This window comes from Silurus aristotelis (genome assembly GCF_946808225.1).
Source record: "Silurus aristotelis genome assembly, chromosome: 21".
In the NCBI taxonomy this organism is placed as follows: Eukaryota; Metazoa; Chordata; class Actinopteri; order Siluriformes; family Siluridae; genus Silurus; species Silurus aristotelis.
Window position 1 is genome coordinate 6,441,325 of NC_139594.1, and position 144,179 is coordinate 6,585,503.

Genomic DNA, 144,179 nt, shown 5'->3' on the forward strand with positions numbered 1-144,179 from the left:
CCTTGATATTTCCCTCGTAAGGGACCCCCGGAGCATAGAGAGTTAAGGGCCTTGCTCAAGGGCCCAAAAGTGGCAGCTTGGCGATACCAGGGCTTGAACCCCAGACCTTCCGATTGGCAACCCAGCACCTTAACCGCTGGAGCCACCACTCCCCCTTTATGTGTATATAACGTGTGTGTATATATAGATATAGATATATCTCTGCATTGTTATAGCCTTTATATTTATTCACTGTACATATGCTTACATATATATATCACTTTTGAACGATTGCTACATTTTGCACTCCTGGTAGATGCCAAACTGCATGTTGTTGCTGTGTACCTGTACAATGCAGTGACAATAAAGTTCTATCTATCTATCTATCTATCTATCTATCTATCTATCTATCTATCTATCTATCTATCTATCTATCTATCTATCTATCTATCTATCTATCTATCTATCTATCTATCTATCTATCTATCTATCTATCTATCTATAAAATGCTGAAATCTATGATTAGGAACATGCTAGTTAGGCTGCTGCTGGGCAAAATGAGACTGCAGGCCAAGCCCATCTCTGTTTACAAGCAAAAAAAAAAATTGGGATAAATGTAAATTTCTATTAACATTATTATTACACTATTTAACATTGAAGGCACGTATCATGCTGTTATATTAAATAAAGAGATATGTCACTTGAGAGCATGAGTTACAGTGATTTTATCAGGGGTAAGAGGGTTTTCGACAATCCACATTCACTGACACTGTCACTGTAACACACTTTTATGTGGCTTAGGCTTTTATAAAAAAGGTTTGAACACCGGAGCAGAACTTCAGACACGGACACACACGTTGTGTTGTACCGTATAATGGCTCTGATCATGCCTCAGCCAATCATATGTCAGAATTAAGGTTTCTAATTTGATCTCAAATCCAGAAATGTTGTCATGCTGGTTTCTGCAGGCACTCATTCAGTGTCATGTGTACATATTTGTTAAATGAATAAATATAATGCATGTGCAATGGACACTTTATACAAACTCACCTCGCATATTAATGCTGCTGATGGTCAAATAGAGGCTGCAGTGATCTTAACTCCATCATACATAGTTATGCTTTAGGAGAAGTTCTATAATATCAAACCGACCCCTCCACCCACCCCCACCTCTTCTCACCAATTAACCCCATGGCTTTGCTAAACAGTAACCTGGAGTGCTAATTGCCAGTGTAGGCACATCACACCTCCATAAAACAAGTGTTTTATAAAAAAAAAAGAAAAGCAAACAAAAGCTTGAATTTAATAAAGGAACTGCAAAGCATGTGAGTCATTAATGGAGATGCTCATTTTTACACGTCAGTCTTTTTTTCTCTGTGCTTATGCTATGGCCATACCATCACACTCAAGCGTTCATGCGAATATCCTACGAAAGAACCCACTGTTGCAGTTGGAGGTGCGAGTCCTAATCACAGCCCAGAACAATGTGTGATTTTTTATGGATTTGAGGAGGCAGACTTAAGGCTGTTTGCCAGCTCTATCTCAGAAAGCAGTAATGTGTGAACTGAATCATCTCAGCACACATTTTCAGCAGTTTCTCATGTACAGATGGTGGCAGAGACTTTGAGAAAGATGCTTTGAATGTTTATGCATCCAAATGCTCATTTTAAAAGAAAACTCCTTCCTAAGACACATTAAATATGTTAATATTGAAATATTTCAGGTGTTAATTTGTTGGCTGGTGCCGCTTGATCGTTAATCTTTAGGCTTTTGGTTTTCTGCCCTACTGAAGTTATATCACTTGTGCTGTTGATTGTCTTAAACGTTTTTATGTACCTTTTTGTCACATACAGTACCCTTATTCAGAGAAACTTACAATTTTCTCATTTATACAGCTGTGCAGTTGAAGGTTAAGGACCTTGTTAATAGCCAAGCAGTGGCAGCAGCTTGGCAGAGTTAGGATTTCATCTTCTGATGAAAAAAAACAACATTGTATCCACTGAGTTAGCAAACATAAAATGATAGCAGTCATGTCCTGCTATCGCTGAAAACAAACAAAAAAAGCCAGTGTCTCAGAGATGTCCAATGTTATCAATGTCATGGGAAATAAAGTGATGAATTTGTGAGTATTGTATGGTTTTCTTTTGAAATAAAAAAAACCAAAAAAACTAAGAACTCTGTGGAAGAAGATGGGACACTTTTTAAAACTATTTTGACAAAGAAAGTGACAGAAACCACAAACAATTGGAAAACACAGTCCAGATTCAGGGTCAAAATACTAAAATAGCTTTAAGTAACCATCAAAATAGAAGGTCAAGGCAGAACTTATCCACAAAAGCACAGCCCAGGACTCCCAAGATAAGCAAGCTGTAAATAGATCTGCATCTGCATTGAGATGTTCCACTGGTGTCACACAAGGATCAGTGCTTGGTTCTCCTTTTCTCCCAATACCCACCCTGTCAATAAGGTCATATCCTGTGACACAGCTTTTCTACTATTCTATCTCAGACACTCATGTCTGCACAGATATCATCACATCCAGCATCATGGATTTCATCATCTAAAAAGAAATCCAATCCCAAACCCACCAAGGCTGATCTGCTGTACAGTGGAAATAATTCTCCATATCAAGATACTGTAATCTTTCTGAACAACTATCAACTCTTACATTGTGCAACCTGAGAGTACTTCTGAGTTGTTTCAAAAGAAGCAAATAACTTTCTCTCTTTATGTTTCCAAGTTGGCTCAATCCTGCATGTTTATTGTCCTTTATAACATCAGAATTTCCTGCCCACAAAAGATAGCTAGGTGCCTGTTTAATCCAGTCAGGTCAAGGTTGGTCTACTGAAACTCTTAGCAGATCTTTCGCTGTGTGCAGAAAAATCTTTGTGACTGATCCATAATTTAACTCTAAAGGTTCCCCCCATTGACACACTCAGTCCACTGGTTCCAGTAGCTTCCTATATCAGGTTCTAAATGCTGATATTTGCATACAAGCCAAAACAGACCACCAACCTAAAGGATCTTCTTAGGCTGCTAGGCAAAACATATCATTCAAGCCACTAGGATGACTCAGCTTGATCCACCATTCTTAAAGGTAGAAGCAAACCATGCATTGTGCTTCTTCATTCTATATAACAGCGGTCACCAACCTTTTGAAACTGAGAGCTACTTCTTGGGTACCTTAATGTGAAGGGCTACCAGTTTGATACACACAAGTCGAAATAACACAAAGTTCTGAAATAACAAATTAGCTGAATTTACCTTTAATTATATGTTCTTCTTCTTCTTCTTTTTTCGGCTGCTCCTATTAGGGGTCTCCACAGCGGATCATCCGTCCCCATACCACCCTGTCCTGTACATCTGCCTCTTTCACACCAACTACCTGCATGTCCTCCATAAACCACATCCATAAACCTCCTCCTTGGTCTTCCTCTTTTCCTCCTACCTGGTGGCTCCATCCTCAGCATTCTTCTACCAATATAACTCATGTCCCTCCTCTGCACATGACCAAACCATCTCAATCTCGCCTCCCTCACCTTGTCTCCAAAACATCCCACATGCGCTGTCCCTCTAATAAACTAATTTCTAATCTTGTTCATCGTCGTCACTCCCAACGAAAACCTTAACATCTTCAACTCTGCTACCTCCAGCTCCGCCTCCTGTCTTTTACTCAATGCCACTGTCTCTAATCCTTTAATTATATGTTATTATTAATAATTAATGATATTCATCTATATCTAGTCATCTATATTTTAATATTGTCATTTTCAAATTCACACCAATGCAAGTGTGATTTAAAAAAGAATAGCAACAAAAAAAATTAGATGCAGCTCACTGGTAAGTGGCGCTATAGTGAGCTATTTTTAGAAAAGGCCCGGGGGCGAGTCTTGTGGTCCTTGCGGGAGACCTGGTGCCCCCGGGCACCATGTTGGTGACCCCTGCTATATAACTCCATTTATACGTTTTCTTTATTATTTTTCTCTTATACATTTGTAGGACCTCTTATGCACCTTATGGGAATTATCTGTGTGAAAGTCATAGATGCCCTCCAAAGCTGGAAATAGACATCTATTATAAATAAATCTCCTATTTACTGTTATTTATTTAACTGCTATCCTTCTTATCTATCACTCACCATGCTGCTGTCTGTAAGTTAACTATGAGCTCTTCTGCTTAGTAGAGCACTCACCTCTCAGTTAGTGAGACTGGAGAGAGTGTGGGTGTCACACAGTGCACTTTTTTACTTTGTGACTGCCTGGTCTATGCAATATGTGCAATTAGAGTAGCTGGGAGGTCCATATTTCTTGTACGATGCCCTAAACCCAGGATTCCTGCCCTGTCAGTCAGCTGAAGGTGAAATTGCAGAATGTTCATTGATCAGTGGTGTCTAGTGCACACCCTATAGTACAATATAGATCCAGTAAAGCTATTTAATCTCTCACAGAGGAAAGATACTGATAACCTTTCAGTCTAAATATGAAGCTGAAACACTTACTTTGCTGGATCTCACCACCCTGGCATATTGCTATGAGGAACTCCCAGCCAGATGTCAGTCTTTTGTCTCCCTCTAACCTTTAACATCTAACATCTTCTAACATCTAAGAGTCTAACATCTCCCTTCCTAGTTTCCCCAGAAATCATTTTTTTACTGAACACTCTTTTCAGACAGTTATATGTTGGGTTGGTTATGCATGTGATGTTCATCACCTCTGGTCATATATGACTTTGTTAGAAGGTCAATAGAAGTCTCCAGTGTTTGACCACCGTGTTTGTTCTTAGATGATTCTCTGTGCTTCACATATTATCTAATCTGTGCATCATGTTCCCCAGCTATTGCTAGCATGCTAGTCAAAACACAGAGTAATAAATATACACTAAGGGTGAGCAGAAGACCTGGATGACTCACTCCTGTCCATTTTTTGAACTGAAAAAATACACACAAAAGTCCATGAGTAGTAGATAAAAGCAAGTTTTCCTTGGTTTCACACTAAGGATAGCTCATCATTCAGCAGCTAATGACCACATTGGAGAACAAATAAATGTATTTACCATTTAAGAACAACAAAAGCAACAAGAACAACAACTAAAAATAAATATGTGAATACGTTTATCTGAGTCTTTTTGTTAATACTCTCATACTCGCTCTTACTTTCCCCTGATTAGTTGTCTGCTCTTAAATGTAACCATGTTGTTGACCTTCTTTTGGGAAGGAATTTATTGGTTTCATTGCAATTTTTACACCACATGCTGCATCTGCAAAGCCACCAGCATACACACTCTTCATCCTCCTGCCATCTGGGAAAAAGTTAACATGGCATTTGGGCTCTCACTTTAGATTTGTGTAGTTCTCGTGCTTGTGCTTTCTTTTTATTTTGTTTACATTTTTGTTGTCTTGTGTAGCACCTTGGTCCTGGTGAAAAGGTGTTTTCTATGTACTCTACTGTATATGGTCGACATGACAAAAAAACGTACTTGTCTTAACTTTTCTTAATACCTTCAAATTATTAATTCCACAAATGATATCACCGAGTTGGAGATTAGGGCCAAAGCAAATATTCGTTCGTTTCCTGCTTCTGTGAAACTGAACTTAACTAAACTGAACTAAATTGAATGAATTAATTAATATTCCACTAGGGGGCAGGATAGTATTTATTCTTGATTCCTCCACAAGCTGTAGATCATCTTGTAGGAAATTGCTCAATTAGACCTTGTTTTTGGTTCATTAACCTCAGATTAACACACACACACACACACACACACACACACACACTAAGAGAGAGAGAGAGAGAGCGCGAGAAAGAATAAATACAAAGAAAGTTAAAGTCAGGATTACACAGAAAAAAATTGAAAAATTGCGGAATAAAATAGGAAGGAATTCCCCTAGATATAAGGACCTGCCAGATACTGCATGATGGCTTGCAGGACAGCAGCATGGCAAAATGTCTCTTACAAACATTGACGCAAAAGGAAACAGCTGAGTCATCGAGCATACAAGCCTAATAGATTTGTTGGGAAAAGCTTGATTTGGGGTTTGTTGGTGTCTGGATCATTCACCTTTGTTTATTGTAATGGCTGCCAATCTCATTCTAAGGCCCCTCTTTTTTTTATCAGTGTTCTTGGCAACATGTATGTATGAATGCTGCACCCCAGAGTGGTGACACCGGTTATAGTGTTTTCTTTGTTTTCTTGTCTTTGTTTTATTTGTAACTTTTGTGGTTTTTCCTTTGACTGTTTTTGACCTTAAATGCAAATTCGCTTGAATTCTATGATTTTTATCCTCACTTATCCTCGCTATGTCTTTGATTTTTTAAAAAATAAAAAAGTAAATGCTGAATGTGAAAATGCTGAGATGTCCTTCTTTTGAACTTTATTAGCATGCTGTGATCACATGGCACTTACACAGATTACACACTGTTTGAACTTCATGGGGTGTTTTTTTTTTTTTTTTTTTTTTTTATGAGCTGTTGAGAAGCACATAAAAGAGTTTGATCTGTTCAGTATAAGTTTTGCAATGTGGGTAACCAGGTGCTATGATAAAGACTTGAAAGTAACTGCGAGTAAAATTTTTGGTTTATGGGATGTTTATTAGCACATTTATTTTTCGTGAGTTTAAATCCCAGCACCAGACAACTGCTGCCCTTGAGTAAAGCTCTTAACTTTCAAACACTCAGTTGCACAATTAAGATAATTGTTAGTCACATCAAATAAGGTCTTTAGCCAAAATGCAATTATGATAATAAAATAATATATCTTCTTCTTCTACTTTCGGCTGCTTCCATTAGGGGTCACCACAGCGGATCATCTGTCTCCACACCCCCCTGTTCTCTACATCTGCCTCTTTCACACCAACTACCTGCATGTCTTCCCTCACCACATCCATGAACCTCCTCCTTAGTCTTCCTCTTTTCCTCCTACCTGGTGGCTCCATCCTCAGCATTCTTCTACCAATATAACTCAAATATAATAATATAATATAATATTTAAAATAATATAAATATGAATTTAAATCTTATGACATGGTGTATTATGGTTGCTATCCGTGGTTCTGATTCATCTGCGCATGGGCTGTAACTGATACTGTAGGATGTGGCATTATAAAGTTTATCTACTATTTATGACCTCTGTGATCTTTAGTTTACTTGAAACAATTTTTTCAGAAGCTTCCTATTCTTGAAGAATCAAAAAAGAGCCTCTGTCCATTTAGACCATAAAGCACCATTTCACACCGTGGATGTATAGGTGACTTAAATAATACAAATTGTTTTGCCCCGAATTGCATGCAGTTCACCAATTCTAAAAGTCCTTTTACTTCTTATACTATGAGGTAATGATTCTGTCACGAATCCTGCCTGGAGCTATCTCAGAGGCACATGAGTGCTGGAGAACACCTCTAGCATGTATGCTTATTTCTCTGAGATCAATGTGATTTAAATAACCTTCAATCATTTTTTACAAAGCTTTTGTTAATAGTCGCACAACTGGTAGATGCATACTAAACATAGGCATTAAAATAAGAGGAAAACGATTCGACCTTCTGTTGACACAAAAACAAGGCCATTTTTTTAGTCTCAGGGAGAATTTATGACCGTGATATAGGCAGCTGTTTCTGCAAGTATAACAAGCTTGTCAGAGCAGGCAATATCCAAAGGAATATTGGTTGCAGACAGGGGATGTATGACTGGGGAAAGTAAATTTACAGAGAGTACAAAAATAGGAGAAAAACAAATAGACATCCTGGGTGAGGTAAAATGCTGAACAGAGGGGAACTGCTTATAAATCAAAAATATAAATCAGGATGAAACCCAGTCATAAGAGAGATGTGGGGAATGTGTAAATATGCTTGCTGTCAGGTGGCGGAGTTTAGAAATATACTAGTAGAATTGCCACCTCATTTTAAATAAAGCAAAATATCCAAGGAGGTACAATAAAGTAAGGGTTTTTTTATGGTGTTCAAAATCAAAGTAAACAAATTGTGTAACTGATGATGCATGCCTTGATGTGCAACACTGTGAAGATCTGTAGAAAACACTAGAGGTATGATTAAAGGGAAAAAATGATGTCCTGTGGAAGCCTATCTGAAAGGGAAACTTTTTAGTGCTGGATCGTGTCTAAAACATTTAAGGAAACCCTCAGGGAAACAACCTAAGAACTATTTAGGGTTTTAGACGTAATCATTTTGATAAAAGCATTAATGAGATCTGAACACAAATACCCTTTAATAGATCACCTTTGGTTTTTAAAAAAGCTTTAAATAGATGCGATTTAAGCTGCAGAGTTCTCATGTGATTTGTATTTCAAACCAAAAGAGGCTTGAGACTTCTGGCAAGCCAGAGTAACCCAGAGATGCCCTCTATGGTCAGCTAATGACTCAGCTCAGATATCAGAGAACATTCTCTGGAGGTACATGACCAAAAGACTTACATTCTAATAAGCTTTTATGTTTCAATATGGAAAAAAATACAAATATTAAAAAGAGAGAGAGACAATTACAGGACATGCTGGCTCAATACATGTATAACATTTCTAAAGCTTTTTAATTTTTTTCTTTCTAAAAAACAATTATGTAAGGCTGTAAGCCTAGGTCTATTAAATTTATAAGGAGAAAAAACCTTCTATAATTCAATTCAATTACATTTTATTTATGCAACTTCAAAAATAGGCCTCATGACAGCAGTTTTACAGAAAGCATGGTTTAAAATTAAAGAGAGACAGAGAGAGAGAGAGAGAGAGAGAGAGAGAGAGAGAGGCATTGAGAAAGGAAGGCAGACAAGCTAAAAAGAAAAATAGAATGAGTACAAGTGTACATATTTTTAAGTGCAGTAATCAAACACAGCTTTGTCTATTCCTAATTGCAAGAGTAATGGAAGGTCATTTTCCACATATAGAAAGCCTATGCCACACTCTCGGCAATAGAGCTGCAATAGTGTGTTTTTTTTGCTATACAGGTGACTGAAACATTATAAGAACTGAAATATATAACTCAGAAGAAACTACATTACATTTATAATGCTTAAAATAAACTTTAAACATTTGATGATTCTGAATATTAAAAGATTTGTTTAAAAATAAATCAGTATAAAGAACATTTAAATGCCACATCTTCAAAAAACTGAAAATGTAGCTTTAGATGTCTGGGATACATCTGTGATTTTCAGAAAGAGCAAAAGAGCCCAGCTTCGATCCAAATCCAGACCAATTTTAACACACCTTTAAGATGAGAAATTGGGGCTTTAATGCTGAAAAAGCAAACTTATATTGACAATAGAAATGACAATAGCAGGTTTATAGAAACCTGGATATAAAACTGAAACTAGTGCTGAACATATGCTAATATACTTCCTTACCATAATCACTTTACATTTCAGACTGTCTAGACCATCTGGTTCAACTGAGCGTTTCTTTTGTGCCCCTTTGCGTCATGTGTGTCTGGGATTTGGGACAGAACCCTGTCCTGTGTGTCATCCAGCTCTCCAGTGTATCTAACAATCTCCACTCTCTCATTTCTCACCTAATGTAATGTAGATGTGATGCCACAAGGGAGATTTTTTTCTTTCCTAGTGTAAGGTCAGGTTTGATTGACAGATCCAGGTAAACACCTGGAGGTTCTATTCTTTTAAAAGAAGATATCTGCTGACAGTGATAAGTCATTGCTGTGAATTTCTCTGGAAAATGATGCCTGCACAAATGTTACGAAAGATTTGTGTTTAAATAATAATTATGACAGAGCTGCTCCACTTTTGCTGTTCCAAAAAACTAAGTGTTCCCAAAGCTTTGTGTAAAGACAAGTTTTTAATAAGGTGAAGTCCCACAGAGACTGAGAAACCCTCTCAGGTTTGAGAAACTATGCCTTTATTAATACATTACTTAATACATTTCTTTCCTCTGTTGCACCACTGCTAGTTTCATTAATGTCCAAATTCCTGTGCATGATGTGGTTCGTGGATTGTGGAATCACATGACCATTTTGCTAAATGAAGTGCCTTAAATCCCATAATTTTAGACAGATGAGAACTAGGTTACTAGGACAACAGTAGCAACATTACACTTTTAAGTCAATAAATGCAAAGTTACTGTATGCTTGCTAACTGATTAAAGATGTTGGGATGTGGCATAATAGTTGTGCTTACAATTACAATTACAATTATCATGAGCCTCAAACTTTCTTTTCAACTACTACGAAAATTGTACAAATAAGGCCATGAGTGTTGTGGGAAGTTAGAGTCAGGAGTTTCTTCCATCATTTGTTCCTCGATTCTCAAATTAAGAATATCTATCTATCTATCTATCTATCTATCTATCTATCTATCTATCTATCTATCTATCTATCTATCTATCTATCTATCTATCTATCTATCTATCTATCTATCTATCTATCTATCTATCTATCTATCTATCTAATCAATAAACTTTTTATTTCTATGTAGTCTGACTAAATATATTGAGACAGGTTTATTAGCCACTAGACAGTTTTGTTTTGTATTTACAGCCTTATACATGTATTTGCATATAGAACATGTATTTCATGCTTATTTATACTTTTAAAACACAATCTCAATCAGTGTATTATACTCAATAAATGCCGGGCCTTATTTGAATGCCAAAATAAAAATAAGCATTAATAATAAACCTGTGAATGAGGGTGCAGTTGTCTATAGATTTAAATAAAACTATAGAACTATATCTTTTTTTAAAGTTTTAATATTGAGCAAATTACTGTGACTTTTATTTACATTGCTATTCTGCAACTGTAATTAAGAAAGAGACAGAGAGAGAGAGAGAGAGAGAGAGAGAGAGAGAGAGAGAGAGAGAGAGAGAGAGAGACAATGTTTCATTCAAAAACAAGAAAGAACGTGTGCGCATTTTGAAGTAAAGTGATCAAACACAGACAGCTTTGTCCCTCCTCTATGGCAGGAGTGATGGAGGGTCAAAGTCATCTTTCACAAAGTAAAAGCATACGTCAGACTTCCTGTGTGATAGAGCTGCAACAGCAACAACAAACTGCTTTAAAAAGAAAAAAGCTACAGTGGTGAATGCAACATTAGATTGAAATCAGAGTGGGGAAAACCTGAACCTGAATTTAAAATGCTTTCATGCTCAATATTCTAGGTTCAAAATATGCAGGTAATAAAAAAATTACCTAAAAAAATTAAGCATGTAGATTCAGCAACACTAAAAAAATATCTTAGATACACTGAAGGACCAACTCTGATCAAACTCTGGACCAATCACAACACATCTCTGAGCTGACAAATAGAGGCTTCACTGTTGATACTGTCAAAGAGGAACAAGCCTGTAAAGATCCTCATTTTTATTTGTTTTATTTTACCTTTTTTTCTAGAATTAAAATTGACTTAGCAATCATTATAGCAGAAATCTATAATTTAGAGCTACATATTTTTTAAAAAAAAATCAGCAAATCTAGCCATGCTTTAGCACATGACCCAGCTATCTCTTACAAAAAAACCTCAGCTAGGGTCCACAATACAATTTTACTTCAGAACACAAATTTAAAAGGAGTTTGGTGGGCCAGATTTGGACCTTGGACTCAATCAGGCTTTTCCCAAACCTTGTATACAGTATACACATACACACTTATACACATGCTGCATCATCACATATTTGACTGCATAAATAACAGCCTAATTACTGATTTTCATTACTCAAAAGGTGCACACAGATGATTCAAATGAAATGTAGTCAAAATGCATTTATTTACTGAAAGTGATAGTGGATCATCATTAGATTTACATTCGCTAGCTTACATTTACATGTGTTTTAAGACATATTTTGACGTTTTTCCAACCATGAGCAGTATATTGACACTTTCACCATGCTCTCTGTACAACCCATTAGATTTCCAAATACAGTAGTGAAAAAAAACAATAATGAGGGAATTTTATACCATTACAGGATTTTAAAATGTATTTAGGTCAATACCTGTCAACCTAACTGCAAAGAAAATGAGAGGATGGGTGATGGAAAACCTGTAGAAAGCCTGAGTCACACCAAACCATCATGAACAGAATCACCAACGAATGTTTTTTTTAACATTGTTACTGTGCAAGCGATGGATGACTATTTTGTCAGAAAGCAAGAAGAATTGGATCAACAAACACTTCGAAAACATTGCACGCATGCTGAATTACTCTTGTGTGTTTTGATTAGTCTTGAGTGCCGTATTCTGAAAGGTACAATGATATAGTTTGCATTTCACTCATAAAGCATTGCAGAATTATCACAAAATTGTGTGTGTTTGTGAATGACTCTTAAGTGCTGTGCGCTGTATGGTACAATTATACAGTTTGCCTGTCACTCTTGAGTTTATGCAGAATTATTACAAAACATGTTTACCATATATGGTGATTTAGGAGCATTCTTCATTTAAACGTGGCTGTTTTGTGAGATTAACTTTTCCTTTCGGCTGTCATCACAGTTGATCATCTGTCTCTCTACCGCTCTGTCCTCTACATCTGCCTCTTTCAAACCAACTACCTGCATGTCTTCCTTCACCACATAAATAAACCTCCTCCTTGGCCTTTTTCTTTTGCTCCTGCTCGGTGGCTCCATCCTCAGCATTCAGGTCCCTTCTCCGCACATGACCAAAGCATGTCAATTTTGTCTCTCTCACCTTGTCTCCAAAACGTTCCAGCTGTGTGCGGTTCCCTCTAATAAACTAATTTTTAATCCTGTCCATCCTCGTCACTCCCAATGAAAATCTTCAAAATCTCCGCCTCCTGTCTTTTAGTCCGTGCCACTGTTTCTAAACCATACAACATCGCATGTCTCACCACAGAAACTTTCCCTTTCACTTTTGCAGATACCCTTCTATCAAGATATCTGACATTTACTATTTCAACAAAATATTTCATCTATTTCAAAAACAAAATTCTGCAAGCCTTTACACAACATCAAATTATATTGGCAGCAAAGACACAAGTGAGTCCATATCTTCAGACTGTCCTTATTTGGCCTCATAAGCATCTGTTGCTCGGTTTGGTTCCTTACACTACTGAAGTCATTGTGCAATCAAAGGCAAGGTTTCATAGCCATTCAATTAAAAAACCCAACTTTATTATTTAAATATTCCATTGGTCTGGATGAAACAATTGTCTTGTGAATGTAGGTCATGAAATGCATTTCACACTAGACTTCCCCGACCTGGCCTCCTTCCTCGTGATCATACTGGCTTTCAGCGTCACCATGACAACCCCTTCCTCCGCCTGGCCTTTGAATATTCCAAATTTTAATAGAAAAAGCAGGGGGAGTAGAGTGAATAGTGGCAGCAGAATTGGGAGCTTCTGAATTGGGAGCTTTCAACAGCTTCAGCCTTTCAAATCCTGACACTACAGTGTTGTAGTTGTTGTTTTTAGAAAATTACACACACACATTTTTATACCATTCAAAGGGTAAATCCATGACATGGTTTCTATGAAGCTTTAGCCGTAACAATAGCATTGAAATGTAAAAAAAAAAAAAGCAGATTTTTGATTTTTTACTTTTTCAAAACCTGACATTTAAAATCAACAACCGAAGAAAGTTTTTAGTTTTCTCTAAATTCTGATATCATGTTCAGAATAGCTGTTCGGTTATAATAATGTGTGTAATGTTAGACTAGAACTTTCTGCTCATGAGATCTGTACTTTTTCCTTTTTTGTATGCTATTTCTTACTTTCTTTCTTTATTTTTTTTGCTTGTGAAGTTCTGCATGCCCGGCTGAGGGTAGGGTATGCAAATAAAAGCATATTTCAAAGATGAAATAATGCATTATGTGTCTGTGTGTGGATGCATGTGTGCATGAATGGGTATAATGTAGTAATTTCTAAATGTAATGTTCCATGAAATAAGGGTGCTCTGAGCTAGATGGACTTCTGTCTGTATTTTTCAAAGTCTAATATGTTTTTGTGTTTATTAAAATGTCCCAGCTAGCAACACTGCTCATCTTTAGTATGCTAATCTTTAAGTGCTGGTGTAAATTCACTAATAATGAGCAATAAGATGCAATGAGCGGTATGCATTGCTGAGGACGCTTCTGACATGCAGTTTGCAAAAGCACCACATAGATGATATGTGTGTAAGCAGAATGAAATGAAGAAAACAGACAGGGACATGACAATCATTCTGCATTCACCAGTTCTATTAATTAATCCTTTTTTTTTGCTATGCAAATGCTGTAAGCCAACACCCTTTCATTACCCAAGCTTCTTGATGTTTTCAATGAAATGATTTCCCTGAAGCATGACTACGAAAAACAATTTTGCTTTAGAAAATGAGTGCTCTTGTTATTAAAGTTCCCAGTCTCAGAGAAACAAAAGCCATCCACTCACTCTGGGCTACATGTCCTAAACACCCACTCATGTTCGGGATGTGTCATGCATGATGACTACTAATCTCTCAGCGGACCTTACCTCAATCATCCTCTACAAGCATGCTCACCCAGGCCTCGTCCTCCTCTTTCTCCTCCTCCTCCTCCTCCTCCTGTTTTAATAATTTTGACAGCACGACAAATTATACAAGAACTGTCAATATAGCACCCACATTTTGAAAGAAATATATAACAAAATTGCCAAGAAAGCTAATCATCAATGGTGAGTCAAAAGTGGTTTAATTCACTATATCTAATTACTTTATCAACATTAGAAATATTTGGTGTTTTCTAACTGTCAATCAGACCATATGGCCTCTGGTCAAGTAAACGAAGCAAGTGGGCATCATTACATCTCTCAGATAATGTACATATTTGAAGCCCACAATGTTAAGAGTTTTGCAGGACAAAGAAACTGATTACCATCTAACACAGGATCAATTAATTCATCTTAAGAAACTATTAGAGTTTTAATAACGAGCTAAATGTTAGAGGTGCTGAAGAGAATAAAACGGGTCTGACACATGCATACCCACCATAAGGAAAGGTTGTGTTTAATGTGAAAGAGGGTCTAATTACAGCTCTGTTCCACAACATAAAAGTAATGCAAAGTCACACGAGATTTTCATCTCTTCATCTCTACTTTTTCAACTGCATCTCCAGCTATGAAAAGATACAGGTAAAGAGGTACAGATGAAGAGATTAAATTCCAACCCAGGTTCTCTTGTGTTGGTTGTGAAAATGATTGCCAAGGCACCAGCACCTTAGTAGAATATCATATCTATCATTTAGATAAACAGTTACAAAATCAGACACCATTGAAACTTTCAGGTTGAAATGGTTTTATGTTAATGTGCCCATAATGAGTTTGCCACAGATTTCAGAGGGAGTGTGCTAAAAATTCCACAGATTTCGCTGTTGACTTTTTCAAAAACACAATCATTGGTGTATTTACATGGAAATGAACAAATCGCAATGAACAGACTACAGACTATACAACATACAGTTATGTAAGTTATGTACATAAAAGCTCAAGTACAGTATATTTCAAACCCACAAAGCAGTCCCACAGTAATTTTAGATAGCAACACACCGTTCAATATGAATAATATATTTGTCTCAATAATTATGGGACACACTGGTTGGCTTGGGAAATATAAAGAAATAAAAAGGCAGGTGTAAAGCGAGAGTATTTATTTGTCCATGCTTTTCATTCTGTCAATGTTCTTTTCATAAAAAAAAAAAAAAAAAAAAAAAAGCTCCATACTTCAAGTAACACACACAAGCTCAGCAGGATGCAGTTAAGAAAAGTCATGTTTGTTTTCAGCTCACTGCAAGACACACAGTATATAAATAGATCATTGCTAATCCCATGCAGGTGTACATTCATTTATGAAATTACACAGACTCAGCCGTCCTTACCACCCTTGCCAGAATAATATGGTATAAACCTGCATTAATAGTTAGCCAGCACCAGACACTGTTTTACCTTAGTTTTAGTCTTGGGTATTGCATAGATCACAACGTTACTGTCTAATCACTCCATTGATGCCCCTTCCCAAGGTTCAATGGGACCAAGTGGAAACCTGTATACCATCCTGCATCCCATCTAAATGAATACTTTTTGAGGTTTGTTGTGAGTCCCTGTCCATTTTAGGGATCTCAAGGAGGCCTGCAGAGTTGATTGTGTCACTGCTAGCCATCTTTCTCTCTCTCTCTCTCTCTCTCTCTCTCTCTCTCTCTCTCTCTCTCTCTCTCTCTCTCTCTCTCTCTCTCTCTCTCATTCCCTCTCTCTCTCTCCTGGTGCTTAAAATACTATTGCCCTTGACATTGGTGCCCTCCTGGCCCCAGGCCATCCCGGCCTATTCCGATGCTCTGCTTTGATTCAGAGCTTTCCTCAATTCTGATTCATTCACTGCTGCTGGTGCTACTGAAGATGGTCCCATATTAATAGTATAAAGATTACGGTGTGATTGCTATAGATATTCCCACATGAACAGCTTTAAAGATTGACGTGAAATTAATGTAGATTGTATGAAACAGATACCCTAAAGATTGATGTGCTCACTTGGATAGCCTAAAGATTGCACTTTTGGAAACTTATGCCCAAGTCTCATTCATTATTCAGTGGATATCTTTGCTTGGCTACTATAGATTTTAGGCAAAGAAATCTGATGCTTATACTGAAGATCTTTTCAAGACTCTCTTTGCTTGGCATGTAACCAATCATGGCAAGAAACAGAGCGTTTACAGAGAATATTTTTGTTTACCAGCTCATCAGCCCATTGCCCACATGTGAACCTGTTGAAATTAAAGACAGACATGAAGCTCATAGCATTGTCATTCAAACATTTAATTTAACATTTAACTTGTTTGGCTTACATGTTTATTTTAACAAATGAATAAGGGTATAAAATTAGCAGTTAAGGGTTAAAGGCCTCACTCAAGCACCCACCAGTAGCAGCTTGTTGATGCTAGTATTTGAACTCACAACGCATAGAATGTAAACTTTTGCATTCATGTTCAGTTGCATGTGAATTAAAGAAAAAAAAAATTAACTATACAATTCCAAGGTCTCTGCAAAACCCAGTGCCTGTATGGAAAAGAAGGAAACTTTAGATAAGCAAATTTTGGCAGAGCTTCAGGTTTCTTTTATCATTTCTTTTCAATGTAGAGTGAGTGCTTTCCAGTTTTGAAATGTAGATACATTAAAATCATCAAAGACCATGGATATCGTGACACATGAGCGAGAGCTCAATCTCTCTCTGGTTTACAAAATCTACTGAAAGAAAAAGCAGTTATATAAGTAGACTTTGGGTAATAACACACAGGTGAGAATGAAACCTGAAGTGTCAAGTATTAACAAATAATCCACATTGTGGCATCCTATATGGAGTGGAGCCATTTGGAGGAGAGGCTGGGGATCACCACTTGATGGCTTAGCAATGGGCTTCCTCCAGAAGCTAAGATATAATGTCCCCATGCAAAGACTGCTTTTACCTGCCAAAAGGCTGTTTGCTTGGTTTTATCCAACATAATATATCTGGTGCGCCATTTTCAGTAAGGTCAGTCAACAGCTGGGTGAGATTCAATTAATTGCATCAAAACCTACAATAATAGCCAGCTAGCAGCAAGAACTAAATTACCACCTTTGTGATCTTGGGTCTTGGGCAGGTTGCAATTGCTGTTGTCTAATTTGAGAACACACCTGCCTATTGCCTAAAGGAAAGTCCAGATACTGCAGTTCCAGCTGTCCAGCTGCACACTTCTCTGGAGTTGCCATGAATCCATCTGTCTGAAGAAAATGTAGACTTTTATTAGTCACATTATATATAAATCATTTTCATAATTTGTATTTAAATATGCATATTTAAATATGCAGATTTTAATATGCGTTTTTTTCCATGGGAAAATGAAACCTCGCCAGCATTTCATGCAAACCAACATTTTTTTCTAAGGACATGGGAGTCAAGTGAAAAATGTGTGCATCCCAAATCATCCAAGGCATGGGAGCATTTTATATTATACGCAACAAAGAACATTGTATCCTACAAGTTATGCAAAAGCGGAGCTTGTGTGGGATGGAAGTACCATGATGCACGAGCACATGAAAAGAAAACACACTGGTGTCACAGATGAAGGTGAAACATCAGCAAGGTGAGCAAAAACTGTATAATCCTCCTCATGTAAAAATGGTATCATTTAATGAAGTGCTATTGTGTAAACTGTTTGTTTACTAACTTTGGGACAGTTGCACTGGATCTGTTCTTTCATGACTCGCGAGCACCAGGTTGTGCAATCAGCTCGCTCGCTTAACTAAAATGGTGCAAACAAACACTAAATCTAAAAGCAGCAAATAACAGCAGCATTAAACAATAAAAATTTTTAGTCACTGTCGTGGTTTTCTGTGAACACCTATGCAGTGATACACCAATGCATATTTTTTCCTTTTTTTTCAATCAAATCTGTTAGCTTGCTGCGTTTCTCCGTTTCATTCTCTTTTTATAGCATTTGTCTACTAAAACTTGTCTGTTTTCAAAGGTGATTTACTGCAGCTTCACTTCATTCAAATTCTTGTTTTCAATGCATATTTGCATATTTAATTTATGCATATATCATTTAATTATTATACAAAATGAAATGAATTATATATTGTAGATTATTAATATCTTCACAACTAAACACAAAATGTCTATCATGTTTTTCAACAAAGCTTCACCTTTCATTCTCAAATGCTTTAAAAAAAAATAAATAATAATAATTATTAAAAAAAAACAATAGTCTAAATAATCGATTATCAAAATAATTGTTAGTTGCAGCCCCTCTGCAAATAACAATTTCAAGTGATTTATACCAATTACCTGCAATATGACTTAATTTACAAATCGGTTTTTATTAATATTTGGGTTGTTAGTGGGGGTAAAGCTCGGGAATGGTTAGAAATCCAATGATGTTTTGGGGTGGATAGTGACATTTTAAAACATGTCTCACACTTCTTTTGTAAATTAACCTGATTACCCAAGAAAAAACAGCTATTTTATCATTCATTACTAAACAGAAAGAATGTTAATGTCTTTATTTCTGACTGGATTGTGTAACCATCATTGACATTCAGTTGTTGTACCCAGTGGGCTTAGTTCAAAGGAAACAAGAGGAATCCACACAGAAATGGAAAACCTCCATCGAGTAATAGTGACATGCGGCTGACATTGATAAGCTAGACGCCACCTCTTTGCACCAGCCAGACCTGCACAAACCACACACTTTGCTACACTGTGGCAGGACCAATTCACTATTATATTTTGTTAGATTTTCCCAAATGACAGCCTCAAAATAAATGGCTGTGTAAGGTGGGGACCTTAAAGCTACCCCTAGAATTTTATTACTATGGGCACAAGTGGATATCGGTAAACATCCAATAGCACACACCTCACCTTCATCAACAGTGCATTTCCCAGTGCCCCACATTGAATTAGGCTTTGGTGGATAGGGCCTGATTACATCCTGTCTTTACTAAGGCCTGATATGTACTCTCTTGAATTCTCTCTGGTTTGTGGCATGTTCCAGATCAGTCAGGAAAGCCTTTATTTACACAAGCAGAGCATGAACCCTGACTAAAACCAGGAGGAAATTTACACGAGAAAAAAAAAAATCCATACCCTTTCATCACCCACTGCAATTATAACTGCTGGTAAGGGCTCAGGTGTGGCTGCCTCCAAGCCTCAGAGCTGAGAAAGGAAAAACTCCCCCAACTGGCTTTAATAAAATCCATCATATCTGTCAGACGAGAAGATCTCATGATGCTGAATTAAAACTTAGACTTCAATTAGTACAAAGAGAAAATTAATTCAATTGACAACTTCCAAAAAATTGCATTTGCTCTAGCAATAAACAATACTCCTAGATATAAAGGTAGGAAGTGTTTCCTTCTAGGAATGTTCCTGATTGCTATGCGATTCACTTGTGGAAAGGAAATACCCAACCCTGGCTAGACGGCAAATCCTGCTCTGTCTCCTGACGTTAATATAAGCTGTCACAGAGCGAGGGTCCTCTGATAGACTCAGGAAACAGTGTGCTGAATAGAAGGTGTCACCAGTCAGTCCTTTTTGGGCAGAAAACAGACAAGACAGATTCATTGTTTAAGGTGGATGAGCTGGAAAGGTCAGCTAATGCAAGGGGTTTTCGGTGAAGGTTGAGGAGTGGTGAAGTAATAGAGCTTAGGTGTGTCAGTGTGAGGAAGTAATTTCAAGTGAAAATACCACTGACATGAAAAGATCAACAGAGACACTGCTGCCTTTTTCTTGTTTACAGCCTTTAGCACAGCTGCAGTGAAGAAAAGTGAGATGAGAAAAGTACCATAGTGCCTGGATGAAAAGATATATTATGGAGCATTTGGCAGACACCCTTTTCCAGAGCAACTTACAATTATCTCATTCAAACAATGGAGAAATTCAAGATTGAGGGGTTTGGACAGTAAAGAAAGTAAATGTAATTCGTTACTGTACTCAAGTATCTTTTTGTTGCATATTTGTACTTTATTGAAGTATTTCCATTTGGGGAGACTTGGTGGTATCTACTTAACACAATCATACAGTTCAGCATCAGTTTAACAGCAAGCAGAACATTTTGAGAGGAATAAATGATGGAAGAATCTCCTGACTCGAACTTGCCACAAATCTGCGACTCGTTTTATAAAGTAGTTGAAAAAAAGTAGTTTTGGGTTCATGATAATTTCAATGGATATCAATTAGTGTTTGACAAATTAGTATGATTCTATTAATAGATTGGTGTGCTAAGAGTAAAACTAGAGTCTTTTCACATCAACTGAGTTAATTAAGAAAAAATTATAATACGAACATTATAGCCATAATAAATCATAGTACTTTGGAGGCATCATCATCATCATTTTCCCCCGCTTATCCGTAATTCGGGTCGCGGGGGCAGCAGTGTAAGCAGGCCCCCGCCTTCGACTGCTGCCCAATCCTCACAGCACCGTCCCTTACGGTCCCTCCTGCAGGTGGTGAGCCCACGGGAAGGCGGCCCCACGTCACTCCGACGTCACAGACCTTGATATTTCCCTCTTAAGAGACCCTTAACTTTGGAGGCATTTGAAGGCTAATTTGAAGTCAAATGCTTTTGAAGGCAAATACGTTCGTACTTTTACTCAGGTGAAAGTTAAATGAGAGCCCTTTTACTGGAGTCATATTTTACCTAGATTATCTCTACTTAAACTTAAGTACATGATTTATAAGTTTCGTTCACCACTGCTGAGATTTGAACGCACAAGCTTCCATCAGAAGACCTTAGCTACCACTTTCCACATAAGACATAAGAGCAAAGCCAAAAAGATAAAAGAGAGGTGACTATGAGTTGCACAGTACATTGTTCTTCCTTCTCAATATTTAAATCACTTTGCAAATCAGCATTATCTGGCCAATGGGGAAAAAAGACAACTTAATGTGGAGTAACTGTAAATTTGAAGTCTGCATGATGGTGATATTGTGCTAGCTAGTTTAGATGTTTGTCTGATATTTTTTTGTTCCATTTACACACACTCTAGTGACCAGTAACAACTGTTTGTTTAATCTTATTTGCATACATTTATGGCCTACAATGCAAGAGGAAGCAAAGCAGTATCATGCTATTGAACCTCCACCGTGTTGTAAGTAAAATGTTATTTTCTTGATTTTCTGTGAACAAATCAGGTATATATTTCCAAAGTGATTCAGCTCTGTCATAAAAGAAAGATGAATTCGAGTGACAATTATAAGCTGTAAAGTTATTATGTTGGTTAATTAAAGTTATGTGAGTACTGGGTATTAAGATGGTATAATTTAAATTAGTAAATTAGTTTCTGTAGTCCAGCTTTTTTTTTGTATCATGTGCAGCTCTGCATCAAGCAAATGCGTGTACATAGAGACGATATTGATGGTGAAATTTGAAATTCAAGGATCCCAGTAATGTTGACTAGAACTTTTTGGCTCAATATTCAGACCCATGATTAAAAGGTTAATTTGTATTAACCCTGGCCAGCAGAATTTCACAATAATTGTAAAGGACAAGAAATGGTCTGGTGATCCACCAGCCTTGCCTCATTAGTTTACAGTTGACGGTTTTACACTGCTGTTAGTAAGCCATGCACCTAGCTCAGTCTTCTGTAGTATGTTATTTATCCGTGAGGGACATTTTGTCACAGCAGTCAATATGACACCCCGAATTATGAGGACACTCCAAAATCCAACTTACAATGACACAGTCACATATAACAAGTGCATAAGCAAGTAATGAGATGTAGTGGTGAAGTGGCCAGTGATCATAGTCAGTAAGGCAAAGTGTCAATCAAAAGCAAGCATCTGTCCAATGGCAAAATGGAATGAAAAAGCTAAATGTATAAATAAATAAATAAAAACAGAGCGGATAAATGTGAATGTGTGGCATTTGTTCTATAAGAATAAGTTATACAGTCATTTCTGTACATCTTTTTGCTGCACTGGTGAACCGTCTGGATTTAGAAATGATTAGATCTTTAATTTAGACAGTGATGGATTGTTTTGGAGACATTGTTCATGGTGAGAAACATGATAGAATCTTCTCTTAAAATCCACATTCAGAGGGTTTGGTTTGGTCCATCCCAAATGGTAAATAGCAGCTCAGTAAGATGTTGGACTTCTGATCATGGGGTTGTGGGTTCAAATCCTAGCATTGACAAAGCTTTTAAATGAGGCTTTACCCCCTTTAACTGATCAGTTGCATAAATAAGATAACAGCATTGCTCTGGATAAGGGTGTCTGCAAATGTCCATTCTTCTTAATTGGCTTCTTCTGTCTGCTGGCATCATCTACTTTAGCACACAGCCTCATGGTGTTCACTTCCTCTGGATGAACTGAAGGTTCCAGAAAAGATCAATTTTCACAGTTGTACTGGAAGGTTAAATGGAAGGTGTAAACTTTGAACATGAAACAAGACCATCACCTATGGATGCCCTCTGCTGCTCACCACCTAGTCTGACAAATAGCCAGTGATCCAGAAGCGGAGGTATGTGTTTATCTGCATTCTCATTTTATTCTCACTATGTCGAGAGATCTGCAATTTTTTAATCACTGAAGAAACATGAAAACCTCTATGCCCATATAGCAAAACAATGGACTTGTAATTGTAATCTACTGATATGAAATAAATACATTTGGCTATATTTAAGATGTGTTGCTTGCTGAGATTTTTCTTCTCTCAGTGTTCTAGTCCTTTCTGCAGCATATGTCGGTTTATCTCAGCTGGTTTCCCTCACAGTAATTTGGTGTTTGTTATGGTAATAGTTTATACTGCCACCCCTGATGTTCATCTTTTGCCCATTTTTGCATTGGCATTTTGCATTATTTTTTTCCTGAGAAGAAACTTTTAAAAGTGACTAAAAGATGACAGATGACAGAAAGGAAAAAATGAAAGAGATGAGCAAAATCCCTGATTGACACCTGGGATGTGCTGCCCAAGGATGAGGCCGGATTAGCGCTTGAGTCTTTCAGAACTGTTGCCTCAGTTTCTGGCACTGAAAACTAAGTGATGAAAGTGGCAGCTGCAGGCGGATGGCAGGACATCCAGCATCCTTCGAGCATGCTGATCCTTTTGCGTTCTGCTGTGGAAAAAGTCAATATGCATAAACTATTTTAAGGTGGAAAGATGACAGAAATATGAGACTCACAACTGGCTGGCTAAATACGAAAGGATTTACAGTCAGTAATCACCAAAGCACTAACAGTACGAGTTAGCACTGATTATGTATCTGACCCTGGCAAGCCCATACAAAGCTGCACAATGAACCCATTCGTTTTTCTGTTACTTCACATTAAAGATTTAATATTATTATTATTAATATTATTATTATTATTATAATTATTATTATTATTATTATTATTCACTTAAATTCCAGATTCTTCTTTCCCGGATCTGTACAGATGTTCTTCCTGGTCTGAATTGGGTTACTAAATCTTTTCTAACTACAGTATTTCAGCTATGGAAGCTCAAAGTGGTCATTTTCCAGATAGAATCCCAATCTAAACCTTTATATAACGCCTGAATCTTTCAAACTAATCCACCAAACAATGTAAGTGAACCAAAGCAAGTCACTTACATTGACTAAATGTTCACAGTCAGGTTCGGTATATATTTATAAACCTCACACACCTTTGTGTTCTCTCACTCACTGTAACTCACTTTTACTCACTTTACCTGCATCTTTCACCCATTGTCTGTCTGTCTGTCTGTCTGTCTGTCTGTCTGTCTGTCTGTCTGTCTGTCTGTCTGTCTGTCTGTCTGTCCAGCTCTCCAGCCTTCTAGCCGTTTCTCACTCACCTATCTATCTATCTATCTATCTATCTATCTATCTATCTATCTATCTATCTATCTATCTATCTATCTATCTATCTATCTATCTATCTATCTATCTATCTATCTATCTATCTATCTATCTAACTCATGTATCTAGTTTTCTCTTGTTCATCTGTCACTCATCTCTGCATTTCTCTAACTGACCTCTGTCGTCTGTCTATCTTTCTCTCACTCACTCATCTGTCCATCTTTCTCTTACTCATCTCCTACTCAACTATCTATCTACTGTATCTTTCTCTCACTCATCTAGATAAATAGATAGATAGGTAGAGAAAGAAATGCGTGAGAGATAGGTGAGAGAATGCTAGCTAGACGAGTGAAAAATTTCCCGACTGACTTTTGCCAAACCAAGATTTTCCTGACAAACTTTACCTCTTAAAATCCAGTCTAAGAAAAACAACCTGTAGCATGGGCATTGGTGTGTATTCTGGAATTAGATTACACAATAAGCAGAGTGTTTTAATGCCATAATTAGCAAGGTGCCATCATGCGTCTGTCAGTGTAAGAGTAAGGATTAATTGCATGATGAAATTTCAGCACTCGATCATTCAAGCACATTTTTTAAATGATCTTGGAAAAAAATTAATTACTAGAAAATACCTGACAAAACGAGAAGTAATTGTTATGATGTCAACAGATGAGAAAAACAGAACTATTAATTATTTATAATTATAATATATTTATAATTGTAATAAATATTAATGAAAATAAAAGCATTGTTTAAGCTCCAGATTAACATCAAAGCATGGTCTTATTAAAGTCGGTCTGACTGCACGGGTCTGTGCACCTCATATTACAACAAAGACAGACGGACTTGGATCTAATTTAATCAGTTGATAAGGGTGATTAATTATTGTCATCTGCAGGTTGCAAGTCTGTATGCGTATTTACAGAGGCAGATATTTTTTCTTAATTCCTCCCTTACTGTGAATAAGCCACATTTCTGTTATAATTGGTCCTTTATGACATTTAATAAGGTTTACTTCCCAAGCGAATATTAATCTGATTTAGAGTTTAAAAAGAAAGTTTTTTTAAAAAGTAGATGGAAAACAAAGAGGAGAAATATCCCTGTGCCTGGATGACCCAGGTTCTAAATCACTAACCAAAAAAAGTTATCTTGACAATGAAAATATATTTAATCTAATCATAAGTGTCACGCTTTGATCAAGAGTCGGAAACTAGAATACGAATAGGATGTTTATTAGCCTTGAAAAACAAAACAGAAGATAGGAAGCATCGTGTACCGGAAAACGGGTATATTCCGAAACACAGGTACTCCAGGGATGATCGCCAGAATAAACCGTAGATCGGACGATGAGTGTGTGCGAACGGGGGCCTTATAAGGGGAGGGTATAGATTTGAGACAGGTGAAGGTAATTAGTATGAAGGCGAGGCGCTGTGTGTGTGCTGAGTGCAGGGGGGGGGGGGGTGGCTGGTGGTTCCCTGATAATAAGAATGTAGTACAGTATATTTACCTCAGGTTTTAGCTTCAGAAAAATTCCACAAAGATGAGGAACACTTAAAATTGTACTTTAAAAACGATGTGGCATAGTTTTATAAGAATGAAGTGAATTACTGTATGCATTGAACATACAAGATTAACAATAATTCTAAAAGTTATTTTCATTGTAACTGTATATAAAAGTATATTTCTTTTGTTTAAAGATTTTGCTTAAAAAAAGCATAATAATGCAGTAATTAGGATGACTTTAAAATGAACAGATTATCGCTTATTAACAGTATCGTAATGATCCTTTTGATACTTTATGATTTTGAGCAGGGTTGTGAACTTCCCTGTATATATTATAGACGGTGCAAATCATAAATATAACTATTAACTTTGCACAAAATCTGACCAAATGAAGTCAAATAATTTGTTTTCTATTTTAAGTTAATTTGTGGGTTTTTCTTTTATATATGGATTTGCTGTAAGATTTTTGGTAAAACCAAGCAAACCTTCTTACAAGTTTTGGAGTGCTGTTCTTTACCCTATTATTTGTTGACTTTAGAAATACATTTGCATTCACTTATTCCTAGTAAATCAAAAGACGTGTTAGAGTTTATTATATCTAGTTGACCCTGAATTTCTGCAGTTTCTTTTCACTATATTAAGAATGGCTTATAGTTTATTTCTTTAATGTCCTGTATATTCGCCACATCTAAACGTTGTGTCCTTGTGTTACTTAAATTGCTGTTTTGGTAAGTAGCCTAATAACTAATTTTTTCTATACGCAAGTAATTTCTGTGAGCATTTTTTTACCATACACTTCATTATGCTGTGATTCGCTATAAACACATTAAATGTGTAACATGTGGAAATAATTCGAGGCAGAGTCATGCCACTGTAAGTGTCATGGTCAAAAAAAGAGCTCTTACTAAGAAAAAATAATACTAATAATACCTGAAATTTTAATTTTTTTTGTTGTTGCTTTTTTTTTTTGCCTAAATTGTCTTTAGGCAAACATTTTTATTTCTTTAGCTGAAACATCACCACGAAGCACACAGATTTTGCCTGCTCTGCCTCTCATTACATTAGTTGACTAGCAATGGGAAGCATCTTTATACTCACCAGATTTAACAGCTGATTGTTACAGGTGTTGAACAAATACCACAGCCTGCTGTACACATTTCAAGCTTACTGGCATATACATTTCTCATTTCAAACATTTATTTCTTGAAAAAAGAAAAAAGATCTGGCAATAGATTAAGAAGAACAAGCTTGAAATGAGTAAATATATATACTTGTTTTTACTTTCATAATATTTTTACTTGGGGGGGGGGGGAGTGGTGGCTCCAGCGGTTAAGGCGCTGGGTTGCTGGGTCTGGGGTTCAAGCCTTGGTATCGCCAAGCTACCACTCTTGGGCCCTTGAGCAAGGCCCTTAACCCTCTATGCTCCGGGGGTCCCTTACGAGGGAAATATCAAGGTCCGTGACGTCGGAGTGACGTGGGGCCGCCTTCCCGTGGGCTCACCACCTGCAGGAGGGACCGTAAGGGCCTGCTTAGACTGCTGCCCCTGCGACCCGAATTACGGCTAAGCGGGAGAAAATGAATGAATGAATGAATATTTTTACTTGCTTAGATTTTTTTGCAGTGAATGTACGGGTCTCTGCACTCTCCTTTGGACACAGAAATCAAGAAAAATGCTTTTTTTTTTTTGTTGTGATCAAAAGCCAAGAAAGTAGCGAACATGCAAAACTCAACTATGTTCCTACACCAGCATTTTCTATTATTTCTAAAAGCTTTTCTTAGGCAGTTTTTACATATTTAAAAGGAACCGGCTCTGGGGTAGTCTGAACCCAGACAATACCTGTAGGCTGCACAAAATACTTTGCATAAGTATTGAAGTGTCATCTTAAAGATTTTTTATTTATTTATTTATTTATTTAGTAAAAGGGCCCAAAACCTGACCATGTAAAAAAAAAAAAAAAACGTAGTAAGAAAGTAAATAAATGCAAGGCGAAAATTGCGCAGGTTGAAGCGTCTTACGCAATCAGGAACATATGCGTCTTCAGACGTATCAACGTGGATGCGCAACTTCTGGGAAACGTTTGAAAAATGACTAACATTGCCTCATGATTTTCGAAAACCTCCATTTTACAGTCCACACTGCAATGAAAAAGTGTATCCACTTTGAAAACCGTTTTTAAGAGTCGTCTCAGTGTGTGAAGGTCAAAATGGTGAGAAAAGTATATGCTTTAAAATGATAGCGTATTAGTGTGAACATGCCAATAAGTATTCCTTCGGGACGTTCGTGTTTTATTCAGAATTTTGAATTGAATGCTTATACTCTTATTTGCTTTTCCAAGAAATTAAACTTTACACCTTTAAACTCATTACAAATTATTTTCTTGTAATGCCTATTTGATATATATTAGGTGGACAGGAATGGAAGGATGACAAATGTATGTAATCTGAACGAGGTGGAAAAAGCCTTTTTTCCTCAAAACACTAGAATCAAAGGAATCCAGTATAAAAGCAACCGACTGAGCGCTTTTATTAATGCCTCAAATGTAGGCATATCTAAATACACCTCAGTGACTTTTCTAAAGTCTACACAGTTAGACTTTAATTAGGTCAGGCTTCGGAGTGTAGCTGCTGCTCATTGTGTTAAGCAGAATTTGGTGTTTGATTTGATGGAGGCTGGTGAGAGGGCTTTGTGACCAGCAACCAAAAAAAAAAAAAAACCTGAAAAGAGTAGTGACTAGCTGTGTAAGTGTGTGTGTGTGTGTGTGTGTGTGTGTGTGTGTGTGTGTGTGTGTGTGTGTGTGTGTTGTCTCAATTTGTCAGCTAGAGTCAATCCACTTTGATGCTATAATTTGAAAAAGAGAGGGCTGATTATTTTGAATTTTGAGTTTACTGTGCTGTCTCTGACTCTAATCTGGCACCAATTTTGTCCTCATGTGCAAACTCTGTCAACATGCCAAATTTTAATTCTTCTACGAGGTATTTTTCAACATACTCCCCTGCTACATTTATACATTTCTCCCTGCACTTAAGTAATGTCTGGAATAATTTGGCATAGAAGGAGTCAGTATGCCTAAACCATCCTACGACAGCCTGCTTCACTTCATCACTTTGTCGAAATGCTAACCTTTGAAGAACTGTTTACTTATCCATGTTCGTGCGTCTCATGCGCTGAATATTCACAGAAATCATTGTCGTGGTCTAGGAACCACAACTACAGTATGACAGACATTTTAGAAATGTTTACACCATTCAAATGTCTTTCTACAAATACTAAACATCTTATCACCGTACTGTGCTTGAAGTTTTCTGTAGATATCCATAGGTTTTGTGCCCTTATTCTACAAGAAACATCAAAACACGAAGTTCCATGCATGTACTAACATCTGCGGTCTTGATTAACGGTCTCCACGTTGGCCGTCGACATGTGTGCCGCATATACATAATAAAACACATTAGCCTCTTACTACTGCGTGTAGTCCCGGTTTGACATAAACGCCCCTCGTAGTTTTAGGATTCAGGCACACACTGGAGCAATTAGATTAGATTAGATTAGATTCAACTTTATTGTCATTACACATGTACAAGTACAAGGCAACGAAATGCAGTTTGGTCTAACCAGAGTGCAATAACAGCAAGTGCAGGATATACAGTTTTTACATAAATTTACATAGTTAAATAAAATTAAATATAGATTATAAACAGTAATTTAACCCTACATGTATATGTGCTATAAATGTAGTATACAGATGAATATATATGTACTGAAAACATAATGACCATATATATGAGAGAGGAGTGTGACTGCATTTTTTCCCAAACATGTGGATCAGCATACTTAATAGAGAGGATATAATAGCCCTTTGATGAAATGGTGTCCCATTCAGGGTATATTCTAACCTTGTGCACTGGGTTCCCTGGACAGCCCCTGGATCCACCATGATTATGAAGATTATGTGCTTACTGGAGATGAATAAATGAGAGGGCAAGGATGGTACATGTTCTAAAGGTTTCTTAATGCATCAAGAGCCCATTTTCAATAATAAACTATCAGTTGTTATTGTTGTTGTTGTTTTTTTTCCCCAGCAAAGGCATAGCAATCAAGAAAATTTACAATAGATATAGAAATAAAAATTATGAATTCTATACTGTATTGTTTTGCATGTAAAGAGCAGATTTTGTTGAAGTGTTAAATCCCATATCCCTCCTTATTAGCACATGTCAGTAACAATGGAATGTTTTATGGGTCCTAAAAGTTCAAAATCTCTTTGCTCCTGTGATCAAAGTAGAGCACTTGAAAGCTATCACCTAGAGGATTCCTCACATCCTTTAGTTTATATAGTACCTTGAAGATGATGAAAGACTAGCTGAATTCTCACTAGATGCACCACATTATTTAACATCTCCCAAGGTTGTCTACAGCCTACAGACACCGTCGACTACAGTTACACAGAGATGCATCCTGAACGAACAATTTAATCTGCTTTCGTCAACTTTAGTGGGAACACTCACTACCTAGAGATTCACTAATCGGATTTGGAGTATGCATGTTGGCGTTAAGCTGTGCCCCCCTGTTTTAGAGCCATAAACAAATCTTCGTATTCTGGCTTGCAATTCTCTGCTGAACCTGCTTTACCAAAAAGAGCTTGAGCACGCTTCCTGAGCATAGTTGGAATAACTAGAACAAAATATATTGCACCAAATATTGAAAAAGCAAGACATGTTAGACATTTTCAAATCTTCAGAGCCATGTTGTCTTTGGCTTAAAAAAGAGAAAAAAATGGTTGTTTTCCACTGGAGCTAGTTCACAGGAGTGGAGATCACCAGGTACCTATATAAAGCTTACAATACATTAATAATTGTCATAATCACAATCACATTACATCATAATCACAAACATTAAATATGCTGCATGTCTTATTGAGGCTGTCATGGCTACCATGCTTTCACTGCTACAACATATGAATAAAAATAGCATAACCATTAAATTTTAATCAGGTAGAAACAGCATTAGACAAAGTACACAAACCATGTACTTAAAGTATAGATAGGTAAAATATTACTCCAGTAAAAGTGCTCCCTTTAAACTTTCACTTCAATAAAACCCTGGTGGGAAGCCAGCAAGCTCTGGTCATGGAACAGGAAGTAAACACTCCTGAGGAAGGAGGCCATCGAGCTGGTCCCTCCATCAGAACAAGAGTCCGGGTTCTACAGCTGGTACTTCATAGTTCCCAAAAGGACGGAGTGTTGTGTCCTATCTTAGATCTACGTCAGCTGAACTGCTCTCTCATGAGACTCAGGTTCAAGATTCTGACCCTCAAGCAGGTTGTGCTTCAAATCAGATCTGAGAACTAGTTTGTCACGGTAGATTTAAGGAAGCGTACTTTCATGTATCCATCCTTCCATGCTGGGAGTCCCTGGTCGTAACGACGGATGTATCCCTCACAGGCTGGACAATACTGCGGTGGTCTCCTACATCAACTATCAAGGAGGTCTGTGTTCATGCCCCTTGTGCAGGCTGGTGCATCTTTGAGAGCAGTTAACATCCCAGGCTGGTTGAACAAGGCAGCAGACACCCTGTCGAGGCAGGAGGTGAGACCCTGGGAATGGCGGAGCAGGGTTGGAAGAAATTTGGAAGAGCCCAGGTGGATCTGTTTGCGTCTCAAGAGACATCACACTGTCCCCTCTGGTTCTCCCTTACTCCTCCAGCCCCCCTGACCGAGGCTGCATCTGTATGCCTTTCCCCACGTTGCGCTGCTTCCAGGAGTTCTGAAGAGAGTTCACCGGGACAGAGTCCATCTCCTCCTGGTAGCAGACCTTGTTGCTCTCCTCAAGCACCCTCTATAGAAGTATCCTCTGAGGGATCTTCTTTTCCCGCTCGGGGGTACCATATTTCACCCGTCCGGAGATGTGTAGACTGTGGCTGTGGCCCCTGATGGGGCACAGCTCAGAGGTTCTAGTCTCTTCACCGAGGTGGTTTTCCACTCATTTTCCACTCTAGAGCTCCTTCCACGAGGAGGTTGTATGCTGACAGGTGGTGTCTGTTCTACTAGTGGTGTAAGCACCACCAGCTGGATCCAGTCCACTGCCCGGTTGGTTCAGTGCTGGATTTCCTTCAGGGACAGTGCACCAAGGGGTTGGCTCCGTTCACCCTTAAAGTCTACGCTTATGCAATTTCAGCTTATCATGCCTCCTTGGCCGTGCAATCTCTGGGCACAGTCCCTATGGTAACGCTTTTTCTCCATGGCACCTGGAGGCTGAAGCCCCCAGTACGAGTGCCTCAGTGGGACCTGACAGTTGTTTTGGGGGTTCTGTCTGAGCTCCTCTTCGAGCCTCTAGCCGAGGCATCTTGGAGGCACCTTTCCATCAAGACTGTGTCTTTTTTGGCCATCTGTGCTATCAAGAGATTAGGGGACTTGCAGGCCCTTTCTGTGGCCCCCTCCTTTCTGGAGTTTACCCCAGGTATGGCTAGTGCCTTACATCCCCAAGGTGCCTTCAGCCGTCCCACGACCTGTAAGATTACAAGCATTCTATCCTCCTCCATTCCAGGTCCCAGACCAGGAAAAAATTAACCGTCTCTGTCTGGTGCACGCACTACGTCCACAGGACGAGTCCTTGGAGAAAGACCAGGTCTAATTTTTGGATTTAAATCGGGGGAAAAAAAGCACAGCTTAAGGCCAGCTTGCATGTTTTATATGGTCTGCAAAATAAGCATCATACCTCAACTTGGATATTCGTTTTTTGTGGTAAAGTATGTACAATAGCATGTAATCAGATTCTATCATGTCCTTATTGCTAATGTATAAACACATTTCATATGCATAATTTAAGAAGTATGCAGTGAAGATCTGAAAGAGAAATATTTATCTAATGTACTGAAGTGGTATTAAAAAAAGTTTCATCAAATTAATAATTAGCTACAGGAGCATGTAAACCCCCTAACCCCCCCAAGCCCCCCCCCCCCCCCCACACACACACACACACACACCATTGACTATTCCAAAATTTGTCAATGTAAGCAAAAATGCTTTAATGATTTCTGTTATAATTATGGCTCATATTTGTCTAGAGTTTTTTTGGTCTGTTCCTGTGAATTCTACTGCAGAATGTAACTGTGATCAAAAGCCTGATGCTTCACTTAGTGTCTCAAAGAGATGCTAGGTTGTTATTACGTTGTTTCAATCAGAAGGATCACTACAGCGCAATAAAATGCAGCATATGATTACTTCAACAATAGATCCGCAGCAACAAAAGTCTCTCGCTGGGATTTTTTTTTACTTCACAGAGCATACTGTTTGGCAGAATTGAGATCCAGGAGGGAAACAACACATCAAATAACCTTTTGATCTGTCATCGCTAAAACGCATGAGGAATGTGTATATTACAACAGATAGACTACATATACAGTCCTCTCCAAAAGTTGACACTGAATTTGGTTTGAGATCAAAAGCTGAATAAGAGACAATCAACCATAATTCCAGCTTTTATTTAGTTATATTTACGTCTTGAAGTGTTTTGAACAGTTTAAAACATTTGACTTTTTGGAGCTGCCAATATTTAAATTGATCAAAAATATTGGAACATGCGAATACCGGTTGCTTCTTGCTTCTACCGGTCTAGTTATATTTACCGCTTAAACGTTTAATATCTTTGAACGTCTATCTTTGAGCTGGGGCAAGTGTTAGTAATTTTTATTTAATTTTAATTTAATTAGTGTTCAATTTTTTTCATGACCAAACAAAACTTGGGCATGATAAAAGGTTTCCCAAGCGATCTAAGATGCCCGTGGTGTCTTTTCTGGTCAGAATGGCACATATGTTCCTCTTCAGTTTATTGCAGATATTGCAGACAAGTATATATACACACTGGAAAAAAACCTGAGCTAAAACTGCTCCTGATTGGGTAAGAAGAAATAGTAACCAGAGATGTGTGAGCACAGACAAATACTTTCTGTTTACCTTACATACTTATCATAAAAATCCTATAAACACTGAACAGACAACATAGGAATGTGTTTAGAGAATGTGTTTTTTCGGCTGCTTTCATTAGGGGTCGCCACAGCGGATCATCTGTCTCCATACCACCCTGTCATCTATATCTGCCTCTTTCACACCAACTAAAAGTACCAACCCTAGCCATTACTCTCCTACACTTCTCTTTTCCATGCCGTCTCTGTAGACGTCTTCCTCCTCTCCTTCTCCTCCTTCGGCCAACAGTAGCCCAATTTCCACCGGTACCCTGTTAGCTAATGATATCTGTGGCGGTCGTCGGTAACCCGGGAGTCGACCAATCCGGTATGAAATTCTTATTTGTGATCCGTATGTTTGATTTGGCACATGTTTTACACTGGATGCCCTTCCTAACGCAACCCTCCCCATTTACCCGGGGAATACTTTTGGGGCTGACAGTTTTCCAAATAACTCCACACAGATTCTAATGACTTCGGAATTAAACATATTCGTCTTTTATTTTGGCATGCATAATCTGTACAAATAAAATGTATAAACTGATTTTGTAATGATCTGATTTGTTTTTATATTATATTAAACCCTATATTATGAAAGTCACCTTACAGACTATAACAGGATTGGGTTTCTTGACTGTGAAGTGAAAATTAATTTCATTACTTGTGTTTTTTTTTTTTTACGTTGATGCAAAAGTCACTTCACAGTTATTCAAACTGTGCATTAGAGTCACAAAAACATAAAGTTGTCTTTGTATATGTATAATACTACAATACTAGAGTTCTCTATGAGTACAGTATTTACCATGGAAAAGATTTTGACTGTTTTGCACTCAAATAAAAGGACAAGAGACCTTTAAACTTAATAAATGTATAATGCTTAGGGAGAATTTCATGAAATTTTATTGGCTGCCAGGTGCTAAGGCTGGAAAAGAGATTAAACAACGGAAATCATGCAAAGACCTGGCTTTATATGGCAAAATCCAATATCTTCTTCATTACTAAAGTGTTATTGGAGTTTTCAGTGGAACTGTAATACACACATAGTCATAAATCAGACTTCTCTCTTTAATTGCACTAATCAGGGATTTAATGCAGCAGATTTCATTAAAAGAGTTTCTGCCTGTGTTACTGATGGGAGCAATAAAAGCAGACTTGTCATGTTCCCCCTAAATTGGACAGGGCGGTCTGTTTCTGTGTGGACTTCTGCAAGGTGATGACTCTTTTTAAATCTGATGCCTATCCATTGCCTCATATTGACAAGCTCCTGGAACGTCTGGGCGCAACTGGTTTTTACTCTTCCCTGGGTTTCACAAAGAGTTATTGCCATATTACCTTGCCACCAAAACTGCTCAAGGAAACATGGTTGTCTAAAAAATATTAGGTTTACAGCTTATGTTGCTCTTCTATTCAGGTGCTGGTTAAACTTTTGTTTTGTGTTGAATTCATGTGCGTGTGCAATGCTCTATTTAGATTTGTGATAGAAGAGTGTCTGCAAGAGTGAAAAGGAAAGTTTATTAAACTGTGATGAGACCTGCGATGTTGTATGGTTTAGAAACAGTGGCATTAAGTAAAAGACAGGAGGTGGAGCTGGAGGTAGCAGAGCTGAAGATGTTAAGGTTTTCGTTGGGAGTGACGACGATGGACAGGATTAGAAATGAGTTTATTAGAGGGACAGTGCATGTAGGACGTTTTGGAGACAAGGTGAGGGAGGCGAGATTGAGATGGTTTGGACATGTGCAGAGGAGGGACATGGGGTATATTGGTAGAAGAATGCTGAGGATGGAGCCACCAGGAAGGAGGAAAAGAGAAAGTCCAAGGAAGAGTTTTATGGATGTGGTGAGGGAAGACATGCATGTAGTTGGTTTGAAAGAGGCAGATGTAGAGGACAGGGGGGTATGGAGATGGATTCTATCTATCTATCTATGACATTTTTGTAGTACATGCATATATTTTCTAGTTGACATGCATAGATATTTAAAAGTTTTATTGCTGTTTGAAATAACAGATTTTTTTCTTCTTTCTAATTTTAATGAGGACTGCAGAATATTACAAGCCCTCAACATCTGATGCAGTATTGCTTATTTGTGACTAGCATATTAAACCTCATCTTATATAATACAGAAAAAAATCTGAGTCGAGAATGTTACAATAAACAAATGTGAAAAGCCAGGGAAAGATCCACTGCAATGACTGCAACAAATTATTAGTTTGTAGTTAAACTTTGTTCAATGCCTTCAAAATGAAACCTGAGCATGCTCAGCAATCATCTGAAGCCACGAGCATAGGAGATGTGGCTGTGTTTTGAATAGCTTTGTCTTTTGACTGTCATTACAATTATCTTAGAATAGGTGTAATGCGACAATAAAGCTGACCTGCATAGTCTCAGTACCACCTATTTAATTGCATGCTACCTATGCGCCTATTTGTCAGTCTGTGTAACAGTGCTACCAGTTCCGAACGAAAATAGTGTACGTGCCTGTGGGAGGCCATGAGATCCTAATATTATCTTATCTCCTTGAATCATAGTTAAGAAAGTACGTCACCCAGCCAGCTTACAAGGGCTCACATCATGGTTTTCATGGCTAAGTGCTGCCAACTTGAAGTGAACAGACTGCGTCAAACGGACGTGCGAGGAGCTTACACTGCCAACCACCCAGTGAACTCCCACTGTGTCTCTGTGCGCCACTGCACATTTACATTGAATGAAATGTGTGGGCTTGTATGTTTTCGGGGTTTGTTAGCATGTTCACTGCGTGTGTGAATGTGTGTTGGGGTGGAGGGGGGATGTTAGCTGGTCAGCTGCGTTCCATTGTGCGTCAGTCAGGAGCTAAAAATATCATTTCGCTTAATGGCAGTGATCCAACAAGACTGTAATCACTACAAAAAATGTCAAGATTACTCAGTAGGGGCAGGTGAAGGAGCACAAAAGCTGACAAATCACTGCAATAATATTATGGTAGCGTTTAAGGCCGAATATGCACAGCTTTGATCAATCAGAGAGCAAATCTTTGATTAATTGCAGGAAATGTATAATTTCTGTCACTAGCTTAAATGTATTTCCCACGTTGCTTGATAATTGGCCCCACAGCTATTTCTCTCATCTCTCTCTCCTTCTCTCTCTCTCTCTCTCTCTCTCTCTCTCTCTCTCTCTCTCTCTCTCTCTCTCTCTCTCTCATTCTTAATGTGTTCTGTCAGTAGGGTAAATGAAGGTAGATTTGTGCATTCCCATGTGATGCCCTCAAATTTTTCACATTCTTCTTCTGGTTTTATTTTAACTTTTTCCACTGCCATCATATTGATGGAGGAAAGCTGGCGAACGGGAGTCAAAAGGTAAAAGTGTATTTAGCTGCAAACTGACTTGCAGTGTGACACATGGCCAGTTTTATTGTGCTGTAGGCTACATGGGGTCAAAGACATGACTCATTACCTTAGCTAGGCCACAGAGGAGTCCACTCTGACATCCACTTTCCTTTTAGGGGAAAAAAAATCTTGTCTTTTTTGTTGATTCACAACCATGGAAGTATTTCTATAACCTTGCAGCCTTTTTTGTACCCCCATCACAAGGGGGATAGGCATTATGTTTTCAGGTTTTCTGTCTGTGCATCCATCTAAAATTTAATATTGTTATCCATATTGTTATATAATGTTATTGATATTTAAAGAATATTTGCTTGGATGTTTAAGGTATGTGAAAATGTCCTGGTGACCTCATGCATCAAATTAATTCGATCTTCGAGTGATTCAATCCTAACAGAATCATGGTCACAACAAGGTCAATTGTCTGAAATAGTTTTTCTCTGAAAGATTCCTACCAATTTCTTATAGAGATATTAATTTCATGCTCAGGATTTAGTTAGAGTACTTTCTCAGGACAGAGTTGTTGAATGCTTGTGGAATTTACATGAAAGGATCACTGTAACCAGCAGATGAAATTTGATTTTGGAATTGATCCGACAGGACCAAGGTCACAGTAAAATCAAAAGTCTAAAATTGTTTTTCAGGCGCACACATTACTAATACGAGGACTAGACTTGTTGGCAGTGGTGCCATCCCCATGGATGTCGTTGGCATCGAATTCTACTTACTTAAAATAAACTGCATTCAGTTGCTCTTTTTATTTTCACGGAGGAAAACTTGCAGCACAATGAAAAGTGTTCATGGTATGAATGGTAAAAATGGTTTTAGAATCCTGTTACTTCATAGGAAAAAGGCAATAAACGGACATACTAAAATAACGTGCAAATTTTTTTGGATAAACATGCATATGTGAACACATACTAACATTCTCTGCAATATACTTGTATAAAGATTTACCAGAAATTGGCCAGGAATATTAACTTGGACTATATATATATATATATAACCGAAAAATCTTAGATGTAACACTTTGACAGTTGAACAGGTATGTGCAAATATGAGCTTGAATTTAGGCCTATTTTTGGGTAGTATCATCTTTTTGCAGGATCCCCTGGTGGTCTAATGGTTCGGATGTGGCGCTCTCACCGCTGCGGCCCTGGTTCGATCCCCGATCAGGGAATCAACCCCAGCCACTCTTAGTGCTGGTCCCAAGCCCGGATAAATGGGGAGGGTTGCATTAGGAAGGGCATCCAGCGTAAAAACATGTGCCAAATCAAACATTCGGATGATCTGCTGTGGCGACACCTGATGGAAGAAAGCCGAAAGAAAGTTTATCAGCTTTTTGCAAGGTGCAATATTTAAGCCAGAACTACTATCATGATGAAAATGTTTTGGCCACCTCCTAGAATCTCATTTCATTCCTATTTTAAATACATAAATATCACACATTAATCCAGTTAATTGTAGCACCTGGTTCACAAGGTTATTTTTTAAAAGTAACCATAAAAGTTTTGTTTTCTGGATTTAGCTGAGAACTTTATGATTAACGTTCCAGTTTATATAAGTAATATGAGTGAACAATTCTAAATTTGGACTTTCTCATGCTGACGTGCAGATGTTCAGTTTCTAAAGAATAGCAAATGCATTATATGATATTTATACATCTGCACAAAGTAACAGTGTGTGTTCTCAGCAATCTGTTCCTCTAAGAGAACTTCTTCAAAATCCATTTTTTCTTTTAATAACTATTTTTGAATGCTTGCACCATGCTTGTATTTCTGTGTGAAATTTGTGCTTTGTTTAGGACCTAAAGCACAAGAGCCACTTCTTATCTGACAAAAAAGTTATCTGAAAAATTAATGAGTGAAGCTGAGTCTTTATTGTAAAAACGGTTACATATGTGTGTGCGTGATACACACATACAATGTATACACTCTTCATCCAGCTTAGGAATAGCTGGAAATAGATCATTTTGTGGCAGAGGCACAATTAATAAAATGATGTAGATACAGGTCAAGAGTTAATTCACATCCAACACATTTACAATTTTAAAACATCAAATGTTAGAATGGAAGAAATTTGGATCTGAAGAAAAGGTGTGACTCAAACCTCACATTGTGTGTGTCAGATGGGCTGGTTTGAACTTTGAAATACTCTTTAAGAGTATTTAAGAAAATAAAGATCTGGAATTTTCACACAACAGTATGTTGAGTTGACACATAATGGTGCAAAATACAAAAACAATTCCGGAAGCAGCAGTTCTGTAGGTAGAGAGGCCATGTTGGTAAGAAAGGTAAAAGATTTTTTTGAGCTGCCGGGAAGGATATAGCAACTCATTATCACTCTTTACAAACATAGTGAGCCGAAAAGCATCTCAACATGCACATCAAACCTTGAGATCGATGGGCTTCAACAGAAGACCACATTGGATTCCACTCCTTTCAGCCGAAAACAAGAATCTGAGGCTATTGTGGACACAGACTCACCCAACCTGGAGAGTTGTATATTTAAAAATAAATAAATAAACCACAGGGTATTTTTCCAGTCTTCAAGTATTCGGTTTCAATCTGGCAACCAATAAAGTGATGACATAATAATAAATTATTAAAGTAAATAATGTGTTTAGTTATTTTAGGGGTGAGGAAACATAGTTAGTGAACATCATTTTCTTGTTTGCTGATATACTTGTTTGAAAATAATGGATAGTAACATGACAAAGAAGATTTTCTTGTGAAAGCTTAACATTTACTAAAATGTCTAGAAATATCTTCTATAATCAAGTCAAGTCAAGTCAAGTTTATTTCTATAGCACTTTTCACAACAGACATTGTCTCAAAGCAGCTTTACAGAAATCAACAGTTAAGGTGAATGGTGTGAATTTGTCCCTGATGAGACTGTGGCAAGAAAAAACTCCCGTAGATGTTATGAGGAAGAAACCTTGAGAGGAACCAGACTCAAAGGGGGAACCCATCCTCATTTGGGTGACATCAAGAGTTTAATCATAAATCTTTTAACAATACAGAACACTGGAGAGAGAGAACTAACATGAGCACTGGAGTATAAGATTATAAGTAATGTTCTTTCTACCGTCTTATACAGTCATTATGGTTATAAAACTAGGAGCTACTGAGCTCAACATTTGTGATCATCACAGATCCAGTACCAGCTTCTCCATGCCAGAGCCTTTAAACACTCCAGGAGGTCCAATGTCAAAACTCCACACATGTAGCGGGATCCAATTGGCACTGGTACGTCTCTAGATGGTATGGGATGTTTGCGAGTTCGGGATGTACTTCTTCAAAGGTCCATAATCTTCATGAGGTGGGACGTGACTGGAGCTGGCCAAACCTCAGGATGCCTCGGGATGGGGAGAGAAAGAGAAGCAGTAGAGAGAAATTAGCGTAGCTGCTACAATCTTATTTTATTTATGAAAATCTCAAAATTGGTAATACTGCATACATTATATGACTACATTTAATATGTTTTTATTTGATAAGAGATGCAGTATAATTCCTTCTTCTGCCATGGCCTCTTTTTATACTGGCTTTTCAGTGCTTGTCTAAATTATTATGAAAGCCATGCAAAAACAACTAAAGAACAAATGCGATTTACTTGAGTATTTATTAGTTTTTTTTAATCTTGCTGACATTCTTTATTTATTGTTTTATTTTTAACTATAGAAAGAGCTGCTAGATATCTATTAAATTGAAAGAGGCGTGTTAAATTAAGTAGGATATTAGTCTGTAGTGATGTCAGCTTCACGGCTGAAGAGTGACACCCTTGTTGTAAGACAATGCTCAACACTGACTAACAGGACAGTTATGAAATAAATGCCCATGAGTTTAATTGCCACTCCATCTTGTCTTTCTACAACAAATTCATTTTTTTCCTGGCCTTTATCTTGCACACCTCAATTTTCCCGCAGGTTACAGTTTCACAAACACTGATTGGCAGTTGAGTTTAATCGAAGGACATAATACAAGAACCGAAATATAGAACAGGATACCTTCTTAATATCAAGTAATGCTAATAGCACTCAAATCTGAGTACTGACTCATGTTTACTTTCCGAATCCTTATTTTGTTCAAACATGCAACAGATTTGCCCAAAGAAAATATGACCAAAAAACATGTAACTGGAGATAAATTGTGCATAGCAGATAGTAGTAGATCATAGTTGCTCATGTTCAAAAGGCAGAAGCTGGTGCTGTTTGGAACTTGGGTTTGTTGGATTGCTGCAATTGAGGAAATTACTTAACCATTTTCCAGTGAGCACTAAAAAACATTAAAGATTTACGTATAATCAGCCTCCTGGTCCCCTTGGAGACTTCCTAGAAGAGATGGACACACTCCTCAATGTGTCCTTCCCCTTCTGACCTCTCTATCAGTTCCTGGGGACTTTAACCTCCCATCTTACAAACTTCTGTCATCCTGCCTTCTGACTCTTCTAAATACCTTCTCCTTGACATTTATCAGCTGCCTTCCCACACTCAAGGGAGGAAATGTCCAGGACCTGGTTTTAGGACCTGGACATTACTGCTACCCCACTTTAAAGTTCTGATGATCATCACCTGGTTTTCTTTACAATCACTACCTAAAAACGATTTCCAACACCTTTCTCCATCATATCCATCATAACCTCCACTCCATCTCTCCCTCGTTTGTTGCGTCCTTGATTGTACGGAGTGGATTGCCCCTGTAAGAGGGGCCCTGAGCCACCACTGGAGGGGTGTCATGTGCAGGAGGCCAAGTGGAAGCACATTGGACGCTGCCACCATCAGACCCAGCAGTGAGTGAATGGCCTTCCTTCACTTTCTTGACGGCCACAAGGAAAGTTTACCTAGATAGGTGGTCCTCTGTGATTGAGAAAGCACACTCTTCTTGGCATTCAGCCTTAACCCCAGCTCTGTGGAGGCAGTCGAAGGTTGCAGAAAGCAGGTTGCAGAAAGCGCTCGTCAAGTTTACTGGACAGCCAATCTATATCCAGCTTGGCATCGGCACAAGTCACTACCTCCAATCTTCTTCTTCTTTCAGCTTTTTCTATTAGGGGTCGCCACAGCGGATCATCCATCTCGATACCACCCTGTCCTCTACTTCTGCCTCTTTCAACCAAACTACCTGCATGTCTTCCCTCACCACATACATAAACCGCCTCCTTGGCCTTCCTCTTTTTCTCCTTCCTGGTGGCTCCATCCTTAGCATTCTCCTACCGATATACCCCATGTCCCTCCTCTGCACATGTCCAAACCATCTCAATCTTGCTTTCCTCACCTTGTCTCCAAAACGTCCTACATGCGCTGTCCCTCTAATAAACTCATTTCTAATCCTGTCCATCATCGTCACTCCCAACGAAAACCTCAACATCTTTAGCTCTGCTACCTCCAGCTCCGCCTCCTGTCTTTTACTCAATGCTACTGTTTCTAAACCATACAACATTGCAGGTTTCACCACAGTCCTATAAACTTTCCCTTTCACTCTTGCAGATACTCTTCTATCACAAATGACTCCTGCCACCTCTTTTCCACCTACTCCACCCTTCAATTTTCTAACACAGTGGTCCCCAACCCCTGGGCTGTGGACTGGCAATGGTCCGTGGGTCAATTGGTACCGGGCCGCACAGAAAGAATACATAACTTACATTATTTCCGTTTTATTTATTTTCTGATTCTGAACGATGTTTTATTTTGAAAAATTACAGGATTCTCTTCGCCACATCTGTTTATGACTCACTCTTGATGCATGTCAGGATGCTTGCTTTGGTCACATGTCTTACCTACATCTGCTAACTTCTTAAAGGTGTTGCTCCGGTCGCTAACACATAATACGTTACCGCTAAATCCAAACCCCAAGCTAGCAAAATGAACAAAAAACCACACAGTGGATTCACGTTTATTATTATATTTAGAAAATACCAGTTTTTATGCCAGTTGTTTCATTTTATTTTGTTGCATTTATCCACCACACCTTAAAGGCCGGTCAGTGAAAATATTGTCCGACATTAAACCGGTCTGTGGTGCAAAAAAAAGGTTGGGGACCACTGCTCTAACACACTCTCCATTACTTTGCACTGTTGACCCCAGGCACCTGAACTTCTCCACCTTCTCCGCCTCTTCTCCCTGCAACCGAACCACTTCACTGCCGCATGAGGTTGTTCATACCAGGTAACATGGAGGGGGTCCACATCTGCCCCACGCAGACTCTCCACTGGTGTCCAACAAGACTCAGAACTTGGTCAGAAGTTGTGTGGATTTCCTGAGAAGCAACATGCAAGAAAAATGTCCTTTCTTACTTCAGCAGACATAACAATAAAGTGACTTGACTCAGAAGGTAAGAACAAAACACTGACATGGTCAGCAGCTCATTCAGTGATTCATCTACAGCAACTGCTGCATGCTGGTCAGGGTCTTGTATGGGAGAAACAAATCTAAACTAAAAACTGTCAAACACTAGGATTCACATGTTGGACTAAATATCATGTGGAAGTACAGTTTAATGTTTCCCTTGGGTCTTTGCAGTCTGGCTAAAGTGGCATATTCAGAAGCCTCCACATAAGTGTGTAATACTACAAAAAACTACATTATATTACAGATATATTAACAAATGGAAAATAATCAGACCTCAACATGACAAAATGTTCAGTAGAAGAAATTTGGAGTGCTATCACATTTCTAACACACTATGGGCCTGCACATGTTCACACTGTAAAATCATTAATAAAAAAAAAAAAACAGTTTCCTGATCTTTAAAAAACATTAAAAGGGGAATTTTTTTTTCTCCACCGAAAATTGTTTAGACTGTGTCATCAGGAGAAATGTCACCCTGTCAGCCCTCTCATTTTCACTCTTTTTTGTCAAGTTAAACATACTCCTGAGGTACCAGTGATCCTGTCCCTTTCTTCTTTTTGGAACTCTGGATGGAGTTCTCTTCAATTAAAGACCACTCTTTGCAGCTGGGGATACATGAAGTTCCCTTATGAGTCTGGTTCCTTTAAGTTTCTTTCTCATAACATGTCAGGGAATTTTAAATTTTCACTGTCTCCACTGGCTTGCTCATTAGGGATAAACTTATTGGCACTAACATACTGTATAAATTCATATTTTACAACCTAACTATCTCTGTAAAGCTGCTTTGGGACAAAGACCATTGTTGAAAGTTCTGTTTAAATAAAACTAAATTAAACTGAATAATGCACCACAGTTTTTAGTCAGCCTATGAGGTCAAGGTTTGTAGACTAATCTTGAGTGGAAATGCCTTTAATGAAGATTTTTGTAGGATGAGTTCAGGATAGTTTAGAAAATAAAAGATTAAACCTTTTTTGTCCTTGAACAAAGTACATGTACAGAGCCAATGAAATGCTAAATATTTAATTTAGATGAAATAATAAATATTTATCTAAAAAAAAAAAGAAAACACTCCTAAATGTGTGTCCATTCATTTCCATGCCAGTAAAATAACATTAATTACAGTAAGGTGTTATAACAAATTCAGAAATTTTGCATGCACCATCTACATTCTATAGACAGGATGAGAGGGGCTGCATGTCCTGGCTGACTTCTGTTATATCCCTAATTGTAGGTGAACTGAGAAGACTAAGAACAGTGGACATAAGGACAGGATCCAAACCCTTATGGATTTTATAAAGATGTAAAATAATGTATCATTACTTTAAGGCATTTGCCTTTATTAATTGCCACTTACATTTGTGTCATTTTTTTTTGATACAACTAAGCAGTTGAGTGTTAAGCTTTGCTCAAGTGCCCAGCAGTGGATGCTTGGTGGTGTGGGGATTTGAACTCACAACCTTTCAATCAGATGGCAAACAGCTTAACTACTGAACTACCACTTGTATGAGGGCTGGAATCATGTAGTTAGATTTTAAGAAGGTGGGAGTGGCTAATGGTAATTTATGCGTCACTAAAGAGGATATCCAGGATAGTTATTATTGAACACATCTCTCCCTTATTGGGCAATAACTCCTTTACGCATGGTGTGCTGCTGTTCAATAAATGCACGAGCATCACAATTCGCAGTCTCTCAACCATTGCTGCTTTGAAGGACCTGGGCCTGAGCACTGCGCCTGTCTTGTTGTCACTCAGGAGGCGTCATAATTTTCTAGAAGGCCCGTAGACGGGTTCTGTAGGGACCTAGATGTTTGTCAGTTTGGTCGCTCACACCTTCCTACACTCGAGCGTCTCTCTCCTCCTCTCTCATTACGCATTGAGATCCTGCTCGGCGTTCTCGTGTGCGCACTGCCAGAGGAGCACTCACTCAGAGGTTCTCGTACACACACACGCGCGCTAAGTGATGTGGATTGTCGCGGTTAAAGGAGGATTTCTGTAACGCGCCAGATTTCTTTCTTTCTTTCTTTCTTTCTTTCTTTCTTTCTTTCTTTCTTTCTTTCTTTCTTTCTTTCTTTTTCTTGTTCTTGCACATTTGTATTGTATGTCTGGGTGGCGGCGTGCCGCGGCGTGCGGCGGCACACGTGTAACGGAGGCGCACCGCGGGTTGCGCGCGCTTCTCCGCCGACCGACTGTTGCGCCCGTAGCGCGTCCATGAAAAGCATGAGGGGGAACGCGGACAGCGGCGGCGACGCGCTCGCGGACAACGAGCCTCTTGCCACTTCATGAGGCGCGAGCTTCTTGTCTTGTCGGAAGCGGCTACTACAAAAGAAGGAGGGGAAAATAAAAATAAGAAAAACACGGCGGCGGAGCGCGCGCGCAGGATGAGAAGCACGGACCTGCTGCTCGCCTACTTTCTGGTGAAAGTTGCTGCGTGCGACGTGGCCAGTGAAAGCACTAGACAAGTCGGCTCGGTGGCCGTGTCTGGTTCCAACGAGTCCCGTGACGACGAGAGCGGTCTCCCGGAGCCGCCGCACACGGAGGACAAATGTCGGGGCTACTACGACGTGATGGGCCAGTGGGACCCGCCGTTCGTGTGCCGCACCGGCAGCTACCTGTACTGCTGCGGCACGTGCGGCTTCCGCTTTTGCTGCGAGTTCAAGGAGTCGCGCCTCGACCAGCGCGCGTGCAGTAACGACGGCACGCCGCCCTGGTCCATCACGGGCAGACCGCCACCCAAGAAGAACGACCCGGCGCACGACCCCACGAGGGATAAAACCAACCTGATCGTGTACGTCATATGCGGAGTGGTCGCCATCATGGCTCTGGTGGGGATTTTCACCAAACTTGGGCTGGAGAAGGCGCACAGACCTCACCGAGAAAACATGTCTAGGTGGGTGACTCAGGAAAAGACTCAAAAACTATCACCTGCGGACACTGATAACTAACAGAAGTGAATCTATTTAGCATAATGTGCATATTCATTATCCATATACTGTATATATGAGAGGCTTTTCACCTCCAGCATCCCTCAAAATAATCATAAACAATCACACAAAAAGAGAGAGTCTGACTCTAGATAGATAGATAGATAGATAGATAGATAGATAGATAGATAGATAGATAGATAGATAGATAGATAGATGTGCAAATAGTATCATTGTGCAAGTGCAGATAAATATGTAAATATATGTACGGCAAATAAATATAAAAGCTCTGGCAGTGTAGAAATGTGCTGAGGTGTGGGATTTATAAATATACAATATGAGATATGAGTTATACACAGCGTATATACGGATGATGTATAACGATATGTAGACGATAAATCTACTATATTTTCTGAATTCGATGCTAGTTGATTGACGAAAACTAATTAATTTGAGACTTATATTCATATAAATGAATTCTGGTGTGGCTCCTGTTTGGTTGGAGTTAAAGCTTGCACCCAGACTTTCCTTTTTTGTTAGGATATATATATACGATACAGCATATATTTGCTCTCAGATTTCACATTAAATGGACCCTATTAACAGTATCAGTAAATGACCTTAAGGATAAATAATGTGTGGAAGTGTGTGTAGAAAGGATGTGACGGAGTGAGACGTGAACATGCTTTTACACTAGAACTAAAGTAAGATCAAGAGAATGGAGATGGGAAAATTCTTCTAGTGAATCCACTATTACGACATTAAACTAGTGATCTTTATTCAGGACACGTCCTTTAGACGAAGTCTTCTCGGGTTATACCAGGTCAATTATTTTCAGACACCAGATTTCTTGCAATCCTTTTTTTAAGCATGTGCTTTACAAATATTACACGTTTCGAAACCCTCTGGCATGCCTATTACAATACAACTCCTGCATCCTGGCAGTTTTGCCGTGAGGCTTCAATGACATTAACATGCATCAGGAAAGCACTTCACCTCTAATCGTTCTGAGACCTGCTATAACCACGTGTGTGTATCTGCAGAGCGCTGGTGCAGGTGATGCGGCAGACAGGAGGAGAGGAACGTGAGGAGAGTCTGGCTGTGCACGGACAGCCATACGAGACCCTGCAGGCCAGGACAACAGGAAATAACCTGCGTAAGTATACGTGCGTTTAGAAATGTAACGCCAAGACGCCAAGTTTTTCCCGCTAGCCGTGAAGTGTAGGGAGTGTTTCACATCACGTCATGATTACACTTTGTTGGCGAAAAGATCTTGTAACTGTTGAGGTTTTTAGAATTTCAGTTGTTTGTTGCGTACAGGATTTCTTCGATCAGATCCCCTGGGATACCTGTGGATTACAGACCGCAGTCTCTAGTAATCAATTACAATGGATTTTCAAGTAGAGTTTTTTTTTTTTACACTTTTACAGTGGTGCCCTTGAATGGGTAGACTGTATATTAGGAGTCATGGGTCCTATATATTTTTGACAGTATAAGTACACTTACATAATGGATTCCAGTATGATTTTTCTTTTGAGTGGATTTAATTCAGAGTGAGGTTTGGAGATGGGTGATTTTTTTAATTCAGGTGACGCTGATGCAGTCAGGTTGGGATTGATTCAAAGTGAATTCGGCGGAAAAAGCAGATGTGTTAGAATCCAATCAAAGCAGCTGATGCTTTGTTCACCACAGAAAGGCAGCTGCGTGGTCCTACAGTTTTGCAGAAGGCCACAGATCTCTGGCTTGGCCTTTGTCGTAGAAGGGAAATTATTACAGCAGGCCATTTTTGGCACATCCGTTGGGCCACAGCACCACTTACAACTACAGTGATCATTTAATGCGCTAGGGTGGTAATTGCCTTGGCTGACTAATACACATAGCAATGCTCTTTTTCTCGCACTTTCGGCACACATGCATCCAGAAGCGTGCTGTGAACGCATGCGTAAGCAGGACTCTAATCACCATGATAGCAAGCTACTCATGCTGCGCTGCTACCAGTGCACACACCTCCTGGTCTTTCCCAATAACCAAGCCTGAAGCGATCAAACTGACGATTTTGAGGTTCACAGATTACATGCATTTATTTCCATAGAAAAAAAAACGGTACATCTATTTTGTATTTTAAAGCTTTATTGTGCAAATGTTATTCTTTTTTTTTTTTCCAAATGCTGCATGATATGGTTTATATAAGCGTTGCCATGCACTACAAGCTTATATACTACATGGCCAATAGTTTGTGGACACACCTATTTTACCCACAGTGCACTTTAAAAGTATATAACAGCAAAGACAATTTTTTTGCTATTAATACATGCTGAAAGCTTTTGACTTTTAAAACATTTATGGAAACATCAGGAAATAAAAACTGAAATTGTGTTTAAACAGCTTAGAACATGGCACCTTTTGTTTGAACATGCATATTTTTTCAATAGATCAAAAAAACTGGGCGCTGTAACAGCTAAGTGTTTCTTGTTGCCCAGGTGTTGCGCTGTTAGATTTGTTGTTTAAACAATTAATAGCTTGTGCACAGACTGCAGTTTAGGTTTGAGCCCCGGGGTTCCCTTGTGAATACTGTTAGTGGTTAAAATGGATAAATCAACAGAAAGATCACAGAGCTGTCTATGGGAGAAGAACAAGCAGTTCTGAGGTTGATAGAATCCACAAGTACTTAGCATAGCACATAGAGTAGAATTGTTTGGAATGTCCTAACAAAGACAAAATGATGCTAATTTACTGACAAGAACAGATCGAACTGGTTAGCTGAGGAAAACAACATCAGCTGATGAGGAACTGTGGAATATATATATATATATATATATATATATATATATATATATATATATATATATATATATATATATATATATATATATATATATATATATATATATATATATATATATTATGGAGCTAGTGTCATGTCTTGCATGGTTTGCATGGCTGGAATTGACTTGAAGTCTATTTGTTCTAAAATTAGGTGGTCTTCCTGCCTCCAAATGTACCATGTTCAAAACTGTATCATATCTACATGTAAATCTGTATAGAATCTTGGCTGTATAGCAAAACTAAAGAAATGGGCTTGGTGTTCCAGCACTTCGAACTTAGCCAGAGGGCTCTGTGTTTGTGTGTATGTGTGCACTGTATATACTAGACCTATGCGCTACCTATATGCTACATGAGTTGGATAGAATGCAAAACTGACATTCTAATTTCAAATTAAATGCTGTATATAAAATCTCTGGCATGAATATTGTTCTGTACACCTGCTCATTCTTGTACTTATGCAGTCAGCTAATCATGTGGCAGCAGTAGAATGCATAAGATCATGTAGATTCTGTACATCAGAATGGGGGACAAGTGTGACTTTGGCTGTGGCATGGTTGTTGGCTCCAGATGGACTGCTCTTAACTAAGAAACCGCTGATCTCTTTGGATTTTCCTAAGAGAACAGTCTGTAGAGTTTACACAGGAAGGTGGAAAATCTAAAAACCAAACATCGTTTTGACAAGAGTTTAGAGGAGAATAGCCTCAAAAACAAGCTGGCAGGAAAGCTATAATAACTCAAGTAACAATTCTTGAAAAGATGCAGATGGGCTGTGGGTTCAAGTTCTGCAGCATACAGTGGGTGCAGGTGCTTTCAAACTGGGCTAAAAAAGATTAAAGAAATTATTTGGTCAAATGAATATGGATCTGTCCACAGACATGCAGATTGTAGGGACAGAATTTGATATCAGCAGCTGGAATCCAAAGACACAACTTGCCTTGTGTCAAGAGGTCAAGATGGTGGTGGTGTGAGGGTATGTGGAATGTTTTCTTGGCAAAGACTACGATCTGTAATACCAGTTTGAGTCTTGTTGCATCCACATTTATTTACATTCACAAAGAGGTGGCAGCTTAGTGCTTAAGGCTCAGGGTACCTCATCTGAAGGTTTGGGGGTTCAAGCCCTAATATTGCCATGCTGTCATTTTTGGGCCTTTGAGAAACACCCTTAAATACATGTGCTCCAGGGACTTTTATATCATGGATTTGGAAGCTTGGTGGCACTGGGATTTGAACTCACAACCTTCTGATCAGAAGGCCAACATTTACACCACTAAGCTACCCCTCACTATTGTTGCTGAATCTTTTATTGACACAATTTATCCATCTCATAATGTTTTTGCTACATGACATACATTACGAATATATTCGAATGTAAGTCTCAGACTGGTTTCATGAACATGACACCAAGTTCAATGTACTTTCGAGTCACCAGATCTGAATCCAGTAGGATGTCTTTGAAAAGTGAAAGAACGGGGCTCCGCAACACAGTAGACAAATCTGCAGCGATAATGTGATGCAATCATGTCAACATAAATGAGAATCTTAAAGAAATGTTTCCTACATTATTGCGGAATCAACGCCATGAAGAAATGATGTTCTGTGAGTATTTAATTTTATCCAAAATTTTAAATGGGCCATTTGGATCCACATTAATCAGATTAAAGAAGGTTACTCAAACAAATGAGGCCAAGAAAGTAGACCATTCAGGCTATTACTATAAAACAATATGAAGCCTTTAACGACAGCAATGAACAACATGTTTTTAAATGTTTAAAATCATATTTTTTATGATTACAATTTGAGTAATTTAACTATAATCATTGTTACTGATTTATTTTTACTTAATTAATTATCCAATAATACTCATTCGAATATTACTATATTTTGATATTTTAATTATATTATTTATTATATGTTCAGATTTACACAATTTGGACAAAAGATTGTGGACAATAAAGCATAATAATTGTAAGTGATTTTTAAATATGCCATTCCACATTTAGTTCCACTTGCTCTTATATTAACTACCACTCTTTAGTCGTGATGTTCCACTAGATTTTGGACCGTGTTTGTGGAGACTTGTGATCATTTAGCCACATAAGAAAATTCAGCTACTGATGTAGGTGAGGTGAGGAGGCCTGGGGTGCAATCACTGTTCCAATTCATCCCAAAGGTGTTAGGGTTGAGGTCAGAGCTCTACAACAGGCCACACATGATCTATAATTCCAAACCCATGTAAACCGTACCTTGATGGAGCTGCCTTTGCACACAGGGGTTTGAGTCTCATAGTTTGTGTGCTTGTGGAGATTTATGCTCATTCAGCCTTGAGGGTGTCAGTAAAGTCAGGTACTGATGTAGGTGAGGTGATCAGGCCACCATCCATTCATTTATTCATCCCAAAGGTGTTTAATAGAGTTAAGTTTAGAGCTTTATAGAAGGTTACTCAAGATCTGCTACTCCCACCCATGTAAAGTATATTTTTAAGGAGATGGGTTTGTGCACAGGGGCATTGTCATGCTGGAGCAGGTTTAGGTCTCTCAGTTCAAGTGAATGGAAAATGTAAACCTCATCTAAAGACATCTGTGTGACTACAACCTTGTGCTAACAGTTTGGAAAAGAATCAAATATGGCTGTAAAAGTCCAGTGCCGCTTTGCTTTTGTCCATATACTGTGCAACATTAACACTCCAACATCATCCTTATAATCCAGTGCTAAAATATTCTTCCAAACACACACAGAGCACAGGTGTGTTGGGCCAGAAATTCCTAATCTGTGCTTTAAAACATATTATTCAGTAACCACAGTGGATGTGTCAGTGGGGGTGTAGCTTAGAGAAGCAGTGACTGCAAACGACACTGTAATTAATTCTCCTGAGAGCTTGCGTGTGCCATGCTCTGTCCCTCCAGCAGCAGTCGGCTCATCTCTGACGGAAAGTAAGAACTCATTACAGTGGAATAAACCTACATTCAGCTCCACCATCTACTTTATTGAAACAGTTAAGAGCGCTTCAGGTTTAAGAAGCATTTGAGGTACCAAAATAAGAGTTGTTCTATTTTGATTGTTGGGAAAAAACAACCACTGCTCCTTTGCATACTTCAGGATAGTGAAGGTAAAATGCACATTTTAAAAAGCCTGCAAAGCATACAAGCTTGACAGCATTTCAAGACTTGGTTTTATAGACATATACTCAATGGCCTACTTTCTTGGCCTGTTTTCTGTTTACTAAATGTTTCTTTAAAAATATATTAGAAATAAACAGTCAAAATTGATTTAGATTTGAAAATGGAAGCACAGTGGCGCTTGACATATTGGGAACCCTTTCAGAATGTATATTATATCTAATGTGACCTAAAACTTAATCAGATTTTCACAAGTGCTAAAAGTAGGCAAAGAGAAACCGATTAAACCAATGAGGCAAAAATATGATAGTCATCTATTTGGGTTTTTTTTCTACTGGATATTATAATTTTTTTTGTCATTTTGAGAGAAGTTCATAACAAACCCTTGCAATACAACTCAAGTGGCATTTCTGTTTAAGGTCAGAGCAAATGAGACACTTATTTAAAGTGTTATGAATGTTGTAGCACCTTAAGATGGAAAAAACAAACAAACAGATGAAAGCATGGATATGGGATATAAAATGGATTTCAGATACATAAACAAACATGTATGGAATCACTGATCATTTATGATTTTTTATTTTTTTTTCCAGAAAAAATATTATTTTTGCAAAACAGATTCTTTACGCGGGGGGAGTGGTGGCTCCAGCGGTTAAGGCGCTGGGTTGCCGATCGGAAGGTCTGGGGTTCGAGCCCCGGTATCGCCAGGCTGCCACTCTTGGGCCCTTGAGCAAGGCCCTTAACCCTCTATGCTCCAGGGGTCCCTTACGAGGGAAATATCAAGGTCCGTGACCTCGGAGTGACGTGGGGCCGCCTTCCTGTGGGCTCACCACCTGCAGGAGGGACCGTAAGGGACGGTGCTGTGAGGATTGGGCAGCAGTCGAAGGCGGGGGCCTGCTTAGACTGCTGCCCCCGCGACCCGAATTACGGATAAGCGGGAGAAAATGAATGAATGATTCTTTACGCAATATTTGTCCTGTCAGTGTGTAGTACAACGTATTTCTATAGCAGTAAAGTCACAGACACATATAGAGTTTTGGGACATGGAAAGTTTGTTGTTCATGTAAAGTTGACGTTGATCTTTAGGAATTGTTGAGTTTTGGGGCACAGAGAGCTTTGGAATATGTAGCGATTTGGGCACTGTGCCATTTTGGGACATGTAGAGCTTTGCGATAGATCAAAATTAAAGAGAAAGATTAACCTGTACTAGAAAAGGTGAAAAGGGTGCTTATAATGAAGCATGCCATCTCCTCTGTGAAACATAACACTATGGGCATGTAGGTCTGCCTGTGGAACTGGTTCACTTATTTTTACTGGGAATGTGACAGCTGGCAGCAGCAGCAGCTGAATGAATTCCGAAGAGTATAGAAGCACCTCAACAGGCTCAGATCTAACCAACAGCAGCAGACGCCATTTCATCTTGCAGCAGGAAAATGGCCCAAAAGATACTATCAAAGTTTCTCAGGGCTCTAGTGTAAAAGCCCAGATAAACTGAGTTATTTTATTTTTCTAGATTTTTAACGTATTTTTTTCCCCATGCCTCCAAAAAAAAAAAAAAAAAAGCACTATAAATGCATTAGCGGAGATATAAAACAGGTGGTTCAAAGGAAATGAACTGGTACAGTTATGGCCTTCGTGCCCTAATGATGCATGTTTGGTCCAGAGACCGGAACCTGTATGGTGTTTGATTGTATTTTCCAGCACAAGCATCCCATTTGGGATCAATAAACAACGTCTATTAATCTGTCTATCTAGCGTAATGTATGCCATTTTCAAATTAGCATCTGTCCCCTGTGAAGGTGTCTCTTTGACTATCTCAATTTCAAAATCAAATTTTTATTTGTCACATACACATTCATAGAGTATGACATGCAGTGAAATGCGTCTTACAACTGTCCAACATGTAAACAGAAATAGAATATAAAAAAAATGTAAATAAATACAAATTGATGTAAAAAGTATTCAAGTATATTTGAAGTATAAAGTATGACTTAAGTATAAAAATAGGGTTAAAAAGTAATATAATATATATATATGTATATATATATATATATGTATATATATATATATATATATATATATATATATATATATATATATATATATATATATATATATATATATATATATATATATATATATATATATATGCATTGAAATATTTATTAGGGCTGTCAATCGATTAAAATATTTGTTATTAGTTAACTCATGATTAATCGCTAATTAATTGAACATTTTTATCTTTTCTAAATGTACCTAAAAGTTTTTATACACTAATCAACATGGCCATGGACGAATATGGATGCTTTATGCAAATGTATGTTTATTATTAGTGAAACTTTACTTAATATAGAGCATGAAGACAAAATATTCTCGTTTTAAAGTAAAAATGTAATGTAAACTCAGATAATATGTTCCCCACACACAAAAATATCTATATAAAAATCATTCCTAATTATATTATATGTACATATTATTGTCCCTTATTCTAAATTAGACAGAAGGGATGGATGTATATATGCATATATATATATATATATATATATATATATATATATATGACAGATATTGCGAGAAGTCCAGATTTAAAGTGTCCCAGTGTGACAAAGGAAAAGTAAGACGGAGAGAAGTCCAGGTACGAGGTGCTAGGCGTTTCCTGGTTTAGACTCTGAAAGGGCTATGGGACGAAGCTCCTCCTCTTGAACAGTTGGTCCATTTCACTGTCATTCAGTCTGAGGGATCTTAAAGTCCCCAATGCTAGAACAGATAGTTAGAAGTACTTTATCGATCTCAAAGTGGAAATTTGGGAGGGACAGTCACCTGATCTCAGGTCCAGACTCACAACCTTGGAGGTATAAGGCCATAAGTCTATCACTGCACCAGTGACTTGGTGTATGCCCAGAAATGCTTTTCACCGTTTAAAGACATGACCTTAAAAAAACTAATTTTGTGCACATGAGATTCCCCCTTAAAAAGAATTAGATTCAAGACCTTTCTGGACTTCCGTAATCTATTGATTCACACACATCTAGAGTGGCACACATACAGTAAGCCAGTATTTGATAACAGTTTTTAATAAGTGAATGAAGTTATACATAATTTTTATTACAGTTTGCACCAGTAGCATTGTTTTGAATGAAAATGTAAAATCTAATTAGAAACAAGTATACTTAATATTATATAGCTTTTTATTAAACTTAATAACAAGACACTTTTTCGAGAAACTTAAAAAAAAATCCATCTCTACTGTATTATTAAGCAATAAGACATGAGCAATAGTGCTCTGATAGTGAATATCATCACTTTTCCGAAACAGCTGTGCTGATAATCAGGACAACAGCAGTACCATAAACATGAAATGAATATTGACTGATATTTCAGACACAAAATGTGCAAATATTTTGTTTATTTTTGCTCCGTCGAGGAAAATAGTTTGCAATGAAGCTTCATCTTGAGAAGGTTTTGTGTGCTGCTGATAGTAGATTCAATGCAACTTGTGGTCCTGAGCCATTGCAGCAGACTGTTGACATTAAGTACAGTCCAAATCCATCCTCCAAAGCTCTTGTGTTGCTCCGTATACTCAGCTCTCTTGGAACACCCCTCATCCAGTAAGATTAGTGAACCGGAAATAATGGTATAACTCTAGTTAGACAGCTTCCATCACATAAAATAAAGTGTTTACGTGATTAATCCTTGTTTGGTTAACAGATGTTTAGAACATCTGCTTGGCTGATATGTGGAGGAGTACCGAATTTTGCTGATTACAGAGATGGTTTAATGATCTGACTCACTCACACTGAACACCACATATTCTTGAGTCATAAAGATCCTACAACCCATGCTCTAGTGCTTATAGGTGTTTTTTCATAAACGTCAGGTTCTCAACGCCTAATATGTCTGGGAATGCTAAGGTTACTGCAGTACAGTCTCTTGTCTTGTCCTCAAATTACTGCTCTAAATTAATTAACATTTATAAGCAGAGAAGGAGAGTCTTGGCAGATCAATCATTAATTTTTTTTTTAAACAGAGACATTTCCCTGTCTTTCCTACCCTCCTCTTATAGAATAATTAGCAGTTCATTTCCTGCCAGCAGCCCTGTTGATGGGTGGGTGGCTGTGCACTGTTGCAGCTCAGGTGGACGGCTGTAGTGACTGGCAGTCAATGTGCAGGACTCAGTTTCACAAATACCACAAACGTAGGATAGATATATATAAAAAAAAAAAAAAAACAACGAGCACACGCGAAATCACGAACATATAAATGAGCATTAATTAGCATTATGGCATAAATAGCATGTGGCTTTGGAAAGAGGAGCGCAGATTGTGTATCTTTCGCACTTCTAAAGCCGACATTCACAGATGAGAGCTGAAAAAAGGGATGCATGTGGTGCAGTGTGTGATGTGGCTCTGTGGAGAGCTTTGAGCATGCAGAGTAGGGCAGGCGGACTTAACTGGGTCTTTATCAGAGAGTACCATCAGTCAAGCACTTCTACTGATCACGCTGCGAATGATTAGCCCTGATTGTGGGCATACAGTTCCAGATTTGGTGTAAAGTTGATAATCTATCTATACACACACACACACACACACACGCGTGCACACAGATGGCCTCCGAGTTACGATGGTTCGAATTATGATTTTTCGATCTTACGATGACAATAGCGATACAACAAAATTGGAACAAAAATTGTACATTTCGCGCAGCAGACAAATGTAGCAGCGCATGTTCCGCCCTTCGCTCGCGAACTGACGCTCGTCCATGCCCTCGCCGCCACATACTGTATATACTGTATAGTTTACAGAGTAAGGCACTATAAATAGCTATGTTTTGCTTAATTATATACTGTAGTTTGTTAAATTATTAACAAATAACAGTGTACTACCCCAATTCTGATCACTATTCTTTAAGACTCCTGGGTAGGGTAGGCCATGTAAAATAAACCACGATGGGGTTTTGTTTCCTGCACTCCTCACAGCTGCCAGCAGGCAAAATCTATGGAAACTTGGTGAAGTGAAAACTGGATAAATTAATAAAGAAACCCGTATTTCTTGCTTAATTTTCAAAGTATTGTTTGTTAAGCAAACAGCAGAAGTCAAATATATTTAATTTATATAAATAGGGAGGGAAAATGACAATAGCCCCATTTTGCAGTATAAATGACTTTGCTTTGTAAAGTAGTGTGGACTAGTGGAATAGTGTGATAGGGTTTTAGAAGGCAGATTACAGTATCGTCTTTCTGTTCGAGCAGATCAGAGGTGTTTCCACACATGGTGGATAAATTTAATTAGACTTGCTCCTGTCAGATTTACCGAGAAATCAGATACTGCAGGAGAAGAGAGTCAATATGTTTATTCACAATTATGCTTTTTTTTTTTTTTTTTTTTGGTCATGATTTTAAGTAGACTAGGCAAAATCTTTCTCAGAGCATTTTATAGTTTTTGAGACTTGTGTAAGTCGCTACAAGCATCGCATACAGCATCTGTGAACTGCCATATTCAGGTCTCTCTATAGATGTTCTCTGGCACCACTCGAGGACATTTAGAGACTTGAGGCCACTTCAGTCCTGTCTTGGCTGTATGCTTCAGGCCGTTATGTTGAAAGGTGAGCCTTCAGCTCAGTCTGAAGTTGTGCATACTCTGGAGAAGATTTTCTTCAAAAATCTCTCTGTAGTTAACTGCATTCATTCTTGTCTTAGTTCTGTCTCGTCTCCTTATCCCTGGAACTGAGAAACAACCCAACAATATGATGCTACCATTCACATCTTTTACCACAGAAACGGTACCAGTGATGAGCAGCTCCTGGGTTTATAAGAAATAGTTTGATCGTGTTTAGCACTAGTCCAGAGTATTCTTGACATGGACCATTTTACTGAAAAATCCAACTATATCTCTGTGAAGAAGATTTGGAGCTTTGGTAGAGTGTTTATGGTAATTTCTCTTAAATATGTAACTTCTTATAGAGTCCAAGCATCTTTTATTTTTCAATATGATCATGCCCTCTGTGCTCCTGGGAGTCAAATTTATTTCTATAGCGTTTTTCACAACAGACATTGTCTCAAAGCAGCTTTACAGAAATAAGGAGTTAAGGTGAGCGATGTGTAATAATCCCTGATGAGCAGCCATGGAGATTCCTCTGTGCTCCTGGAAGCCTTCAAAGCTTTAGAAATGTTTTTCTACTCTTTCCAAGATATAAGTTTAAATACGGTTTGATCACAAATGTTTACAGAAAGTACTATGAACCTCATGGGTTAGGGTTTGGTCCTAATGAATTTTGAGAATGTACACACACGGATGTGTGTCTTTCTAAATAATGTCCAATCGACCAATATTTTCAAACATGCAACTGCTCAATTTAGAAATTATAAAAATAGAGAACTAAAGTTTCAATAAAAGCTGTGAAACGACTAAAAATATTTGCTGTTTCCATATGTGCATAGTGACAAATCAGATTCTTTCTCTTTCTATTTACATTAGACCGGTCCAGTGCAAATTGTTGAAGCTCTGCTCTCAACATGGCAACATAAAAAAAGCTGCTATTATGGTGTCAGTACTGCAGAAACATGTAAACGTTTCTCAATACCTGAATAACATGAACAGCCTGTCAGGAGACATCAAAGTTGGTAATAATAACAGCTTTGTCTTTGAAACCAAAGGAACCCACTAAAGGACTCAACATCCTTTCAAAAGAATGACGATTCCTTCTTCCTCTTCTCCTTTATGTGATTGTGTTCACTTGCACAGTTTCAGAACGATTAATTGAATCTGATTTTATTTTTGTATCTTGTGATAAAGCCAGTCAAACCTAGTTTTATGTTGCTTACTGGTGGATTGCATAATATTGAGTTAACTATGGAGTCGATAATGTGCCTTTATTAAGGAATTTGAACTAACACGTTATATTGCAGTAAAAACTACAGGATAAACTTCAACCTGATCAAAGTAAATTTCTAGAAATTATAAATAGGATTTGCATCGCGTTATATTAACACCAGGCGATCTTAAATACAAATCTATTGACCATGCCAATGTGAAGTGTGTGGGGTAATTTGCTAATTTAACTTCAAATTAAATTTTACTTTCTTAAATTACCTTTTATTTACATATATATTTTATGTTTTAAAGATTAAATTAATGCACTCCTCACAGCAGCCAGCAGCATCAGAATCAGGCAAAAGCTATGGATTCTTGGTGAAGTAAAAACGGGATAAATTATTAAAGGATCCTGTTTTTCTTGCTTATTTCTCAAGATTATTTTGTTTCGCAAAAACAAGAAGTCCAAAGTAATTTATTTATTTAAATAGGGAGAAAAATGACAATAGCCTAATTTTCCAGTATAAATTCCTAGTCCTGGTTACTTTGTAAGGTTGTGTGGAATAGTGGAATAGTGTGATACGGTTTAGTAAGCAGGTGACAGTATTGTATTTCCGTTCGAGCAAAACAGAAATAAAAGCAGTGTTAAAGACGCTGTGGCGAATCAAAGGTGTTTCCACACATGGTGGATTGCATAATATTGAGTTAACTATGGAGTAGATAATGTGCCTTTATTAAGGAATTTTGAAATATATGTTATATCACAGTAAACACAACAGGATAAATTACAACCTGATTACAGTACATTTCTAAAAAATAATAAATAAGATTCTGCAATCTTAAAGGCACATCTGTTAACATGCCAATGCAAAGCATGTGGGGTCTATTTTCCAATGAAAATGCTTCTATTTTGCATTTTTTTTGCTCCCTCTGTATGTGGAATTATATATATATATATATATATATATATATATATATATATATATATATATATATATATATATGTATAAACAACAAGCTTGTGTAAAACATTATGATCCATTTAAGAAGATCCAACAGTTTTAATTTCACAAATCCGCTTACATTTAAATTGGAATCTAGTAATAGTGGAGAAAAAATGAAGAAACTTTCTTGGTTTTATTTATTCCAATTTCAGTAATCACAGATGTTTTGTGTTGCAGTATCTATTACCATTAACCTTGATTTAAGTCTCCAAATGCATATGCCTCATGGGCTGTAGTTTGAGCCTGAATGTCACTGAAAGGTTAATGTAATGCGAGCATTTTATGAATTAGAGAGAAGGGGAACCCTGAATTAATAAGGCAAGCACATAGGGCTATTTGCATGGTCTGGGGATTATCACTTTAAAAAAAAATCTTTTATCTTTTTTTTTTGTATGTGTTTTTTTTTTTATTTTTTATATTTACTAAGAGTGGTATAACAGTGCAAAAAGCATCTCAGCAAGTTTATATATTGTCTAATATTTTCTATTGAAGCATAACAATCTTTTATTTTTTTTTACCAAATTAAAGATTTTATTAATTTTGCCCTATCAATAGATAAAAAAATGTCTAGAAACAGGTTCCTACATATATTCTGATATTATAATGGGTAATACTAGATACAGTGCCTGTCAAAAACACTGATCTTGTATGGCTTTTGAAAGAAATCTTCAAGCTCTATTGTTTATATGTAACAAACCAGGTCATTTAATGGTATGGATATTAACTCTGACTAAACAAATATGTTTATCTAAAAATTCTCTTTTAGCATGAATTACATGCTCTTGGCATTTGGGCTCTCAAATGAAATACTTTGCCGTGCCTCTTGTAAAACTTCACTAGTTGGATATTTCTTTCTGACCTTGCGATCCAGTTCATCTTAAAGCAGGTCAATAGGATACAGGCACAGTGACTGGGCATTCAAAGAGAGATAACACTCCAGCTGACTGTTTTCTCTCTACAACATTTTCACAGATGTGACAGATGTTAGACGTATGTTGTGGGTCACTGGCTTGTAGGTTGAAATTGATTCCACTTAGATGCAGTCCAGTTGGAATTGCAAGGTGTTTAAGTATGGAATGGTAGCCATGAAAGTTTATTTAACATTTAACCTGCAAATATATAAGGACTTAGCATGATCTCTAAATATAAACAGATTATCTATTTATCATGGCACCTGTTAGTTGGTGGGATATATTAGGCAGCAAGTGAACATTTAGTCTCCAAAGTTGATGTGTTATATGTTGGAAAAATGGCCACGTGTAAGGCAAATTTGAGAAGGGCTAAACTGTGACTGCTAGATGACTGGGTAAGAGCATCTCCAAAACTGCAGCTCTTGTGGGCTGTTCCCGGTCTGCAGTGGTCAGTATCTTTTAAAAGTCGCCCAAGGAAGTAACAGAAGTGAACCAGTGACAGGGTCATGGGCGGCCGAGGCTCATTGATTCACACTGTTTAGGCAAAAATATTAGGCAGGAGGTCATAATGTTATGCCTCATCAGTGGCCATAAAGTTATACCTGTTTGGTGTATTAGTACCGTATCTCGAGTATCTCATTTGTTATTTGTTGTTTGTTTTCTTATTACTATAACAATGTCTTCTTGCATGTCTTCTAGCAGTTGTGGAATTATTTTACAACCAATGACTTGATCATTATTCCGTGCTTCCCACAGCATTTTTCTGCTTATAATTGAATGTAATGAATAAGTAATGGATGAGTAACACATTCTTGTTATTGGTGTAAAACACTTACAGAGACACACAGCGGGTTTGAAAGTGAACCCGACCCTGCGCCCTTTAAATCATTCCCTTCTTTAGCATACCGACCTCTCATTAAGTACCGTATTATTAGTTAGAATTATTCATATGAAAGCAGGGTCAGCAAGAACATTTTTAAGGCAGAGCTTGACTTGGACCAGGTTTGGAAAACCGCTGGTCTAAATCATTACAGCCAGTAACCCGACATCAGTATTGAGTAATAGCTTTGGGAATATTTGTCCATTAATATTTATAGCATTTCAGGCACAGTAGTGAATATTTATAATAACCACATGAGATGTGTGATGATGATGCCAATTTTAGTTTGGAAGAATTTAATGTGAAAGCATAAAGTGGCAGACTCTTAAATGGGAACTGGGTAAAATCGTTACAGTTTTTGAATGGCGGATCGCCAGTGATTGCCTTTACATTTTAAATGCCTACATTCTAAATTTAACCTGCCTAACATATTTCTAACCAATAGTTTTATATCACTGTTTGGAAATGCTACAAATATAAACTGTTTAACGTCTTTTCCTATATCCATATCTCATTGACTGTTCTTCCATTAATGCCAGTCAATGAATTGGAATATGACAAAGAGACTACAGCTTTCTGTTCGGTACACACGTATAGTGAATGCAATTCTTTTCATGTGCAGAACATATAGTGAGGAAAATAAGTATTTGAACACCCTGCTATTTTGCAAGTTCTCCCACTTAGAAATCATGGAGGGGTCTGAAATTGTCATCGTAGGTGCATGTCCACTGTGAGAGACATAATCTAAAAAAAAAAATCCAGAAATCACAATGTATGATTTTTTAAAATATTTATTTGTATGATACAGCTGCAAATAAGTATTTGAACACCTGAGAAAGTCAATGTTAATATTTGGTTTGCAAATAACAGAGGTCAAACGTTTCCTGTAGTTTTTCACCAGGTTTGCACACACTGCAGGCGGGATTTTGGCCCACTCCTCCACACAGATCTTCTCTAGATCAGTCAGGTTTCTGGCCTGTCGCTGAGAAACACGGAGTTTGAGCTCCCTCCAAAGATTCTCTATTGGGTTTAGGTCTGGAGACTGGCTAGGCCACACCAGAACCTTGATATGCTTCTTACAGAGCCACTCCTTGGTTATCCTGGCTGTGTGCTTCGGGTCATTGTCATGTTGGAAGACCCAGCCTCGACCCATCTTCAATGCTCTAACTGAGGTCCCATGTGCAGAAAAACACCCCCAAAGCATGATGCTACCACCCCCATGCTTCACAGTAGGGATGGTGTTCTTGGGATGGTACTCATCATTCTTCTTCCTCCAAACACGTTTAGTGGAATTATGACCCTAAAGTTCTATTTTGGTCTCATCTGACCACATGACTTTCTCCCATGACTCCTCTGGATTATCCAAATGGTCATTGGCAAACTTAAGACGTGCCTGGACATGTGCTGGTTTAAGCAGGGGAGCCTTCCGTGCCATGCATGATTTCAAACCATGACGTCTTAGTGTGTTACCAACAGTAACCTTGGAAACGGTGGTCCCAGCTCTTTTCAGGTCATTGACCAGCTCCTCCCGTGTAGTTCTGGGCTGATTTCTCACCTTCCTTAGGATCATTGAGACCCCACGAGGTAAGATCTTGCATAGAGCCCGAGCCCGAGGGAGATTGACAGTCATGTTTAGCTTCTTCCATTTTCTACTGATTGCTCCAACAGTGGACCTTTTTTCACCAAGCTGCTTGGCAATTTCCCCGTAGCCCTTTCCAGCCTTGTGGAGGTGTACAATTTTGTCTCTAGTGTCTTTGGACAGCTCTTTGGTCTTGGCCATGTTAGTAGTTGGATTCTTACTGATTGTATGGGGTGGACAGGTGTCTTTATGCAGCTAACGACCTCAAACAGGTGCATCTAATTTAGGATAATAAATGTAGTGAAGGTGGACATTTTAAAGGCAGACTAACAGGTCTTTGAGGGTCAGAATTCTAGCTGATAGACAGGTGTTAAAATACTTATTTGCAGCTGTATCATACAAATAAATAGTTTAAAAATCAAATATTGTGATTGTATTTTTTTTTTTTTGATTATGTCTCTCACAGTGGACATGCACCTGTGATGACAATTTCAGACCCCTCCATGATTTCTGAATGGGGGAACTTGCAAAATAGCAGGGTGTTCAAATACTTATTTTCCTCACTGTAGCTACAATCTGAGTTCTTTAGGAAATTATTAAGTGGTGGATTGCAAGTTAGTTTAGTCTCTCAGAACATACACAACAATGCCATGTGTATAAAAATAAACTTAAATTAGTGCAGTGTCACTGTGGCTACTCATTCACTGGAAATACGATTTGTTTTGAGCATGCATAAAAATGCTAAAGAATCCATAGCGCTAGCGTTAGCCGCAAGAATTGTTCTTAAAGGGAGAAAATCCTGTCAATTCCACATACCGAGGGAGTGAATGAATGAAGGATGGAAGGAATGAAGACATTTGTTAAAGTTGGCTTTTATTTATATATTATTTATTTATTTATTTATTTATTTATTTATTTATTTATTTATTTATTTATTTATTTATTTATTTATTAGTAAAACAGTTAAGTAGATCATATATTTTGAAAATTGTATATAAAATGCAAAACACACACTCACACAGTGCAAATGGGGTCTAACAAATGTAAACTAATAAATAATCTTTTTTTATCTATTTATATTTATTTGATCGATTCAGTTTGTGACAATTTATTTAATTAATTAAATCAATTAATTTGATTTGTTTTATATATTTAACCAAGCAGGCATTTTATTTAAAGATGACCACAATCTTTATCTTGATGACCACAAATGTTAATAATAAAAAAAAAGGCATTACATTTTATATTTTGCCTCTCTCTCTCTCTCTCTCTCTCTCTCTCTCTCTCTCTCTCTCTCTCTCTCTCTCTCTCTCTCTCTCTCTCTCTCTCTCTCTTTTCTCTCTCTCTCTCTCTCTCTCTCTCTCTCTCTCTCTCTCTCGCTCTCTCTCTCTCTCTCTCTCTCTCTCTCTCTCTCTCTCTCTCTCTCTCTCTCTAAGCCTATTTGTGAAGTAGCTGCTTGTTAAAGTAACACAGCATGTTTCCAGAGTTGGACATTGAAAAAGGCAATTCAGAGCTTTGCAGTGGCACATCTAGGGTGTTGTTTGGTGTAGGTGGGTCTGCAACAATTGAATTTCCTTCTCACCTCTAGAGCTTTCGCTCTCTTACAGAAGCTTCCCAGAAGCTTTGCAGGCTATTTTTTTTTCATACCTATATAACTCTAAAACTTGCTGAATGCATTTAATGGTTCGGAATATCACTGTGACAGAATCCCCTCCTTAATAATTTGGCTTAACAGGTTTCTCAGGTAATTACTCCCGTCTGCTCGCATCTGGTGGAATTTTGCTAGATATATTTTGTTATATTTAAAAAAGATTTTGTTTTTCTTAAATTTTTTTGGAGATGATTGTCAAAATGGGCAAGTGGGAAAACTAGGCTTGGTAAACATATATCCAGTCATTTTTTTGCTTGTATTTGTTGGCCATTCTTGTTTTATAAGAGCTTCTGTGTAAGTCCCTGCTTCCCTGTAGCTATCACCTTGTTAAGTGAGGCTGGAAGTTAAACCAAACCTTGCCATGTAAGAACGATAAGTAAAGGTGTATTTAGTGGACACCAACAGACTTAAACACATTTATTAAGGATTTGAAGGTTTAATCAACCAAGTGCAACATATTAAATTAACTGTTCAGTCGATGTGTAATTATAACAAACTAGAGACTATCCTAGTGTGTGTGTAGTAAAGCAAAAAACAGTGAGTGTTTTTCAACTCTTTCCTTTTCTGTATTCTTTGGCCTGTATGAGAATAACAAAACCAGAAACACAAAACAAATGAAGAAACATGACAGCAAAACCAAAAACACAACAAAAAGTTAACATTTGGTCTGACAGCAAATTTAAAAATGTGACTGCAAGATGCAGACCCATTTCATGATTTTCCCACCATTAGGCTTCACAGTGGGTATGATGTTCTTGGTGTGCTTGGGATTATATGCGCAATATAGTATAACTGAATTATTGCCAAAAAGTTCTGTTTTTATTTAGTCTGACCAGAGTAAGAGCTCAGATTTTTATGAATGCTTTTCGACACACATCTCTGTGCTTTTCCAGCAGAGTATCTTTGTGTAAGGTATAGTTACGGAGATGATTATAGTGCAGTTCTTTGCTTATTGTTCTTAGGGTAATTGTCATTCTTGCTGCTTTCAGGTCATCCTGCAACTCTTTTTGAGGGACTGCTGGCTTCTTTTCTTATTTTCCTTTTATTAGTCTGAGTGTTTTATAAAATCTTGTGTGGAGCACCTGCCTCAGGACTATAGTTTGTGGTCCCAAGATCTCTGCATATTATCTAGTTGTACTGACAGAGATGACTTAAGTCTGCTATTGCTCAGTAGGTTTAATAATGTTAATACGTTTATTAATGCTATCACTGAGAAGTCCTGAACTATGATTGTTTGTCCCACGCATTTTTTGCAACCAATAAGATGTCTTTTTTATGACAGTAGGTATAATTGAAATGTTGTTTTTTTATTTATATTTGAATGGATAATAATTGTCTGTAACTCTCTCTGTGGGAGCTGTGCCATGGTTGACCCTGCAAGATATGCAAAGAATTATTCTAAGAAAGAAATTCACTTGAAAGAAATCAGTGTAGAAAGCAACGGCTCTGTTACACATAAAGTGTGGCATTTGAAGGGCTTGTAAAGAACTTGGCGTGGAGACAAAGGCATCCCATAGCAACCAGTGTTTCGTTTGGTGATGAAAGCACCTATTGGTGGCCACATATTTTGCTTGAGAGTGAACCCTTGACATTGCATTATCTGTCCTTCTAGAAACAGTTCCCAAAGTGTCATTTCAACATGCCCAGTAAAGAGTGCCAAGGGCTGTTGTGAGTGTAACAGACCAACAGGCCGATGATAAAACATCCTATTGCTTGAGTGAGCAGTGCTGAGCGAACTTTAGAAAGGTGTTTTCTGCTTTAGTGAGAGCGTTCTGCTTCCTCTCCTGCTCTGTGCACATGCTCTGTACTCCAACATTAAGTGTTGCACCCATAATGAAAAGTCTGAGAACTCCATGCATCTGAGGGATCCGTTTGGTGTCCTGATAATTTATGTAATTTATTATGATTAAATTTAAAACACCATAATTACTTTAAAACATTTACAAGACTATTTTGTCTTTATGCTCTATATTGTTTGGTTTCACTAATAATAAACATACATTTGCATTAAGCATTAATATTTGTCCATGCCTATGTTGATTAGAGTAATAAAAATGGGAAAAGTATTCATTTAAGATACATTTAGAACAGATAAAAATGTGCGTTTAAGTTGCGATTAATTGTGATTAAATGTTTTATTCGATTGAAAGCCCTAATATTAATATGAAGTGACGTCCAGTTAACAGCATGACACTAAAACAGGTAGTAGTGATGGCTACTTTTTACTTAAATATATGTCAGAGCCCAAACTTCTTTACTTTAACTTGAGTATAAAAGTTTATTCATTAAAATTTTTTTTACCAGAGTCTTTTAAAACATGAGTATCTGCACTTCTACTTAAGTGAAGGATGTGTGTACTTTTGACACCTCTGGACTGAGGTGAGTTGTAACCAGAGATTGTGTTGGCATAGAATTCTTGAACTTGACATATAGATGGTTTTGCAAGAAAAGCACCTGACTCACTTAAATATTTTCCTCCACGAGCTGCTAAACATAAAATGTTTCCGAATAGATAAGGTGCAATGGTTCCTCTTTCTTTTTAACACTAAAAATGCTGCCTCTGACGGCAGTGTAGCTACACGATTGAATCCCATAGACAAAGCCTCTACTATACTCATTCATTACTTTCTGTTCTGAGATCAACAGGGAGAACAACCTGCCTCTTTGTGAAGAGAGGTTGATTGCACAATGGAAAGGCAGCGTCTAGGCGTTTTGTTAGAAAAGGTCCCAGTAGTTTTGGAGAACTTAAAACAAATGTTCCGAACCAGATGTAGGTAGGGCAGGTGTGAGTATGTCTTTGAGGGAGAACTGAGAACATTGGGAGCCTCAGACATAAAAAATGTATACTTGGAGATAAGGGAATCCCAGAACTAGTAGAATGTGGGCCACATTAAATGTTTTTTTTTAGCAGTCTATGATTGATAAAGTTTGGATGCAATATTGGTTGTCAATTAAATGCAGAGACCATAATAAGATAGGGAAGCACTTCCTTTAGCAACCCCAGTCATTTTACTATAGTCTCACTAATAGAACTGTGAGTCACTTCATGCCAGACATACAAGGGGCAAATCCCAGGGCCATCAAAGATCCCGCTCTCTGGGATGGCCCTTTGGCATCAATTGGTAAAGGCCAAAGGCCTGCCCCACACTATAAGCACAAGTTTTCTCATCTACCTCCCTCCTATGATTAGAAAAAAACCTAATTGCATCTAATTGCTTGTGCAAACAGTTTTCAGTCATAAATGACAGTCGTGGACAAAGTACACAACCAGGTACTTAATTACGGTAGAGATACACAAAGTAAAATATCACTCCAGTAAAAGTAAAAGTGCTCCTTTTAAGCTTTCCCTTCAGTAAAAGTATATAAGTATCCAATGTACTATGATTTATTATGGCTAAAATGTTCCTATTATCATTTTTTTCACAAGACTCTTTGCTTAATCAACTCTGTTTATGCAATCTATTAGAATGATATTAATAAGTCAAACACTGATTGATATCTTAAAATTATTATGAGCCCCAAACCTTCTTTTCAACATCCGGGACTTAAAAGTTATAGGGCAAATAAGGCCACAGGTGTTGTGGCAAGTTAGCGTCAGTTCCTTCCATCATTTATTTCTCTCAAAATGTTCTGCTTGCTGTTGAACTGATGCTGAACTGTATGTTGACGCTAAGTAGATACCATCAAGAGGCAATCAAAACAAGTTGAAAACAGTGCGCTCTACCCTGATTGTGGCTTGCTGCATTCTTGACATTCTTCATTCACATTCCTATTCACTCATAAATAAAAAAGAACGACTGATTTCGCAAAATGTAGTTGAGTGAAAAAAGTAAGATATTTGACTTTGAAATGTAATGAAGTTTAAATAAAAGTCTCCCCAAATGCATGTGCAAAAAAGCTACTTAACTATAGTAACAAATTGCATTCACTTTTTTACTGTACACCACTGCTAAATGACCGGTAATAAAGTGTTTCCTGGACTCGAAGAGGGTCACGTGAAGCCAGCTCGTCTTTCAAATATTTAGAGAGACATCGCAAATGTGCTGCTAAGGGAACTTGGACATCCCAGCCAGAGCATTTGTTCGATCAAAGTAAGGGAGGATATTCATTACAAGAGATATCATGCAGCCCTCAATGGGTTAATGTTTTCTCCTTAATCCTTTTCTTACTTTTACCTAATATTTTCTATTCAATACTTTATTTTCTAGAATGTGTTCCCTTTCTTTTCTATCTTTCTTTTAGAAATCATGGCACTGCTCTGTTAGATGGCACAGATGTCTATGCCCCCACACAGAGTATAGTATTTTTAGGTTTTATAAAAAGATGTTGTCAGTTGTTGAGAGTTTGGGCAGATTACCCCACACAAGGGCGTCACGTAGCAACTTTTGCCAGGTTTGTGATAAAAGCCCATGTAGGTGGCCAAAAGGGCACTTATGGCATTAAGAATGAATAGGGTATACCAAAAGATTGAAGCTTATTATAACAGCAGAGGAACTAAATCTGGAATAAGATGTTCAACAATTACTAAACTGACAATGTGTAAAAATAATTTGTAAATAATATATATTATATGTATGTATTTATGTATGTATAAAATATGTATATATTGTAATTGTTTATTTTTATAAATTTACAAAATGCAATGTGAGCATTCTTAAAGTTTAAAATTGTAAGAAACCTAAATCAAATCAATATTTGGTACAACACCCCTTTGGCTTCAAATCAGCATCAGTTCTTACACACTTTGTACACTTGCACAAGCCATGAGATTTGTAGTAAACGAGTCAGGTGTATGATTAACCAGTAATACCTATCAGGTGCTAACAATTATCAGTTTTACACAGTCAATAATTAAAACAAAAAAAATCTGTGTAGGAGCTTAACCCTGGGTGACGAACAGCTAAACTCTGCTACTAAGGTAAAGTTGATGAAGACAGTTTAATGTCACGGGTCATACACCATAAAAAGTTTATGCAACAGATTAAAGACAGATCATGCGTACTTCACTTCGGTAGATGTGCCATTAGCAAAAATGAGGCAGAAACCACTGTGACCCAGGTAAAATTGTCTACTGTCTTAGGAGTCTGGCCAGAAGTGGGCTTCATGGAAAAATTGTGGCTAAAATCTATACCTTTAACTTAGAAACAAGGCTTAGCAACTTAAGTATGCGCTAAAACAAAGGAACTGGGGTGCAGAAAAATGGCAGCAAGTGCTCTGGTCCGATAAGTCAAAATCTGAAATATTCGGCTGTAGTATTAGGCAAGTTGTTTGCCAAAGGGCTGGAAAGCGGGACAATAATGAGTGCTCACAGGCAACAGTGAAGCATGGTGGACTTTGCTTACAAGTTTGAGGCTGCATTTGTGCAAATGAAGTTGGAGATTTGTTCAGAAATCATGGACTCCTCAATGAAGAGATATAGGTAGATACTTATCCGTTATGCAGTACCACCAGGCTGGCGTCTAATTGGCCCAACATTTATTCTGTCACAGGACCACGACCCCAAACATACATCTATTGTCATTCAGAACTATCTTCAGCGTGTTAGACTCCACAAAATCCTGATCTTAACATCATTAAATCTGTCTGGGATTACATGAAGAGGGAGAGGAATGTAAAGCAGCCTACATCGACAGAAGATATGTGCTTAGTTCAGATGGAACCAGCCATTAATTAATAAAGACCACGAGAAGACCAGAGAAACTTCTGTGTCTCTGAGAAAGTGTAGAGAAACAGAAACAGAAACACATACACCAGACTGAACTTGTCTAAAGTTCAGAATTTGCTGTCTGGAAATGCTACAGGTAAGTCTAGCTTGAAAATGTAGTAAGTGCATGTGCAGAATCTGTCTCAAACAAGTTGAGAGCAGACGAATTCAAGGTCAGGCGCAGGTCTAAAAGAGAGAGAATTGAAAAGTTTAAGATTTACTTTTTTGGACTTCACTCTCCTGTAATGAAATGCTAAAACAGAAATTAATAGACAAGTTGAGCTAATTAGGACATAATTTCCCAGTGGTCAAATGAGATATAACTTTGGAGTTAATTGCTTGAAACGATCTGTTGTGTCTGATTAAATGTTTGAGGGCTCATAGGAAATGCCTCTTTAGTAGCTCAACTACTTTTATTAACGTCAACGGTAGCCTAATTTCTCTACATTTTTATTCTGACAGGCAGCTTTATGCGCCTGGATGTTTTGAGAATATATGATGGCTGTAATGTTGTTTTGAATTGTTAATTTGTATTATTGGTTGTGTTTTTATATTTAACTCCTTAGCATTAATGAAATGGTGGATGTGTTGGATTTGGACAATAATATGTGTTATTTGGCAGCATTGTTTTTTCTGGCATCACAAAGACATCAAGTGCCGCAGAAATTATACTGCCCTATCATCACTAAATCGAGCAGGATTTAGCCACAGTTCTTACAATATAAAACTCCATACAGTCTTTGAGTTAGCTCATGGTTATCAGACTCAGGACAGGAAGACCACACAAACATACAGAGATTTGATGTTATTTATTTATTTATTTATTTATTTATTTATTTATTTATTTATTTATTTATTTATTTATTTATTTTTGTTTTAGTGTATGGAGGTCTTGAGAATTAGCACATGTGTGATTAGCTGATCTCTGTGGCCTTCTATAACTGTTTAGGTTGCTAGGTGAAGAGTAGGGATGCACCGAAATGAAAATTCTTGGCCGAAACCGAAAACCGAAAAAGAACCATTGCATTTATGGCTATGACTGTGTACTAACCTTACTAAAATCAAGGCATTTCAATTTTTGTTTCAAAGAATAAATCAATTACAAATTATGAAAATATTTATTTATAGCACATTGCAACAATGCACAGGATAAAATAAATTAAAATTCAAACCTAAATGTTTAACTTAAATGCACTCATGTGTACATTAAATAATAATGTACAGGCCCTCTGGCCTGCTGAAAGGTTGTAAAATTAAATATGTTCTTTCATAAAAACAAAGTGCATTCAGAACAAGTGCAACTGTTTAAAAATACAATACAACACTATCACTGGGAAACTTCCTGCCTTTTTAAAAACGTCCACCACACACCGCATGCTCGGAGGAGTTTTGCTTTTCTGTGCCGCGTTCCCCTCCTATTCAGCATAGCGATCGGATGTTTGGATTTCAGGTGATAAATTAAACCCGACGTGGAGAAAGTTTTTGCAGACGCACCCCCTCTTGAAATTTCGGCATTACATGCTTTGCAAATCGCTATCCGTGGGTCTTTCTCAGATATACTGAAATACGTCCACACCGCAGACAAGCACGTGCAGGCAGCGGTTTCTGTTCGCGTCATCAACTGTTTCGGCCGTGTTTTTTCGGTGATCAAAGTCTTTCGGCCTTTTGGTGGCCGAATTTTTGGTGGCCAAATTTTTGGTGGCCGAATATTCGGTGCATCCCTATTAAAGAGTTAACATCAGCAATTGGCATAAGCATCATCATCAGTCTAAGCAACACTGTAGAAATAGCCATTTTTATATAACATAACAGCTCTAGATGCACTTACCTCATTCGAGTTTTACTTAAAATATATAAACTATAATATATAATATATTTGGTGTCCTGATTTAGGTACTGTATCAGCTTGACGATTTACTTACTTTAAAACACCATAATTACTTTAATACCTTTACAAGAATAATTTGTTTTCATGCTCTGTATTTAGTTTGGTTTCACTAATAATAAACATATTTGTCCTTGCCTATTTGATTTGAGTATTCAAAACGTGAAAATTATTAATTTAATGAACATTTAGAACAGATAAAAACGTGCGATTGATCGCGAGTTAACTCATGACAATCATGCTATTAATAACGATTAATATTTTAATTGATTGACAGCCCTAATATTAATATGATGTGAGGTCCAGTTACCAGCGTCGCTACTTTTTACTTAAGTACAGTATCTGTACTTCTACTTAAGTGAAGGATGTGAGTACGTTTGCCATCTGCTGCGTCGGAACGCTTTGGGAACGCGACTGTGGTGTCCATGCTCTGAGTAATGAGTCTAATCAGTCAAAATTGAAGACAGGCTGTCCCCGGCGGGGTGACGTCACGACCAGGGAGTATAAAGCGCACCTGGAGAGAAGACTGCTTTAGCTTCTGTTTGTTCATGAAGCGCTTTAAATGTAATGTTTGTCTGTCTGTTTGTCAAAAATTGAAGGCATCTAAGAAGCCAAGCACACGTTTCGGCCGTGTTTCTTCCCTGTTTCGTTTCGGGAAGGTATACACACAGCGTGTGTGTGGCTTTGTTTGGGATATCGGGTCCTTCCATTCTGCCTTGCCCTGTCACCCCGCACCCTCACGAAGTGTGTCGATGCGGCTCTGGCTTCCCTGAGACTTCAGGGCATCCATATCTTCAATTATATCGACGATTGGTTGATATTAGCTCAATCAGAACAGTTAGTGGTCCGGCATCGAGATGTCGTTCTCGCTCACATGAAGGAGCTGGGGTTTCGGCTGAATACCAGGAAGAGTGTGCTTTCTCCATCACAGAGAACCACCTATCTCTGTGTCATTTGGGATTCGGCGACTTGGGATTTGCGTGCAGCATTCCCCTGCCCACATAACGTCCATCCTCATGCCGGTCAGGAAGGTCAGAGAAGGGTAGTCACTTACTGTCAAACAGTTCCAGAGGCTGCTCGGGCTCATGCTGCTCGGGCTCGTCCAGTGTCTTTCCACTTGGCTTCTTGTACATGAGACCCCTTCAGTGGTGGCTCAAAGCCCGTTCCCAAAGCGTTCTGACGCAGCATCTTGTTCCCTTAGGAATTAGGGTTACATACATAACCTAGAGACATTTTCTTTTTATTGGTTTATTTATGATTTATGGAATAAAGGTCATTTTTCACAGTTTTTTTTTTTTTTACATATATAAACAAATAAAGAAGGATGCTGCTCTCTACAGTATAAGTGATAAGAACTATTTTGTCTCACAGATTCTACATAACATTTACAGTATAGACTTTGGAGTTAAGTTGGTTCACCTTTTACATGTTTGATATTGTGCTAGGCTAAGGCAAGGGTGAGGATAAGAATTTTTAAATATCAAATAGTCAAGAACCATCAGGACATGCAATCATAGGTGGATAAATAATTTAACCACCATTATTCCTAAAATGCAATGTTTTTTTTTAAAGGGAATAAAACAAGAAAAGAAGACAAGTTGATTGTAGCAGCTAAGGACACAAAGGTTGTCTGAAGCAATTGAGACCAAACCAGTCCTAAGTGAGATGAAATCCTAGATACAGACACCCGTCAAGAGCTCATGAAATATGCAAAGCAGTATTTTGGGATCTTGAAACAAATGCAGTTTGACTATTAAAAGGGCAGTGCTGTTCTCATAAAAAACACCAACCTGAACATAAAATAACAGCTGAATCCCAGTTTGTATTTTTTTTAGAAATCAGAATAAAAAGACCAAAATCTTTCTCCTTTTTTCAATGATTGCTTGATTCCTTTGTTTTATGGATATGCTAAAAGTCCTGTCGACCTAAAGGATAATTCCTTGTTTGTTCACATGAGAACAAACTCATATGGTTGCATTTGTCAAATCAAGTAGTTTTATTGTCATTTCAACCACATGTACAGCTGAACACAATGCACAATAGGACTGTGGTGCTACATTCAACAACATAGAACTACATGAGGCTACAAGAGTTTAGAGACCTTTAGAGGACAATAGGCACAGAAATGGACAGTGTAGTGCAACAGGTTGTGCAAGAAAGATTTTAATGCTGTAGAATGCAAATATAATACTATGACTATTTACTATGATAAACAGTAGAAAGTAGAGGTTGTCAGTACTGGATTTGTGTAGTGTTTTTGCAGCAGTTTACGGAAATTTTTTTTGCGTATATTGGTGTAATGGTGTAAAATTGAATATGAATGTGTGTCTCTGTGTGTGGCTCTGTGTATTAAGAATTTTGATGGCTTAGGGGAAAATGCTTGCAGTTTTGCTGTTAAAGGCTGAAATCTTGCTAACCTTTTGCCACATGGCAGAAGTAAATGAGTGAGTGAGTGTGTGGTCATCTACAAAGCAAGTGGCATAGTGTGCAAAGTGTGGTATAAATGTGTGTAATGGTGAAAAGTAAGACCCCATCGATCTTCTCTACTGTTCTCATTATCTGTTGAAGCTTCTTGAGATCTGGGACGGTACGATTTCCAAACCAGGTAGTGATATAGGAATCCAGGATGCTGTCTATAGTAGGGATGGTAAGATTCACTGGTTGTATCGGTGCTTCGACTTTAGTTAATGATGTGATTAACTAAAGTTAATGATGTTATGCATCGATTTTAAAAAGTTTGCATTTGTATCGCGTTGTATATGCATTGCTTTTAGCATACTCGCATCAGTATGAACTGATTTATTTATATATACTTTACGCTATACTTCTATTATTTAGAATGTGACCAATAATTTATATGTAGATTGATTTCTCTTCGCTAAACGGTTTCTCAAACACGCTCTCTCAGCACCACTGCTGCTATGTAAATATGACGTATCACAACACTACAGAGACAGAGGCGTGTCCTGAGAGTCACAGAGAATACAGATTAACATGGCAGAGGTAGAGCTGCATCTTCCTGGAGGCAGAACAGAAATGTGTATAGTAAAGGAGTGTATAGTTTTATTTAATCTTTTTTTTTGCACTACAAAGAGCTATTTGTGAAAGGGCCATGCATTAGAAGTCAGAAGACATTTAAGTAAATTTATGGTTTTCTGTCTGTCTGAAATAAAAGTGAACCATCTGTGCCATGTTGAATTGCATAGCATCATATTTTTTATATGTATTGCATTTAATCACATTGTGTTGAGTCAAATCAAAATTGGATCGCACTGCATCGTAATGGGGTGAATCGTATCGAGTTCACTTCCAGGTGAACACCAAGGAAGTTAGTGTTCTCCCAAAATTGCACAGAGACATCAATGTTCAGCAGAGAGTGGTCATGTTGTATCCTTCCGAAGACAGCAATAATTTCTTTTGTTTTGTTCAAGTTCAGAGAGTTTGTTAGCTCTGTACCAGTCTGCCACTGCACCTACTCTCTGTATGCTGAATTGTTGTTCTTATCGATTTTTACCCTTTGGCAAGTTGACAATGTGATGTAAGCTGTACATCAGACACCAACAAGCATGGCATGGTCAAAGTCACTAAAGTCAGATTCCTTTTCCCCATTCCGACATCTGACATGAACATTAACTCAAGCCCTTAATCTGTATCTGCATGATTTGATGTATTGTGCTGCTGCTCCATGATTGGCTGATTAGATAATGTTCCTATAAAAATTACCAAATTAATCTCAATCAGTCTGCTGATTGCATGTGCAATTTTATTTTTGACTGCATGAGCAATTTTCTCTTTGAACAAGAGCAAAAGGTGTTTAAATTTAAACATTACAATAGATTTGTCCAACATACACTGATTGGCAAAGGATTTGGCATTTTAGTTCCCAGCAGAAGAGAATCAAGCAAAACGTAATTAATTTTATGCTGGTGTGGTGCAAATTATGCAGGTTATGTGGCTGTCGTAAAATCAAAGCTGCCTGATTGCTAGTGCAATTTAGAAAATGTGTTGATTTATTTTTTTATTTCAGTTTACTGGTTTTTGGTGTTTTTTTGGTTTCAGTTGATGAATTGAAAAAGCTATGGGCTAAAATGTAAACCCATCAGGTCTAAAAAAAATATATATATTTTTTGTGTATGTATATATATATATATATATATATATATATATATATATATATATATATACATATATATATATATATATATATATATATATATATATATATATATATATATATATATATATATATATATATATATATAAAGTTTCAACAATAAATGAGCCCAATATAGACAAGCATAACTAGAGAATGTAAGATATCATGCAAGCAGTGGGATACAATTTTTAATATATTCTTCTTTTAATTGCCAACACATGGTTTGAGTTTCATATTGCTACAAAATATTATCACAAAAATGTCCTTAATATTGTTGTCAGTGGGTTGCAGGAAACGCCGTGCCAGAAACACTCACCTCTGGATATGTACTCCCTTACCAATCAATCACATCTGTCAGAACACAGTCTGTTTTTTTAAACATGCATTTTAATTGCGTTGTATAGCTCTTCTGTGCCCAATGGCATCTGTGTTTTTTTTTCTTTTTTTTTTTAAACTGCCTAAATTCCTTATTTTTTTATTATATTAGATTGATGTGGTTGCAACATGAATGACAGGTATTTTCTTTAGATAGAGAGAGAGAATGTGCCCACATTGGAAAATTATTCCTACTACAAAGCAATCTCAACATACAGTTAAAAATGTTGGTTTATAGTTTTTTGGTTTTATGCTACGTAACAACATGAATGACTTGCAGTGGGTCGGGTGGGTCATCCGACCTTTAGTTATTGTTTAGTTGCTATAGTGTGGGTTTTTTTGTGTTAGATGGGTTTTTTTGTTGTTGTTTGTTTTTTAATGGGTAATTAGACATGCTCTCTTTATACCAACAAAAATCAGATATACATGGTTTCACTTTCAGCAAATATGCTTTGGTGTTGTTTGACTCGACTTGACAGTTGATTGTTATAGGGCTTAGTGGCTGTGTGAAATGTGCTGTCTGCAGGCTGCAGAATCATAGACCAGAAAGCATGTGTAACTAATGCTGGCATATTCATTATGTTGCTGTCTGCAGAAATGGCTTAAAATCCAATCAAAGAGTGTGCCAGGGGAGAGTGATGGGAAAAGAAGCCCGGGTGACATTTTGGTGATAGCTGACATGTCCTCTCAACAGGACAAATGCCTGTTCTGTTCAAGAGCTGGGCACAAATTACAGCAATTTCTGTCAGACTGACACTCGATTTTGTCACCTGAGAAATAATTTATACCCAAATCTGAACAGCTTCGGCGGGCCATTTGCCCAGTGACTAACCACTTCAAATGATGATTTACAAACAGATAATACACAAACAAGACCAGTTTGGTTTCAAAACAGATTCAGTATGCAGCAATGGGCACTGAAGGGAAATATAGACACAGTACAGCAATGCTTTTCTGTCTCACTCACGTTTCATGGTTGAATAAAGGCTTGTGGCAATGCTGTATTGGAGCACATCCCAAACAAAACTGAAAATAAACTAGGTGACAAAGAAGGTGAGAGAGAGAGGGAGAGAGAGAGAGGGAAAGAAAGAAAGAAAGAAGAAGAATTCAGTTTTCAGGTTCCAATTGAATTGTGAACCTCTATCTTTTTGACAAATGACTGCATTGCCTAAGCACATCTTGGCAGAAACCTTTTCTTCCATGCCACTGTTGACTTGCATGATCGCTGGCATACTGTATATCGGAAAAATTATCCAATGATCAATACTTGACTATATGGACGAACATCTAAAAAGCCGGAGAATGCAGGATGGAAATAATGAGACATCAAAGAATACATCACGTTGTGAATATTAACAACCTGGATCAATTTGCAATCACATTTGTGCCTTTTAAATGCTGTCTCTGTGCATCAGTTTGAATATATCTAGGCGTATATCATGTATTTATATGAGCATTGATCATCCCGAAGAGATGTAACTGTCAGCACGTTTAAAAAATCTCACATTATACCGTATGCCTCTTTAAGTAGCAAAGTCTAACACACATATATATATATAGTCCATTTGCTCATCTAGGTAGTTATCTAATTAGGCAATCATGTAGTAGCAGCACAGTGCATATAATTATGCAGATACAAGTCAAGGGATTTAGTTCACACATCATAATAGGATATGTGTTATCTTTGTGACCTTAACAATGGCATGGATGTTAGTACCAGATGATTCGAGGGTTTCAGAAATTGCTGATCTCCTTTCACAATCAAAGGCTTTACAGTTCATATGTAATGGTGCAAAAAAAAAAAATGTCCAAGGTAAAATCAAAACCATAAAAGTCCCAGATTCCTGTTCGTGGCTGACAAAAATGAAACCAATTGTGGTTGATTAAATGTACTTCGTTACTGTACTTAAGTATTTTCTTGGCTACTTTTTAGTTTTACTGAGTATCAAAGAAACTACCAAAGTATCTACTCAACTACATTTATGATTCAGTATATGCACAGTAGTTTTTTAACTTCCCTATATTTTAATTGAAAATAACTGTTACTAATTAACATTTTGCCTGGCAGCTTTATCTGCTGTGGCTTATTTATTCTGCAGAATAGGTAATATCAACATCTGCTTTTTATTTCTACATTGAATACTAATGGTTCCTCTACTTTGTGACATGATACTTTTATTGTAATTGTTGAATTAATAAACCTTTCGAAAGATTTCTTTACTACTTTCTATATATTTTGTTTTTATGTTTTACTGTTTCATTCTGGTGTGTTTAAGTGACTGTTGTGTTGATGGTTAATGCAGTGGTTTTCGGTGTAATTGAGGTGTATGATTTGATTTGTATTTTAGGAAATAAAATCTCATCCGTTTCTGGCTTTTCAATAACTTGGTGTTGAGGACTAGTGCATGTTTGAGCTTACATTCAATACGAGTAAAATACTTAACTTACCGTAATTTTCGGACTATAAGCCGCTACTTTTTTCCCACGTTTTAAACCCCGCGGCTTAAACAACGAAGCGGCTAATTTATTAATTTTTCCTGGTTTTTTTTCCTGGTTTCACAAACTTCAAGCCAAAAACTGAACCCCATAACATCAGACCAGTGGTTCTTGACCTTGTTGGAGGTACTTACCCCCACCAGTTTCATATGCGCATCCACCGAACCCTTCTTAAGCGGGGCGTGTCATCACGAATCATATGAGTCGGGTGTGTGTCTTGACCTCCGCCGAACCCCTGAGACTGACTCACCGAACCCCTGGGGTTCGATCGAACCCAGGTTAAGAACCACTGCATGAGACCAATGAAATTTCCGAACGGAAACGAAAAAACGCACCTCAACTGTGTTCTGAGCTGCACGGCATCGGGAGAAAAACTTCCATTGGGTTAGGGATTTTTAAACGCACAACGATACCAAAAGATAAACTCCCAAGAGAAATAGTTGTGAAAGGAAGGAGGAACAAAGTAATTGTATAAAAAAATAAGGAATTTTTTACAGCCATTCAGAATATTATTAATATGTAATTGTAATTGCATTTAGACAAAAGAAATGTGTAACAACATCCAGGAGATTTGAGAGGATCCAGATTCAGAAACACTATGTAGCACTATCCAGCAGAGGAAAAGCATGGCACAGCACCATCCTATTAACTGTAACATACATGATGGAATATCAGCAAGGCCACACAAATGGTGAACAATCTGTGTGAGCTTTGTGTAGTCCGTGATTACTATATTCCTGCGACTTAAGTAGAGGCTAATTATTTGGAGGCAGGGGCCTCTGTTGGTGTGATGGATTATTGTCTTTGTCTAGTGTGACGGATTTGTTATTGCTGAGAAAACACACCAGAGACAAAATCCTACCACAACACATGATTCTCTTGTCACTGGAACTGTGAAATGCAGTGCGATTGGGAAAGATTAGACTAACGTGAAATATGAGAAAATAACAAAAAAACAGACTTTATAGTATTCGATAGAAGAATCGCTTTAATTATACAATACAGAAGCAGTGTTTTATTCACATCACTATGAACAAGAAATATATATGCATGTTGCTTTGCTGTTTCCTAATGATTACCACAATATATAGGGGTCTAACAGGGCAGTTAGAAATAATGGTCACAACATCTGGCTGGCCTCCAATAGTTAATTTACCATGCTGCTGTGCACCCTTCAATTGACCAGCTGTCTGCTGGTGGAGCTCTCGAATAGTTTTGTTACTTAGGGCATTTGTGTCCCTCGACTGGACAAGCCTTAAAAGCTTTATATGAAAATGGCGTCAAATAATAAGAAAAGAAGAAAAATCCAATTTATTATGAATATTGAAGCTCAGCAGGAGTAAGAGCACACGAGTGATGTGCAAATGACCCGGTTTTTTATATGTATTCAAAAAGAACTATGGGTGATGAGGGGACTACTGCATATATGAAATAGCGAGTAAACAATTCTTCTTCACATGCATACTTTTGCACTCAGAAATTTCTATTTTCATTTAAATTCCCTTGTCATTTAAATAATTTCTTTTTCCGTTATCTCTTCTCTTCATTTCAGAAAGCAACCAGATAAACAATGTGGGCCCAGGACCAGTGTCCCCGTACCCCACACTGGGTACACCAATGTCTCCATATGCTACATTGGGACAGATTTCTCACACCTATGAGCAACCTGAGCTCAACAAATATGCATCGTTGAAAGCAGTAGGTAAGCATGCTTGAATACTTAGAGTGAGTTATTACATCGATGTTAAAGAAACAGCAAGAATGTCATCGTTTAAACCCTTAGGACAGAGTACTTGAATTTAGTCAGACATCGGCAAGACGAGTGAAGACCTTATTGAATGTACCATTAATTAAGCCCAGAAGTTGGCTGCCTATTGTATTTCTCTTCTCATAAATAGTTTACCCGAATTCTATTACCAAGGTAAGTAGCAAATATGACATGGGAGTCAGCACCAGAGGTTCCATTATCAATATTAACAAGTTATGACTGCCAATATTCAAACTTAATTGGATTTTTCTAGGCGATGTGTCATTTTTTTAAACAAAGAGCAAAGAAACCTGCTAACAAAATCTTATGCAGACTTGAATTTCTTTTACAATATGTGGGCTTGGTGACACTAATGATATAATGATGCAGCTAATTTCATTTTACGCTGAGATAAATTCAATTATCAAAAGAAATAGTCACCAAAGTGATCTAATCATTGACAGACAGACAGACAGACAGACAGACAGACAGACAGACAGACAGATTGCTAACTTTTTCTTCCCAGAGGGAAAGTCACATATAAGAGCAGCCCAGAGAGTAAAACTTATATTAATAACAATTTACATTATAGATGAAAGATAAAGGAGTAAATATATAAATATAAATAAGTATGTAAAGAAGAAACAGGTGTGTACAGAGACAGCGATGTGGTTGTGCAGTCTAGTGTTTTTTGTAAACACTGTAAACATTGCTGATACATCAGCAGACCTGAGGTGAATAGAAGTCATTGTAAATTGCAATTCCATATCAGATGCTATGCTGTTATTGTTACACTCTTATTCCGCACACTGATTGAGGATAATGTATAGTGTGTGGTGGCAAACAAAATAAGCATATTTTTGTTTTGCATTTGAAAAAAAAAACCTTAAAGCTAAAAACATCCAAATGCAACAGTAAGTCTGAGAATCGAGTAGTGTTAGATTCAAAATAAAATCAATGTAACATTTCAACAGCAATAAATTATGGCAAGCAGTGTTAGGCAGTAGCGCGCTACTTTTGACAGTGACTAATACTGTAACGCGTTACTTTTAAAAAGAAAGTAACTTCGTTACCGTTACCGTATGGTGCGTTACCCGTTACTTTTTCAAATGAATGAATTTCGTCTGAAGTGTAGACTACAGTTTAACCTGCTTACAGCAGAGACGCATTGTAGGATTGGTGGATTACCGGATTACCCTCTGTAAACACGAAAAAGACGCACTGTGGGCGTGTCTCCGTTTATTCAGGTCTGTGCGGCAGTAATGGTGAGTCGAGGCGAGAGCAAGACGAGTTTCTCAAAGTGGAAATATGCTCATTATTTCACTTTAGTTGAGCATAAAGACTTTTAAGTCAAATGTAAGCTGTGTCTTTCTGGTTCGAAGTTCATATCTACTGCGCTAAACAGCAACTTCATGCTAGAAGCTAATCCGCTGTTCTGTTCTACATTGTTGATAGTTTTCATACTTCAGCTGTGAAAGGAACATGTTTAAGAGCTCAACACAACAGCAGAAGTTTTTGATTGTGAATATATTATTCAGCTTGTTTTGTTATTTATTTTAGAAATCCTTGTGATATATTCAGTTTGTGTTGGTCTGACTTTAATAAAATAGTGTTTAAAAATAAAATTTGTGTTTAAGTCAGTTTTGTGTTTGTATAGATCATAACACATAAAAGGGCATTAATGGGAACATTAAAGAACGTTCTTTTAAAAAGTAACTAAAAAGTTACTTTTAACAGTAACGCATTACTTTTTGGTGTAAGTAATCAACAAGTAACTAAGTTACTTTTTGAATGAAGTAACGAGTAACTGTAACTAGTTACTATTTTTTAGTAACTCGCACAACACTGATGGCAAGTATTCAGATAATACTTAATATGAACGTTTCTTATAAATTACATTATTCCGCATCAACGTCCAGCTCATTAAATGATGTTAGTTGGCAGACAGCTGTTTGAAAAATGCTGGCAGATAAACTAATGCATTATGGTGGATGTTTTGCCAAAAACAGTCACTCGAAACCAAGGTTTTCCTCCAGGTAATCCATTAGAGCATTGAGGAAACAAGTCTAAGAGAAGACAGCAGCAAGAGAATTTAAATGTTTGGCTCACTGCTGACTGAGACATTGTGCTCCTTGCCATTGATATTTGCTAATCTTAGGATATTGATGTACACGAAAGAGCCTTGTTCTCCCAGGCGACCATCCTGTCTCTACTACATGGATTGTTTTGCATTATGCTCTGCCTACAGCTAAATGTTGGTTTCAAGCTCAGGGTTAGAAAGGTCACCTGAATAATATTGAATTAAGCAGTCTATAATATTATAGACTATGTTTGTGTCCATATATACTGTTCCTTTAGAGCTTTAGACAGTTTCAAGGCAATCAAAATGTGTGAATTTAGGCAACTTACATCTTAATGGGTTAAACAGATCTAGAACAGATCTCTAGAAACTGATTTTCAAAGCTAATTTCTAAATACAACTGCATTAAAACGTTTAGATCAAATTAATGGGTTGAACACCTAAAGCTTTAACATATTTGTACTTGATTTTTTGTAACCCAGAAGAATGTTACCATCACTAAAATCCACTTTATTTTATCCAGAACTTGGATTACAGTCTGTGCTTTGTATCTTTTTTTGCTGTTGGTTTTTCCATCTTCTCTGGCTTCCTTTGATCTCCTTGTACCTAAAACACTTACTGGATCAACTGTGGCCATTACCAGGAAGTGCTAACTGAAAATGAATGAATAAGTGTTAATTATGGATACATGAAAATAACTAAAACAATCTGTGGGCAAACAAATAATTTAATATATTTTACCATCTTGGACCATTCGGATCCCTTGAAAACGTGTTCAAACCTAATATAGACCACTTCTGACATTATTTTCACCATAGCAACACATTTTGCTTATAATCATGTACAGGAAATATTTAGCTTAGTCTTCTTTTTACAGACATATTTCTCAGAGGGACTAAATTCATTGTGTAGAGCTTGCTCCAATAAAGTGCTCATTGTGGAAACTAAGGCATGTTTGCCACAAGTTCAGATTAACTTCACAGTTTTGCATATACACTGATCAGGCATAACATTATGACCACGTGCCTAATATTGTGTTGGTCCTCCTTTTGCTTCTGTAACAGTCCTGACCCGTTGAACATTAACAGCACAAACTTCTTCAGCAATTTGATCTACAGGAGCTCGTCTGTTGGATCGGACCACACGGACCAACTTTCAAATCCCACATGCATTAATAAGCCTCCCACGACCCTGTCGCCAGTTCACCACTGTGCCTTCCTCGGAGCACTTTTAATAGATACTGACCACTGAGCAGCAGTTTTGGAGATGCTCCGACCCAGTCGTCTAGCCATCACAATTTGGCCCTCATCACACTCGATCAAATAATTATGCTTGCCCATTTTTCCTGCTTCTACACATCACCTTTGAGGACAAAATGTTTACTTGCTTCTCCCACCCACTAGCAGGTGCCATGATGAAGAGATAACCGGTGTTATTTATTCACCGGTCATAATGTTGTAATGCCATAATGTTATGCCTGATTGGTGTAAGGTGGCTTTGCATATTTATTGGCTCACTTTGAACATCCATTGTTTGTTTCTGCTTGTATTTTCAGCTGAGAAGGCTAATGAAAACTTTTACACAAACCGGAGACACGGTTCGGATTTGACGACCAAAGGCACACTACCCCTGCACCCAGTGCAGCTTGAACCGGAGCCGACCAACCCTTATAGCCCAGAGATGCCTTGCCAAAAACAAAATGGACACAAGGCCAAGAGCATGAAGGTGACGTGCTCACACCCACTGCCCTATGGCTCCAACACCATTTCCACCCCAGGCATGCTAAGGAGCCGCGAGGCATCAGAGGTTCTTGGGCGTCGCCACACATATGGCCCTAAAAAGCAGAGCACACTACTGGAGCAGGTCAATGAGCTGACCTCACACAGCCAGCATTACCTGCCTCCCCACCCATACTATATCAGTAACAGCAAGACTGAAGTGACGGTGTAGAGAGGTATGACACAGCCAACTCGACTGAGCCAGACTAGACTAATGGAAGAGTGAAAGAAAACCGAGGAGGTCTGAGAGCTGTTTTTTCCCACTTAGGGATTGGCATTGGCAGAGCTGCATCTGACCATCTGCTTGGGCCCCATGTGCAGGATCTGAACTTTTTTCTTTTCAGGAAGGCATGAAAAAAGTATGGTGTAGGACTCTGGACTTCTGGAGCAACAAGCAGTATATTTTATAATCTGTACTCTCTTTTTTTTCAGTTACTGTCATGTCTGTATTATAATGCAATTTAATAATATAGTTATAAGCTTTTGACAGAAACAAAGTGTCCAGCAGACTAGTAAATTGTAACACAATTACACTGATCTGCAGTGCGTAATGGGAGCAGTGCTACACTGTTCAGTTTGTCTGTGATTCTGTATGTAGGGCTAGATAGTTCTGGGATACACAGGCAGCAGGGTCTTGGAGTTTCTCAGGCTTGAATGGGCACAAATTCACTAATTCTGGACAGGTCTTTTTTTTCCCTTAATTTTACCGAGTTTATTTTCATATTGTATAAGAACAATGTGTACCAAAATCTCTGTATTGATACTGCACACATCCTGGAGCCTATGCTTTTCAATCATAGTCAGCATCTTACAACTTTGTAATTTTTTTATAGTAATTCCAGTATATAGGGCTCAATTCTCACAGTGTAATTTGCTTATTAATGCCAGCCTGTTGCCATTTTAGTTGGGAACAAGAATTGTATAAATTTTTTTTTACATTTGCATTTACATTCCTCACTGTTGCTGTTTTGAACATCATGAATGAATGATGGTAGAATGGCTAAACCCATTCGGTCCAAAATCTACATGCTCAATTCAACTTCTTAAGACCAATTTTTAGCATAGGTGCATGGATAAGAATGTATTTTGACTGACCTGAGACACAGAATACCTAGTTTTGTCCAATTTCTTTGCAATCCTATTTTGTAGATGTTCACTACTTATGTAGCTGCTTCACCCAATTAATAACTGAGTACAACAGAGTTATTTCATTAATCAGTTTAGTGCACCTGTGCATACATGTCTAGTCTTTCAACAAAGTCAAAGTGACAGTGATATAGTGCTTGCTATAAATACCTTCACACTATGGCTCATCACAGTAGAGAATTAGCATTTAGCATCCCGTCCGTAGGATGCTGATGACTTTTGTCACCAAATGGGTCTCTACATAATCAAGGCAGCGCCTACACTCTTTGCACTCTTCCAACAGATGACTAACTGCCTGATGAACAAATACCTGGCCTTACAGTTCAAATACTGCCATAATGTACTGTGTGTAATGTACTGGACACATTCTGCAGATTGTCCTTCATTGATTGATGCAAGGTCAATGTGCTACAAATTTGATTGAGTTAAACTTATTCAGGAACAAGGTTACACCAGAACCTTTTGTCCAAAATCAGAGTAAGCTAATCACATCATCAACATATCATTTTCCCATCCTCTTTCTTCTTGTGATCTTTAGCAAATTGTTGTCTTCAATAATTTGCACCATAAAGCAGTGTCTCTTTTGGATACTTGTATATAGTGGTCCTAAGGGCTCCAACATAAGAGTGAGGTATCTGACTTGCAATGAAAGTTTGCCATGATATACCATCAATTTCATATACTCTGTGCTCTGGCTAGATGAAATGGCAACCAAATACATTTTCAGCATAAATGACCACTAATCAGCAGTCCCTTTAAGAAAGCAAGCACCTATTGCATTGCAATGACAGTCCATATATCATTTTTTAAATATTCTCACCTTATACAAGGCTATAACCACTAGGGTGGTTATTTTTCCTGGACTGCTACAATGCAATGAATGCTAGTTGCTCTGAGGTGTCATAACTACACTCACAAAACATAGCTGGCAGTGGTGGACAATCACGCAGCAAGCCACCAATCAGGGTCGAGCACACGCTCTGTTTTGAACTTTTTTTGATTGCCGCTTGCTGGTGTCTACCTAATAAATAACCCATGAAACTCCTGACACTAACTTGCCATAACACCCCTGACTTTATTTACACAATTTTCTTTTAAGTAGTTGAAAAGAAGGCTTTGGGCTCAATATAATTTAAATAGATATCAATCAGTGACTCATTAATATCATTCTATTAAGAGATCGGTGTGTTAAGAATAACAGAGTCTTTTCACATACTTTACACTGAGTTGATTAAGCAAAGAGTCTTGTGCTCAAAATTATAATAGGAACATTAGAGCCATAAAAAATCATAGCGCTTAAGACATAATTTTAAAGACAAAAAACTTTTGTACTTTTATTTAAGTGAAAGTTCAAAGGGAGCACTTTTACTTTTAACTCAACTCCATAGTTTGTGTACTTCGTCCACCACTGCTGGCGCCCCTTCATCTCAGAAAATCTTACAAGAGAAGCAGTAGCCTGGGCATCCCAACCACTACCAAGAACAGGTGTGGCCATTTAAGGACCATGTGTAGAACTCTATTGTTTGCTTACAGATTAAACCATATTTGACATCAAAATGATCTGTTAGTGCCAATAACCATGGAGTATCTGAGAGACATGGATAGGTACATAAGCAACAGTAGGTGCCTTTGTGAGGATGCTGTAGACAGTGTAAGGGTGATGAAGGAACTTGATGTCAATAGCCAGGATGAGCACACCCTCTCATTTGTGGCTCATAGTGAGCCTGTGCGAGCTGCTTAGTGGCAATGCAGCTGCTGACCACAAGGGCAATGGAGGAACACATCTGTTCCACCATTCCTGAAGTAAGCCACAAAACATTGCAGGAAAACGGAACTTTGGTGGATATAAAATAAACTAGTCCCCAGCTGAATATAATGCCAAAATCTACATGTCAAATAGAGAAAAGAATTAGTGACATGGCATGAAGGTATTTACTGTATATTAATGACAAATCACCCATATATTTGTCACTGTTTTTGAAGCTCTCATCATGTAGGTGCACATGCAAAGGAGAACACTATTACAGTGCTTCTGGTAGTTGGACAGGGTGAAATAGAGCAACAACAAAAAAAAAACAGCTGAATTTAGTACAGGCCAAGTCACATTTGAATCTTCCTTTAAGCACCTTTTGGGGGCTGAAACAAAGTCTACATATTGCAGCAAGATTTTGCTCAAGCTAACAGAACACAGTGTCAACCCAGCTATGTATGAACTCTAATTAAATGGCTGGTCTGAAAAAACATTTTAGAATGAAACATGCCTCTGCGCTTAGCTGACTATAGCGCCCCCTTGCAGCAATGCTTAGAATTGTGTTTGACGTGTTGAGGGTCGTGTTAAAAATTTAGCCATGACACATTAATTTTACATATGTTTCAAGCCCTTTGCTGTACACGTGCTTAGAAGTCGACACAAGCTGTTAGATGCACCCTTAAAATGTACAACTCTCTAGAGTTTGCCCACTCTCAAAGATGTTCTCAACATCATCAGATGTCATCCAACAACTCGTTGTACTCCTATATACAGTATATATACGAAACTCTGCGTGAAATCTTTTGCCGTGTGAGGGTTTAGTTTTCCAGCAATATGTAGCGTGTGGTAAAATATAGACATGGATGAGATTGTGTTTTGCAAAGACACAAGTAATTTATTAATTTGACCTTTTGCACAGGTGTTTGCTTGCATTGTGTGATCACAGTGCAAGCAAGTTTTAGTTCCACTGATGATCTTTTAAAATTAGCATTTATTCTGTTTTGTGAATAAACTACTTAATATAAGTGATGTATTATTTAATTCCAAAATAAGTCTCATTAAAAATATATATATATTATAGTGCTTACATCAGAAATATCATGGCAAGAGTACAGGTGGGTGATACCACTTTTGTTATGTTTTTTTGTTAGTTTGTTTTTTCAACAAAGAATACGAAGATGATCCTGATACTGAGTCTTCTTGTGTATAAAAAATGGAAAATTTGTGGTACAGGTAGAATTTTTAGGCATGTATATAAAGTTATATCGTGACCTCAGTATTATAAGGTTCTATCTGCCATATTGGTTGAAAAAGAACTGATCTCGTGGTATTAATACATTTTTTACGTTATGTTTTGGTGTAATATTTGGGCGGAGAAATTTACCAAACAATAATTATTTCCAATCAAATATAAATTCGGTATAAAGTTCTTTCTTCCAGACACTCATCATCCACAGTATGAACTTAGCCATGGCCAAAAAACATTCACATTCTCTTTACACTCTGATAGAAAAGAACAGATCTGATGTCTCAGTATGGCAAGCCAAAGAAGAAAATAAAAGTTTGGTTGTATATATTCTTTAAAAGTAATAAAAATGTAAGTATAAAAAAAGCAATTATATTACAGGTCTATACATTTTATTATCATTTGGGCACATTAAAAAGTCTTCAGAAAAGCAGAAGAGTAATATTGTTGCTAAACGTAGCTAACATTAGCATTAAATAGTAGTGTAGTTAAAATGAGCTAGCAACATGCACTGTGCTTAGTAAACTGAAGTTTGTAGTTTAAATGTGTCTGCAGGTCAACTTGCAGAAATGTAAGATGTGTTTTTACAAAACCATGTACTGTTTGTTCTGCTGTATTGTAATATTGTCAAAAGTCTTAAAGGGAATTTTTCGAAATAAAATATCTTGTTGAGAACAACTTCGGTTTCTAAAAATTGATTGAAACGTACAGTACTGATGGTGATTATGTTGGTTTAAATGTCTGAAAGGTATTAAAATGTATTTTCCTGCTGAGTTTATTAAAAGATACTAGGTGATCAATGAGATCAAAGAAATTTGCTTTAGAGAACCTTATAAAACTAGTGCTGGATCTTCTACAATAATATTTTTTTATTGGAAGTATGGACATTGTTTGAAATACTATCTCAGACTACATACCTATGAAATACTACATATCTCAGACATCCCATAATTTAAAAATGAAGAAATCTTATTGTGTTGTACAAATAAACTTCAGGTTTTGATGGTTTGGCTCGAACGGCTCTTCACCAAGATAGAACCCTATAATACAAAGATCATGATATGCGAAATAGATAATTTTGAGACTTGTGAGGTCCTGTTTAATTACAGAAATCAAAAATATTCCGTACAACACATACACTGCATGAAACAGGAGTCATACAATACTGAATTGTGGATGGAGCAGCAGTTTTCCAGTAGTTTTTCATGTTCTAAAACTTTTAGTTTTTACACACACACACACACACACACACACACACACACACACACACACACAAACTTATACATAAAATGTATAACTTGCCTAGATGGAATGTCCCTGTGTGTAGCTGTAGTGGGTCAATTGGGAAATCTTTAATTTAATGTTGTTTGATTTCCCCGTTAGCCTGATATGTGTATATTTAAACCCCTGCATGTGTATTTTTGATGATTAAGATTGTGAAATAAATTTCGCACATAGGTTATCGAATGTCCGCATTTGTGAAACCAACACTAACATATTCAAGATAAAATGTATTCGCACAGAAAACGAAACCCGGTTGCTTGTAATATCGATTCATATTGATTTGTTAAAAATTTATTATTTGCCTCGGGCCCTAAAAGACCCTAAAACATTTTTGTCGATTATTGTAACTCATTTGTCTCTGTCATTTATTTCTTCTTTTAATGGCAAAAAAAAATACTGTAAAACTTCCAGAAAGAAATGTCACATGGTAAATGGTTCTTTATTGTTTTTTTTTTTGTTGTTTTTTTTGTTTTTTTTTATAAAATCCTATAACATGGCTTGGTAACAGGTAACAGTAGCAAAGCTTTCTCAGCCCTGTTTGTTTTTTCTTCTGTATAGTCCTTTGTTGAGCACAAAGGCACATCCAATGTGTTTAGTCTAAATATCTTTAGGAAAGTAAACTACCAGTGTATACTATATTGGATATATAATGTATGGTATTACTGCACTAAATCCATGTCAGAATTAAGTATTTTTAGCACTGGCTCCAAAAATACCACATTACCTGACTGCATTATTTGCCGGAGTCCTTTACGAGCAGTTGTTGGTGTGTTCAGCTGGAACAATGTCCTACTGATGCTGATACTAGAAATAGAAAATTCAAGATTTTTCTCACGCACCTCAAAAACTGGGTCTGTTCATTTTGTAGAACTATTACGCATCTTATTAACAACATATTTGACATTGCATTTAGGCTATGTGTGTATTATAAGACCAAACCATTAGATCATTCTCATGGCTTCTTAAATATTCTTATTTTCTTTATCACCCAGAAAAATCAAAGATGCATTTGTACTTATCTGTATCAAACATTGTATTTACTGCAAGTTGGAATGGATTATAAGGTGGATTTGTTTTAAATGAATGACAAAAATACAGTATGATATGAGAAGTCATCTACAAAAGTCATTGTGAAAAGTTCTACACAATCAGTATTGAGACTAGAAATTGTGAAAAAGTAAACTAAAATGTGATTTTGTTGTTAAATGTGTATCATTGCGTTTAGATGTTATGTATTTACATGACTTGTTGGGTTCAAGCACTACTTGGTAAATTCCACATGTTTGAATGTTTTCCCCTGTTATATAAAGCATCACTTATGCAATATGCCATGTGCTGCATTAGATCTGTCCTGCGAAATGATACACGGCTGGCCAACACTTAAACTGCATGTATTCATCACGCCACGCAACCTTCAAATCTGCGTCACTGCCACATCGATGGTGAAAATAGCCTGAAATAATGGCTTCTGGTTTGACATTCACCAGATTCGCTTAATGTTTATTAAAATGTTTACGATAAATGGTGACCTAATGACATGCAGCACATCAGACTCTTTCTTGGACAAAATATTGAAAAAAAAAGTCATTCAACTACAATAAATTGAATAAGAGAAAAAGGAATTAAATGACGTTTTCAGTCATGAATACAAAAGAATGCAACAAAAAAAACTTTTCTTAATATGAAAGAAAGTCGGATTGCTACTGTTTCACAGTCTTGCAAACCTAAATAATCAGGTTAAGCCTTATTAGCTGAAAGGTAAGAGCCTCTCTGTCACAGTTTTAAACAGATAAACAGCTCCTGGGAATGTTGATTATCATTTAATTGTGTTGTGTTTGACTCTTTCAGCATTCATTATCATCTATTATCTCAAACCGCCTCTGTTCACGTTTCACAAAGCAGCAACCAAGAAGAGCCCGTGCAAATTCTATATATCGATGTACTACATATAGTATTAAGTATTAAGAGTAACACTATTAGAGCGATCTAGAGCACTATTCGAACTCTGTATAACTATATAGTACGAAAGGGCTGATATTTCTACAGAATGCCAGAACTGTGACCTAATTCATGGTGGAGCACTTACAGTACTTTAAATGAAGTCTGTACCATGACAGACTGAAAATGCTTTTATATCTCAGGTAACGGTTAAAGCAAATGGCATGGGTTATATAAATATATAAGAATTCCTGTATAGTAATAATGGAGGAAAAAAAACAGAATAGTAATATAGTCTCTATTTTACAGAGTAGCTTAATGGTTGCTAAACAGCTTAAATTGTCCAATTTATTTGTCAATGTTGTAATTTCTGTATCACACGTGATGGTGTTTGAAAAATCTCTCAATAATGAATACATTGAGAGTGAATATAGTAGTAGGCAACACAGTAAACAAACACATACCAGTTAGTGGACCCAGATTATGTAATCTGGCTGTACTATAATGGAATATTGTTATGTAATCATTGTCTGTAACAACTGTATGACCATGATTTAATAAATGGCTCTCGTTTTCTTGATTAAAAAAACAATCAAAGAACCATGAGACTTCTTATCTCATCCTGCCATGGTCGATACAGGATGTCAACCTTTTTCTTTTTTACAGTAATACATGTAACATTTCTATGTTCAAGTTCCAAAATGAAGGCCTGTTGTGGGTACTGTTCTGGGTATAATATGTCTTTACAATAAAATGGACTTCTCAATCTTTTGTAAATGTGTTTGTTAAACAGTCAGGCTGTTCTCTAATCTCTGTGTTTGTCTGTGTATCATGACACAATTATAGATGCAAATGCTAGTTTATGCTAGGATTTTTGGAGCTTAGAGAAAATACAGGTCGCACTATTTCTTATATTTTGCTATAAATTATAATGCTGTTTAATTACCTAGCAGTGACATTAGAAAAGTCAGCAAAGAAATCTTTTCACACCTTGTATTTATAGTTGATCAGACTGGAGAGACACTACTGACCTGTATAATGGGACTGTTTTGAACAGGATATTGAATTTGTGTAATCAAAATTTTTTATAAATACTTTTAGCTCTAATATTATATGAGATATTATTTTAATGATTTTATGCCATTCTTTAGGCATATATTTAGATTTATGGCATTTGGCAGTCACCCTTATCCAGAAAGATTACATCAGTTGTATCAGTTGTATGAATGACATACAACTGAGCAGCAATGGGGTTTAGAGCAATGCTCAGGGGCCAGAAATGGCAGCTTGGTGTGGCTGGGATTTAAACTCATGACCTTCAGATAAAAAAAATGCAACATCTTAACCACTGAGCTACGACCTCCCAATTCTTTTTTTTTGCTACACAGTAGCATTGAAAAACCTTAGAGACAGAAAATCCTACCAGTATTCTGACTGCAATATCAGTGCACACAGATTTCTGTTATTACCCCAAAGTATACAGAAGTGCTGAGGTGTGCTGTGAAAGGATTGGTCCATAACAGCATTGAACCTTTCTGGTCCAAATCAAGGGAATAGATGGGCTGTGAAATATATTCTATTTTTAAATAAAGGGACAGTTTTGTCCTGAAGCTGTGCTATTTTTTGCATCTGACACTAAAGTATTAACCTAGAAATGAAGGTAAAATTGCATATCAACAGCATAACTGCCTGTTGTAATTTTCCTCCTCTTTGGTGACAAGGACAGTTCTGCTTCTCTCGTGATGCATTGCTTCAGCTATTCAAAGGTCCACCTCACCTGCCTAGGCTGTGGCCTCATTATAGGAGCTGATTGAAGCCTTTAAGGAATTAAAGTCAAAGTAAAGCTGTTAAAAACAATGCTAATTTACCACCAGGAAAGACCTCCCTAAGTGCCTTTGTTCCACAAAGCAGTAGATTTGAAAGTAGATTTTCCAAATGTAACTGGACACGTTTCAAATGCATTTGACCTTTCAGGCAACAGAATTATTACATTATAAAATTGTCATCAAATGACACTTAAGATAAAATGGCTTAGTTATACAGTATCTCACCAAACAAATAATAGAATTGGAGTTGGACTTCTGATTGTAAGATTATGAGTTAAAATCCCAGCATTGCTAAGATGCCCCAGTTGGCACCTTACACACCTAAAGCAATGCCCCTAACCCTTAACTGCTCAGTTGTGTCAATGAGATAACAGTTAGTCACTCCCGATAGGTGTCGTCTGTCAAATGCTGTAAATGTATAATAGAATATCTCAGAAATAAAAGGCAGAAGACACTGGTGATATCCATAATGACACAAAGAAGCTGATGCTCTGTTGTAGCTTTATGTAAAACAAATGTATTGCCTGAAAAAAAAAATTTGCATAATAGGACATAATACATACTATTACATTTCACTGTATGGCTAGAAATTGACAATCGAGAATTAATATTTTGTTTCTATTTTGTACAATGCCATCAGAGTTATTATTGATTATATATGAATGGAAAAAACCTGCATGTCACAAGCAGTGAGTTAACTTCATACAGAAAACAATTTGATGTACCAAAAACTCCTGTAATGAGTGAGAGAGGGAGAAGGTAAGAGAGAGAGAGAGAGAGAGAGAGAGAGAGAGAGAGAGAGAGAGAGTGAGAGAGAGAGACACAGAGAGTGTGTTATACTGCTTGGCAGAGCTGGTGAGACACATACCCAGCATGAAGTTGAACTGTTAAAGTGAAAGCTGTGAGTCTGTGACAGACCAGTTCCTGTTGAGTGTTTTGTTTTTGTTAGGTTTGGAAAGTGCAATGAAAAGCCCAAACTGAATAAAACACAAGCCCAGAGCTCAGTTCAAAATCCTGCATCCTCCTCCACACCCTCACCTACTGGGGCTCTACAGTGGCGCTTAAACTTCAGATTGTGAAAGACTTAGATGCCACCATGGAAACCTCCCCACTTGCAAATATCATGAAGTCCCTCTCGACCAAACTCAACACCAAGCGCTCCTCAGCTGCCACTAAAAACAAAGAAACTTTGAAGTCCAGTGCAGGAGCATTCTGAGAGCCAGAGGGCATTCCAGAAGCTGCAGCAGCTGAACCAATTTCCATATCTGTCTCCTGTGACCATTCTGCACATAAGATTTACAAATATGGCCTCCACAGACTATCTGGATGTGGAGCATGTGGCAAATGTGTGGGGATGGCCAGACGAGGAATTGGCTTTGTGACTCCTATTGCTGCTGAAGGAAATTCAGGATGCTGCCCAGCAGCTGCTGCTCTGGACACAACTAGAGTATCCTTATTTAAAAAGGGTGGTCCTGCAGGACATCAGGCAGACCCCAAGAAGCACTGCCAGTTTTCCTGGTTGGTGCAACTTTCCAACAGCTGAAGGACTTCTGTCACTGCTAGTTGATGACAGAAAAGCGGGATGTGAAATGGATCATTGGGTAGAGGGTACTGGATTAATTTGATTAACTCCCTACAGGAGAACAGCAGAGTGGGTCCAGCAGCCCATGTCAGTGAAGCCACAATGTAGATCGTTCTGCAGCGGGTCCAGGCATTACCATTTTCTTTGCTGTTCATTTCTCTCTCCTACCACGTTCTTGTTTCCAGCTCCACTATAGTCCCCTCTACCTACTTCCTCATCTCTGATGTCCCCTCCAACTAGCTCTTTACTTAGAAAGGCAGAACGTTTCGAAGCCACAGAGACTGGTTGAAAGCCAGGTCAAGTCTGCAGGCATGGTGGAAAAGCCAGGCATTTCCAGGATCACTCAGGGAAGTGGGAACGCTGACCCAGTTCCCTGACACGCCTCCCACAGTTGAGTAGGAATAAACTATATATAGGGTGAGATAAGTCATGTGCACATGTATTTGGGTATTAAACCACTGATCAGTTAAAATAAAAATGCTATTTGTAGGGTGATATTTCATTCATTTAAATCATTTTACAACTTCACAGCTATATTTCATGTTGTGTTTCTGTTTTCCTTTGGTTCACTGGGTGCCTCAACAACAGAGTATATTTTCTCACGACATCACAGATAATTCTACACACATGATTAAAGCTAGTAGAAAAACACCGTTACCGATGATGGATAAATAAATTGATGAAAAATTATTTGTGGGACAATCCATCTCTACTGCTACAATTAAAGAGAACAAACACGCGTTCATTAAAATTATTTGCTCCAGCAGTTGTTCATAATTACGGCAAAAGGCAAACAAAAAAGTTGTTTCGCTGTTCATACGGCTATTACCGTCATTTCTGTGCCAAGTGATGTGTGGGAGAGAGCGCCGCAACAAAACGAGCATGCGCAGTGAAGTGTGACATTAAAAAACTCACACACATGGATTTAGAGCTGACCTTTCTCATTGTGATTGCATGACCAAGTGCCAGATACACACTTGATCTATGGACATATATAAAAGTGGCTTAAATTGTTCGATTCTTTAGAGCTTTATCTTCACAAAGCTATGAAATTGCATTACATTTACACCGTACAGTGACGTCTATTTGAAGGGTGTCACAACCATCATTAGAGAAATACAATAACTGTAAAACCTGAGAATAACATATAGAAACAGCAGTAGTGTGTAGTGAAGAAGAAAGAAAACATTAGTAAAAATAAGCAACTTTGATAAAGACGGATCAGTGTATGTATTGTTTTTTCTTATTTTTTTATTTCTATTATATGTGGCTTTCCAGTTCATCTAAACCAGTAGTTATGGAGATAACTATTTCCATTTTTTTTTTATTTTATTATTACTATTATTATTACTATAATTATTTATTATTATGTTTTTTTTATTTTTATGTAATGGAGATAATTATTTTTTTATGATCAAAATTTCAGGTTCCATCTTTAATTCTTCACAATTTTTTTATTTATTAAAATGGATAGGAATTTAGTTTAGAATATGAAACTATAATAATGATGGTCTATTAAATCTAATCTGAAGCCCTTAACAACATAAAGTGGTTACTGCAGACAAATGGATGATAGTCCAATCAATTTGCTATTTGCTAAAGATTTCGCAAATATGTGCCAAAACAAATACGCAGAGGTCACTCCATTTGGACCAAAGTATCGTTAAGATTTACATTTACAGCATTTGGCGAACAACCTTATCCAGAGCAATTTACAGTTATAAAGCTGAGCTTTGGAGAGTTACAGTAAGAGCCTTGCTCAAAGACCCAGCAATGGCAGCTTAGTGGTGCTGTGATTTAAACCCATGACCTTCCAATCAGAAGGCCAACATCTTATCCACTGAGCTACCACCTCCTTTTACTGTTCTCCCTAAACTGTTCTTGCAAGCTACATTTTCACCAAGTATTTTCCATTTGCATGCTAACCATCACAAAATGTTTTTTAATCGCAATCGCAACAAATCGCAATGTGCAAAATTGCGTCCCTCCCTTACAGTTGAATGCTACTGATTAGTGAGGAACACTTGTAAGTGCACATGCCTCAGGTTTTATTGACCTGTCAGGAAAGGCACAACTACTCAATATCCATTGACATTTATAAAGGTTTTATTAGCTTGAAAGATTCACATAGCATTTGGAACTTTTTTGTTGTAAACAGTTCACACTTGAAATGTATATACTGTTGACCATCTAAATGTTCATTCATTCATTCATTTTCTCCCGCTTATCCGTAATCAGGGTCGCGGGGGCAGCAGTCTAAGCAGGCCCCCACCTTCGACTGCTGCCCAATCCTCACAGCACCGTCCCTTACGGTCCCTCCTGCAGGTGGTGAGCCCACGGGAAGGCGGCCCCACGTCACTCCGAAGTCACGGACCTTGATATTTCCCTCGTAAGGGACCCCCGGAGCATAGAGGGTTAAGGGCCTTGCTCAAGGGCCCAAGAGCGGCAGCTTGGCGATACCGGGGCTTGAACCCCAGACCTTCCGATTGGCAACCCAGCGCCTTAACCGCTGGAGCCACCACTCCCCCCATCTAAATGTTTAAGCACTAATTTTAAGCACAGCACCTTGTTTTTTTAATTACTGTTGATTATCTAGCCATTATTAGGTGTATGTTAGAGATGCAATCATGTGTTGATATTAGTTTTTTTTTGCTTTTTAAAAAATGTATTTGTTGTTTAGTGTTTTGTTGGTTTAAAAATTTAATAATACCATCTTAGTAGGTTTTTTTTTATCTAATTTACTTTGTAGCCGGTATACTAGCTATATACAATATAAAAATTCTATTTAATCAAGAGTAGCTTGTAGTTTCACACAATTGTAACTTGATAAATTTTATATAAAGACTGTAAAGTCTTTTGACTGATCGCAGATAGCAGGTGAATTGTAGGAATAAACAATTGTGAGTTTGGACTAGTCGAAAAACAACTTGGCTGTAAAACTTCTCAGAAGGTGAAAGGAAACAATTTTATAAAAAAAAAAAAAAAACATTTAGGAAACTCTGCATGACTGTACGACCTTTGTATGATTACTGATTCCTTTTCTGATTAGAACATAAGGAGATAAGAGTTCCAGGTGCTAAAGCACCTGTTCTTTATCTCCGAACTACTTATAAATGAATGACATCCTTTCCATGTGTCCTCAAAAAAAAATGGAAACAAATGTATCAAGAAAAAAAAAATACCATCTGTACATTTTGGCAAACACAGCAATACAAGGAGCTATCAGAGAACACTTGAGAAGTAACTAATAGCTCAGCTACAGAGTTACTGTAAATGGCATTTCGGCATGACACTACTTCTTGCATAGAAATAAAAAATTCACCTAATATAAAATAATTGAAAAAATGTGTCCACCTGTCCATCACACCCAAACATGGTGTTATCACAAACTGTTGCCACAAAGTTGGAATTGTATAGAATGTCTTTAAACGCTGTAGAATTTCCATTCAATAAAAAAAAAAAAAAACATAGGAAAGACAGAAGAGGAATAACATTCTTTCACAAAGGGATCTGCACAAAGACATGGTGTTTTAAGGTTGGAGTAGAAGAACTCAAATGTCTTGCACAGAATTTTGACCATAACCCAGCTAAACACCTGTGGGATGAACTGAAACTTCGACATCAACATCAGTGCCTGATCTCACTAATGCTCCTGTACTGTAACTAAATGAACACTGAATCCCCACAGCTACGCTCCAAAATCTAGCAGAAAGCCTGGAGCTTATTATAAAATTGAAGCAGAGAGTAAAAGTGGAATGGGAAGTTCAACCAGCACATACAGGTGCTTTCTGATGCTCAGCCGCCAATATCATATTGACTGTGAAGATTTACAAGCTCTCATCCTTGAGGAAATTAGGCTAACCAAAAGGTCCAGACTATAAACACACACACACACACACACACACACACACACACACACACACACACACACACACACACACACGTATGTGTATATACGCACGTGTGTGTGTATATATATATATATATATATATATATATATATATATATATATATATATATATATATATATATATATATATATATATATATATATATAAATATATACAGTATATATATATATATACAGTACAGACCAAAAGTTTGGACACACCTTCTCATTCAAAGAGTTTTCTTTATTTTTATGACTATGAAAATTGTAGATTCACACTGAAGGCATCAAAACTATGAATTAACACATGTGGAATTATATATGGAATTATATACATAACAAAAAAGTGTGAAACAACTGAAAAATGTCATATTGTAGGTTCTTCAAAGTAGCCACCTTTTGCTTTGATTACTGCTTTGCACACTCTTGGCATTCTCTTGATGAGCTTCAAGAGGTAGTCACCTGAAATGGTCTTCCAACAGTCTTGAAGGAGTTCCCCGAGAGATGCTTGGCACTTGTTGGCCCTTTTGCCTTCACTCTGCGGTCCAGTTCACCCCTAAACCATCTCGATTGGGTTCAGGTCCGGTGACTGTGGAGGTCAGGTCATCTGGCGCAGCACCCCATCACTCTCCTTCTTGGTCAAATAGCCCTTGATGCCTTCAGTGTGACTCTACAATTTTCATAGTCATGAAAATAAAGAAAACTCTTTGAATGAGAAGGTGTGTCCAAACTTTTGGTCTGTACTGTATATATATATATATATATATATATATATATATATATATATATATATATATATATATATATATATATATATATATATATATATATATATACAGTACAGACCAAAAGTTTGGACACACCTTCTCATTCAATTATATACATAACAAAAAAGTGTGAAACAACTGAAAATATGTCATATTGTAGGTTCTTCAAGTAGCCACCTTTTTGCTTAGATTACTGCTTTGCACACTCTTGGCATTCTCTTGATGCCTACTTTGAAGAACCTACAATATGACATATTTTCAGTTCACTTTTTTGTTATGTATATAATTCCATATATAATTCCACATGTGTTAATTCATAGTTTTGATGCCTTCAGTGTGAATCTACAATTTTCATAGTCATGAAAATAAACAAAACTCTTTGAATGAGGAGGTGTGTCCAAACTTTTGGTATGTACTGTATATATATATATATATATATATATATATATATATATATATATATATATATATATATATATATATATATATATATATATTTACACACACATTAGATTACATTACGGATTTCACAGTGACAAACAGCATCATGAACACAGCTGGGGCTTACAGACGCAACGTTCTGGTGAGCAGATGTCACAGGGAGAAAAAATACATTTGCTTATTCACACAACTAAATCTGAACCGCAATCATTTTCACCTCAGAAAATAAATGATCTTTCCACTGATTTAATGCATTGTGAAGATGCTGACCAAACACACACACAATAATTAGATGTGGAAAAAAAAACAAAAACGTCAAATGTGAAGCAGAGATTTTTTCATAGCAGATTGTATATCACAGATTGACATTGTTTTCATCATAGTTCATCATTTAATTAAGTAATTTGAGTTCAGAAATCTGTACCTGCAACTAATAAAATGTGTACAGGAATTATAAATAAAAGCTTGTTGAAACTACTATCCTTTCTAAAGACCCTTTATGAATATTTACAGTTTTTAATTTCTTATTGGGTATTAAAACATAACACTAAAATCATTTTCCGTAAATCAACATTTCAGAAAATTTTGACTGTATCTCAGCTGTATTCCAACTCTGAATTAAAGAAATCAAGTAAAGTTTTTGGGCTTTTTTTTAAATCTTATTTTTATTTTTACCTTATTACTAAAAATGAGCGCACAGTTAAATCGCACTTGTGCTCCAAATCACCTGATTGGAGTATTTAGGTAACTATAACTAATTAAAGTGTAAGGCTTGGAAAAAAATTTAAATAGTGTACTGTAATTATCGTGACAACCCCTGGTTTTTTCACATAGAGCTGGACTTCTCTGCAAACTGATTAGCTTTCTCAGCACTTCCCGCACACTATTAAATATTTAATGTCATGCCTTGTCATATGTAAATTCCTTGAGGTGGCTGAAAAATGAAAGGCTCCAAGAAGTCTGAATATGTGTTGAGTTTCTCACGACATTTTGAGAGGAGGGATGGTACTTTCTGAGGTGAACACCAGTGCCATCTTCCTGTAGCGTTGTAGCTAGTTTGAACTGGTGATATCCCAGTAAACATTTGGAAGAAAACGGCTAAATAATTGTTATAAGCCAGGCAATGACATGTGGGGGACATTGAGGAAAAAGTAGATTTCAGACATTGTACTTTGAGGATAAACAAGCTCTTCAATCAATTCTAAAAAAAAAAAAAAAACATTCTACACATTCTGTTTTCCATCATTGAACATTTACAGGCTCTGGCATGGAGGAGTTGGTGTTGAATCTATAATGATCTCAGATGTTGAGCTAATTTATGAGTTGCTCAGGAGCACCTGGTTCCACAGCTCCAACTGACTGTATCAGGACATTACTCATAATCACACACTCCGGTGCTCATGATATTTCTCACTCTCAGGTGTTTGTAATGTTTTAATGATTCATAATTAGATTTATGGTGTCACCCAAATGAGGATGGGTCCCCCTTTTGAGCCTGGCTCCTCTCAAGGTTTTTTTCCTTATACCATCAGTTTTTCCTTGTCACAGTCACTCCAGACTTGTTCATCTGGGATAAAGAAGCACAAATTTAAATATAAGTCAATTTTGTTCTATAATTCTAAAATTGTGTAAAGCTGCTTTACATACATTGTGAAAGTGCTATAGAAATAAACTGATGATATAAGAGCTCTTTCTATGAGCTTCAAGGTTTCTGGTGTAAAATCCAGACAGGAACGTATAATGTATATGTAATAAATGTAGAAAGTCCATCATTGAACCTCTCCTATTTCTGACAACCTGAGAATTTGAAGCCCATCCACTGTTCTCATTAGTTTACATTTATATCAGTGGCATTTAGAAATCACCTTTATCGAGAACAACTTACATTAATACAAGTTGAGGAGTTAAAAGACCTTGCTCAAAGAAACAGCAAATTTCAGCTTCATGGTGCTGGGATTTGAACCCAGGACCTTCCAATCAGAAGGCCAACATATTATCCACTGAGCTACTACCTCCTTTTACTGTTCTCCCTAAACTGTTCTTGCAAGCTACTTTTTCACCAAGTATTTTCCATTTGCATGTTAACCATGTCAAAATGGTTTTTAATCGCAATCACAACAAATCGCAATGTGCAAAATTGTGTCCGTCCCTGAAAAAGTTTGATGCTTCTGATTAGTGAGGAACACATGTAAGTGCACATGCCTCAGGTTTTATTGACCTGTCAGGACTTCTGAACTTCAGCACACATTTTAACCAGTTAACCTCATCTGGTCTGTTTTTTATCCTCTGTTAGTGTGTCAGTCAGGATGGTGAGAGAGGTAAAGAAATAAACGTTGTTTTTAGACTTTATATTTTAAATGTAAACTGTATTTTAAATGAATCTAAGCTGTGCCTCTTACAGGAGGGAAAGAGTAAGTTATCTTGTGTAAAACCCAAGCTCTGCTACAAATCCATTTTTTTTCCCTTTCGGAATTGACTTAAAAGGCGTACGTGCAAAAAGCACACTGTGTCCTACATAACACATAGTAAAACGTTTAAAAAAAGAATCTTCTTTGTCTTGAAAAAGAGAAAGCAATGAGCTATAAGGAAGTGCTACAAAGCACATACTTGAAGATGGGGAAGCGGGAATCAACACCGCTCTGCTAGGAAACTGCATGAGAGTTCATAGATTTTAGGTTGCTGTGGCAACAGCATCAGACCTGTTCTTTGAAATACCTTCAGAAGATGTTTAGTGTCTATTAAAAGCAGAGGAAAATGGAACTCTGCAAATAACTATGATTTACTACATTGGAGCCTCCAAAATACCCTTCACTGTAGTTGTAAAATGGTCTTATTAAGGACTTTCCCTGGTTTCTTCAATCAAAGAAAGCAGTTAAAGCATCTTTAAAAGGCATGATTAGTGCCTTGTGGATTAGGAACCCGTTATAAGGAGTCCCCTGTTTAACACTACTAACTTTATTAGCTCAGTAATTCGCTGTCTGGGAGGTAGCTTTATGAACTGCTCATTGTTGTTGCTGAGTAGTGACTCTTACCTCTCTGTATTCTTTCTCTTTGACTTTCTCTTTGACCATCAAGCTTTTTGCATCTCAAATCTAGAGTACCATCTAGCCAAACAACAGGCATGTGCCACTGAAGGAGTTCAGTGATTCTACCTTGTTGTGTACAAAATGGTGGGTCTGAAGCTTACATGGTCCAGTGGGTTTCTGTCCTTCTACTGTGCACTAATGGCTATTAAGACTGCAATATATGTCTGTAGCTGGAGTTAGGATTTCTGCCATTCACCCTCTCATTCTACTTTTCTGCTCAGGTTCTCTGTTTTCATTTCCTTCCAAAAGTTTTTTCTACAGTTCCCACCATGTAATTGGATGTTGGGCTTATGTATAAGTAGTACTAGTGTAAGCTTCTCTTGCTGTAAGTAACTGCTCACTGCAGAGCCTGCTATATCTGCAAAATTGCCAACTCAACAACACTGGGGCTGGAGGTGGTTTTACTCTGTTTATACATATTTCCCTGTCGAATTGGTTCTCCCTCGCTGTCTCCACTCAAGAGTTTCCAAAGGCTTCACCTGAATGAAAAATCAGATTTGGTTGCAAACTGCTTGCATGCTTTTCTTTTTCCCCCCTCAAGCTGCTATGTTACCTGAGTTTCTGTTACTACATATTTCTAGTGCTGTAGTTGGTTTTCCTACACATAACTCCTTATTCCCATACGACAAGCACAGTGACTGAACCATGTTGCAAACTATGTCGCAACACTCACACTGGTGCAGTCGAAGTCTTAATCCCCAGAATGCTGATGCTCACATACTGAACCAGGCAGGCAAATTTTGGCATTGATTTAAAGTTGAACTTGACCCAAACAAGCCTGGACAATGTGCTACTGGTAACACTTATGTCTGGCAATCACTGCTAAACCGAAGACCTGAGAATGCAATTTGAGTTGACCCCAAGGTCTAGTCTCATTACACCAAATCCATTGGACAATGTAATTAAAAATTGTATTATTGCTTTGCAGGGAAGAAATCTAATGAACTAACAGCCTGGACAAATTCACCATCATGGCACAAATTATTTCTCTTGTTCTCATGGTAAGCTCAGAAAAGAACTAAAAAAGAAGTAAAAAACAGACCAGGCAAATCATTGGCATTATGCTACCCAGCTTATTTCCCCTAATGTATACCAGTCATTATTATGCTTGCTAGTGCTAACAAACCCTTTCAACCTGTGCAGTATTAAATCTTGATGAGGATGCTGAGATTGTTGATAGCAGCCACATAAGTAATTCCCCTCAGCTTGCTAGAGCTACAGGCTGTCGAAAAAGTCACCACACATATGGGAAATTAACACTATTTTGATTTTGGAAAATGTCTTCAAAAATATTTAGTTTATATTATATATTTTTATAGTCTTCAGCAGTGCCTTTTGTTTCAAGAACATATCTAAATGATTCTCATGGCTGAATCAGGAGGCACAACACTGCTGCCGAACTAAGAACCAAAGTTTAACACATGACTGTGTGTATTGACAAAGAAATTGCAATCATGTAGAGGATGCAATGTAAATACAGTTACATCTTGATAAAAAAAAAAAAAGTGTTAATTTCCTCTAAGTTAATGACTTTTCAGACACACTGTTTCATAACCTTTTCAGAAGTGGGATTATCAGCACAAATATGTTCTTGTTTTAATGAGATACAAGGCTTTTCTAAGAACAGGTGCCTTATTTAAAATACTACACAGTAATCACTGGTACTTTCTTCACCAGCTGAAAAACAGAGTAGTGCCACAGCGACATGGGTGTGCATGGCCACATGTTGTGATCTTACTATCAAGTGCTCCAAATGTTGGCATCCATCTGTATTGGGATTTAACCTAAAGCGGGTATGGCTTAAACAAGATTTTATTTATTTATTTATTAAATATAATCCCTTCCATGATGCTCACAGAAACAGTGAGAAAAAAAAGCTTAGCACTGTCAGTATTGTTTGCAAATTCTATGACATTTTCTCAACCTTGGCTACACCATGTACTATTTCCCCAAAAAAGAAACAAAATTGTAGCCTAATTTAAACCATCGGGACACAAGCATTATGAATAATGGAGTGCTATAAATTCATCATGCAGTGGTCCATGATTTTTATTTGTCCTCATGTTTAACCATTTGCTGACATTCTCACTTGTGCATCTCTATGCTGTATCCCAGAGGATCCCAGTGCAAACCTGCAGACTTAATCAGACACCCAGTGAACCTTTTTTAAGCAAACTTTTTAAAAAAGAAGAAGGAAACAAAAACACTGGTAACTGGTTACAACAAAAAAGATTTATAAATGAACACGAAATCCCAACTTTTACATTATCTATTTGTAAATATGCCTAATTGTGTATATGTGAATTTATGCCATTTTAGGTGCTTCTGCCAACATTCATAGAACCACAAATAATTAGCATTTGCTCAGTAATCATTAATGATTTAAGTCTTTAGTGGTCAGCTTAACAAGGCTTTTGCTGTAATGCATCACATGGAAGCATGTAAAACAAGAGAAAGGTCAAGAAAGGCAGATCCGGGTAAAGATATTACATAAACCCATAATGTCAGGGACTTGAGTAGCTCAGAAAAGGCAGCAAATGTGACAACCCCCCAGCAGGAGAACCTTGATGTGGCTCAGCGTATGAACATCAGCATCAGGCAATAGAAAAGGCTGAGCTTTGTTCTCTTCATGACCGAAATGGGTTCCTGCAGTACAGATACACACCAATCAATCAAAGCATTTGAAAGTCTGGGTAATGCAGTATATGAGACTGCAGGCAAGAAAATCAAGTGAAGTGTAAATCTGATATGTGGAAATTTGTGAGACGATCAGATGCTTTGATTCAAAATTCGGTTGTGACATTTTGTATTCATTTTTCAAAACTGTTGATAAAAAGAATTTCCAGAATATTTCAGCCTTGATGTGCCACAAAGGCAATTCCTACCTGCTGTGAAAGGTACACCAGCTACCAAACTTGCTGATCAAATGCCAAGAAAGATCAGACGAGACCACTTGCAGTTGAATCAGAATAGGATTTCACTTTAATGTCTGGATTCCAACAAGCTTGTGTGTGTATGGGAACACAACTAGCCAGATGATTTCTCTAGTACTTTTGAGGTCTTTGAGCAACTGTGCTCCAGTAGCATAGAACATATTTCCCCTTAGAATTCATCTTGCAAAAGTAATATTTGGACTTTCAAAGTTCTTCTCTGTTGTTGATTGATTTGAGAGAGCTCCATGGAAACAAAGTATCCGAGTGGTGCAAAAGCGTATGCAATCACACGTACACTTTTAGCCCTCCCTCACTCTGAGAATATATGCCAGGTGTTTAATGGCTCACTTTTTGGGTCACTCTGCTGAGTGTTCGAGTGTGATGACAGCACACAGCAGCAGGTGTGGCCCGACTGTGTGAAAACACTGGCTTGCTGTGAACACTGCAGGCTCCTAAATGCTGTTAATCTGGATCAAGTTATTTCAGCACAGCTGGCCTATAAGTGCCCTTGAAATAATAAGAGCTTCAACAGAAGTTTTCTTAGGTTCTACTCTTCGGAGCTTAAATGCCAAAAAAAAAAAAAAGAAGCTTCCAAGCAAAGTATCTTTTCTCATTGTTTTATGATCTCTGTACCTGAATCACATTGTCTTCTAATTAACACACCTATATAAGTCTCATTCTTCATAGCACTCTTGTCCAGCTCATGATTGTCTCCCCATGGTTGTTTCTCCTGGTCCTTGTCTTTACAGTAATGCTAGTTTTACTTAATTTGTGGTGTTTTCTTTCTTTGTTTCGCATTTTTTATGTTTGCACCCGTGTCAAACCACATTCTTGAATATACTGTAACTTTATCTGAAGTTAAGATTAAACCATAATTCACAGAAAAGATTGGTGAGGTTTAACACGTCACTCGATCTCATGCAGATCCTTTGAATATTAATGTGAAATCTGACAGAATGTGACTCAGCACCAAACCCAGTCTAGAACATCTGTTGATTTTCACTGTGTTTTTATTTATTTATTTATTTTAAGTTTGTCTTGCATGACCTGATCACCTTACCTGCTCTCCACCTATCAGCCTGGAGGTCTTTCATGATTAAACTTTCAATTATGGAGTGTCTGGCCTTTTTCAATAACTCCCTTGAACAGACCTTCGTCATTCTGCTCCTCAGAGGCTCGAAGTAGCATATGGGAACTCACACACTCTCTTCCCTTCGCTGTATGTGTAAAGTTGGCAGAGTTTAGACTCTTCAGAACTGCAAGCCAAAATGTACCATTTCTACTGGAAAAGAAAAATAAGATCTGATTTTGTTTAAAAAACATCTCAATAAAAGGGTAATGACAAACCCCTTACCGCATAGAAGTAAATGGCCATGAGCCAGCACTGAACATAATTTCAAATAAAAGCAATAACTGGCTTAGAGAATTTTGCAAAAAAAAGAACATGGTTATTATTTAAGCCAGGTACCTAACAAAAAAAAATATATAAAAAAAAAATACTGTATTTCTGTTGTCTTGAATGGTTCATCTCTTGACATTTTCACGTTTACATATTTCCAGTTTTTAATAGTCATTATACTAAATGTTATATAGTGACTCTTCAGGGTTGCTGGCCTGCTTGTAAATAAAGATAAAAGCATTAAATGTGAAAGTTTGGATATTTATAGCCACAGATGAGTGGGATCACGATTAACTGAGGGATGCATTTCTCTTGCCAATTGGCCAGTCGTTTTTGTTACTATTATTGGTAGTCGTATTAGTATTAGGCAGGAAAACTATATAACTCTCGAGTTCAAAAGTAATTGATTTCATCTTAAACTAATTACGTATTTTTCACTTTAGTGGAGCTTATTAGGATGATCCAAAATGGGTCAGCTTGTATCACTAAAGATGGCAGCAACAATGGTGTCAGCCTCGTTCAGAGCCTGAGTGTGTTATCTTTATAAACTTGACCTAAAAATTGGTCTGGTGGTCATTCTTTCAATTTTCACAAGTTGGAAAAGGCTACGTGTTACTGCAGTAAACAGTAAGGTGGTTAAAGGTGGTCATTTAAATTTTAGCATCTGATGTCTGTTTAAATGTTAAATATACAGTATATTGATAGAGTACAGAGAGATGGTCAGCACATAGGCTTCAATAACGGTATTAAAAGTTTTATTTAACTGGCGCATTTGGCTCCAGATTATGAATATCAAAGGCAATCAGCTGCATGGCATGCAGTCTGGCTGTTTTTCAATCTGAGAGGAAAATCATTTATTATGTTTGGAGCTAAGCAAAGTGTCAGATTTTCCATTACCTTCAGTCCCAGTACGGACGGGTTGCTCTATAAAAGGCAGACTCCACTGAGCTACTACAGCAAAGAACTGGGACACACATGCAGCTTAAAAGTCAGTACAGACATTGCCCTATATAACGCTTCATCCCTTCACCTCTGTCTGCCCTACTAAAAGGAAGCCAAACTCCCAATGCTAAGAGGATCTAAAGTCTGATATATTTGTTGATTAAAAAATGTGGTGGCTTGTGCAGGTAGATGTTATGTACCTTAAAATTGTAATGAGATCTGAATTTTGTTATTTCCCCTGTAGTAATGTTGCTGGATCAAAATTCCCACAGACGTCAAACACTACTTCACACCCCCTCTACAGTAAAAGAAAGCAATGCCCAAGGGAGGCTGTAGATTATTACTAATTGGTTGATTTGCTACATAATTATTGTCAAGCAAGACACATCCAAGGATTTGCACTAAGACATGATTCCTTCATCTCCAAGTGAGGAAGTCTCCTGTATCATAAATATTCATAATGCTATAGATGAAGATATCCCATGGGGGCTATGGTCATTCAGAACCAATGGGATAATACAGTCTACACTTAGAAAAATGTTAGATACCCCCCACACCTACCCAAGCTACAGTACTTTTTGAAAGCTGTCAGCTTTGTCTTCATTTTAACCGGGTTCGAAAGTCCCTTAACAATGCGGGTCTCAGGTAAAAGAGTGAAATCTCTAGAGGACACAGAAACATAAAAGAGTCTATGGTACTTGAAATTCAGGACAGGAAGTGATTAGACACCTAAAAACAATGAACATTGTTTCACAGCCTGTGAAAAACAGGAAATCTAGCAGAAGATTATTTTCAAGGCTTCCCATTTAGATTATGCAAATTACCTGAACATACTGACAAATATTTGGCCCCTGCCTTTGTCTGAAATTAGAGATAGAAAATTTGGACTGAAGAAGGATAGACCGAAATGTTTTTTTTTTTTTTCATTTACTCTTAACTATGAAAAAAAAAATATGACAGACACTGAAATTAACATGTAATAGAGGTTTGCTATTGCTTATTTATGTAATTATTATACTAAGTAATAGAGGTGGCAAAAGTACACACATCCATTATTTAAGTAGAAGTACAGATACTCATGGTTTAAAATACTCGGGTAGAAGTTGAAGTACTGATTATACATTTTTACTTAAGTGAAAGTAAAGAAGTCTTGGCTCTGACATGTACTTAAGTAAAAACTAGTTATTACTTCTACCTGTTTTAGCTGTTAACTGGACCTCACATCATATTCATATTTGATAGATAGATAGATAGATAGATAGATAGATAGATAGATAGATAGATAGATAGATAGATAGATAGATAGATAGATAGATAGATAGATAGATAGATAGAAGTTTATTGTCATTGCATAGTATCATAGCAATAAAGCTTTACATTACTTTACATTAGTAACTCTATTCTATATACAGCTCCATATACAGCTTTTTACTATATATGGGAATAAACTATATTTTAATAACTAATAATAATACAAAATTTTAAAAGCCTGCAGTCCTGGTAGACTAAACATTACACTAATTACACCACATTACAATAAAAATGATATTTTAAAGTCTTGTATTTTGTCAAACCCCTCTCTCTACCCAACCCCTCGCTCTGAAATATTTAATAGGGCTCCAAGTTTCCAGACACATCAGAAAGCCTTAACAAAGCACTCGAAGCTGTTTGCTCTTGCTTAGAGAAACAAATTTGTTTGTAGCAATCCCTCCAAAAACTTCCAAAACATAAAGTCTTAATTCGGAAAAAAATTGCTGATGCCCAAAGGCTCTGATATGAAAGATGCAAAAAAAGACTTTCTTCTTCTTATACAATATTATACAATACACAGAGACTTGGTGTTTGATGTGCAGCTTTCTACTCATGGGTCAAGTTCAAGATGGGTCGTCTTTTCAGAAGCTTTGGAACTGGCAATCGGGTTAATAATTTATTTACCAAAAGGGAAATCCATGAACAAGGGCTCAGAAGACTGTAGCTTATTTTGTAGTATTGTCTGTGACCAGCTATGGCCCAGAGACTGTAGTAGAAAGTGTGATATCCAGTGTGTTATGGGAATCAAATTTACCCTTTGCAACAGCAAAGTCCTCTAAAAAAGCGCCTCCTACATATTGCAGTACTGTCCTGTATCTAAGGGAGTATGGCTGCATAAACCATTTATTTAGAGATACAAATTAAAACAAGTTTCAAAAGTTTACATATGTAGCCAAAGGTTCCACAAGTGAAAGACAAGCAAAGCAGGTACCATTAGACCTAGTGACAGTTTTTCATTTGCTCAATTCCTTGATGAGTGCTAAGAGCAATGTTTTGACAAATAGCAAAGTAGTCACCTTGTGGAATCGTGGTTGTATGTAACCTTCCATTTTACTTCCTTTTGTTGATACCTTGCAAAATTGCCTCAACAGTTCATTACATGTCCTGATGTTGAAAGAAAATAAAAGACCACACTCACTTAAAAGGCAAATAATGTTAAGTGGTACTGGGAATTACTCAATGTGTTGATGCTGCTTCTTATACTATTAAGGATAACAACCCCTCAAAATTAAGAATTTAGTGCTGATACTGTTACTATTTTGATGATCATGAGATTACGCTTAATATTCGACATTAGATGAACTTTAAGTGAGGATTACTCAAATGCACCACAGAGCAACATGCAGTCTGTAAAATCTGGGGATGTAGATTATGATTTCAGATACAGCATGACAGATTTGATCTCTTGTCCCTGAAAAACTGTCAACCTGTCTCCTGCGTTCACTCAATACTGCCACCTACACTTTATATGGTATCTTTAGAAAAAGATGCTTCTTGCTGACTCTGCAAAAGAGTCTGAATCATTGCCAAGCTTTATCATTTGTGTACTATTTCTTCCTGCTGGGGGTTTTCTGGTGGCATCTTCACATATACATTAGGTCTAACCAATGAAATTCAATCTTGCACCCCTGTGAGGTGGACTCCTGTATATATGCAGTGGCTAACAGAAAACCTGTAAATGATACCCTGCAGGCAATGTGCTCAATAACCACTCATTGCTATTAATATACTGTAAAGTAGGTGCAATGGAGAAAATCACCTTGCCAGTATCTTTGTGATTTCAAAACTGACACAGGGATCTCCCAATGCATCCCCCACAAAGCAGAAATGCACCTAAGCCGTTGCATCAGGTGTTCTGGTTTCATAATTTGTAGAAGCAGACAATCAAGGCTTTCCCAGGCCTGTGCACCGACAACTTGTCTCGATTCCAACCACAGCTGCCACAGTGTGTTTTTACCAGGCTTTAAAAATGGCATTTGAGCCCATCAAACGTTTCTTTGTCTCTGCTAATAGACCCAGTGATTTGCTAGATTTTGTTGCCATGACTCCCATAGCTTGACGTCCTGTATCATAGATTTCCGTGTCTTCTTACTGTGGGGATTATTTCCTTAACGGCCAGTAGCAAATATGCAACTGTTTCAGCATTACAGCTTACATTAGCTGGTGTATCATATGCATTAAAAAACAACAGCAACCAACATCAGCTCTTCTTTATTGATATTAATACACACAGCTTGTCTGTATTAATAGAGCATTTTCATTCTTCTCCATCAGATGAATTGTTCTCAGGTGTACGGTTTCTGCTCATGTCACTCAACAATAAGATTTGTACTCTGTGGCATAGCAAAACCACTCACATGGGTGGATGCGTCACAGTACCGATTAAGCACTTGTCCAGCTGCATTGTTTGCAATATCAATCTGTACTTTTGACAAGAAAACCTATTAACTAGCCTATAGAGCATTCAGCGATGCTGCTGTCTTCCTGCTTTTCAATCCAGTATCCAGTCTGTTTTGTTGTCAAACTAGTCTGCAGCCATTTCTGTTATTCCCTTCATAGTGTCTGCGCCAGTGTCTGTGTAAGATAATAAATAGACAGTATCTCTACATCATGTTGCTAAAGACATTCGCTGCAGTTACAGATGCTGTATATGTCTGGAGCAAATAGTCATAGTTACCATACTTTACACATGTCAGAGTCTGGTTTACTCCAGGACTTGGGTTGCTGTCTGTGAATCTCATTCCCAAGCCAAGTGGGTTTTCATTTTAACTATATACAGGTAGTCCCCACGTTTCTTACGATTTTTCAATCTTACTACAAAATATTTTTTTTACAAATATTTTAAGTTTCATGCAGCAGGCAAACATGTATATTCAGTATGATATGTTGGGACTGCCACATACATATATATATACCACCACATACTGTACATATCTACTGTAAAGTCTATACAGTATGGTGATGTAAATTGCTCTGTTTTGATAAATTATGTACTGTAATGAAATTATTAACAAATTGATACTGATCACCATTCTCCTGGGTAAACTAGGCCATGTCTCGATTTATGATATTTTCAATTTACAATGGGGTCATCAATACGCCGCTCTGTCACAAGTCAGGGACTACCTGTACAATTGGTACCTTATATATTGAAATGAAAAAAACATTCATTCAGGACCAATATGCTACATAGGACATAGATTTACATGCGACAACACAGAACTAAGACATAAGCAAACTAGAACAACAAGAAAATATAAGAATGGAACATTAAATTGCAGTGCAGCACTGACCAGTGCTATTGTGGATGTTGAATAAAGTGCAAAGCATAGTCTATATAATAATCAGAGGTGGGAAGTAACGAAGTACAAATACTTTGTTACTGTACTTAAGTGGATTTTTCTGGTATCTGTTCTTTACTTCCCTGTGTATTTGTTAGACAGCTTTTTACTTTTACTCATTTCATTTGTACACAAATATCTGTACTTTCTACTTCTTACATTTTAAAAACAGGCTCATTACTTTAGTTTTTTAGTTTTAGTTTAGTTTTAGTTCTTTTTTCAGCCCATTAACATATTTCTTGTCAGTTCCTGGCTCTCACACACCACAAACATAGGCTAGTTTACGAAGCAAAAATTAGCAGGCAACGAGAAATCTGGGGTTAACATGGATGAGACAGAGGGAGTCAGTGATGTAAAAATGATTGAAAACAGAGACATTCCTGATCATCATCATCATCTTCTTTTCTCTGCTTGTGTTCTATATGGTGGATGTTCAGCCTGGACAAATTCATTAGGTAACAAAATGTAAAAATTCGTTTTGTATTAATACATTCATTTGAGCTTTCAAAATTAATGCGTTAATACGTTTTAACGCAAATTAACTTTAACAGCCTTAATTTTATTTTCAATGCGACACACCTTCATTCACGACGTCCTTTCTTTACTCAGAATATATATTTATTCACTGATGAAGTCTCAAATCAGCACCAAAATCCACCATGATGCACACAAAGTGGCATTTCTTTCCTCATAACGCCAAAACCACCTTAAATTACTTTTTTGATCATACAGATAAGAGCAATACATCATTTGAATCTGTAAAGAGTCTTCTTTTACAGATACATGCATAGACACATAAATAAATCAACCTGAATCTCAGTGAATACTTGCCTTACAGACATAATAAATATAATAATAGAAGGCTAGAAACCTTTAAGTAAACAAATATCCTCTGATTATGTAATCCGTATGAGAGTTAGAAGTGCTACAGTTTCTCCTGTATAACCTCATTAACTGTCCGTGTGAAAACGTAGCAAAGGTTCCGTTTGGTGTCCTGATGATTTACGTTATTTAAAACACCGCAATTACTTTAAAACATTTACAATAATATTCTGTCTTCGTGTTTTAGATTGGAATGGTTTTACTAATAATAAAAAAGCATAAAACTTTGCATAAAGCATCAATATTTGTCCATGCCCATGTTGATTGGAGTATTAAAAACTTGAAAAGTATTAATTGAGGGTACATTCAGAACAGAATAAAATTTACGATTAAGTTTCATTTAATGTTGAGCTAACTTATGGCAAGCTTGCTTTTAATCGTGATTAAATTACGGTGGCCGAGAAGTGCAAAACACATTAACAAATCCGAAAACAAATTAACAAATCCATAAACAAATTAACAAATTCAAAAACACATTAACAAATCCAAAAACAAATTAACAAATCCAAAAACAAATTAACAAAATCAAAAACAAATTAACAAATTCAAAAACAAAACAACAAATCCAAAAACAAAATAACAAATCCGAAAACAAATTAACAAATTCAAAAACAAATTAACAAATCCAAAAACAAATTAACAAATTCAAAAACAAATTAACAAATCCAAAAACAAAATAACAAATCTGAAAACAAATTAACAAATCTGAAAACACTAACAAATCCAAAAACACATTAACAAATCCGAAAACAAATTAACAAATTCAAAAACAAAATAACAAATCCAAAAACAAATTAACAAATTCAAAAACACATTAACAAATCCAAAAAATACAACGACAAGTTAGACAAACCGGAAAAGGTAGGTATAGTTTGTGAATGGAAACTTACAGATCATTGGACAAGACACCTGTCAGTCAAGATATACAGGTGAGTGACAGGTGTCTCGTCCAATGATCTGTAAGTTTCTATTCACAAACTATACCTACCTTTTCCGGTTTGTCTGACTTGTCGTTGTGTTTTTTGGATTTGTTAATGTGTTTCGTGCAACGATTCAGACAAACCGGAAAAGGTAGGTAGTTTGTGAATGGAAACTTAAGGATCATTGGACGAGACACCTGTCATTCACCTGTATATCTTGACTGCGTAAGGGCATCCAGTGTACATGTGCCAAATCAAAAATGCAGATCATGAAAGAGAAATACATACCAGATCGGTCGATGCTCGGGTTACCAACGACCGCCACAGGTATCGTTAGCCAACAGGGTACCGGTGGAAATTGAGCTACTGTTGGCCGAAGGAGGAGAAGGAGCGAAGGAAGACGTCTACAGAGACAGCATGGAAAGGAGAAGTGGAGGAAAGTGGAGGTTTGGATTGCAAATTTAAATGTTGGTACTATGACTGGTAAAGAGAGAGAGATAGCTGATATGATGGAGAGGAGAAAGGTAGATATGTTGTGTGTTCAGGAGACCAAGTGGAAAGGGAATAAGGCCAGGAACATTGGAGGTGGGTTTAAACTGTTCTATCATGGTGTGGGCGGAAAGAGAAATGGTGTAGGGGTGATCCTGAAGGAAGAGTAAGAGTGTAGTGGAGGTGAACGTGAAGCTGGAAGCTGGCTTTAAGGAGAGGAATGTGGAAGATGGTGGTAGATTTTGCTAAAAGGATGGAAATGTGTTGAATAGTGAGGAAAGTGTGTTGAGAAGATGGAGGGAGTATTTTGAGCAGCTGATTAACAAGGAAATGAGAGAGAGAAGGTTGGATGGTGTGGAGATAGTGAAGCAGGAATTGGATAGGATTAGTAAGGAGGAAGTGAGAGCAGCAATTAAGAGGTTGAAGAGTGAAAAGTCAGTTAGATCAGATGACATACCGGTAAAAGTATGGAGATGTTTAGGAAAGATGCAGTGGAGTTTTTAGCAAGATTGTTTAACAGGATTTTGGAAGGTGAGAGAATGCCTGAGGAATGAAGAAGGAGTTTGCTGGTACCGATCTTTAAGAATAAGGGAGATGTGCAGATCTGCAGTAACTACAGGGGAATAAAGTTGATCAGTCACACCATGAAGTTATGGGAAAGAGTAGGGGAAGCCAGGCTTAGAGAAGAGGTGACCATCTGTGAGCAACAGTATGGTTTTATGCCGAGGAAGAGCACCACAGACGCATTATTTGCTTTGAGAACGTTGATAGAGAAGGTCAGAAGGAGTTGCATTGTGTGTTTTTGGATTTAGAGAAAGCGTACGACAGAGTGCCAAGAGATTAATTGTGTATTGTGTGACAGCAGGGAAGTGTGCAGTAGGAATGACAGACTGGTTGAAGGTGGAGGTTAGACTGCATCAAGGATCGGCTATGAGCCCTTCCCTGTTTGCAGTGGTGATGGACAGGTTGACGGACGAGGTCAGACAGGAGTCTCCATTTACTATGATGTTTGTGGATGATATTGTTATTTGTAGTGAGAGTAGGGAGCAGGCTGAGAAGAGCCTGGAGAGGTGGAGGTATGTGCTGAAGAGAAGGGGAATGAAAGTCAGTTGGAGTAAGACAGAGTACATAAGTGTGAATGAGAGGGAGGGCAGTGGAGGGGTGCGGTTGCAAGGAGAAGAGGTGGAGAAGGTGGAGGAGTTCAGGTACCTGGGGTCAACAGTGCAAAGTAATGAAGAGTGTGTTAGAAAAGTGTGGAAAGAAGTGCAGGCAGGGTGGAGTGGGTGGAGAAGAGTGATAGCAGAAGTGATTTGTGATAGAAGAGAATCTGCAAGAGTGAAAGGGACTGTGGTGAGACCTGCAATGATGTATGGTTTGACCCCTAATTGGAGAAGCCAAAAGAAGAAGATGCCCATTGTTTTCAAGAGAGGTTCCAGATCTACTGTGACCCTGACAGGGATAAAATAATGACTGAAACTAAGTGATACAATGAGTGACTTCTTGTTCTGACAAGAAACACATGTTTTTCAGTTACAGTATCAGTGAGAAATCTATTGCCTGATTCTCAAAAGGAACACTGACAAAGTTAATAGTTTATATTAGCCACTCTTGATTATGTTGGCACCAGCAAATGGGGTTGACTTTCTCTTGGTGCATCCTTGCATTCCCACAGATAGAAACCTAAACAGAATTATAGTCAGAAAAATAATAAGCACTGGAAAGGGTTTGTAGTCTATAGGATGGTCATTCTTTGATCATATCAACATCTCTATATAATACTAACACCTTTACTTTTGGTCATGGTGTTGTTAACCCAGGGCCTAAAAACGCCATTGCCATTAATGGTATCTACATAGCACAAACATACAGTTCAAAGGGAGTTTAAAGTTTAAAGGGAGCACTTTTACTTTTACTGGAGTCATATTTTACCAACTGATTCTCTACTTTTTCTCAAGTACATGTTTTGTGTTCTTTGTCCACCTTCGGCTGCAGGTACACAAATCGCTTTTTGGTCACCTACAATAAAAAGAACATAAAAACCCTGTGCCCAATATGAAGCAAATAAATTGTTTACAGAGGCATGTGTTTAAACTGTACACCATTTCTTAAAGTAGGAACAAGCATCAGTGGACTTGTTTACCCAGTGCCACAGGCTATACCTTATATAATAGGGCTCTCTTTAAGCTCAGCATGAGATTAAATTATTTTCTACTTTGCTCCTCATTCCTACTAACAAGTCCATTTTCCAGGTTGCGGTCTGTTAGGCCGGGAGAAACAGAGGTGGAAGCCGAAGTAGGTTAAGCGAGTCTTTAATTAGGTAACACAACAATAACCGTGAGTGAGCGTGAGAAGCGAAGGTATATCCGTGGTACGCCTGGAAGAGGCGAGGCCTACTCAGTCCGAGACGGTTGCCGAAGCGCTGAGGAATTATCTACGGTACGCCTGGAAGAGGCGAGGTCCACACGATCTGATAGAATCCAAGAGTTCCTTAGCATAACGTACAATAACGGACAAGGCCCTAAAGGAGCGAGGACCTTAAGTAGGCCGTGTGGAATGAGTGTCAGGTGCCGGTACTTAGTATGCTCAGTCCGTGCGGGTGGAGCGGGGCGCAGAGGAGAGGCGAAGCTGGTGGTGCCTTGACATGGTCGAGGCTGTGCTACCTGCAAACTTATTAAACTAACTAAACATGGAGTAGAATCTAATCTTTTAGCAATATGTGTGTGTTTTTGGAAAAATGTGTTGTATAAGTGAGACAATGCTCTAGGACCCAGGTTATACACTTTATGCTGTATTTCAGTTCTTGAGTATGATATAAATTGATTTCTTGTACTGCTAATTACATTACATAAAGATTTTTTTATTCTTACATTTTTAATTAGACCTTCAATGTACTCGTTTTTTCTTTTCTCTTCTGTTGAATAACTGTACACTTTATACTGTCAAGTCCATAAGAATTTTAAAGAATTGTTCAAAATGAAGCAGTCCAGATAAACACCATATGTTTAATTCAAGGAGTTTAACAAAAATACTGCATTAACCATTTAACAATAATTTTAACATTTATTTTTACATAATCTCTCCATTTTCACAGGCTCAAAAGTAATCAGGGTCCCTTACGAGGGAAATATCAAGGTCCGTGACGTCGGAGTGACGTGGGGCCGCCTTCCCGTGGGCTCACCACCTGCAGGAGGGACCGTAAGGGACAGTGCTTTGAGGATTGGGCAGCAGTCGAAGGCGGGGGCCTGCTTAGACTGCTGCCCCCGCGACCCAAATTACGGATAAGCGGGAGAAAATGAAATGAAATTAAATGAAATTTCTAATACTTGGATGCAAATCCTTTGTAGACAATGACTGCCTGAAGTCTGAGTCATGGACATCACCAAATGCTGAGTTTCTTCCTTCTTTATTGCACCCACCTTTAGTTGTTGTTTGAGTCTTTCTACCTTCTGTTTTTTAATCAGGGAGTGGAAAAACATGCTCAGTTGGGTTGAACTCAGGTGACTGACTCCATTTTTGTTTTCCTTTTAATGTTGCTAAACTTGCCAGTAAAAAAAAACAAACAGAAAAAACCTTGCAAACTCTTGCATACATACTTGACCAACCCATATGGCATAAATAAATATTCATAATTCCCCTAAGTGATACTAAGTATGCCTTTTTTATTAAATTAAAATACATGCATATAAATACATTAACCCAGCCATTAGGGGGGCACAAGCCAGTGCACTCTTAGTGCCGGTCCCAAGCCCGGGTAAATGGGGAGGGTTGCGTTAGGAAGGGCATCCAGCGTAAAGCATGTGCCAAATCAAATATGCGGATCACAAATGAGAATTTCATACCGGATCGGTCGAGGCCCGGGTTAACAACGACCGCCACAGGTATCGTTAGCCGACAGGGTACCGGTGGAAATTGGGCTACTGTTGGCCGAAGGAGGAGAAGGAGAGGAGGAAGACGTCTACAGAGACGGCAGGAAAAGGAGCAGTGTAGGAGAGTAGAGGTTCGGGTTGGTACTTTAAATGTTGGTACTATGACGGGTAAAGGGAGAGAGATAGCTGATATGATGGAGAGGAGAAAGGTAGATATGCTGTGTGTTCAGGAGACCAAGTGGAAAGGGAGTAAGGCCAGGAACATTGGAGGTGGATTTAAACTGTTTTATCATGGTGTGGATGGAAAGAGAAATGGTGTAGGGGTGATTCTGAAGGAAGAGTACAGTAAGAGTGTAGTGGAGGTGAAGAGAGTTTCTGATAGGGTGATGATCGTGAAGGTGGAGGTTGAAGGGATGATGATAAATGTCATCAGTGCCTATGCTCCACAAGTTGGCTGTGAGATGGAGGAGAAGGAAAGATTCTGGAGTGAATTAGATGAAGTGGTAGATGGTGTACCTAGGAAAGAACGATTGGTGATTGGGGCAGACTTTAATGGGCATGTAGGTGAAGGGAACAGAGGTGATGAGGAGGTGATGGGTAGGTATGGTTTTAAGGAGAGGAATGTGGAAGGGCAGATGGTGGTAGATTTTGCAAAAAGGATGGAAATGGCAGTGGTGAACACGTATTTTAAGAAGAAGGAGGATCATAGGGTGACGTATAAGAGTGGAGGAAGGTGCACACAGGTGGATTATGTTCTGTGTAGGAGATGCAACCTGAAGGAGATTGTAGACTGTAAGGTGTTGGCGGGGGACAGTGTAGCTAGACAGCATCGGATGGTGGTCTGTAGGATGGTTTTGGAGGCGAAGAAGAAGAGGAGGAAAGTAAGGATTGAAAGAAGAATAAGATGGTGGAAACTGAAGGATGAAGAGTGTGGTGTGAGGTTCAGGGAAGAGGTCAGACAGGGGCTTGGTGGTGGTGAAGAGGTGCCGGATGATTGGGCAACTACTGCAGGAGTGATGAGGAAGGCAGCTAGAAAAGTACTTGGTGTGACATCTGGAAATAGAAAGCAAGACAAGGAGACGTGGTGGTGGAATGAGGAAGTGCAGGAGAGCATTAAGGGAAAGAGGTTGGCAAAACAGAAGTGGGATCGACAGAGTGATGAGAAAAGTAGGCAGGAGTACAAGGAGATGCGGCAGCAGGTAAAAAGGGATGTGGCGAAAGCCAAGGAAAAGGCATATGAGGAGCTGTATAAGAGGTTGGACACTAAGGAAGGAGAAAAGGATTTATACCGATTGGCCAGGCAGAGGGACCGAGCTGGGAAGGATGTACTGCAAGTTAGAGCAATAAAGGATGGAGAGGGAAATGTGTTGACTAGTGAGGAGAGTGTGTTGAGAAGATGGAGGGAGTATTTTGAGCAGCTGATGAATGAGGAAAATCAGAGAGAGAGAAGATTGGAGGATGTGGAGTTGGTGAAGCAGGATGTAGATAGGATTAGTAAGGAGGAAGTGAGAGCAGCGATTAAGAGGATGAAGAATGGAAAGTCGGTTGGACCAGATGACATACCGGTAGAAGCGTGGAGATGTTTAGGAGAGATGGCAGTGGAGTTTTTAACCAGATTGTTTAACAGAATTCTGGAAGGGGAGAGGATGCCTGAGGAATGGAGAAGGAGTGTGCTGGTACCGATCTTTAAGCATAAGGGAGATGTGCAGACCTGCAGTAACTACAGGGGAATTAAGTTGATCAGTCACACCATGAAGTTATGGGAAAGAGTAGTGGAAGCCAGGCTGAGAGAAGAGGTGAACATCTGTGAGCAACAGTATGGTTTCATGCCGAGGAAGAGCACCACAGATGCCTTATTTGCTTTGAGGATGTTGATGGAGAAGTATAGAGAAGGACAGAAGGAGCTGCATTGTGTATTTGTGGATTTAGAGAAAGCGTACGACAGGGTACCGAGAGAGGAGTTGTGGTATTGTATGAGGAAGTCAGGTGTGTCAGAGAAGTATGTGAGGGTGGTGCAGGACATGTATGAGGACAGTGTGACGGCAGTGAAGTGTGCAGTAGGTACGACAGACTGGTTCAGGGTGAAGGTTGGACTGCATCAAGGATCGGCCCTGAGCCCTTTCCTGTTTGCAGTGGTGATGGACAGGTTGACAGACGAGGTCAGACAGGAGTCTCCCTGGACTATGATGTTTGCAGATGATATTGTGATTTGTGGTGAGAGTAGAGAGCAGGTTGAGAAGAGCCTGGAGAGGTGGAGATATGCGCTTGAGAGAAGGGGAATGAAAGTCAGTAGGAGTAAGACAGAGTACATGTGTGTGAATGAGAGGGAGGGCAGTGGAGTGATGCGGTTGCAGGGAGAAGAGGTGGAGAAGGTGGAGGAGTTCAGGTACCTGGGGTCAACAGTGCAAAGTAATGGAGAGTGTGTTAGAGAAGTAAAGAAAAGAGTGCAGGCAGGGTGGAGTGGGTGGAGAAGAGTGACAGGAGTGATTTGTGATAGTAGGGTATCTGCAAGAATGAAAGGGAAAGTTTATAGGACTGTGGTGAGACCTGCGATGTTGTATGGATTAGAGACAGTGGCATTGAGTAAAAGACAGGAGGTGGAGCTGGAGGTAGCAGAGCTGAAAATGTTAAGGTTTTCGTTGGGAGTGACGAGGATGGACAAGATTAGAAATGAGTTTATTAGAGGGACAGCACATGTAGGATGTTTTGGTGACAAGGTGAGGGAGGCGAGATTGAGATGGTTTGGACATGTGCAGAGAAGGGACATGAATTATATTGGTAGAAAAATGCTGAAGATGGAGCCACCAGGTAGGAGGAAAAGAGGAAGGCCAAGGAGGAGGTACATGGATGTGGTGAGGGAAGACATGCAGGTAGTTGGTGTGAAAGAGGCAGATGTAGAGGACAGGGTGGTATGGAGACGGATGATCCGCTGTGGCGACCCCTAATGGGAGCAGCCGAAAGAAGAAGAAGAAGAAGACATGCATATAAATACATTGAATTTCAAATACTGTTTAGAGTTTATAAGATTACAATTGCTCAGTGGTAGTTGTATATGAAGAACAGTATTTAAATGTGAGAATATTAAAAAACACCATCTTTTTTTTTTTTTTTTTTTTAAAGAAAGAACCTGGAGGAAAGAAGTGAATATAAAGAGTCATAGATAAGCCTTCCTGAAAGGCATCTGAAATGTACTCTACATAGTGTAGCACTCTTCACTTTCTTAAGCTCCCGATGGCTATGAGCTGCGTTATGTAGGGTTAGGATTATACGCACAAACAAATATAGCCACTAGTCAGCATCAGCAAATGTTATGATAATGCAAATTTAATGATAGTACTGAATTGTAAAGCCCCAATGTAAGTGCCATTTAACAGGCATGTGGTAATTCGGTAGTAAGTATTGGTAGGTATGTGGTAAAACTCAAATTATTCTATATAAACAAAGCTCTAAACACAATTTGTTTGAAAGACCCCAGCATGCCATGTGATCTCACCAGGCCCTTGCCTCTTGTTGGTAATTTAGAACTTGACATGGGTAATAATATGAACACTTTACCTCACAGTGACAACTCACACAGCTGAATGCCTCTGTTATACTGCTGGAACAGACATTTCTGAGCCTGGAGAAAATTCTCATGTATTTGTTGACCCAATGTGTGACTTTTTTGCTCTTTGGTCAAGAACATATTGACTATCATTTTTGCTTTGTGAAGATTCTTCCTCCCACTTTTCCTGGACAACATCTAAGACTTAATAGGAAGAACACCATGGAGACTTGATAAGACCTCTTTGACTGCAAATAACAGGGGTTCAAACCACTGATTGCAATTCTGTGCAATAAATCACCCATAATATTTGTTAGCATTTGGTTAAAATGCGTGAACAGTCCATCTATTCATGCACAGAAAAAGGTCATAGGGGCGCAATCGTGGTGCCTCACACCATCATTGTGCATTATTGCAAATTTCTACCCAACAAAAAATTGCCTATTTGGTGGGTGTGTGTCTAATTCTGCCCAAAATGTCAAGCCACAGAATCATGGTGCTCATTGGCACCCACACCTGGAGACTTTCTTTATTTGTATCACTTGATAAAGACTATCTTTAATTAATACGCAAGTGTGGGAAATTGGCTACACTGAATGCCTTTCAATTACTCTCACTTGGACTGAAATGTATCTTAGAGTCTCATCTCATATTTCCTAGAGAGGACAATCCCTAGATGGATGGAGTCTCCTACACTTCCTAGTTCAACAGTCAATGATGGCCCTGATTTTGCCTCTCCAATGAAGCGGCACTTCATCATATATGTCAGTTGAAGTACAGATGACATGTTTTGTAGTCAGACCAAAATCTAATTTTTAATTATACACATACAGAAATTAGCTAAAGAACTGTCTCATGTCTAATTTCAGTAGGTCTGTGTCTTCACTAGCGTCTGACCATTTTTGTTATCTGACAGGCAAGAAAGTTGTTGTGATCTACTACTATTGTCGCTTATCCACCTCAAAGTGTGATGTGTTTTGTGAGGTGCTATTCTGCTCACCACATTTGTGAAGAGTGCTTATATGAGTTCCTATGACCTCTCTTCAATAATATATTTCAACCCACAGAACTATTGCATACTTGATGCTTTTTTTAAAGCCATTCTGTGTAAACTCTACACACCAGATTAATAGTTTCACACCAGCCCAACTGCCACCATCAACCATGGCATTGTCACCTTTTAACTTTTCTGATGTTTGATGTGTATATAATTAAAGCTCTTAACCCATATGTTCATCATTTTTGACTGCCCTCTGCATTTGAAATCAATATATAAAAGCATAAATGCAAATTAAGCATGAGACAGTAATTTTGTAGGTCACTGGCTTTGTGTTCAGGAACACTGTAAAAGAAAGCAATGTTTATTAGGTATCAGTCCGAAATCTGTTTTCTGCAGCAGTTACTAACCTGTCACTATTGCTGTCTAAACATCTAAAACCAGCCTGCTTCTCAAGAGGATTGTTCAAAGTTTAAATGCCTCTGTGTACTTGCAGAAGAAGCTTGAATTAGATTTCAAATCAGAGATCAAAATGTTGGCACACAGAGACCTGTTAATAAAACATCACCCGAGATTGTAAAAGAAACAGTAACCGACACAGTACACTGGATTGAGGCTGTTAATAGCGGAACAATATATAGAGCTGTGAATGTGCTGACAATGGGGCCAATATTTAGGTGTCAAGCACACTGTTGTCGTCAGCATGAAAAATGCGAGGAAATAAATAGGAGCAGTTCCAAAGGAATCTTCAAAAGTCAAATAGTTTGGCCAGAGAGATGTGTCTGCCTTGCAGCACGGCTCCTGAAGAGATATTTCAAACTGTCACAGAGGTGCAATATATCAGATGACAAACCTGTTTAGATTCAGACCCACTTATTCTGCAGAAGCCTACATTTTTTGTCATCATTTTATTTATTATATAATAATAAAAACATCTCTCCACTGTAAGACTGCTAATTATGCCAGACACCAGAAACTAAAGGCTGTTGACATCTTGTTTAACACATATGACAATCTATTTATCACTATTTATCAAGATAACACAAACTGGCACAGTATTTATTTTGGACTGCAATAAGGCTCTGCAGCATTTTTTTTTATGCATCATCTGTATTTAGAAGTTTTCTCATGAGGTGCAATGATCTCACAACCCATGAAGACTTCACACTGCTGAAACAGCACAAAGAAACAGAATAAAGAGACAGTCCTGGCAGAGAATGCGTTAGAAATCTCTCCTTTTTTGAGATGCACCTACATGAACACAAATGGCACAAATTCCAATAGAAATTAAGCAAACAATTTATATCAGATATATTTAAAATGCTATAAAATAACTATTATTGTTCCAATAACATGAATGTAATGGATCCGAAAACAATCTGATAAAAATTATAAATTTGGCACGAATACGTCCTGCAATATTTCCCTCAGTACCGACTCAGCAACAAGGGCGATTTGGATAAAAAGATGTGGAGATTTTACATGGTAAGACACGGTCTTGATTTAATAAATATCTTTTGCTGTGAATGCATTTATGGGGGAATTAAATATTATACGCTTTCTATAAAAAAATATCGTCAGCTTTGTTATCTCAACGTACATTTTGCTTTGCAAATAGGATAACACTCAAACTTATGAATGTTCTCTAAACGTAACCGTTTATGGAATTTTTCTGTAAAACAAATCAAATATTTGTAACTTGAATCATTGTAAGATATACGATTGACTATATGCATGATATTTATGCAAATGAGTTCATTTTACTTTGATGGAAATGTCCTTTGCAAATATGCCAAACAATTTTGCACAAACACCTTTCCTCGACTGTATGCTATATGAAAGATATCTGCATTTAAAGGTTTGATTTCATGTTAAAACAAATTATGTACATGAAGTACATGCACATGAAACATGCATTTCCATGCTGATCTGTAACTTCATTACAAAAAAAATCTATTATCTATTTTTACTATTTCAGTGACTTCATCAGTGTTACATCATTCCACAAATTCGCATTTTCGACTCCAGTTTGTGATAATTACTAAATTAAGGTATGTTTATTTTTTTTATTAAATTGACCTTAACTTGTGTAATTTCTTTGTGAAAGAGTTGTTGTCTCTTATTTTCTTTGTCTTTTCTTTTACTTTTAGATATGTGAGTTTTGGGAGTGACATTTTTCCAATATTATTGACTCCAGTTCGGGACAATTACTCAAATGTAGTGTTTCAAGTTCCAGTTCAGGAGAGAGTGTGAATTGATAACTGTACCATGTAATATCACAATATCACTTTGAAAACGTGAACATAATGTTTAATGTTGCAATGTAACAGTTTACTTACATTATATTTAATGTTAGATGGGGTTCCTTGTTGATCTCTGTTACTGGCACATGGGTTATAAACATTTTACAGTTCTGCTTCTTGCTTTTTCTTTTTTTTTTTTTTTTACTCAGGAAGCAATTGCATATAAATTAATTAATAAAATAAAGTTTTTTATTGAAAACTTTTAACAAGAATCACATACACACATTTTTTCTTTCAAATAAATTCGACTACTAAGGGTTTAAAACAATTATTTTGTTAATAAAGATTGGAAGACATTGAAATATGTATAGGAATTTTGGAAATTGTATTTATTCTTCCATCAAGAAGAGAGGTAGCAAATCCCATCATTTAAGATCCAATTTTATTTCGGAAAGTAAAAGCCGATAATTAGCCTTGTACAGATCCGCATGGTTATGTGTTACTCAGATCCCCAGATATAAAAAAAATTTCTGAGACTAATCTTAAAGGGATTTAAAACAGGAAACTGTGCTATATTGTTTTTAATTATCTTTTTATTTTTTTTGTATATTAAACCTGTAGGCAGATATTTCACCAAAAACTTTCAATAGATCCAAGTCAAGTTTTGATAGGCTATGAAAAGTATCAGATATAAGGGAGGGAACCTTTGTGTTCCACACCCCCATGAGAGATGCCTTTAATATTGGTATTTTCCCTTAATGCAATAGCCAATGGTTCAATAGCCACAGCAAAGAGAACAGGTGACAGAGGGCACCCCTGTCTCGTACCACACTGAAGCTCAAAGAAAGGGGACAGGTTATCATTTGTCCAAAAGGCAGCCAGTGGGGATGAGAATAGCACTTTTATCCATGATATAAATTTAGGGCTAAAACCAAATTTACTAATACTTTTTTATTACCAGGTGTAAAATCACTTTTACACTAGTCTACCTCTGTTTTGGCATATTTATTAGAGTAAATGGTTTCAGGTCCTATAGGAAAAAAGTCTAATACAAGGAGCATGCACAAGTATTTCCAATAACTAGAGATCAAGATTTCATGTTTCTGTGGAGGAATGATGGCTCAGCTTTCTTTTTAGAATTGCAAAGTAAATCGACAGAACATCATCCAAAAATGTTTGGGGGACATAAGGGCGTTTTTATGTGCGCTACACTTAGTTTGTCCATAAAAAAACCCCACACAAACAGGATCAATTTGATAGTATTGAGTTACAGGTCTAGTGTCCCTTTTTTGTGGAAAATAGAATACAATAAAAACAACTTTTTGCAGGTAGTCTGCAGTATTGTTTTATTATACAAATACATATTTAATCGATAAGCATGAATGTAAAACCACTTGATATTTTGGATTCAATCCCCCATCAAGGTTGGCTGAATCCCACCTATTACATTACAGACAGTGAGACAAAATTGCTTTTACCACACAAGCTTACTCTTTTTGAAATGTAAAGACTTATTTGTTTAAGTTAATGCCAGCATTTTTAAAGGAACCAAATGATGTACCACAAGAGCACAAAATTGTTTTTTTTTCCAAGGAAGCTGTTATGTTTCCCAGCACAAAACAGCTCTCTCACAACCTTAAAAAAACCCATACTGCAAAACTTTCTTTGGTCTGAAGGCATGGTCTGGAGGAGTCAAAGTGCAAAATACTGACAGTTACTTAATGAACTATGCCGTTACATAAAAGCTACATTTTTGTTTTGCTTTGAATGAGGTGGTTCTTGTGTATTTGGTACTGAGCATCTCTAAGAGTACTTTCTTTAGTATTTTCATACTGAATAGCATCAATAACAGATCATTCAGCTGGCAGAGTGCTTTTGAAAACATGCAATAAACACTCATTTTAAACATTTTAAACATTGTGTAGTCTATTTCTTTTAGTTCTTCACTTCTCATTAATAAGAGTTACTTTATACAAAGAATCTGTTAAAGAATTCCTTTATTTGATCCACGTATCAGGCTTCTGATCAAAGCCATAGATGAAAAGCGCAAAGATTTTGGATGTGAAGTCCCAAAAACCTGATAACCATCAGAGCACAATAAAGTACCATAGATCTGTGATAATGTGAACCAAGATGAAACGTGTGTAAACATAATACATGTCTAAGGGTGTAGACTTACATAATACATTTAGATAATGTTCATTTTATCATCATACTAATTATGGCAGAGACCATCTACTTAATGGACTCTTCGTGAGAGCATTGAAACATAAAGCCACTGTGAAATGGTGGAATGTTTAGATAAAACAACTTGGGAGAAAAAAGACCAAAGAATGGAGATAAATGTTCTAATAAGTGAATTTTTTAGTACATAAAGGGAATAGATTGATGGGCATTAACAGAGCTGATACACCATACTGTTTTGGTTGTAACCTAATGAAATGACTAGTGTGGGAAAAATATTTTTTATTAACTTATTGTAGTTTCTACTTGTAATTGAACAGTCAGCTGTGGCTCATGCAACACAAATGCATCACAAAATAACTGCTCAGTGTGTCATGTTGTAATGTTGCGATAATAATAATAAAAGTATTTATGCAATAAATGTATAATAACACAAATTTAAAACCGTGCAATATGACCTATGTGCAATATGTTTGAAAGTTTAACTACATATTGGTGGTCTCTTTTTTTTTCCTTTTCTTTTGTATTAATAAACTGTAATGTATATACTTTTTATTATGTCTCTACTTTTTTATATAGTTCTTTTTTTTTGCTTTTGCTTTTTTCTGTTGCTGCTATAACTTGTATTCATTGTCTAGGTGAATGTTGAATTGATAAGTGAAGTATAAAAATTGACCACACATGTTTATGACTGCATATGGAACCCACAAAATGATAGAGAGAAATTCTTTTTTACTGCAGCTATGAAAATAAATGTGAACAAAAATGCAATATTTTAAAACTAGATCCTTATCGATATGTAGTGTATAAAATCTTTATTATTATCATTATTATTATTATTATTATTATTATTATTATTATTATTATTATTATTATTATTATTATTATTATTCCATTCCATATTTTTCCCCTCAATACTAATAGAATAACAATGTGAGCATTACCCAACATGGGTAACCTATAAAAGGTCCACTTGCATCATGCACACTCTCTCTCATTCTCGGCATGAATTGAGGCAGTGGATTGAAGGCGCTAAGTATAGCGCTGTAATCCTTATGTGTTTTGCTAATTTTGTTGTTGTTAAATATTCACCATCCAAGGAATGTGTGCTGGCAGGTGACAGTGAGCAAGCAATGGAGTAAGTCATGATAATAAAGCCTAAGATTCTCTTCTCCTTGAAAACTAAAGACTATTTATACTTCTTAGGTCATTTGGTCATTACCTTCCTTCAGGAAACCATTTTGCATACATTTGATTGATGGTGAAACAGACCAATCACTCCAGCTCTTATTATAAATTAAGATGAACAGCAAACCTTATACATAACGTTGTCATATTTATTGTGTCTATAAGGTTAAACCATTTCCAGCATGTCAATAAATTATAGTAGTACCGTAGATATAGCATATAATATATATAAAGCTAATTTAGCAATTTTACTTTGCTATTCATCTAATACAAGAACCCCATTAAATTAACTTGCATTTTACATTCCTTTTTTCTTTTGTAGTCTTTTGACATTTCAATATATTCTCCAGTATTAGAAAATGTATATATGGGAATGGGTTTTATATCATAAAAGAGCTGTAAATGTATTTTATTTGTAAAATAAAAAGTCTGACCATTACACCCATATCTGCTTGCTGAACTTTCCGTTCAAGATTTATTCTTCCTTTGCTGTTCATCTGAGAAGGCTTTACACTAGATTATAGGGCATGGCTTTGGGGATTTGTGATCATCCAGATACAAGAGCATTAGTAAGATCAGACCCTGATGTAGGGTAAAGAATTCTGGGGATCATATCAGTGTTTCAGTTCATCCCAAAGGTGTTCAGTGAGGTTGAGTTCAGGGTTTTGTGCAGACTACTCAAGTTCTTCCTTTTAAACCATAACTCACTGTTGAACTTCTGTTTCCCAACAAGAAGCCGTGGGTGGATAAAACCATCTGCAATGCTCTGAGATCCTGCTCTGCTGCCTACAACACGGGGGTCGCCACCGGGGACATGGACGAGTACAAGGCTGCATTTTACAGTGTACACAGAGCGGTGAAAGAAGCAAAGCGGCGCTACAGGAGGAAACTGGTGTCACACTTCCAACTTGGTGGCTCTAGAAGCCTGCAGGGACTAAGAAACATCACGGACTACAGAACACCATCTTCTAGAATGAGGAATGCAGACACTTCTCCGGCAGACAAGCTAAACATATTTTACGGTCGCTTCGAGGCCTCAGCTAACCACACTATCTGCGCTAGCAGCACAAACAGCATGCACGCCGAGGGAGCCGAAGAGGTAAACACGTTCACCATCTCGGAGCATGACGTGAGGAGGGCATTCAAGAGAGTAAATACCAGGAAGGCAGCAGGACCAGATGGCGTCATAGGTCAGGTTCTGAAAGCCTGCGCTGAACAGTTAGCACCGGTGTTCACTGAGATATTCAACCTCTCCCTGGAACAGTCTGTTGTCCCCTCATGCTTCAAACAATCCACCATTGTTCCTGTCCCGAAGAAGCCTCAGCCCGCCTGCCTCAACAACTACCGCCTGTAACCCTGACCTCAGTAGTAATTAAGTGCTTTGAAAGACTGGTCCTGACTTCATCACTGCGACACTACCAGACACACTGGACCCACTACAGTTCGCGGACCGTCAGAACCTCTCTACTGAGGATGCCATTGCAAATCTTCTACACACAACGATGAGCCATCTGGACTGCAGAAAAGGGAATTATGCAAAGATGCTGTTTGTCGACTACAGTTCACCATTCAACACCATAATTCCCTCCAGGCTCACCTTTAAATTGGAGGTCCTGGGACTCAGCCTGCCACTGTGTCAATGGATCTCCAACTGACAGACAGACCACAAGCCGTACGGGTGGGTAAAACACACCTCATCCACCCTCACCCTCAGCACTGGAGCTCCCCAGGGTTGTGTTCTGAGCCCCCTGCTGTACTCACTGTACACATATGACTGTGTGGCCACTTCCAACTCCACCACCATTAAGTTTGCTGACGAAACTGTTGGTGGGCCTGATCGCTAACAACGATGAGACGGCCTACCTACAGGAGGTTCAAAACGTGGAGAGATGGTGCCCGGAGAATAACATTCTCCTGAATGTCAGCAGGACTAAGGAGTTGATAGTGGACTTTAGCACAAAGCAGGAGCGGTCATACCAACCGCTAAACATCAACGGGACCCCAGTGTAGAGAGTGGACAGTTTTTGGTACCTAGGTGTCCTGTCACATCAACACCCTGGTAAAGAAGGCCCAGCAGCGTCTGTACCATCTGAGATGCTTAAAGGACTTTAAACTTCCCTCTCAGGTGCTAAAGACTTTGTACTCCTGCACCATTGAGAGTGTCCTGATGAGTAGCATCACTTCCTGGTTCGGAAACAGCACCATGCAGGATAGGCGAGCCCTCCAGAGGGTGCTGCGGTCAGCTAAAAGTATCATTCACACCGAGCTCCCTGACCTGAAGAACATCTACAGCACACTGTGCAGGACCAGGGCCAGGAAGATTTTTAAGGACCTCAGCCATCCAAACAATCGACTCTTTTCTTTGTTTCGTTCAGGCAAGCGCTTCCGCTCCTTGAAAGCAAACACAGAGAGATTGAGGAGGAGCTTCTTCCCGCAGGCCATTCGGAGTTTAAGCCAGGAAACACCCAGGATCTAGTACTGGACCTCTCTCTGATTTGACCATGTCTTCTTTGTGCACAATTGCATTGCCATGCTGGAACAGTGTTTCCGGTAAAGGGAAAATCTTAGTACAGTAAACAAATGATCTGAGGTGTAGTCAATATTCCAGTTCATCCCAAAAGTTGTATTAAAGACACCATTGTTTGAAATGAAATAACTGTTTTGTTTTATGTTGTAAGAGTATGTTAGCAACTGTTATGTGTAGGGGTGCCTTTAGCATGCATGCGGGTATTTTCTCTCAAATGCAAGACATCACGTGTTGAAATCACAATGACTCATTTAGGTTATTATACTTTTTTAAATATATAATCTGCTTGCAGTGGAGTGCAACAAAAGCTTATAAACATTCCAAATAAGCAATTTTGTAATAATTGTAAGCCCTAAATGGAATAATTATATAAAAAAAAATAAAAAAAAAATTAACCTTTTAAATCGATGCAGTTAAGGATAAATGGAGGAGTTTACAGCGTTGTGTTTGGCGTTCATCCCTCTAAACAGTAGCATTTACTATTTTCTCTTAGTCCAACATTGAGCTCTGTACAGGGTGCTTGTTTTTCAGTTCACTGGTCAATCATTTAGCAGCATTACTCATTGTCCAGTGCATTTTCTGCAATTTAAGGGATATTTATTCCTAAGGAAACATTGGTGGCCACCCACAGGCCATTAAAATAGCCATCTCACCCCCCCATAACCATTAGAAATCCCACATGACCCTAATTTTTTTTGTTGCTCTCAAGATTCAAGCATCCTAATGATGCTTAAATGTCAAACTGCAATATTCCTAATCTGTGTAGAGCTGACGTGTGGTCAGAGCACAGTCTGTGGCCCCATTACTGTGGCACACACTGCATAATGGTGTAGTTGCTAAGTAATTCGACAGTGGCACACTTCTCGTTGTTTTGGACGTTCTTGGTACTTGAGCACATTAAAATAAAGCAGGTTATAGGGCAAGGAAAACTCTTATCTATAATGGAATAAAACATCTAGTCAAAGCTTTCTCCATGTGTGTGTGTATTAGCATATTTAGATTATGCAAATTTTTTCTTTATTTATTGAACAATGAGAATAACAGGATTTCAGCTGCTATGCCTTCATATTTCTTTAAATGTGTGTTCATAAATTATTTGCTGCTCAAGATAATCAGTATCTCCACTCATAATGTTGCCTCCCACTTGGATTAAGTAGTTACAGGGAATGAATGAATAAATGAACGAAAAACTGCATTATTAATTGTAATAGTCTATAATCACACAGAAAATCCACCAATATTAATTTTTCTATTTTCGTTTCTGGTATTCCTGAATAATGGCCAATACCAAATACTCAGCAACTTTCTGTTTGCCAAGTTATGTGAAACAGCGTACGGAAATGGTAGTGTTACCCTCATTAATAATACAAATTGAAGCTAATTCCAGTACAATATCAGTTTTGATCCACAAATGCACCAAGTGTTATCCATGTTGATGGTATGTTGTAGAGCAGTTATTTTTTTCATTGTATATCACTTTGTGTACATTTCTGAATCTGTTCTGTGGTCCGGAAGGCAATTTATTATTGATAGGATTTTACAAACCTTGTCTTGTTTCATACACCATTCTTCGCACAACACAAAGTTGCCTTAAGCAGGGGTTGATGTTCTCAAGTGGTACCCTTCTAACTTGGGTTATACAATATGCAAACAGTTTTTTCTCCATTCAGGCCTTACTTAGCTGCCTACAACTAAAATTGCACATCAGATGCTGTTATCAGTGTAAATGATTGGAATAAAAGATCTACATAAAGATCTGTTTTAAAACTCACATTTACCCCATTTGAGATGATCGTGTAACTGGAGCAGAGGCTGTATTATATTATTTTTAATGAGCAACATGGCAAACAACTGATTTGGGAAATCTTACATTTCTTTTAGAAAGAAAGAGGATTTGCTGAGAGTGACTAATCACAGCAGTGGGACATTGTATTGTATTTTGGCTTATCTCAAAGTCTCAAAATTCACCTTGACCTGCCAGCAGAGTGTCGTCCTGTGAGCGAGCAACAGCAAACATGCACAGAATAGACATCCATTGCCTGTAGCAATTTCTCTGCACACACGATTGACTGTTTTGCACTCGCCAGTAACTTTGCAAAAACACCTCATGCTGTTTGTTATTCACATTCAATAACGCTGCTCTGCACATTCAGATCTACCAATCAGCAGTGGTGACAAAGTCACTGGTCATCTCTCACTGGCTTCCAACATGATCACCACTCCCAGATCACATGCTGTATTTCTTTTCTCTTTTCCTTGCAGTCCTATTGCTCACAACATGAGTTCTAGACATGAAGGGTTTAAACTTCGATAGGTCAGTACAGATGTTCCTCCTCTTGAGCAGGCACCTGTAATATACCTTAATTCTCCACCTTTCTCACCTTTTTTCAGTTAGCCTTTCCACATTCTTGGAAGTGGGCAATCATTAGCACTCACTTTCCTACAATTATCTTACAATTCTTGAATTTCAGTGCCTCCTTCTACAGGGTTAGTTGCTATATTGCCTGCCCATTTCCAGCTTGAACTTCACCCTGTAGTTTTTTTATTCAGTTTTTGAGAAGAATTTTTGATGTTCTTCTCTGTATCCCATGACAAATCTGAACTCCTCTTCCACTGACTGCTGCGGCTGACAAAACCTTATGTAAAAAACGACTGATGTGGAGTTCATTTCTGATTCTGTTCTCCAGTTCTTCCACAATAAAAATACATTATATTTTCTCAGCAACCGCAAAAGTATATACACATAGTAATGCTGAAGGAGTAGTCAGAGACAAGGCAGACAGAAAATACAGTTCAACATATACAGTATTAATCATGTGATCAGCAGTTGACCTGTAATTTGTGACAACGTCAAGGCCAATATTATTTACCAATTGTGCAAGTTCTCCCACTTAAAAAGATAAGAGAGACCTGTTATTTTCATCTTAGGCACATTTCAATTACGAGAGACAATATGAGAAAAAAAAAATCAGGAAATTCACATTGTCTGATTTTTAAAGAATTTATTTGCAAATTATGGTGGAAAATAAGTATTTGGTCACCTACACTAAAGCAAGATTTCTGGCATTGACAGACCTTTTACTGCTTCTTTAAGAGGTTCCTCTGTCCTCCACTTGTTGTAATGGCACCTGTTTGAACTCGTTATCAGTATAAAAGACACCTGTCCACAACCTCAAACAGTCAGACTCCAAACTCCACTATGGAGTCAGAGGACTCCAGAAACAAAATTGTAGACCTGCACCAGGCTGGGAAACCTGAATCTGCAATAGGTAAGCAGCTTGGTGTGAAGAAATCAACTGTGTTATCTTTATCTGTGCTCCTTAGGGTTTAAACCATTTATTGTCATCCATAATTTTAATTTGGGTTTAGTTCTTCTTACTGACGTGACGTCACCCACCCCCCATTTCTCCTTTCTGAGTGTATGAGTGAAGGAACTTCTCCGGGTGGTGGGTGCACAACCAGGTCTATTGACCATTACATGATATAATAACCGTGCAAATGAATGGTAAAAAAATATATATATTTTTTTCTGTGGTCACCCCGTGCTGCCCCTGGTAAGATGCCGCTCTGGCGGCTGCCCATGTCGCTTCAATCCACCACTGCCAAGTAGCAATTAAAACTGAAAAAGAATGAGCCAGCTCAGAGACAATCCTAACAAATATACTTGCCTTTGTCCTGGATTGCATAATGGTTTTATTTATATCTGTTTTAGGATACTGTATATACTGAAGTCATTGCAAGGGCTTTAATTGCATTAAACTAAAAGGAGTCCTTTTGAATTTGTTAAAGTTGATTGTCTTTTTAATCTATTTTAATATAACCAGTATCAAAGCACACGTGAGAAGCTCTTCAGAATCAGTGGATTTAGACTGAACATCTTGAACATTTATCACCCATATGTGAACATTCAGTCATTTTGTGAGAGTATTTTTGAGGAAAGGATTTTCTAATCCTTTCCCTCTCCAATGGTTTATAAAAACCTGGTGTAAATGTGAACGAGAATAGATATAAGAACCATTCTGCTTAAAGGTATTTGGATTGGAATCTCACCACCCACTATAATCAATTCCTTTAAATGTCATATTTATGCTTAGTAATATGCTACTAGTAAGATTACATGTGTATTGCTGTAACTCCAACAATCCAGCTGTGTACATTTTGACTGCTTCCTGTGGGATTGTGATTAATTAGAGAAGATGACACTTTCTTGGAATAAAACAAACTGCTTTTATGCAGAACAGTATATTCACCACAAATTTCAGTGACAGCTCAACACATTTACAGCTCCCCTTATATTTTTATAGATGTGAACTTCACACACCGCTGAGATCGTATTCACACAAATATGCAATAGATGTTAAAAAAAAACAAAAAAACTGTGCTTCAGGATGAAAAGTTTTGAGCTGCTGATCTGTCAGTGAAGGAAGGTTGGTAACACTTGTGAAGAGTACATCCCATTATAAGCTCCTTTTATATTCTTTGGTTTGTGTGTGTGTACTGTTCAATTCGGTCTCGAATTCAAACAGAATTCAAAAGACTTTAAGTACAGACATTGAAAAGGAAATGCAATATTCTTGCAAATATTCTGTATTAGATAAGACATATACAGTATTCGGTGAATAGTAAGTGGACTCCTGTGATATTTCCCCAAATGCCCAAATGCATTCTTTAGCATTCCAGTTTTCCTTTACTGGAACTAAGAGACCCAAACCTGTTTCAGCATGACATTAACTGTGTTGCTCTTAAAAACACAGTGAGCTCCATGAAGTCAAGTCAAGTTTATTTCTATAGTACTTTTCCCAATGCACATTGTCTCAAAGCAGCTTTACAAAATGTATAAATTAAAGTGAATGATGTGTGTTTATCCCTGATGAGCAGCCTAGGGTGACTGTGGCAAGGAAAACCTCTCTTAGATGTTATGAGAAAGAAACCTTGAGAGGAACCAGACTCAAAAGGGGAACCCATCCTCATATGGGTGACATCAATTGTGTGATTATAATATGAAAACATGGTGTGTTAAGGTTGGAGTCAAAATACTTAAGTGTCCCGCAAAGAGTCTTTGCCTTAACCCCACTGAATCCATTTGTGGAAAACTGGAACACTGACTGAACCCCAGGCCTCCTCAGCCAACATTAACTTTGAAGATGACTGATCACAACTCCCAGCAGACATGCTCCAAAATGCCTTTCCAGAAGAGTGGAGCGCATTATAACAACAAATTGAGTATAATCCTGCAATGGGATGTTCAATAAGCTTATACATGTATTATGATGATGATGATGATGATGATGATGATGATGACGACAATGTGTCTACAATTTTTAAGCTATATAGTGTATGTTTGGGGTCTTTGTCTTGTTAAAAAAACATCCAAGGCCAAGTCTTAACCGTCTGCCGAAAAGCCCTTCGATAATGGATTAACAAGATCTATTAGGCCATTTTGTAATTCAACAATTTCACAGCACACCAGAAAATCGTTTTGCTACGCATCCAGCCCAAACTAATCAAAGATTATTATTTTAAAGGTGGCGAGAATCTAAATTTGACCTTTTGGATCTTTTATTACAGTCTTTTTCAACAGGCAGGGTGCCCTAAGCTAATGCATACAATTCTTTTGTCTCTGATTGTGCCTAATGGTATTTTTAAGTAGAATTAAATAAAATGAACACACTTCAAGTCAAGATCTGTGTGTCTACTTTAATTTTCATTACGGTGATACATAAAAAAAAAAAAAAACGACTTCATAAGGAACAACAAAATATTTGATTTGGTTTGTTCCTTACTTCCTGTTCAGAGTTTTGTAGGTTCTTCACCTACTACCCAATGACCTCTGGACAGGCTACAGCTTTCGCATGACCCTGACCAGGAAAGATTGATTACTGGAAATACATAAATGTATACATTTTTTATGTAAAAATTCAATCATTGTGTGTAATGTATCATTTTTGCTCATACTCTTGAAGGATGCTAGTAATTCTGGAGTTAACTGCAAAGTGCCTCACACATCCAAATATAGGCGAGCTGTATCATGCTCATGCCTGTGTGAGCAGTGTGACCCATTTAGTCATCTGTGCTTTATAACCCTGTTCTTCTGGGCTCATCCCCAAACAGATGGGTGCTGGGAGGAGCATGCAGAGTTTGGATCCAGCACTAAGTTATGACACCTGTCACCTGCTGGTGACACACACACACACACACAAAATATTACAAACAATGTTTGTGGTTCTGCGCTGTGTATATGTTTGTGTGTGTGTGAAAATGAATCCAGTTCAAATGAAACACAATAGCAAAATCAGTTCATGATGATATACCGATAATACCGCAATATAATGAGCTCCCATATTGCAATAACGTCGTGTAAGTAATAAAATAAATATCTTTATCATCTTTAAAATCTTCAACTAATTGTATTTGACATTCATAAGCTTTTGTCACTATAGTAACATTATTAATATTTAAACGATCGTATCTGACATTTGCTCACTGTTTTTTTAATCAGACACGGCGCACTGAGTGCCTCATGGACTTTTGATAACCACGGAGTGTTATGTGATTAAACACTCCTGCTCTTGAGACAAATACACGTTTACAGTGCCTTGTAAAAAAATATTTACCTCCTTGGTGTTTTTTGCATCACAACCTGGAATTAACATGGGGGGGGGGGGGTTGTACCATTTTTCTAACACCACATGGACACAGTTTTGTAGAGTCATCTTCTGCTCTAATTAGAGCTGTAAGGCTTTTGGAGTATGTCTCCATAATTAGCCATTTGGATTGTTGCCCATTTATTAAGGCAAATCTGTTGTATTTTTTAGTTTAGATGGGCCAAATTCTATTTTGTTCTAATGGATTTAATGTTGAAATGATCAAAGTTTGTGATACTCATTTATAACCCAAACATAATCTCTATTTTTCCACAACTTTGACCTGTTTAAAGATCTCCTTGGTCTTGGTCCATGGTGCTTCCTAGTAGCATTGCTAACACAGAAATCTTTTAGGACAGATGTTTTTAAATTCAAGTTTAAATCTATATCACTTTTCACAATGGACATTCCATTAAAGCAGCTGTAAGTGAACTGTATATTAATCCCTAATGAGCAAGCCTGGGACAACCTGGGGCTTCTGTGGCAAGGAAAAACTCCCTTTGATGGTATGATGAAGAAACCTTGAGAGGAATCAGATTTAAAAAGTAACCCGTCCTCATTTGAGTGATGACAAGTGTGTGATTATAAATCATAAAAAAAAAAAAAAAACTAAGATATAAAAAATACACACATCCTTCACTCCAGTAGAAGTACAGATACTGATGTTTTAAAAGACTCTTGTAAAAGTTGACGCTGACTATACTGTTTCACTCAAGTTAAAGTAAAGAAGTTTGGGCTCTGACATGTACTTAAGTAAAAAGTATTCATTACTACTACCTGTTTTAGTGTCACGCTGGTAACTGAACCTCACATCATATTAATATATTAATACAAAATAATTAAATATTTTGTTGTCTAGTGAATGTATCCAGGCTAAACATCAACCATATAGAACACAAGCAGAGAAAAGATGATGATGATGAACAGGTGATCAGGAATGTTTCTGTTCTCAGTCATGTTTGCATCGTTGACTCCCTCTGTCTCATCCACGTTAACCTCAGACTTCTTGTTACCTTCTGCTTTGCTCATTGTTTGCTTCGTAAACTAGTCTACGTCTGTGGTGTGTGAGAGCCAGGAAATGATGCAGGAAATAGGTTGATGTGCTGAAAACGGTGCAGTGAGAAGAAGAACTAAAACTAAAGTAACGAGCCTGTTTTAAAAACGTAGAAAGAAAGTAGACAGTACAGATATTTGTGCAAAAATTTTTATAAATGAAAGTAAAAAGTTATAAAATATAAAATAAATGAATAGTGAACTTAAGTACTGATACCAGAAAAATCTACTTAAGTACGGTAAGAAAGTATTTGTACTTTGTTACTCCCTCCTAATACACTAACCCAGCCATTAGGGGGGCACAAGCCAGTGTACTCTTAGTGCCGGTCCCAAGCCCGGGTAAATGGGGAGGGTTGCGTTAGGAAGGGCATCCAGCGTAAAACATGTGCCAAATCAAATATGCGGATCACAAATGAGAATTTCATACCGGATCGGTCGAGGCCCGGGTTAACAACGACCGCCACAGGTATCGTTAGCCGACAGGGTACCGGTGGAAATTGGGCTACTGTTGGCCGAAGGAGGAGAAGGAGAGGAGGAAGGCGTCTACAGAGACGGCAGGAAAAGGAGCAGTGTAGGAGAGTAGAGGTTCGGGTTGGTACTTTAAATGTTGGTACTATGACGGGTAAAGGGAGAGAGATAGCTGATATGATGGAGAGGAGAAAGGTAGATGTGTTGTGTGTTCAGGAGACCAAGTGGAAAGGGAGTAAGGCCAGGAACATTGGAGGTGGGTTTAAACTGTTTTATCATGGTGTGGATGGGAAGAGAAATGGTGTAGGGGTGATTCTGAAGGAAGCGTACAGTAAGAGTGTAGTGGAGGTGAAGAGAGTTTCTGATAGGGTGATGATCGTGAAGGTGGAAGTTGAAGGGATGATGATAAATGTCATCAGTGCCTATGCTCCACAAGTTGGCTGTGAGATGGAGGAGAAAGAAAGATTCTGGAGTGAATTAGATGAAGTGGTAGATGGTGTACCTAGGAAAGAACGATTGGTGATTGGGGCAGACTTTAATGGGCATGTAGGTGAAGGGAACAGAGGTGATGAGGAGGTGATGGGTAGGTATGGTTTTAAGGAGAGGAATGTGGAAGGGCAGATGGTGGTAGATTTTGCTAAAAGGATGGAAATGGCAGTGGTGAACACGTATTTTAAGAAGAAGGAGGATCATAGGGTGACGTATAAGAGTGGAGGAAGGTGCACACAGGTGGATTATCTTCTGTGTAGGAGATGCAACCTGAAGGAGATTGGAGACTGTAAGGTGTTGGCGGGGGACAGTGTAGCTAGACAGCATCGGATGGTGGTCTGTAGGATGGTTTTGGAGGCGAAGAAGAAGAGGAGGAAAGTAAGGTTTGAAAGAAGAATAAGATGGTGGAAACTGAAGGAGGAAGAGTGTAGTGTGAGGTTCAGGGAAGAGGTCAGACAGGGGCTCGGTGGTGGTGAAGAGGTGCCGGATGATTGGGCAACTACTGCAGGAGTGATGAGGGAGGCAGCTAGAAAAGTACTTGGTGTGACATCTGGAAATAGAAAGCAAGACAAGGAGACGTGGTGGTGGAATGAGGAAGTGCAGGAGAGCATTAGGGGGAAGAGGTTGGCAAAACAGAAGTGGGATCGACAGAGTGATGAGAAAAGTAGGCAGGAGTACAAGGAGATGCGGCAGCAGGTTAAAAGGGATGTGGCGAAAGCCAAGGAAAAGGCATATGAGGAACTGTATAAGAGGTTGGACACTAAGGAAGGAGAAAAGGATTTATACCGATTGGCCAAGCAGAGGGACCGAGCTGGGAAGGATGTACTGCAAGTTAGAGCAATAAAGGATGGAGAGGGAAATGTGTTGACTAGTGAGGAGAGTGTGTTGAGAAGATGGAGGGAGTATTTTGAGCAGCTGATGAATGAGGAAAATCAGAGAGAGAGAAGGTTGGAGGATGTGGAGTTAGTGAAGCAGGATGTAGATAGGATTAGTAAGGAAGAAGTGAGAGCAGCGATTAAGAGGATGAAGAATGGAAAGTCGGTTGGACCAGATGACATACCGGTAGAAGCGTGGAGATGTTTAGGAGAGATGGCAGTGGAGTTTTTAACCAGATTGTTTAACAGGATTCTGGAAGGGGAGAGGATGCCTGAGGAATGGAGAAGGAGTGTGCTGGTACCGATCTTTAAGCATAAGGGAGATGTGCAGACCTGCAGTAACTACAGGGGAATTAAGTTGATCAGTCACACCATGAAGTTATGGGAAAGAGTAGTGGAAGCCAGGTTGAGAGAAGAGGTGACCATCTGTGAGCAACAGTATGGTTTCATGCCGAGGAAGAGCACCACAGATGCCTTATTTGCTTTAAGGATGTTGATGGAGAAGTATAGAGAAGGACAGAAGGAGCTGCATTGTGTATTTGTGGATTTAGAGAAAGCGTACGACAGGGTGCCGAGAGAGGAGTTGTGGTATTGTATGAGGAAGTCAGGTGTGTCAGAGAAGTATGTGAGGGTGGTGCAGGACATGTATGAGGACAGTGTGACGGCAGTAAAGTGTGCAGTAGGTACGACAGACTGGTTCAGGGTGAAGGTTGGACTGCATCAAGGATCGGCCCTGAGCCCTTTCCTGTTTGCAGTGGTGATGGACAGGTTGACGGACGAGGTCAGACAGGAGTCTCCCTGGACTATGATGTTTGCAGATGATATTGTGATTTGTGGTGAGAGTAGAGAGCAGGTTGAGAAGAGCCTGGAGAGGTGGAGATATGCGCTGGAGAGAAGGGGAATGAAAGTCAGTAGGAGTAAGACAGAGTACATGTGTGTGAATGAGAGGGAGGGCAGTGGAGTGATGCGGTTGCAGGGAGAAGAGGTGGAGAAGGTGGAGGAGTTCAGGTACCTGGGGTCAACAGTGCAAAGTAATGGAGAGTGTGTTAGGGAAGTAAAGAAAAGAGTGCAGGCAGGGTGGAGTGGGTGGAGAAGAGTGACAGGAGTGATTTGTGATAGAAGAGTATCTGCAAGAATGAAAGGGAAAGTTTATAGGACTGTGGTGAGACCTGCGATGTTGTATGGATTAGAGACAGTGGCATTGAGTAAAAGACAGGAGGTGGAGCTGGAGGTAGCAGAGCTGAAGATGTTGAGGTTTTCGTTGGGAGTGACGAGGATGGACAAGATTAGAAATGAGTTTATTAGAGGGACAGCACATGTAGGATGTTTTGGTGACAAGGTGAGGGAGGCGAGATTGAGATGGTTTGGACATGTGCAGAGAAGGGACATGAATTATATTGGTAGAAAAATGCTGAAGATGGAGCCACCAGGTAGGAGGAAAAGAGGAAGGCCAAGGAGGAGGTTCATGGATGTGGTGAGGGAAGACATGCAGGTAGTTGGTGTAAAAGAGGCAGATATAGAGGACAGGGTGGTATGGAGACGGATGATCCGCTGTGGCGACCCCTAATGGGAGCAGCCGAAAGAAGAAGAAGAAGAAGACTCCCTCCTAATACACTACAAATACCGACCGGAGAGTGAGAAAATGGCACTTGG

The 144,179-nt window shown here is 37.9% G+C and overlaps 1 protein-coding gene across 1 annotated transcript; it reads left to right on the forward strand.

The window, feature by feature from the left end:
- The first annotated feature begins 44,801 nt into the window (after nucleotides 1-44,801).
- shisa9b (shisa family member 9b) lies at nucleotides 44,802-90,095 on the forward strand. The gene is made up of 4 exons (XM_083524535.1): nucleotides 44,802-46,244; nucleotides 47,322-47,434; nucleotides 81,223-81,372; nucleotides 85,053-90,095. The coding sequence occupies exons 1-4, from the start codon at nucleotides 45,637-45,639 to the stop codon at nucleotides 85,445-85,447; spliced, it is 1,266 nt and encodes a 421-aa protein (XP_083380661.1). The 5' UTR covers nucleotides 44,802-45,636; the 3' UTR covers nucleotides 85,448-90,095.
- The last annotated feature ends 54,084 nt before the right edge of the window (nucleotides 90,096-144,179 follow it).

What these genes read in the sequence shown, in the direction of transcription:
- shisa9b (XM_083524535.1), top strand. Translation starts at nt 45,637, where the DNA reads ATGAGGCGCGAGCTTCTTGTCTTGTCGGAAGCGGCTACTACAAAAGAA. An exon ending in CACCGAGAAAACATGTCTAG is followed by an intron (nt 46,245 to 47,321) that starts GTGGGTGACTCA and finishes GTGTATCTGCAG; the next exon opens with AGCGCTGGTGCAGGTGATGC. An exon ending in GACAACAGGAAATAACCTGC is followed by an intron (nt 47,435 to 81,222) that starts GTAAGTATACGT and finishes TCTTCATTTCAG; the next exon opens with AAAGCAACCAGATAAACAAT.